Below are 125,303 nucleotides of genomic sequence, written 5' to 3' on the forward strand. Positions count from 1 at the left end.
TTGTAATATATAGAATAGATTGAAATTTAGATACCATAATTTGAATTGAGATTTGAATCTAACTATTTGATTTTGAGTGGTCTTTATGAATTTAGGAATTAGGGTTTTCTCTTTTTGGTGTTAAAATTCCTTAAATTGAAAGAATAACAAAAATTGTCAAAGAATTGAAAAAAGAACCAAAGAGAGATTAGTGAATAATGATGATTACTTATAAGAAAATCAAAGTTTAAGAGAAAGAAGAAGCCATGAAGTTTCTTTTGTTTTGTTTTCAATGAAGAAAGTACTTTTCTTGGAGGAGAAACCTTTTTTATTTTTTATTTTTAAGAATGATAGTTTGGGGGATATATATATATGCTCCTCCTATAGTTGAGCTTCGATGTTTCATGTTTTTAAAAGGCTTTCTGTTTTGTTTTGTTTTTTTAAATTAATAATTATGTAAAGTTTGTAGTTATAATGCAAAAATAAAATTAAAGGCAAATTGATCGAATGCAGCAAGAATCGAACTCTAGTGCTTTTGTTAAATGAATATGCGCTCCAGCCAACCCCACCAAACACCATCTTGTGTAAGTAGTCAGCATGCTATACTATATATATAGAATTCCTATAATATTAAAAAAATATACATATATATATATATAAAGATTTTTTTTTTCAAAGGACCTTAAGAATCGGGGGCCCTGTGCGGTGGCGCCACTTGCACCACCCCAGGGCCGCCCCTGTCTGGGAGTAGGATTATAGGATGACCTCATCCTAATTTTTAATGGACAAGAAATGACCAAGCCTTCATAGGACTAAGACTTTTTTTAGGTGTATCGAAAAAAAAAGGGAGATTCACTATTATACCAAATATAGGAGCCCAAATTATTAAAAAAAAAACTATATGAAATAGACTTTAGAAACACACAAAAAACTCATTTACAACATAACAAAAAAGCTTTTAACTTCTTTTAAATTACAAAATTGTCATTGATTTCTTAAACAAACTCAACCCCAAAACCTCGTAAAAAAACCCAAAACACTAAATATGGCATCAAAGTAATTTAATAATCCAAATTAAATTTAATTAGGACCAGTTGTTATTTTTTAGGTTTTTTTTTGGGTTTGTTTATAGAAATTAAATGGTGTAGGGTTTATCTATATTATTAGTGCTAAGAATAGGCATATGACTAAATATCTATAAAAAATAAAAAAAAAACTCCTTTTGGTTGGATCGCGGTTTTCAGTATGGGGAATGCTAGCAACCTTCTCTCTAACCTTCTCCTTTGGACCTTCTCCATTTTTTGGGTCAGTGGATTGGTGGATTTGCTGTTAACTCAGGCAAGGGAGAAGTTCTTGAAGCTGAGTTGTGGGGGCTATTTTTTGGGATGAACTTGGCTGTTGAGAAAAAAGTAGAGGATATTGTTATTGAGATGGATTCTGAGACTGCGGTGCTTCTTGTTCAGAGTAAGATTTTGAATGCTTGTCATCCTAATGCAGGGCTGATTAGTAACTGCAAAAGACTTATGAACTTGTTTTGAAGGATCAAGCTTCAACATATCTATAGAGAGATGAATGATGTAGCTGACGGGTTGGCTACTTGGAATCACAATTTGGATCTAGGCTGTTACTATCTTGAGGAGAGCCCTGCTTGGCTTGATTTTTTATTGCTTAATGATTCTTTGGGAACTGTTAAGTCCCGCTTGATTAGTTCTAGTTAGTTGCTGTGTTGGTGCTTGGGGTTTCCCCCCATTTCTTCATATAAAAAAAAACAATGTCATTAATATATTATACAAGCTAACTTTTGATTTCCAAATTTACCCTTATTAAATGTATTCAATTTATCCAAAAAAAATTCACAACTTTCTTACACCTCATTAATTTTTTTTACGTCAATTATTTTTTATTTAAAGAAAATGTCTACTTTAAAAAAAAAGTTAAATTAAAAAAAAAGAAAAAGAAGAGGAAATGTCCATTTTTTTTAACACAAGGGGTTTAGATAGAAAAAAAAGGTCTAAATTTGACATTAAAAAAAAGGGACATCCTCTTTTTTTAAAAAGCATACATTTTCTTTATAAAAAAAATAATTGAAGTTAAAAAAAAATTAATAAGATGATAAGAAAGTTGTGAAATTTTTTTGGATAAATTGAATACATTTAATAAGGGTAAACTTGGAAAGCAAAAGTTAGCTTGTATAATATCTTAATTACATTGTTTTAAGTGTAAGGAGAATGACACATGTCAAGCAAAAAATGGAGAAGGTCAAAGGAGAAGGTTTTTTTTTTTTTTTTTGATCAAAGTAAGATAACTTCATTGAATCAACAATGTCATAGTACAAAGGAAAACTGGACCTTAGTAATGTAACAAATGTGGCCTCATTAAAACCTTGCCTTTAAAAACCCCCAAATGGGGAAAATCCGGTCAAGGAAAAAGAGTACCACTACATCACATCCAGCAGAAAATAATTAAGAAAATAATTTGTCACTGGCCAAAACATCAGAAATCCATAAAGGACCATCCTCTAACCAAACTTTGAAATCCTGAGTTAGAAGTGCCTGCTTAGCCAATAGATGAGCAACCTGATTACATTCCCGAGGAGCAAATTGACAGGAAATATGAGTAAAATGATTAAAAAGGCCCTTGACTTCATCGACTAAAACACCCTCCACCGACCAGCTTTCCTCAAAAGATTGAAGATTCATAATAATCTCCTTTGCATCCATTTCCAAAATGACAGAAAGATGTCCCAGTTGACGTGCAATCTGTAATCCCAAAATTGCTGCATAAAGTTCAGTAGCTTTAGGAGAAAACATGCCATGAAGACCTTTATAGCCAGCCATCATTAAATCACCCATATTATCCCGTATCACAACTCCCAAACCCCTAAATCCAAACAGCAAATTGACAGCACCATCAACATTTATCTTCACAAAATTACCAGTAGGTGGAGACCAATGCCGCGTATGATTATTTGCTGGAACACGAGATGGTAATAAAATAATAGCCCGTTGATACTCCAAAACAAGCTTTCGAGTGCGAGCCAAAAGACAAAGATGTGAAGTACTTCGGCCAGAATGTAAAAAATCATTACGAGAGTTCCATAATCCCCAACTCAAAAAAACAAAGAAGACTAACTCGTCATTAGGGAGAAGGTTAGAGAGAAGGTTGCTAGCATTCCCCTTTCAGTATATAGACAATAATTTATCGGCTTATCACTTCAATAGATAGAAAATGAATTTATCGCGAGATTGTGATTTATCTTTTATTTTCCCGCCAAAAGAAAGACACAGTCGGACATCCCAGCATTAAAAAAAAGTAGAGTGTAGAAATACCGCCAGTTGGGCGGGGTAGGAAGGAAACCCTAAAATTGGCTAATTCTGTAGAGTGTAGAAGAGAAAAGAGCATTAATGGCGCATTCATATGCAAGTGCGGGTGATTCACCACCTCCCTCAAGCCCCGATACCACCCAAAACAACCTCCAGGTCCCTTGCGTTCCTTTTCTCCGTTCTTGTGCTTCGATTTCTATATCTTGTAATTTTTGTTTAATATTGCTCTGTGGTTGGGGCTTCCTCTCTAATTTGTAATTTGATTTATAAACAGCATTTTTTTGTTCTTCACAAAGCATCTGAAAAGTTAACTTGTAGTGGGAAAGCCCGAAAGAGGCTTGATCTAAGCCCAACAAAGCTTAAGCCTGAGAAGAAGGAATGGGATGAGCGCTGCTTGCGAATGGAAGCTTTTCAGTTGGTTTGGTCTGGAATTGACTCCACTATCAAGGACGTTCTGAGGAATATGAATGCTCGTGTATTCAATGACATACACAGCTGGGTACGGGACTCCTTCAATACGAATACTATCAAACCATTTCCGCCACCTTCTCCCATTGTCACCCACCAGCTCTTCACTGCGCTCCTTCTCACCAGTATGGTCTCCAACATCTATTGTTCAAATTGAGTTGAGTGAGTTGATAATGTTAGTTGTCATCAATGATCTAACTTGATTGAATCGTTACTGGCAGAGAATATGGAGTTTGTTGATGATTTCTTGACATTTCAAGAGCTTGGCCTCTTCTTGAAATCTCATGGATGCCATGTGGCTAACCTTTCCTCCTTCGACTTTTCACCCAAGAATGGCATTGCTGGTTGTCTCACAAGTTTATTGAGACAGTTTTTGATGCGGACTTTTGATGTATTTACATTTTCTTGTTCCTTCAGTTCAAATTTCAGAAGAATCGTATTCTTATTCAATTTCTTCGAATTCCATTATTGCTTCTAATTCTGCTTTGCCTTTTTATGCAGGCAGCTGATATGTCCATATTGGCATCATGGTACAGCCAGCAGGGAAACTATGGTTCTCCAGTGGTTGTCATTATAAACGATATGGAACGATGTTGTGGTCCTGTCTTGTCTGATTTCATTCTTATGTTGAGGTATTCTAACCCCAACCCTCATATGTGGCTTATACAACAAGTTTCCAGATCTTTTTTCTCACTCTCTCTCTCTCTCTCTCTCTCTCTCAGTACAAGATTTTGCTTACCTGCGCTTGTAACTTGCTCCCTTGTTTCTATCAGTGAATGGATTGTCAAGATCCCGGTCATTTTAATCATGGGAGTTGCAACAACATTGGATGCCCCAAGTAACATACTTCCTTCAAATGTGCTGAAGAAGTTGCGCCCTTGCAAGTTCACATTGGGATCACCGGCTGAGAGGATGGATGCAGTTGTTGAGGCTGCTCTTGTGAGGCAGTGTTCTGGTTTCGCTGTTGGTCAAAAGGTGGCTATTTTTCTGCGAAACTACTTCTTAAATCAGGATGGTACATTGACATCTTTTTTTAGAGCTTTGAAGGTTGGTAATTAAGTTGTTTTCAGATTTTATGAACACATTGTCAATGTTCTCTACACTATGTTGCATTTTCTCTCATGTTTTCCTGCCAGCATGACTAGGTCCCTGCTGATGTCACAAAGTGTTTTTCAGATAGCATGTGTCCAACATTTCTCCACGGAGCCTTTAAGCTTCATGCTTGGACAGTTGCTTGCTAAAGAAGACAGCAAGGTAGCATCCATGAACTATATCTGTCCTCTTTGTGGCTATCATGTTTACAATGCCATAGGTAGATTGCATTCAAGTCAAGGTGCATAACTCATGCCCACATTTATATTCACATTCATCTTCTGCTATCTTTTGTTCAGATTTTTTATTTAATAAAAAAGAAAACGATTTTCCTTTTTGTCCTCTACTGAACTGTGACAAAGTCGTTAGTTGGCAACTGATCCTCCCCCAACCCCCGCGGTCCCCTTTTTGGATTTGCCACGAAAATTATTTTGACGCAGAACATTTGGTTTATGCCTTGATGTATATACATGCAATCAGATATAAAGCAACAATAATAACTTTGTCAATTATAACTCCCTGTTTGCTTTTTTAAAATTTTTTGCTAATATATGCATCCTTGATAAGCCTTCTCCTACCTGCCCCCACCCAATCCCTAGCAATGTTTGTCATAATTTACTAAGATGTAATTTGACCATTGTAGGGATTCCAGAGTGAGAAAGTGGTTAAGGGGGCTTCCGAAATTTTACTTCATGCAAGGTAATCGTAAAGGTCAATGATATTTACTCATTTTGTTTAAAGGATGAGTTTAAATTTTTATAATAAAAAATATAATATGATGACATCTTTTGGAAAATCTGTCATCAGGGATCAAATGGCTGAACAAACTGATATCCCTATAGCTCATTGTTTGACAGTGTTGAAGAGATTGCAGATGGTCTGGAGCTCTATTGTTCTGGTGACTCCTTTCATTTTCTTATACAGATGTTAATTATTAGTGAAAGAACACAATTTAACTTTTTTCATCTTCTTTTTATGTTTTTAAGGCCTTGTACCTTTCTTGTTTCATATCATCAAATTGGCCTTTCCACATCTTGACACACAAGTGTTTTGCAGTGCTTATATGAAGCTGGGAAGTGTGGCAAAATTCAATTGTTAGACTTATTTTGCGAGGCACTTGATCCAGATATTTACACCTCATTGGCTTCTGATAATCCCACTGGAATTGGAGAAAGTTTGGCTACATCTTTGTCAAGTGATCACTGTATGCTTGAACAAGATTTGAGCTTCCAGAAGGGACAAACTATTTGTCAGGTAGTACGCAAAGTTAGGTAAGTAATGAGTTTCAAAGAATGCAGATGGATTGAAGTGGTCTGATGTTTTAAGGTAGTCTTAGGGATAGAGTTTGTGGAACCAATCAAAGCCATCTCCTTATAGAACTCTGGTTTGTGAGGGCGTCAACTAATGAAAGAAGGATGAGGCAGCGACCAACTAAAATAGAAATTTCTGATAGAACAATTAAACACCTCTCTCAGTCCCAGTCTCGAACGCGTTCAAGTTATTGGCTTGTCAGAAAATAAAGAAACTCATGTCAGGGTTTAGGGTTTAGTGGGGAAACAAGAATAAAATACAATGATACAGCATTACCTTACCTTCACCATGATACAGACTCTGGTCTGGGTTCGTTCTCCTCGCCCTGCCTCTCCTCTCCCCCTCTCCTCGTTCTACCATCCAAACCTGCTGAGACTTATTTCCTCTCAACTATAGTTTTGCACACTTGGTTTAGTTCTTATGTTTTCTTTGCCTGAAATCTGATGAGAAGTGTAGTTCTGATTTTAATAAAATTTTCTATTTATTCTTATCGAAGCAGCTTGCTACTTAGAGTCTATTTAGATGAGCATCACTTTTGATGTTCCATGTTTTTCTAGATATCATTTAAAATTTATTTTTTCCATTTATGTTCATAGAAATACTAAAATAAGAAGTTCTGCTCATTATACTGTTTTCCGAACTGTCTAAACTTTGAAATTGACCAGGGATCTTCCTGCAGCATTGCTCTGTCAGTTGCTCAAAAGTTGGGAAGTTCTCACTGTGGATGTTCCTGAGGTATGACCGCATTTTAGCCTCAGGGTTTGCTGAAATGTTAATACAAATTTTGTTGTGTTTTGCTGTTATTTATATAATATCCTTTTGAATACTTTACTTTTTCCTTTCTGTAATTGGAGATTATCCCTGTTAGTTGAGTGGGCACGAATACTTTTCTTTACTAGATTTTGCTTTAGCATATGGGTAAGCCTTTTCAATCTAAAATTTGCAATAGGGTCTTTTTGTTGTCACACATTTTAGTGTTATGCAAATACAGTTTTTTTACAAAATTAAAGATATGAGTTTCTTTATTTTCTTATGAGCTTTTGATAGATTTCTGTAATGACTAGTGAGCTTGTGGATGATCTCTAGTCAATTGGTGGCCCAAATTTGTAGGACCTGGTCCTTGTTTTTGTTGTTTCCATGGCCGAAGTGATGGTTAGATATCTTTGGGTTGCATGTGTGGTTTGATGAGTACTGTAGCTTGACAAGAGCTATGTTGATGCTGTGCCTTTAGGAGAACAGAAGGAATTGAAATTTTGTAACTAAACCTGAATTATCAACAGGACTCCTTAAGGAAAATATTCTTTCTTTTATCAGTGAACACCAATCAAACAATTGAATATGCACAGAAGATAATTTGGAATTCTGATGTACATCTCATCATTTGTCTTTTCCTTAATGCAATATATATTTTGTGCCTGAACATTTGTGCCTAAACCCTTTTAAAGTATTCAATGGTCTATATATGATGTACCCTGTGTGCCTTATAGATGCTAAGCTTTGTTGTAATTTTGTTACCTTATCATCTAGCTATTACTTTGACATGTTTTAAGCAGTGATAGTAGTTGATTACTAAGTCCATATAATATCAGTTGAGTGATCATCAGTTATGTGCTTGGAATAGATTCACGACAAGGTAAAGGAGTTGCAGGCCTTGTTGAAATTTGAGGGAGGAAGTTGTAAACCGGATTTTACCGGCATATCCAGGTAATATCTTTCTCTCTCTCTCTCAATAGCTTTGACCCACCCATATTATATTTTATATTTTAAACTTGGCGGATCTCAGTTTCTAGTGGCTTGGTTTTGACACTGTTCATGTGCAGGAGACATACATCTCACAGTCCCTTAAAAATTGGCAAGTCACAATCAATAAATGGAAAAGCTGCTATACTAGTTGATTGCATGGTTAGGTAACTACTATAATTTTGCCATTGCCTTCTTTCAAAACTTAGTGCTTAAGTTCTGATCAGCATTGGAACAAAAGTCTCTACTCTTGACTCGATGGACAAACTCTTCTGCATAACTTGTCTCAATCTTAAGCTATCATGGGCAAATATTTTGAAGTTATATTGCCAATTGGCTTTGCTTATACTATGCGTTCATATGAAGTGACTTGGAAGTTGAGGCTAGACAAAAGTTTCAGAAGATTATTTCACAAGTTCTGAGCTAATTGTTGTATGGAACCAAAATGCTTTGGTTTTAACAATTGTTTTTCAACCACAGCAGTTTGTTTTGTTTAAAAGATTAAAAAAAATTGCAGAGGTGTTGAAGATCTGAAAATTTCTTCCCCTTTTTCCCAAATTTAGCTCAAGCATATAATTTTTCTAGATCTGAAATTTGGAGATAACTCACACAACTTAAAAAGAAAATGGAAATGATGGTTCTATTCTTTTAGGATGGAGTCAGCAGGCAAGGTTATTTTCCTTATTTAATTTAATAATTCTAAAAGTGGGTCTTTAAGTCTACATATTAATCAGTAACAACATAATTAGTAATGAAATGCTTCTTTTTACAGCGAAGCATTTTGTGAATTTTTCTTTTCCTCTTGAAAGATTTAGAATGAACAACTTCCCATACATCCTTGAAGTATTGAGTCTTTTGACTTCTCTGTTCGCAGTGATAAGGTTTTGGCAAACACACATGACTCCTTTTGTGTAAGATCACCTTCACGCAAATGAAATGGAGTTTCTTAATACCTATTATCTCGTATGATTTTACAGCTTAATACGGTTACTGAAAAGCATCCTGGGTTAATATCTTTCCCTTTTTATATTATATTTTTATTTCTTCATGACAGGTATTTCATGCGGCCGATTGAGTGCATACAATGTCATGAAATTGTTTGCTTTAGAAATGTTGAAAAACTTCAATCGGTAAGCATTGCAATGGCTGCTCTGACTAATTTACATATACCAGCAACTTATCATGAAATCTGTATAGGATTTTATTACTACCTATAATTAATCACGGAAAATCTTGGATGTTTGATATTTAATGTTTTGACAGGCTATTTTTATCAGATTAGTTGATTAGCATGCCCGCCACTTATGAAAGTTTTATAACTGAATCCTGAAACTCAATAAATCTCATTTCACTTCTTAACTTCACACTTATTTCAGGCTTTGATTGGAGATTCAAGAAAGAGGATTCAAGTGGATCTTTTGGAGTTCCATAAAATCCTACGATGCAGTTGCTGCAGCAGGAGTGGCAACATTCCATTGTCATCCATGCCCGATACCTCAATTGTGTGAGTATAACAGTAGCTATAATATTGAAATTGTTTGAAAAATTATGAGAAACGCTGATGGAGGCTAATAGAAGTCCCAATTCAAGTTTGCACTGTACTTTCTTAAAACTGATGGTAATTTTCAGATGCGTTGGGTTTCTATCCAACTACTTAGTGGTCTAGACTTGGAGGGATTTTGCCTTCATTATCAGACGCAAAATCAAATTGTCTATGGGTTTCATATCATTGTGTTTTTGGTAGATCTTGCATTTTTTTTCCCATTCCCGTTTGGACGTTAAAATATATTTTCTTCCGAAAGTTTCTTTTCTAACAAAGAATAACTTATTATCTCTGGGTAATATTTTTTTCGAATTGCCTTTGTGGATGATCAAGAGACCAAATATTAGATAATAGATAAAATTTTGGTTATCCATTACCAGTGAGGGCGTACAATACAGGATAGGTTAAATCATAAGATCGGTAGCTGGTAATTGATCATAATTCCAATGTGATATACCAATGTGACTTAAAACACTGGACATGAGTAATTTGCTTCATTTTAGCTGCCTACTTCTGATCATAGTTCAAAGTCTGCAGTGACCGCTACTTTAAGGTTGAGGTTATTACACGTTAATTTTATCTTGTAGGTATACCTTGGCTCAAGAGCATGGCGATCTTATCAATCTTCACGACTGGTTCCAGTCTTTCAAAACAATTGCCAGTCAGCCCAGGAGGAAAGGGGAGTGCATGTTGAAGCAGTCCCCACTACCGAGAAGACGAAAGGAAGTGAATGAATCTGAAAACAAAAGCGAAGCATCTATTCAGTATCCTTTTGTTTTTTCATACTGCACAGTGCACATCTTCGTTTTCTGTGAGTTGACCATCTTCCCAAGTTGTATGCAAAGATCAAATTACTAGTTACAAACCAAGTTTCGAGTCAGAATTAATGAAGTCACCATGGTTTTGCTGTGTTATAGGTGCATATCATGCATTACATCTGCCTGCATCAAGCATTGTGTTTTCCTTGTTTTTCCCCCATTGAATTACTGCCCAAAATTAAAAAGTCGGATGTGCATCAAGATCACTTTGCTTTTCTTTTTTCTTTTTTTTGTTGGATCCTTAACTTTGCTTTTCACAGAGCCCGATTTTGCAGGGCAATTACCGAACTACAAATTACAGGCCTCATTCGGATGCCCAGCAAAAAACGTCGTGACTCTGTGCAGAGAGTGGCCTTTGGCCTGTGACAAGTTACATAAGTTTGGTTGGCTCATAATTTTCCCCTTAATTGATACTTTCGGTTACTAATGTTATAATTAAATATGAGGTTGGTAGTGGGTTCAAATATGCTTTCATATATTTTGAGACAAAAAAAAGTCGAGATATGCGGCATCCAAGAGAGTGCCCATCGTTTTGATGTAGGTAAGATGACATGATTGAGTGACCATAAAGAAAAAGAAATGTGCATATGAAGGAGTGAAGTAGGCTACAATGTAGTTTTCAATTTCCTCTTTCTTTAGTATGACCTAACCAATTACTATATAACTGCCACTGGTTAGTTTGGTTTGGTATTTTTACTAAAATTACGGATGAAAACGAATCAAACAAACCAATGTTGTGTGGTTTAGTTTAGCAGTTTGGATCTAACCTCAACAATCCTGTTCATTTTTTTCTTATTCTATGTAGTTAGCCCAACTCTAGAGCCAGCTAACTTATTTTCCATTTTACAATGTAAAATCACATTCTTTTTCTACTTTCTAAATCTCTAACATACTAAAATTCATCATTCAATCAAAATAACAAACTAACAATTTAATGATATCAGTTATTAGTTGCAATCCAACATTTGCATGTAGGTACGTATAAAATTTGAGACCATGTAATTTTAGTTATTGCGATCTGAAAATTGCAAAGAAATACAAATTAAAAAACAAAATAATAAATAGATAGTTTAATTCGGTTCAGTTTATAGCGGTTTATACATCTAACTTTATGATTGGCGAAAATCGAACCAAGCTGCGCATAACTGTTTGAATCCACCAATTTTGACGATTTGCCGGTTTAATTCCCACCATTTGTGAAAATGGGAGACGCGGGCAAATAATGAAACAATTAATAATACCGGTTTGGTGATAAGTATTTATCGAAAAGAAAACAAATTGTAGCATGAACCAACGGGGCAGCTCTCACACTTTTTTTTTTATAAATTTTTTAATACAAGTGATGGTTTAAATTACAAAGGGAATGATGATTTCCCACACACACACTACCAATATGCCATAAGCAGTAGCGGAGCCACGTGAGGAATCAATGGGTCCAATGACCCCTTGGCAATCATGGAAATAGACTTGGAGGTGCGACCTCTGCCCACCATCTGCTAGATGAAAGGCCTGAGGAGGAAGAGAACCCTCTCGCAGCTTCTTGTAATATATATATTTTAAACTGCCTGGGCAGAGTTGTGTTTCTTTTTATTTTATTTTTTCATTAATTCAAGTTCTTTTTAGGTAATAAATGAATTAAAATCATCATATACTTATTAGAGTATCAAAATTTTGAATTAATGTATGTACATGCTTTTGTCCCCTGAAATATCTATGTGAGCTGTTCTAGTATGTACACAGTTTGGTATGGGAACTTTTAGTTAAAGGTTGTTCTGGTCGATTTATATTGTTGTTTTTGTTATGAACTATCTTTCTATTTTTTAGTGTCATATTTATCTTTTTTTTAAAAATAGAATTTTACATGATGACCCCTTGACTTGAGGTCACAATCTTGAATCCTCCACTGATTATGGGACTTCGAATTTGAGACTATTGGTAGTTAAGGTCATTTTTCATTGGGTTATACCTCATTGGCACCCACACTTGTTTTTTATGAAAAGAAACAAACTCTTTTGTTTGTTTTTTATTTTTTGGCTCGAGAGAAGGAGCAAACTCCTTCCACCCTGTTTGGCAGGTGCACTTCCTTGTTTTGAAATTAAATATCATATTCCTTCACCGGCAATTTATCGCATTATTATGATAGGGAACTGCTATTTTTTCCTTTAATCTACTACTAGCCTCTCCGCACGCGCTTCCGCACTTGTGAGAGGCATTTAAAAAAAAAAAATATATATATATTTTAGAATTAAAAAAGATAATGGGTAGTTGTATTCCATAAAAATATGATCCATTATCTGATTTTTCTTTTAATTTTAATTTTTTTTAAATATGAAAATGTGTGAATTTACCATATCATCCTCATTTAATTAATAATTTCAATTCTTAATGTTTGCATTAACCAATGGCATTTTTTGGTATTTTGAATGTTTCACCATTCTCTGCTTTTTGCTTTATATATATAGATGCTAAATTGCTTAATTTAAATATTTGGAATTTAGGCTACAATAATAAAGTGATTTTTTAAAATAATTTTTTTAATAAAATGATATTCTAGATTACTCATAAAAATTTGAGTGCAAAGAGAACACACAGGGTGGAAGGAGTTTGCTCCTACTCTAATTAGTTTTAGATATAGTGAAATTAGAGTAGAAATTTATTGATTATCCATAAGAAATTCTCTTCAAATTATATTATTCTCTACAAATTTATATTTTTCTGTGTAGAAAAAGAAGTCTCCTTCTATGGGAATTTTCAGAAAATTTTGCAGCTCCAAGTTCCCAACCCCGGAGATGAACGGGTGACGTGGCGTAAATCTTTTTACAGTCACGTCCCCGTTTGTCGAAATTAAAAAAAATTGAAACCTTAGATAATTACTTTTAGAAAGAAATATGTAAAAGCCGCCATTTCAAAACCCTCACTAATAAGTCTGTAATCTGCATTTTCTTTTGTTGTGGTTCTAAAGAGGGAAAGCGAAAAAAGGGTTAAACGACCGAGTGACTCAGTCAGTTCTCTAATTTTTCGAATCGAATGAGCGAATATCAGAAACCCTACTGGCTACCATGAATGCACGAATCGCATAAGCGAGGTAGGTTTCTTTTGCTTCGAATGATAGTTATCTCTGTGCATATTTTTTTTCTTTCTTCAAATATGACCACTAATCTATCTGCGTCTTCTCTGTAAAAAGAAAATAGAGAACCCTTGGGATTGTATTATTGTACTCGACAGAAAATATATCTCTACCAGAATCCCCGATTTTTTTCAAAATTCCAGACGCCTGGCTGATAATGCTGGCTAATTTTAGCGTGTGGAAACCGTTTGAGGCTTAGGGTTTAGGTTTTGATGCCCAAGCCAAGGTCCTAGATAACGTCCAAAGTCCAAGACTTAAAACTTGAAACCTAAACTCTAAGCTCTAAACGGGTGCATTTTGACTGTCATTACAGTCACGATCAATCGGTGTATGCATTTGGACGATCGGAGCCTCCAGTCATCTGGACTCTATATTATATATATATATATATATATGTACATATAATTCTACTTCCAGCCATCTTAGTAATTCTAATTGCTCCATGTCCAAATCTTGGAGCTTATTGTGTTTTGATTTGTTTTGGTTGGTATTCATGCAGCAGTGATTTTATTTTTCATGTGAAAATCGATTTACGTTCTCTTTCTTGATTCAGTTTGACCTAAGATGTCTTTCATATGGATAGGATGGACTTTTGGTGTATTGTTGATATAGGTCATTCTTGGATGATTCAGAATTTTTTCCTCCGACACTGCACCAGCTCTTAAAATGAAACCGAAAACAACTGCTGTACCCAGAGCTCAGAAGTCCAAACCTTTTCAGGGCGATGGACCTAATTGGCTTCTTATTGCTGGTGGTGCCTTGTTAAGTACACTGTCAATTCGTCTTGGTTACAAGCTGAAGCAAGCACTTGACACAAAGCACCAGGAGAATGCTAGTAATGGTTTGAATTGTCTTTTAATATGTATAACTTTATTTCTTCAAACTGCCTGTTTCTAACTTTTGACATTGTGATCAACTTTAGGAAGTGGAAAATCCTCTAACAGAAGGAAGTGCTGTGTGCACTCAAATGTTTATTCCTTTACACAACAAAGTGATGGCAGTTGCTTTAATTGCATGTCAGGTATGATTAATACTTCATCTTTTCTCGAAAATTTCTGAGAGTTAAACCTGTTAGTTTCTGTTCAGGACTCAAAATTAGTTTTGGGCTGGTGGTTGATCACCTTCGTTGCCCCTTTGGGTGTTGGAGCTTGTATGATATATGATGACACGTACAACTATATTGAGAAAATAAGATAACGAGGAACTGAGTCTTCAGTTTTTGAAAGCTGCACCCTATTCTAACTTGGTTTTGTTGCAAATGACAGCAGTTGAATTTTCTCCAAAGAGCGAGACTGAAAAACTTAAAAAGTGTTTTAGATTTTGGCATGACCTAGAAGTTAATTATCTGTATGAGCAGTCTATCTGTATTAGGATTGATGCTAGTTGAGCTGGATTTGAATTGTATTATACTTGTCGCAATCTATTTGCAGTTTTCTCTTACTTTTACTAACATTAAACATAATGTAGTTAGTGATACCATTCACTAGATAATTTCCCAGATTCTTTTAGTAAAGTCTTATGTGGTCTTCTCATTCAAAGACCTCGTTGACTGGGAAGTCACCTTGGCCCATTACTTTCTTCCTCATTGCTTAATTTCACTTCTTTGGAGTCTGGATGAGCCATAGCATGATAAAAAATTTGACAGTCCATTTTTTATGATGATAATCTCGTTGTTTCATATTTGTACTGGATTTGAAATAGGAACTGAGGCCATGATGGAGATGAAGTGCCTGCCCAATGGCCAGATGCTGAGTGAATCTGATGGAGCTCTGCCTCTAGTTACGGTTCCCACCCCTGAATTTAACAAGGAGAATGGCATTGTCTGGGCATCTTCTCCTGATCGCCTTGAGTTGCCTCCAAAGCCATTCCTCCACTATTCAAACTGCTCAGATTCTCCATGTGTTTCAGAGTCTGGCTCTGACATATTCAGTAAGCGGGATGTAATACAAAAACTAAGGCAACAATTAAAGAGAAGAGATGACATGATACTAGAGATGCAGGATCAGATTGTAGAACTGCAGAATTCACTGAATGCTCAGCTGGCACATTCAACCCATCTGCAGTCACAACTTGATTCAGCAAACAGGGACTTTTTTGATTCTGAGAGAGAAATTCAAAGGCTTCGGAAGGCAATTGCAGATCACTGTGTGGGACATGCGAGCCCCAACGGCAAATCATCCCCAGTCGCTATTTGGCAACCTGAAGCAACAAATGGTCATGCAAATGGGTATCTTGATGGGGAAAGCAATTTTGATGCAACCGAAAAAGGAAGAGGGGATGGGGATAGGGTTGAGATGCTCAAGAGGGAAGTGGGAGAATTGAAGGAGGTGATAGAAGGAAAGGAGTACTTGCTGCAGAGCTACAAGGTGCAAAAATCAGAGCTCGCTTTGAAAATCAAAGAGTTGCAGCAGAGACTGGATTCTCAACTCCCCAATATTTTGTAGGCACTTTTAGTTCATGTGTATTCTTTTGCTTGTTTTTTTTTTCATCTTCTTTGATTTGAGGCATCCTGCTCAGAAGCTTCGTTTTCCTCCTTCCTCTCCTTACCATACCTAGTTTAGCTTTATTTCTTGATGATAAAGTCTTTTGGTGATGTAATGCAACTCGGGATGAATATGAGAGTTTGGTGTTTTGGTAGGGCCATTTTCTCAGGGTGTACTGGAAGTTACTTTTTTCGAGCAAATGTTTGAATTGCAGCGTGAAAACATTGTTATAGCATTTCGATTTTGGACTGATAAGTGAATCCTGCGAAGAACCTTGGCACTAAGAACGACCGGAGAGAAATCCAAGTTCAGACTTCAAACCCCCACGGATGGAAGGAAAACTGAATATGGATAAAATAATAATAATTTGTTTAAGTCAATAATAATAGGAGGTAATGCTAGGGAGACCAACTTTTTTGTACCACAATTGCATACCATCTGATGTGGCATGCCAAATCATTTAAAGCACAAAAAAGATGGTATACAATTGATGGTCTCTCTAACATTACCCATAATAATAGCCATTCTTCATGCTTGGAGGGACTATAAGCCTCTGATTCTTCTGACTCAAGGCCACACAATTCCAGATTTCAATAGCAGACAAGTAAATTCGTAAGCTTAACCAATGTACAGAACAGTAAGAAATGATCAAAATATAAAAACTTGAATCTCTCAAAGGAGAACCTCTTGTACCCACGTGCTGCTCTCTGACAGTGGCAAAAGCAACCCCGCTAATATAAAAGCAATCCCTCTCCCGTAGTAACTGCAGTACGCGGGTTCAATGATCTTTTCTTCTATTTGTGATTTTAATTTCAACAGGAAGCATTTTCCCCAATTTCATGCTGCACGAAATACACAACTAATCAAAGACAGGCCTAGGCCAATTCACTTTCCATGTAATGGGCTCTCCAGTTTATAAACAGACTTTCTGTCCATGATCTGGTACTATTCGCCAAGACTTCTAATGTTTACCGCGTGTTCAAATCAAACTCCCCAACTTCACGCCAGCCATCCTGCATGCCCGTGGATCCATTCTCAGTCTCTTCATCATTCAAAAAATCTTCAGATGGTTCCTTCTCATCTCTTTGCATATTATTTCCCCATCCATTTATCATCTCTTCTGGGTTAACCCCGTGTTCCTGCTCTCTCATGTCATGACCAATCGCAACATCATTGCCTTGAGACCCAAGTGCACTTGCCCTTATTGGGGCCCGAGCCAACATTTCAGCATGCGCTTGTGACTCAACCCGAGCTTGCTCTGCCTGAACGATTGCTGCCATTCGTAATTTAGCTTCCCGGCCAGCTTTCTCTCTTGAATCAAGCTCTGCTTTCAATTCCAGACACGTTCGTTTTTCTTCTTGGCAAAGTGCCTGCTCAACCATAAGTCTCTCTTCAGAACGAAATTCCCCCAAAGCTCGTTTACGAGAAATTATGTTAAAGGCTAGTGCCTGTTTCTCAAACGTTGCTGTAAACTCTGCAACTTTAGCAGATATGTTGTGGTCCCACTGCTGAGAGCGAGATGGTATCAGGCCTGTTGTGTCAGAGTCAAGGATTCTGTCATCCTCCTCTGCCTCATAATCTGCCACTACATGATAAGGCAGTAACCTGCCATATGGGGAAAAAAGGTATAAGAAATCCTCAGAAGTGCACAAATTCTCAAAAGGTCAAGCACAAGTAATTTAAATAAACACACGGAGATAAAGCTATTTGATGTAGGATATGGGTGAATTGAGTATTTAGGTAGTTTAGCGGAAGCGAAAACAATGGAAAACAGAAAATAGAACAAAAGGGATAGGTCTGGAATCACTCCAGGGGTTTGGCTTCACACCAGGGGTTTGGCTTCACACCAAGTAGTCTCCAATCTCTGGAAAATAAGCTTTTCTTTATATCTCAACAACTGAACTTTAAAGAACTACATGGGGGGGTATTTATAGCAAACTAAAACCTAGAGACAATAGGATAAAAATCCCCACTAAAACAGAAATCCTAATCCACCAAGGAACTAAGTAAAAATAAACTAGGAAACTTAAATCAAATCCAACTAAAAATCTGGAATCTAAAATCCTAGTGAAATCTGGAAAACTTGAGAATCTAGGAAACTAATAAATCAGGAAACTAACTAATGATGTCCGCATCAATTCCCCCTGGCTGAAAAGATCTCGACTCCGGCGAGATAAAGCTGTAATAACCTTCCAAAACGTCGGGATCAATGTGCGGCAGGTTCTCCTTTGTAATCTGAGTACTATGAGAATCTGATCTAACTTCCACTTGACTAGGAACTTCTGCATCTTCCTTACATTCTTTAAACGTAATGATATGTAGAGCTTTGGTTTTACCTACTTTGTCTTGCTCCTCTTTGTTTGGTATAGATTGATTCATGAGCTTGGGTTGAAGTGGCTTCATTGTGATCTTCTTTCCTTTATGGATGAACGAACATATATTTTCTTGACCCAAGATGGTAACATTGTAATCGTAGATCCATGGTCTTCCCAAGAGAATATGACTCACATCCATATCCACCACATCACACCAAACATGATCTTTGTAAGATGAAAACTGTATAGGAACGTGACATCGTTGGGTAACAGGGATAGAAGATGTATTGTCAATCCATGCTACTTTGTATGGCACAAGATGCTTCTCGGGTGACAAACCAAGACGCGAAACAGTCAACGTTGATACAACATTGATACAACTCCCATTATCTATGACCACCTTACAATCTTTATCTCCAGACTTGATGTAAGTGTGGAAAATGGAAGTCCTACGCCAATTCTCAGTTTCCTTCCTAGGTTGAGCCAAAGTACACCTTACTACTGCTAATGTTGGATGAGGGACTTCAAAGTCGATTCCACAATCTTCATCAGGTTGTTGGGGTTCATAAATATCTTCCTCGAATTCGCCTTGATTGTCAGCTTGTTCGTTGATGTGTGCACACAGAATTCTTGTTGCCTCCTTCGTTGGGCATTGGACAGCAAAGTGTCCAAAACCTTAGCATCTGTAACATCTTTGCGTTCCACCACCACGTGTATCAACTAGCACTCCTTTTCCTTTGGCAGTTTTTACTAAATTAGTCATAGATGTTGGAGAACTTGGAGTCACAGATGTGCCAACATGACAATCAGATCTTTGAGAATCAGTTTGCTTGACTACATGGGACAACTTTAAATACTTCTCTAATTCTTGTACCATCTGAAAAACCCTCTCTAAAGTATTCACAGTATGCGGAATTAATTCTTTTTTAAGCTCTGGACGAAGTCCTGATCTAAACCGAGAAATAGTCATCCTTCGATCTTCCCTTATGTCACATCGCAACATGAATTCCTCAAATTTTGCAATATATTCAGCAACTGGCATGTTATCTTGACGAAGAGTTTGCCACTCGTCCAACAAACTCTGTTGATAGGATAATGGTAGATATTTCTGCTTCAACCTTTCTTTCATCTCACCCCAATGGATGATTGGTTCTTCCCCAGCTCTCTCTAGCTGTGTTTCAACATTGGTCCAAAACAATCCAGCTTGACCCACCAATTTTATCTTAGCAAATCTCACCCTTCGAGCTTCAGACATGTCATGCCACTCAAAGTAGCGATCCATGGTTGCTAACCAGTCGAGGAGTGCTTTAGGATTTAGCTCACCATCAAAATTTGGAGCGTCAACTTTCACTGATCTCATCACCCTTTCATCAGGGTCTTGCTCATAGCCACGATGAAAATTGTGTCCTCTGCGTCTCGATCATTCCTTCTATCATGACGGTGTCGCTCATGATTCCTCTCTTCTCCATTCACACTTGCTTCATCATGTTGGTTAGCTGTTTCTAAGTCTGCAAGGCGACGTTCCACTCTAGCGTCCGAATCTGCTACTTGCTTTGATAGGTTTTCCATCATCTGAACCAGACGTTCAAAGTCCGTTGCTGGCTCGCCTGTCTTTCCAGGCTTAGTCGGAGCCATCAATTGACACACAGTGTGAAGAACAAGAAATACTCGAAAATTCTGAACCCAAGAAAACGAAAACCTGGCTCTGATACCAAATTTGATGTAGGATATGGGTGAATTGAGTATTTAGGTAGTTTAGCGGAAGCGAAAACAATGGAAAACAGAAAATAGAACAAAAGGGATAGGTCTGGAATCACTCCAGGGGTTTGGCTTCACACCAAGTAGTCTCCAATCTCTGGAAAATAAGCTTTTCTTTATATCTCAACAACTGAACTTTAAAGAACTACATGGGGGGGTATTTATAGCAAACTAAAACCTAGAGACAATAGGATAAAAATCCCCACCAAAACAGAAATCCTAATCCACCAAGGAACTAAGTAAAAATAAACTAGGAAACTTAAATCAAATCCAACTAAAAATCTGGAAACTAAAATCCTAGTGAAATCTGGAAAACTTGAGAATCTAGGAAACTAATAAATCAGGAAACTAACTAATGATGTCCGCATCACTAACTACTTTCAATAAGCAACTGGGAATAATTCAAAGGAGAAGCTGGTACCACCATCTTAAAGGTAACACGGCATACAAAACTGTCATCATCATAGATTCATAATTAATGTATTGGTGTATACAGAAACATCAGACTATATTGAGCTGGCAGCCATGTGATCAATCACTTCAACTAATCAGTTAGAAAAACCACAGTTCTTGATGAGATGAAAAATATGCCTTCTACTTGATTTCCAGAAAAGATGGCTGTCAATAAGATAAAGCAAATTGATGTGTCATAATGCTTCTTAAAGGCCATATTGACTTTGGATTGATATAATGGTATTCTGGACACTGTACCATGCATCCTAAACTACTCAAACGTTAACAGAACTTCCAAACAACATTTATATAACGGAATGAAATCATATCAGTGATTTCTTATCACACTAAGACACCGTAGAATGCTGACAGGTTAGGTATCTGAAATTAAGGTATATGTTCATGTGGTCTATTTAGCAATAAGAGGCCAAAAAAAAAAAAGGTCCTCAAGAAACACAAAATGTAGAACAGAATCCATCAAAATCTTAAGGTATGTGAAATAAGCCAGCTAAACCTTTTAAATCAAGAGAAGAAAGGACAAGTCATCCCTCAGATCATGGTAAACTACAGGGAAAAAAGACTTATATGCCACCTGCAATCATATCCACGACCAACCTCTTTGACTCAAATGATATTTTATCAACTGCATGTAGCAGTATGCAGTATGCAGACTAACAGATGAAGGATAAAATAAATATAAAAAATTATGAGTTAATGAAATTATAGCCCAAGGCGGTTTCATGTTGTCTCAATTTGCTTATTCCATCTACCCTATAAGAGGCGGTGGCTGTAAAGAGTAGCTTTTACACGACACGTGACACACAAGACTCCAAGTCTTTATATTTCATTTCCTAATCTAATATTCTTCTTGCAAAAATTATACCCCTCCCACTTTCAAATTAGTCCAAGGTTTGGCTCTGTTATGCAGTGGAGGATATAATGGCACTAGGCACACAACTCCTAAAAAAGAAATCATACAGAAGTTAAGAAAATTAAAATGAGTGGGAAGTTTAGACACAATGTTCAATAATCCAAAAACTTATACAGAAATAATATCCACAAGGGATAAATCAAATCATAAAGAGAAAATATAAGAAAAAGAAACCGTACAGAATGTACGAGAATTAAATAAGTGGGACATCAGTTTAGAAACAATGTACAATTATCCAAAAACCTATACAGAAATGTCCACAGGACTGCACAGAATATTAAATAAGTATTGAAGTATCCTTTAGCTTAGGCATTTTAAAGAACTTTCAACATAACTTCCATAGTGGTAAGTCATGTTGGTTCCTCATCCACTAACGATACCATCCTTTTGAAGAGAGAGAGGTCATGGGTTTGACTTTTAATGGAGTAGGTTGCCAAGCTCCCCAATGGTGGGAAGGGAACCCTGGAAGAGGAAAACTTATGTTGCACAATAACTGAATCAAAGAAATCAAAATACTAACTCTCTATATGGTGGGAAGACAGTATATCTTAATGAAATGCCTTGGTGGTGAAATGGTAGACACGCGCTCAAAATCTCGTGCTAAAGAGCGTGGAGGTTCGAGTCCTCTTCAAGGCATAATATACTGTTATACAAAATACTAACTCTCATGTGTGGATAAAAGATGAAGCACTCGAACTGAATCAAAGAGATGAAAGATTGTACAACTAGTTCCTCTTAAAAGAAAACTACAAAAATGACAGTAGAGCTTTGCTGCAGTGACATGATACTGAAAAACCAGAACTACAAGGGCTATCTCATACAGTTAATTTGGCATAATGTTAATTCTACCAAATATCAAACCAAAGCATAATTATGGATATTAAGAATGCTTTTTTCTACTAATAAAAAATTAAAAAAAGAAGAAACATAGGTGTTAGTCCACGCCAAAATACGACTATGATGCATATTTTAGCAATTAGCATGTAACTTAAAATGCACTGATGTAGTGCAACGTTAGGTACCTGGTACGAAGAACGAGAGGGTACATGGAATGGCAATGGGGTCTAGGTAGTTTCTTTGGTACGGGATTCGAAGGGGTAGGCATACAATCAGCAATTGGCAAAAAATAATAATCAAGATGTTTGAGCATAAATGAATTAAGTCAGAATTTTTTTAAAAAATATTGTATGCAAACTATGGATATATCGTAAGTGTATATGTATAGATCTAAATTTGTAAAACAACATAGAATTAAGCACACGAAGCCTACTCAGAAAATGCAACCGAAACCAAATGAAAATTGAGTTTGATTTTAATGAAATGGAAACCCTAATCAGTTAAATACTTAACCTCTCGCAGGCGTCTTCGAGGGAAGAGAAGGCACGCTTGAAGTCGGGATGACAGACCCGCCAGGCGTCCTGGTACGCCATCTGTAGCTCCGCCTGGTTCCCGGGTCGGATGGCCCTCTGTTGCTGCTGTTGTTGTTGCTGCTGCTGCTGTTGTTGCTGCTGCTGCTGCTGTTGTTGGGGCTGTTGCTGCGGGTTCGCAACAGGATTTTGTTGGAGATTAGGAGCAGAATTAGGATTAGGGTTAGGGTTGGGGTTGGGGTTGGGGATAAGGTTAGGTTGGAGATTGAGGCCTCGGAGTGGGCGCAAATGGGCGTCGATGTTGGAAGGGAAACGGGAAATGGCCGCGGCCTGTTGGGCTTGTTGCTGTTGCCTTTGTAGTTGTTGTAAGAGCAATAACTGTTGCTGTTGATGTTGCTGTTGCTGTTGATGTTGATGGTGTTGATGGTGTTGCTGTTGCTGCTGCTGCTGGTGTTGCTGCTGCTGCTGCTGCTGCTGCTGCTGCTGCTGCTGTAGCATTAGTTGCTGTTGGTGTTGAGCCAATGCCTTTGCCTCTTCCATCTTTCTTTCTCTCCCTGAAACAAAACTAATCTCCTCCTTTTATTATCTCTGCCTGTGAAAACTTCTGCTGCTTCTGCTGCTTTTTGGCTGATGATGTCCTTTAACAGGCAGAGCACAGAAGGAGAGAATATGATCCCACATCCGCAAACACAGATTATATAGGTTAAGAAAATGTTAATGATGTAATCGACCTCAGTGGAACGCTGCCCTTCTCACCGGACTCTCTCTATCTAAGTGAATCGGATTTTGATCTGAATCCGATCCGCATCCGGTATAATTAACTGGGTATGAATTTCAATTTTATATCTTTTTTAAATTCATTAACCTAATCAAATAAATAAGAACTAGCCTGCGTGCCAATTGATTTTTTTTTCTCTCTCAGTAATTCAGTTTAAAATTAGGAAAGACCAAAATGAATTCAATTGTGTCTCATGTGAATAGCAGTCATATTCTCATATTATTTTTTATTTTATAAAAATATTATTAATTTACTATATTACTCTCAATTAATAAATGCTAGCCTCTTGACACACGCATTTGCCAATTATTTATATATTTTTTTCCATATGCAAATATATTTTCTTTTATACATCATGTAAACATATAAATATTTAAAAATATAAATAAAAAAACTGAAAAGAAAACAAAAAAAAAGAATGTGGGGTGGGGAGTAAAATGACGATTGTGGATGGAGTGGGAGTAACTTCCTACATATAATTTTTTTTTTTTTGGTCAAAACTTCCTACATATAATTACTTAGGTGCAATTCATTTTTATTTTATAATTGATCAAATTAGTGTTTTACCATTTTACCCCTACTATATTAATTTGCAGTTTTTTGGCCCTTTGGTTAATTAAGGGTATTTTTTTGGGTTTTTGAATGTTTTTATTATTCTCTGTATTTTGCTATATATAATATCGATAATATCGAGATGATTAAGACAATGGAAAAATTGAAGAGTTATTTACACTAACACCCATGAGGTTTCTTGTGTTTTCACAAAACCCTCTTATATCTCAAAAATTACGTGGACATCCCATGCAATTTCAGTTTGTTTTCATAAAACATTTTTTCGTTGATTGTTTGTCCAAAAAATGATGATGTCATTGAAAAAAATAAAACTTATGCAAATGACAAAATTAACCTCAATGAAGTATATGCAATCTAATCTCAAAGGCCAACTTTGTCATTTAGATAATTTTTTTGTTCGACGAAAAATCAATGGAAAAGAGTTTAGTGAAAACAATTTAAAACCTCAGGGGGTGGTCTTATAATTTCTAAAACGTTAAGGAGTTTTATGAAAAAGTTGAAAACCTCAGAGGGTGTTAGTGTAAATAACTCAAATTTGAACTTTATTGGAATTCTATATGGTACCAAGTGACTTATGAATCTTATCATGAAATGTATAAAGTGTAAAATATTGAAGTAAATCATTATAAATAAATGATTATAGTGTGTTTAATAGGCTTTCATTCATTACTACGTATATGCTTGCAGTGTTTGTCATATCGCTATATTATCAACTTAAATTAGTTAAACTCATCATGCAATGTATTTCCTTTCAATTTTTTTGTGATAAAGTAATAAATAATTGACTAAATAAACATCCTCTAAAATTTCAATAATATTTTTATTAAGTTTTTCTTACAATTTTCATGGTTTTTATTCAATTTTTATCGATATCGATAATTTTATGATATTTCCATCAAAATTTTCGTGTTTTTGGACTACTGATATTTCCAAAACATCGATATTTTAGACCTTGGTTGTACCCTAGTTTTCAACACGTTCCCATCCCGCACATAATATGCATTTAACTGGGAATGAACCCCAATTATAATAATTTGATTAAAAAGTATCCAAAATTATTTGAAGAAAATCGGTCACTATCCCTAATTTTCAAACTATAAGTTCCTACAAAACCAACGTAAAGATAAACGATAAACCATTATTTAATTGGATTAATTTGATTAGAAAAACATTTAATTGGATTTTCGTAAGAAGAAAATGAAATGAAAAGGAAAATAATAAAAAAAATCAAAGAAGTAATGGAGAGAATAGAAGAAAAGCCAACTGCAGCGTAGTCCCTTCTTCTTCACTTGTTAACTTTACAATTTACAAATATTGAAATAAAAGAATAAAGAAAAAGAAAATCCGAAACTCCCATTTGGAGGAAGAAAGACGGTGGCTGTCCCTCACATAACACAAATTCCTAATGCCTTGTATGCTATTTGCTCTTGTAAGCCCCAAATCGCAATTCCGTCTATCTTCTATCCTCGTCTTCCTTTATCTATCGACTATCGTCATCTGTCTGCAATAATCTATCTGACCGCTGCTACTAATATCTTGTTGTCGTCCGATAAGTAAATGCATTCATGTATAACGTATACAATTAGGGCCAGATTGTACTCTTAGAAATCCGATTCGTATTTACTAGCTCTATTCGTATATACCAATCCAATCCCCGAGTATTGATTGCAACTCAGAACAATCAGAATCATCTGATAATTTTTGGGTATGTTGATGGATCGTCTGGTGATGGGCTGGTAATGTTGCGGGATTGAGAAATGAAGGATGGGATTGGAATCGGTTGGTGGGGTCTTGGGCTTAATTGGAGCATCCAAAAGGTCCGTCCAATTGCTGATTCAACATCCTTAGCACAGTAATAGACTAAAAGTGTGTTTGTTGTTGCTGTTGTTCTATTGTGTATATGTATATGATATCATCACCATCATCATCATCATCATCATCATCATCTTCATATTGATCAATGGAGGCACTGGGCATGGGCGGTTTCTGGGTCGGCGCTTGATTTTCAATTTTGGACAATGGATGAGCTCAGCCCTAGTCCTCAATCCAAAGACTCGGCTGCCTCTTCGTGGCGTCCCAGCCAGCTCGTCTTTAGTCCCTATTCCACGCAGACGCAGAGTGAAGCTCCCAACAGCAAATCCCAAACTTTGCGTGTCGTTGTCACAAAACCCGTAAGTATTTTTTCCCTTCTTCATTGCAATTTTTTAAGTGGTGCCATGAGTCGTTCACTTCATTTCTTGCTCTTTGCTATAGAATTATTCATCTTCGGAAGCTTTTGCATCCTGCAAACTCCCGTTCATACACATACATACATGTACAATTATATATTTACATATTGAGCTTCCATTCTTATGGGTGAAGAATTAGCCTGCTAGACAACCGTGTTTTTTTATTTTTGTTTTGGGTGGAGTGGGTGTACTGGGAAAGTTTAGGAGGTGCTCTGATTCTAATAATGCCTTTCCTGGAAATGTCAGGATAGTGCGTTGCCTATCGTACCAAAAAGAAAAAGTAGAATGCAAAAATACAAGTGAAATAAAAAGAGAAAATAGGAAACAAACTCGCAGGGAAGAAAAGGGTAATAATGTAGTTGAGAGGCTCAAAGGATAATCCTATGCAGAGGTTTGGCAAATTGGCAGGCATAGCAGAGATGCCATTTTAAATGCTTTGCTGCTTTGTTTAAGGTGTTGTATATGGTAGGAGAGGAATTGGTGAACTTTTGTGTACCTCCCATGTCCTATTCTAGTCCTGTAGTATTGTTGCTTTTAATTATGTGATGGGATACAACTACCTATGTTTCCTCTAACTTGTTATAATTGCTGAAAGGAAGTCTCAGATGCTGACTTGTAACACAATTGTTGATGCTTAAATCAGTTATCTTATGTACTAAGTATATTCCTCCCTTCACATTATTGGTCTTATATCACTCTGTTAAATTAGATTCTGTCTATCATAATAAAAAGGTATTCTGTCTCTCCTTTTCCCCAACTACAGAAATCGTTGGTCTTATCACTCTGTCTCTCCTTTACCCCAACTGCAGAAATCTTTAGAAGGTTCTTTGTTTGTTCTACTCTTTGAGTAGGTAATAAAATAATAAGTAGGTTGGCAAATGTGTTGCACAAGTTTTGTACTTACCTTTTAATAGCATACCATTGCTACGAATAGCTGTGAATTCCGTATCTCTTTCGAGACACGGACCTTCATTTTTGGCCTTGGGTTTGATACTAATGCTGTAAATGGATCAGATTGGTTGGGTCAGGGTGCACGTGAATTTATCGAAGTAAAAAGTTTCAAGGCTGGCATGATCCTTCAACAAATTTATTTTCATTTGATAAGAGTGAAAAAGTGCCAACTCTGATCTTTCACTTGATTATAACTTTTGATAAAAATGCTGAAGATTCTTGAACTATATTTAACTTTGGGTTTATATGTACCTTCACCCAACTAGAATTGTTAATGTTATTCAGTCGTATGTATCAAATAATTGCTATTTAAGGGGGAAAATTACATATTGAATTCTTTACAGAATCATGTAGGTATTCTGCTGCAGTGGTGCATTCTTTGCAAAAACTGTTTAGAATCGACTGACCATCTTTTCTTACAGTGCCCGGTGACTTTGAACGTATGGTTTTGCTTGTTTAGGGAGTTCGGAGTCAGTTGGGTTGTGCCCAAGGACTACCAGTCTTTCTTGTCCAATATGCACAGAATCCCTGGGAACGGGAAGAAAGCCAATGTTTTATGGGGTTGTAGTGTGTTGGCTGTTCTTTGGGTGGTTTGGTTAGAACGAAACAGATTAATTTTTGAGGACCAAGCAGGTCGCAAAACTGTGGAATAATGGGAGAAAGTTAGACTATGTTCTTCACTATGGACCTCGACTTCTTCAGTCTTTAGAGATATCTCCTTTAGGGTTATTTGGCTGGATTGGAAAGCAGCCATTTCCTAGCTATAGGTTGTGTGTGCGCTACTGGGGTTCTTTTGCTAGTAGCTTAGGGTTTTGTTCAGTCTAGTTGCTCTTTCTTTGTGGCCATGTTGGCCTTCTCTGTATTTTGTTGTCTATTGCAATAAAATTTGGTTCCTTTTCAAAAAAATGTAGGTATTCTGCTGTTATACTTAAACAAGGATAGCCTCTGAGTTCTGTTTATTCCTGAGGATTGGTACCATCAATGGGAATTCTTTTTCAGTGGCCACATTGTTTTGATATAATTTAATACAGCATGTTTTGATGTATTATGTCATTGTATCTCATTCTCTGTACATGGGTATATATGTCTCGACTTGAAATTATTTGAAGAAGATTTTTGTGCTGACACAGAACATTGTATTGTGCAGTTTGTGGCTAGGCTAACCAAGGACATAGTTGAAACATACCATATATGCAATCCACAGTTTAAGTATTCAGAAGAATTGAATCCAAAGAGATATTTGACCAGCCCATCAATTGGAGTACTCAACGATGGCTATGATAATGTTAACTCAGATCTTATTCTGACTGTAAACTTTGTCTTGGTCAATCTAGACACGCAGCGAAGGTGTGTTATTATCTGTGTTTTTTCTTTTCATGCTATGTTGACTGACTTTAAAGGAACCTGTTCCTCGTTTTTGCTTCACTGCTTTTTGTTTCAAGGTAATTTATTTTTCAAATTTAATCCCTTACTTGATCTTGTTTTTTGGTTTTCCAAAATGGTATCAGAGCGACTTGTCTATATAGAATTATAGCATCTTGTGTGCTTCACTTCTTTTCTTTGTAATTCAGTTTAATGCTATGTTTCATAGTCCATGTGCTATTTCGTGCTGCTTAATATACATTGTTGAGCCCATTTCCAATAAGTTATCTAATGCGCTTAGCATGGTAGTATTTCAAATTTCATCAAGCCTTTGTGCTTGTAAATTCATCAAGTTTGTTCTTGTGATGTCTCACAGTTAAAAGTTAACAAAAATGGGAACATGTAGTTAATTATAAAAGAAAGGCAGAGATAGCAAATGTATTTACAAATTTATGTTGTAATCTGTACTTCTCATGGTGGCCCAACATCAGACTAACTTAGACCTTTTCAGTTAGTATTTAATTTTTATGGCTTTTCCCCTTGCTCTTTTCAGATACGTTGTCAAAGATGTTCTTGGCCAGGGGACATTTGGTCAGGTTGCTAAATGCTGGGTTCCAGAGACTAACAGCTTTGTAGCTGTGAAAATCATAAAAAATCAACCAGCATACTATCAACAAGCCCTGGTTGAAGTATCCATTTTGACAACGGTAATGCTATTCTCTTTTTCAGTCGGTCTCTCATGTTCACTTCCTTACTGTTTGCTTTACTTTTTTCTTTGCAGTTAAATAAGAAGTACGATCCTGAGGATAAGCATCACATAGTTCGTATTTATGATCACTTTGTATATCATCGTCATTTGTGCATTTGCTTTGAACTGCTGGATACGAATCTGTAAGTCACTGACACTACCTATTTAGTTGTGAGTTGAACTCAATGTAACTTGATGCACCATTTAACCCCTTAATTATTGTAATTGTTGTTTTAGTTTTTCCCCGCACATCGTTTTGACATTTTGCAGTTATTCAGGTATGAGCTTATCAAGATAAATCATTTCAGGGGACTATCCCTGACCATTGTCCAATTGTTTTCTAAACAAGTATGATAGTTCTTGCTTGTATTTGATTTTGAACATTTTGTCTCTTTGACGTTACTATATCTTAACCCTTATTTTCTCTCTTTTCCCCTTTTGGTAATATTTCCTTTAAAATAGATTCTACAGGGATTGGCTCTGTTAAAAGATGCTGGGATAATTCACTGTGATCTGAAGCCAGAAAACATTCTTTTGTGCACAAGGTGAGTTACTTTTAATGATAAATTTGGGACTATTTTTGTTATAGATCTGTTTCATTTTAATCTTTGCATATTTTCCCTTGATGCAACAGTGTTAAGCCAGCAGAAATTAAAATTATTGACTTTGGATCAGCATGCATGGAAGATCGAACTGTTTACTCCTACATTCAGGTTTGCATCACTGCATACTGCCCAGGCTTATCGAAGTCTTATCTTTCATAGAAGGGTCTCTTAGATGCTACTTTTCATTTGTTCTGCAGAGTCGTTACTACAGATCTCCTGAAGTTCTTCTTGGATACCAGTATCCTTGAAAATGAAGTGACGTTTTGTAATTAATTTACTAGTTATGCTGTCTCTTTGGTTTTGATCTTGGTTGGGAAAAATCATAATCAAACCCATCAGCAACCTGGCTATGGGTTTCATCTAAGGTTGACCTTTTATTTTCTGTTATCAATTTTTATTTATTTATTTTTCTAAAGGTAATGTCAATGTGCAAGCCTGATAAGATCACATTAGTAGGCTAACAGTGTTGTTACTGCAGTCCCAACTGAACATCTGGTCTGGTCTAAGTTGTTCCAGCTGGACCTTGGATTGCCGACTTCTGGAGTTGGCTTAAGCTTTGTGACCCTTGCGACTTTGGCCTAAAAAATAATCTGAGCTGCATTATTACTATCTTGCCTTTATATTCATGATTTGTTTTGCAGGCTGCAACTTTCCTAAGAATATCTAAGCCTAGTGGTCCTGAAAATGTAGAGTGATGGTTGTATCTGTAGATAATATTCTAACTTCATATTTGATGGATTAGATGTTTAAAATTGGGTCCAGTTTTTATGCTCATACTTTTTTATATCTGGATTTTTGTGGTACTTAACCCCTTTCCAGATATACTACTTCTATTGATATGTGGTCCTTTGGATGTATAGTTGCTGAATTGTTTCTGGGATTGCCATTATTCCCAGGAGCTTCAGAATTTGACCTCCTAAGGCGAATGATTGAAATACTTGGGTATGCCTTTTTCTTTTGTGTTAGTAATTTAAGGAAGGGACCTAATTTCATTTATTTATTAGGTACGATTATGATATGCATGATTTTTTACGGTTTCTTTGTTTACTTTTTTATCATTATGATTCCCCTTGTTTTCATGAAATGCTGTTTAATTAAGGGCTTATATAGCTTTTGCAGTGGTTTTAAAATTATCCAATGAAAAATTATGATTCTTTCCCATGAAATTAGTTCTATTGAGTATTGAATCAAGATTTCACCCGAAAGCTTTATCACTTTGCCTAATATTAATACTGCTCTTTATTCTCCTCTTCTTTCTTTGTTATTCATCTTATCTCAACCTTGACCTCTGACTGGAGTTTCCGTAGCTAATATTTTCTTGCCATATGAGTCCCAATCAAATAAGATTTCTCGTATTTTCTATTTGAAATCCTAACCCCCATGGTTTTCCCTAAATTTTAGACCAATAGATAATTTTTAGATTCACAGTTTGTACTTTATGTCCAATTTTAGCCTCCAATTCATTATTGGCTGGGATTTCGTCTGGGAGGAGAGACCATTTAATGAATTGGGATATTGTTTAGAAACCAAAAGAGAAAGGGGGTTAGCTATGGGAAATTATTAAAAAGGAATAATGCATAGCACAGTTATTGGTTATCGTTTTCTCAAAATTGATATTTTTTATGGTTGTCATATTGTAGAGGGCAACCCCCTGATTGTGTACTTAAGGAGGCAAAAAACACGAGCAAGTTCTTTAAGTGCATTCGGAGTGTGCACAATGTGGAGAACGGGGAACTTTCTGCAAGTGGAAAAAGTGCTTATCAAGCACTAACAGAAGAAGAATATGAAGCTGTAAGTTTCTATAGTATAGAATTTTTCTGGAAAACGAAACTGTTGGTTAGGAGAAAAGGATCCTATAGAGAGCTAGAGAAATGAGAAACAAATGATGAACATTACACATGTATTGGTTCGATTCATCTATGAGTCTAACTCATATTTCTTTTCAAATTTCTCTGAATTTACAATGGTGGAACCATTCTAAGATTTTAGTAATTCTTGACCCCCCCTCTTTCTTTTGTTTCATAAATTATCATAATATATATATTTTTAAATACTCTGAATTTTAATATTTTCTTTTTAGTTCTTATGCTCACTGGTTTCTGTTCAGAGAGAGTTGAAAAGACCATCAATCGGGAAAGAGTATTTTAATCGTATGAACCTCGAAGAAATTGTTACAAACTATCCGTATAGAAAGAACTTACCTAAGGAAGACGTGGTTAAAGGTTTGCTTTATGCTTTTGAATATTCAAAGCTGACGACACTGAAGCAGTTCTACTTAATGCTTAACTGCTTTCTCTTATTGAAGTTAGTAATGCTGTTGCATGGTATCAAATATGTGCAGAAAGTCAAATACGACTAGCTTTGGTTGATTTTTTGAAGGGACTTGTTGAGTTTGATCCTGCAAAACGCTGGTCGCCTTTTCAGGTTGCTAAATGTCATCTCTGCTACTTTATTTCTGATACACTGTAAATAATGACAAGCAAATGGATTTTGAGTTGGACTTCTACCTGCAGGCTTCAAAACACCCTTTTGTTACAGGGGAACCTTTTACACGCCCTTATAAACCTCCCTTGGAGACCCCTCGCATGGTAAGTGGGCCCATTTATGAACTATTTAAATCTTTTCAAGCCACACTCAGATATCGAATGTAATTGTGCTTGGTTTCTTCTTAATTGATACATCGATTAATGTGATAGGTTTTGGCATAATCTGATATTGCTTTAGTTTGTGAGTGAATGTAATTTGTATACATATATTTGTTAATGAAATATGCAGGTAGTGATGAAAAGTTGATTTTAAATTGGTTTTATATTCTAGCTGTAGTTTAACATCTGTAAATATGCTTTTGAGTCTCATACTGAATGAGTGAGGATCGCCTCATCCTACCTCCTGAGTTTCAGCCATACTTATGAAATTTGTACCAGGACTAGGTTGCTTATTGCAGTAGTTAGTTATTGGCTGCGTTAGAAGTTCTGCAGGATATAATACTAACTGCTTTTCTTTATCTCTCTTCTTCTTTGTCTTTGACCTCCTTGTCCTCTTATTTTCCCTTAGCCTGTTGCTCAAAACATAAGGGTGGATCATCACCCTGGTGGGGGCCATTGGTTTGCTGCTGGTCTCTCTCCTAATGTAAGCTTGCTGCTCCTAAAAATATGCCATTGCTTTTATTTTTAGCTTGTCTATAATAATCATCTCAGCTATAACTGTACTTTGATTCTTCAGATTCCAGGCAGAAATAGAGTCTCCATGCATAGCAGCCCGCATTTTCAGGTGGTGCCATATGCACATGCTAATAGCTACGGCAGTGTAGGAAGCCATGGTAGTTATAATGATGGTACTGGGCTAGGAAGCAGCTATGGAAGTTATGGAGATACTAGTAATGTGTTCGCTTATTATTCTCCAGTTGGCCCATCTGGGATGAACATGCATGCACAAGGCAATGTGCCGATGCTCGGAAGTAGCCCGGATGCAAGACGGAGGATTATTCAATATTCACATGGAAATGGACTTGGTATGAGTCCTTCGGCAGGAAGTTTTGCTCCTCTGCCACTAGGCACTAGTCCTTCACAATTTACTCCACCAAGCTCCTACAGTCAAGTTTCTGCCGGCTCGCCAGGACATTATGGTCCCACTTCTCCAGCAAGAGGCAGTTGTCATGGATCACCTTTAGGAAAGATGGCTGCTGTTAGCCAGTTTAATAGACGAAAAAGCTGGGGATATCCTGGAGGTTCTCAAACTCAAGAGAGTTCATCTTCACACTGGCAAGGGCAAGCAACTGACGGCACCAGTTCTAGCCAAGCTGAGGGGAACTCTCAAATACTAGGTAGTTCACCATCACATCTGCATTTAAGCTCTAATGCTGGAAGCTGGAAGCAGCAGCGAGGAGGCAGTGGTATTTCTCCTGGTTACTTAGCCATTCAGAGCATGCCAGCTTCCTTCACAGTTGGTTCCAATATGCAATTCCCAAATACCACGGGAGTGGCTCATGAAAAGCCCGAGGCTAGCCTGTCATTGCCTGATCCTGGGGATTGGGATCCCAATTATAGGTAAGTGGGCAGTATATCTTCTAAGGGGTTTTAGCAGTAAGCCCCAAAAAGGAACACTATTTTAGCAATAAACCTCTAATTGTTTAATACTTATTTCTAAGCCCTCATCTTTTTCTATTTTAAGACTGGCCGTTCTGGGTAAAAGTTTTATTATAATCCCCATTTAGGGCCTAAGAATATATATATATATATATATATATATATTGGTAACTAAATGTTTGAATATTGACAGTGTTTTTACTAAGTTTCCCATCTTTTAGTTGCTACAAAGATATGATTCCTATGAGTGTGCTGCATGCTTTTCTTTCATTAATAGATGTTTGCAGTCAAAATTTAGGTATCAAGCATACAGAGAACTTTAATTGTGAGCCTCAATAAGAGTAGGACCCTATATGATGATGGTTTTATGACTCAGCATGACCCAATTTTAGCCTTTCGCTGACCCCTTTCTGAGTTTGTAAAGGCGCTAGACCAGATAACTTAAAGACGTAGGGCCAACTGTTAGTTCCATGAAGCTTACTGCATGGTTGGGGAATGATCATAGCCTGGGTTCTCTTCATTGTGACCTATAAGATCTCCTACCATATAATTAAGCCAGTCATGGTAATCTTTCACTTTTTCAACAACATGCATCTTAATCAAGAATGATATAGTACAAAGTTATTGCATTGTTTCCATCGTTAAGCAAACCTTATATTGGTTTATCCATACATAATTTTGACCATAATGGGAGTGTCTACTACGTAGCAAGATGTTAAAGTTGAATGCCAATTTCATTGCTAACCATTCATTGGGCTTCCTCACTGGTTTTCATCTAGGCTCAACTCAAGCAGTTGGTTTACTTGTTGAAGTCTTGAATCAACCTCGTATTTCTTCTGAATTTAATGTGCATTCTTCTTTCTTCTGTCTTTCCATTCTCATTCCAGTGATGAACTTCTTCTGCAAGAAGATGGTTCAGATGTTAGCTGCTTTACTACTGAGTTCAGCCAAGGCATGCATCTTAATTCTGCAGAAAAATTGGTTGGGGCGGGAAGATTTAATCGTGTGTCAAATACGAGCTCAGGCCTATCCTTTCAAAGGTAAGTTGTATCGTCTATCTATCACTTAGTTATTCTGAAATTACGTGAGCAAGTTTATGTATACAAGTATTTACCACATGACTGATGCAGTTTGTAGAGTCTGCAGTAACACTAACTCATGTGGATTGATCTGCAATGAGATAATTACTTGCCTTGTTTTCCTCAGCTGAAAATTATATGTATACGAGTATATTTCAAATAACTGATGTAGTCTTCGGTATTGTTTTAAAATGTGGGGATGGATCTGCAACAATATATTCAAATGTTTCCTCCTGCAAAATGCTTTACTGTGCTATTTGCTATTAATGGAGGTTTCTAATGATGAACAAGTTTCCTAATGAGAAGAGGCAGAATGTTACAATTGACACATTTCCGTACTTGTCTTTTGGAATAGAGTTCTTTCTTCTCCTATTCTTATTTCTTTGGTCCCTCTGCATATTGATTACAATTGTCTACCATCTCTTCAGACAAAATGGGCCCATTCAATCGTATTCACATGCAGAGGTGGGTAGCCCTCCTTCAACTAATGAACCACTTGCTGGATACGCACGCTTGCCAAAACCTTCTCATTTTCCACATATATCACAAAATTCTCCAAGCCGGTTGGGACAGCAATATCAGCGGTCCAGTCAAGGAAGACCCACCAATTCTCGTGTTGGTGATTGGAATCATATGAAGGTGCAGGCTCCTCCTCCCAATTTTAATTCTGGTGGCCCACTTTCTCCGGGAAATAGCTCATTCGGCAACGGCATGTCATGGGGTACTTTCTGACTTCACATCATAAGCCATTCTACCCTCCATTTTCCTTTGTCTGCTATCATCCTAGTAAACAAAATCTGTCAAACTATTAATGTGTTTATGGGAGAAGGGGGATTGAATGGAGGGTTGGGGAGCTGAGAACATTTAAACTAATTGTGGCACTCTATTGTAGGGCGTAGAGCCAGTCATCCTGTCACTAGCATTCCACCTGCATCCCGAGGAAGAAAGGACTATGGAAGGATTGCCTAATGTTGGAATTAGTTTTTTACTGTGAACAATCAGATCCTGAGAGTTGGCAAGAACATTGTACAACTTGTACTCAATAGTTCACATGGGTAGTGAGCTCATGCTACGAAAATCCACATACAGATCATGCTCATTCATTGTGCTTGCACAATATAATTTGTGGTTAATGATTCTCTTGGTCTTGTTACATTTCATGCAATTAGTATTGCTTTCCTCAATGGCTTTAGTCTTCTCATATGTTTATCAAATGCCAGAAATTTAATTTAGGTATCGTGCTGATTCTGAAATGGATTTTTATGTGTTTGAAGGAATTTAACCTAGTTATTGAGATAAACTGCAGCAGCTGAAAAGAATTTCAAGAGTTCGTGTAAATTGATGAATGAAGTTCAGAATTTACCATGGGTTGTTTTGGTGTAAATTTGATCTCTCTCTCTCTCTCTCTCTCTCTCTCTCTCTCTCTCTCTCTCTCTCTCCCCCCTAAAAAAGAAAAGAAAAAGAAAGAGTCCAAGGTTAACTAGAGGTTTTTGTGAGACTAGCTCGCTAAATCCGCGTTGTAAGTGAGTTAAGCTGAAATTTGTTTTTAATTATATATTTAGATATATAATATGAACAATTCTGAGGATTTGTTCAGTTTGAGTAAAGGAGATGTGTAAGAAGCTTAGAATTTAGTAATTCATGTTGTGCAAAATTGTGAAGGGAACAGTGTTGTAATGCAGTGGCATAATAGTGCTCACTTATGTATTTATTAAACTTTAAGTGGTTACTGCTTCATTTATTGTTTGAATGATAGTGACTATTATTCCTTTTTTTTTTCATAAGAGTATTATGGATACGTTTCTTTTCCTGCATTTGAATGTTTTTTGTTCTTCGTATTACACCTGCTTCATAAGCTGGGCTCCAGCCAGGTCCCAATAATCTGTGAGGCTTGCTACAGAACGACAATTGTAGCAAGATACCAATAGTTCCTTTGCATCAATAAGATTTTATTCTTGTTTAGCATTTCCCGCTTGTTATTCTCATCTTTGCATATGAAGATAAATACGATTATTATTTAGTTTTTTTTTTTCTCTGGTGTGGTTTAGTCGAATGACTCTGTTTATAACTTAAGCTAGTTGTATTTTACGTAATAAGAGTAATGTGAGCTTTTCTTATTTTCGTCTGGCTTGCTTGGCTCGTATTCAAATTCAGGTGTCGTAGTGCCCAATGTTCTTGTGTTATGTTTTAAACCACGACTCGAAGTAGAAAGTTGAAGATGTTCTTGTGTTATGTTTTAAACCACGACTCGAAGTAGAAAGTTGAAAGGGCGTATGTAACTGGAGTTATAAAATAAGTGAACTTTGTGGTGGTATTATTAGCAGTTTGAAATCTTACTAAACTTTATTCTAGATAGAAAAACATAAAATATATATTATTTCATTTAAATTAATTGTCATAAGTGATCCTATGTACGACTTTGTTATTTGCTTTATGCATTAGTAATGGGTATAGAAAGAAAGGGAATGATTTCTATTCCTCACTTCCCCCACGTTTTCTTGCAATCAGAAATGAAAAAATGTGTGAGTTCCATCTCAAAATCCGTAATTACATTCCCTCAAAACTAGGAATCGGATAAACTACTTTTTTTTTTATCTTACTACCTTCCAAAAATATCCTTATCACTTTACAATAATTCCAAACCACCCCAAACCCTAGAAAAATAAAAACTCACACCAAGAAAAATGAAGAAAAAGGCAAAATTTAATAGATGTTTATTAATCATTGTTGGAAAAAGCATAATTTTTCCCTTTTCAACTTGGTTGCTAGCCTGCACTTGTCTTGTTATACTTCTTATCACTTTGTCATATTTTTAAATTTTTTTTTTCTATTATATTCCTTATATTATTATATACTACTTTTTTTTCATCACTCGTCATATAGTATCATATATTATATATTAGTTGTAAAATAAAGTTTTGTCAATTTGCTTTTTTACAAGTTACATAGGTGAAAATATATATTTATATGTGCATGGCATTTGAGTGATCAATTTAGTTTAGGTTAATGAGAATAATTCTTATCATACAGATTCCTTACTTTCTCCATTCCTGTTAAGCAAACAACCCAATAACTTAATGAGAATGATTCTTATCATACCGATTTATATTTTAGCTTTAATATTTAAACAATTATTTTTTAAAAGTAATAAGGGTTGAGGGGTGGGGATAACTGCCGCATCTAGTGAGTGGGTTTTGTATTTAAATGATAAGTTTCATATCTAAACCCTAATAATAAATGGTAGTCTTTTAGCACTTTAGTTAATAAATGCTTCATCATATGGAAGATAGGGAGCATTTTTGCTCATCACTTTAACCTGATATGTACCCTCACCACCGTTATTAAAACTCGATGCATGTGCAAAAAGAGGATTGGAGCATGCTTTCTTTTAAGGATGCAATGCGAGCGTGTGAAATGTAAAGCATAGTTGGTTAACATAGTTAAGTGGTGACGTGTGGTGCGGCGGGTCCAACCATTTTTCACATATGCAGTTGTTATGCTCGTTGTTTTTGGCTCTTGGAACGTCAAATAATCATGGGCATCCACAGGAACAAATTATGAACAAACAAAAAAAGAAAATCGAAATATCAAAAGTTGAAAAAAAAAAAATCAAGAAAGAGGAGGAGGAGAGAGAGAGCAGAAGAAGTTGTGCCTAGTCTACACATAAATCAAATGGCAGGTCGCTCACCACACAAAGCCGGACCCAATCTCTTCCAACCAATAGCATCCCTCCATCCCATATCTCTAAACCCCCTCTTCCGCCCCTTGTTTTTTCTTTTTATTTCTGTCTTTAGCAATATATCGAATTTCTCTAATTTGTATTCAAACTTGAGAAAAAAAGAGCCAAAAAAAAAAAAAAAACCATTCATTTCCATATCAGAGCTTCAGTTGTCAGCCTCCCCACTCCACCCACCTGTTATGCCGTTGTGCTAACTTTGGGTTCACCGTCATTCTCTTGTTTCGGTCAGCTAATAATACATATATAGAAACAACATTTCCTTCCCCTACCTGCGTCTACTGACTCATTCAATTCAGGTACGCTTATTTTCATATCAATCAACTTTCTCATTTACTCAATTCCTTCCTTCCTATTCGAGTCGAGTCGTAAAAACGCTGCAATCAAAATCAAAATCAAAAGCTGATTGATTGCATGAACGTTTGAACTCCTCATGGCTTGCAATTTTAATTTCTTTTCTTTTTCAAACGACAAGATTTGAAGCTAGGAAGACCTACCACTTTCCCACCCATCAATCCCAATGCCACTTGAATGAAATCGAGAGATTTCATGAAATGTTTTGATATTCTCTTCACCTTCATATGGCACCTAGAAATTAGAATGGTGTCATGTTGTACCTACCAAACCAAGTACCAACAGCCAACACATAATTACTATGGAATCTGGTTGAATTGGATACAGTGAGTTGGGGCAGAAAATAAAACCATTTCATGAAATCTTTCCCCCTTCATTTATGTTTTTTTTTTGTTGCTTAATTCTTTTGTTTCCTTTTTTCTACTTATGCTTTTCTATAACTAACCGCAAGTCTTACTAATTGATTTGTGGCAGATCCTAGAGCAACTCAACCAATCCACTTGCTTTGCTTGCGTTAGTGTAGTGAAGCATATCTATATCTATATCTATATCTATATATTTATCATAAAACAAGAGAACATAAGTTTTGCGTGGGTTTGATTTCTTAAGAAATTGTTATGGTAATCGTATAAACAAAAGAAGAAGCCATATGATGGCCACAGCTGCTGTTATTGGTCTTAGTACGGGGAAGAGGCTGTTGAATTCTTCCTTCTATTATTCAGATATCACAGAAAAGCTCTTTCATCTCAATGATCATCATGGGTTTTTACATTGCCATTTCTCTTCAACAAAGAATGTTGTCACTGCCAGAAAGCCTTCCAACTGCAGTTCCAGATTTCCATCTTCGAATCGACCTCAACAGTCCATTAGGGCTCTGAAAGAACATGTACATACTGCCTCTGCTCCTTCATCAGCCACGCAGCAATGGTTTCAGGAGCTCAACGACTTGGAGGAGGAAAGCTCTGATCTTGAATATTCAATGGAAGCACTTCTTTTGCTACAGAAGTCTATGCTGGAAAAACAATGGAATCTTTCTTTTGAGAAAAAAGTATTAAGGGATTCAACATCAAAAACAACTGACAAGAAGATACCAGTCACTTGTTCTGGGGTATCTGCTCGTCAAAGGAGGATGACTAGTACCAAGAGGAAAACTTTTAACAAAAGCACCTGCGTAATGCACCCTAGCACCAATAAGCCTTTGAGAGCCATTGTCAGTCCGGAGCTGCTTCAGAATCGTGTAAAGGGTTATGTGAAGGGTGTTCTAAGTGAGGATTTGCTGACTCACACTGAGGTTGTACACCTGTCAAAGAAAATTAAAGTTGGTCTTTCCGTAGAGGAGCATAAATCAAGGTTATAACTGTTTCCTTTAAATCATGTGAATCATAAGTACTAAAGTAAGTGGGTCAATATCCAGGAAAAGAATTTCAAAGTGATCATAGGATAAACGCTGAAGCATTGATTTATTGTTTAAAAACTAGATATACTCTAGGAAGTATGCTGCTTTTTTCATGAAGCAAATCCCTTTCAACTTGCTAAGTTATCAAACTTATCCACAGAGAGCAGGTAGTTTTTCTTTTACAGGGTGAGGAGTGTGGGTGTGTGTATTTAATTTTTCTGAAACTTTTAATTGATTAATCTTCTGAGTAAGTTCAACCTTATGGAGACTGGTTCCTCATGCAAAAAGAAAAAGAAAATCGTTGTTATCTGGTGGTTTTTCTTTCTAATCCTAATCCTTGCATTCGGATCTCCAGACTGAAGGAGAGATTGGGATGTGAGCCCTCTGATGAACAACTTGCAACTTCCTTGAGGATTTCCCGTGCTCAATTACAGTCGAAGTTGATTGAATGTTCTTTGGCAAGAGAGAAGCTGGCAATGAGCAATGTTCGTTTGGTCATGTCCATTGCTCAAAGATATGATAATATGGGCACTGAAATGGCTGACCTTATCCAGGTTATTTTCTGTTCTTTTAATTCAACAATGAGGCCCCGATATATATCCAACAAATGAACCAAACTACTGTAACTTGAACAGAACGTGATTGGAATATCATAATCTCTCATGTAGGGTGGGTTAATCGGACTACTGCGTGGGATTGAGAAATTTGATTCTTCGAAGGGGTTCAAAATTTCTACATATGTTTACTGGTGGATACGTCAGGTAAGGCTAATGTTTTCCCTTGAAATGGTAAATATAGTGGGTAGCAATATATAGCAGATATCATCATGCAAAACTGACTGATTGAAAAAACTAACCCTGGATACTTTTTCCTTATATCCTCAGGGTGTTTCAAGAGCACTGGTTGAAAATTCCAGAACCTTAAGACTGCCTACACATTTGCATGAGAGGTTAGGTTTAATCAAAAATGCAAAAATTAGATTGGAAGAGAAAGGAATAACTCCATCAATTGATGTAAGTATTTTTGTTATTATAGCAAGCAATTGTTGATTACCATAAATTCCAATGTTTCTTCATTTTTAATTACCACAATATTGTTGATTATCACTCTGCTCTTGCCTGATATGTGCTTACATTTCATTATCAGAGGATCGCAGAAAGCCTGAACATGTCCAAAAAGAAAGTTAGGAATGCTACAGAGGTACTAAATGCTTGTGTTATTCTGTTTTATGCATTCCTATGTTGTTATCTCCACGCTCACCATGCAGTTTTATAATATGTAGGCAATCAGTAAGGTTTTCTCACTTGATAGGGACGCATTCCCCTCTTTAAATGGCCTTCCAGGAGAAACTCATCATAGTGTAAGTGTTGATTACATCACCTCAATTTTTGCAATTCCAGTTTAGTAAATTTTCATTTCCATGCATGCCAGTTTTCTGCCTCGTAATTGACCTTCTCCTTTATAAATCTTTTACAGTACATTGCAGATAATCGCCTTGAGAACATCCCATGGCATGGGGTGGATGCGTGGGCATTGAAGGTAAGAAGAGGAATACATGAAAAATGTAAAACAACATGCCAAAGTGTAACCATTGTAATCAAAAGGAGATAGTTCAAGCATATCACAAAAAATCCCATTAAAGGTCCTTAAAGAAAAACCGCATTGATTTGATCTTATAAAGTTCATTAAAACTAGTGATACTTCTATCTTAAATGTTAATTCTCACCTTTTAGAGGGCAGAAGCTTTCAGTTTTGCCTCTCATTTTTTAGTTAATTTGGTTTTCAATTAAAATGGGAGTTAAAAATAAAAATAAAAAGAGACTATTCATCCTTTTCTTTGGTTGGATTCCAGCACTGGCACTGGAGCTGGTATATGGCACTCATCCTTTTGTTTTCCTTCAGAATATGGGTAGTTGTAAACACACCGTTTAAAATGCACCCTTAAAAGAATTATTATTGTGTTGACAGAGAGATCATATTTCGAGTTACTTGTGTGTGCACATATGTTGTGTGTGTGTGTGTGCTGGAAGATTGGGGAAAAGGGCAGTGAATGCGTGTCTATGTGTGTATTACATTTACATCACATGTTTGTTTCTGAATTTTGAATTTTTAAAAGATTCTAAATTCTGTAGTCGTACTCCAAGAGTAGTGGAGAAAATTAACTGTGCCAGTGATGTATATTTGCAGGAAGAAGTAAACAAGCTCATAAATATTATGCTTGGGGAACGGGAGAGAGAGATCATACGGCTTTATTATGGTCTGGAAAATGAATGTCTTACTTGGGAAGACATTAGCAAACGGTGAGTCCAAACAAGAGCCTAAATCCAGATGTTAATATTTTGTAGTCAAAAGGGCAAAAGGGAATGAAGTGCACATGATTGGAAACACCTATGGTCTCTGTTCTGTATGCCATAAAATCAAAACAATCAGATAACCTCTAGCTCTCTCTTCAAACTACCTTAAGTTTTAATGCCAGTCATGTTTGCAATCTCCACTTGCTTCTTGCATGCATCTAACTTTTCCATCCACTTGATTTGACTATGTTATTATGTCAATTCTTCAGTATAGGATTGTCCAGAGAAAGAGTTAGGCAAGTTGGACTTGTTGCTCTAGAGAAACTGAAACATGCTGCGAGGAAAAGAGAGATGGAGGCCATGCTACTGAAACATTAATTTGGTCTGTTGTATTTGAGACACCACAATGCATGTACATATATACATGAGAGGACGAGACAATTGTACCTTGAAGTTGTTTTCAGGTTTGAGATAGTATAGAAGGAAGGAGAGGATCCATGACCTGACCCTAAACGTTCTGTAACAAGACCAGAAATCAATCACTAAGAGCTCATAAGTTGGAGCCCAGAATTTTTTGCATGAATTATCTTTGGAGAGAAACTATCTAAGCGTTGGTCATGTTTTTATTAGTTATGATGATAAGGATTTTCCCCGGCGCCTTGATCTACAGGCCTGCTCATTTCATATACACAAGCAAGCAATAATGTTTCATGATAAGTCTGACCTACATAAGTTTTTGTAATTGACAAGTAAGTTCTATTCTATCTCTCTCTCTCTCTCTCTGCTATGCACAAACCTGGGAAGAGTCCGAGCCAAATTAGCTGCAACAGTTTTTTAAAAGTATTTTCTTTTTCTTTCCATTTTCTACCCAAAATGGTAGTAAACTCAGATAAAAGAAAGAGAGGAGGTGCAAGTATGTATCTCAAATTTTGAATGATGTGTAAATGTCGAAAAAGTTTCACCTTCCGCTTTCCAATTCTTCCTTTTCCTTTTCTAATTCCTGAACTTTTGGATCTAGGAAAGTTTTTCTCTTGCTTAAAACGTACGTTTTGCGTTAAATATCTAATACACGCATGGACAGCAATATCGTGTTATTGCGATACCGAATACCAAATACCAAAGCCCAAAGGAGGAGCAAAAGCAAGAAACAAATATCTATTTTCCACGTGTCGTCTGGAGATACGCACATCTGACACACCCCCAATATCCACCTGCAAGTGTTGGGTTGCTCTTCTCTTTTCTGAGCTCGGTTCTTGAGTTAAGAGTGCAATCTCACCTCTCTCTCTCTCTCTCTCTCTCTCTCTCTCTTATCAAATCAAAGAAATCAATGGCCAAGTGTCTAGTGGTGCCCTATTCCTATTCCTCTACTGGAACTAGAAGTAGAACAAGAAGTAGCGGTAGCGGTAGCACTAGCAAGCCACCTGGACTGCAAGTACAATTGCAACATCATCATCTCAAATATTCCTTGATCCAACAAAACTCTCTATCCGTCTCCGTCTCCGCCCAATGCTACTACAACACCCACACCTTGCTTCGGCGCGGAATTCTCTGCGCTCTCGACTCTGACGTCCCTCACCCTCTTCATCATCAGGTTCAGGTACTCTCTCTCTCTCTCTCTCTCATACACAAACTACGCATTTCAGCAATGCATTCCTAATAGTAATCCATAACAATTGCACTTTGTTCACTACTTTTCTGCCTATGCGTAAGCGTATTTATGTAAAACAATGTAAACCGTTATTTTTTTCCAATTTCAAACTTCAATTAATTATTGCTATCTTTTTCTTAATTTATTCTCTCTTTTAAAGAAAGTCAACATATAATTTCAATTTCTTTCAGATTCCTATGCTCTTCCCAGTAACCAAACCTATACACAAACAATTTATGTAGTGATTTCCGTTTAAATTTCATATGAGCCCTCAATTTGGGCTGAAAATGCTGATGGTTCAAAATTGTTTTTTGGAATCTCTGCAATGGATTGGTGAAATTCAAGAGCAATAAAAGTTTCGAGCAATGGGACTCCTGGACAGCAAAATTCTCTGGTGCATCAAATATCCCATTTCTGTTACTGCAAATGCCTCAGATCATACTCAATGCCCAAAATCTTCTGGCAGGAAATAAAGCTGCACTTTTGGCAGTCCCATGGCTGGTAATACATTGCACCGGCTTACTTGTTATAATATAGCAGCGCCTTTTTCTGATTTCTATTTTCTTGGCTATTATCTTAGATGCCCTTTACAAGCTGAAAACTTGTCCCAGTCAGACCAAAACAACAATAAAAGGAAGACAGAAACAAAACTTGTCTCAATAAAAATATAGCGTATATTCCATTTAGCTAAGTTGACTATGCTCTAATACTTACAAGCTCTATGTGCCTAAACGTGCAAGATTTGAACATACATATTTCTTTTCTTACACATCTCAGCAACCAAACAGCTCATAGGCTTTTAATTACCTAAGGGAGGGAATGTTGTAAATGCAGGGAATGTTTACTGGTTTGCTTGGAAACCTTTCACTGCTTTCATATTTTGCAAAGAAGAGAGAGAAGGAGGCGATTGTGGTGCAGACATTGGGTGTAATTTCCTTATATGCGGTTTTTGCTCAACTTTCCATGGCAGAAGCGATGCCTCTATCTTACTTTGTGATCACCTCCGTGGTTGTGGCAACTGGTCTTGTTTTGAATTTCTTGAATTACTTTGGTCTGCTTAATGCTGGAATCTGGCGCTTCTGGGAAGATTTTATTACTGTTGGCGGGCTATCAGTTCTTCCCCAAGTGATTTTCTCTACCCTCTCTCTCTCTCTCTCTCTCTCTCTCTCTCTCTCTCTCTCTCTCTCTCTCTCTCATTTGATTTTCTTGTTAATAATTTTGTTACAGATTATGTGGTCTACGTTTGTTCCGTATATACCCAACAGTATCTTGCCTGGAGTATTTGCTTTTCTTGTTGCTCTGGTGGCCGTTATTATGGTAAGTTTGGCCCCATGTTGAGTTATATTTTGACTTTTGGTCCTTTGATGTATTAAGATATAATTCCTCAGAAATTGTGTGATCAACATGTAGATAGTGTTACACATAAAATGTGCATGAACTTCCTTGTTTCTGAGATTAAATATTTGTCATTTACTGATTAAATAAGACACTCATTTGAAGTGATCTCTCATATGCCTTATATGTAAATGCATTTCCTAGTTTCATCAGGTGGAGTAGATCTGTTAATGGCCTCTTTTGTTTCTGGTGGTTTCTAGGTCTAAATACAATCTGTTAAAATCAAGACTAGACTAGAAAACTCGGTGATGCAATCATTGTATGTATGCCAAAAAGAACCAGAAGTTGTTTTGAGATCTCCTTATTCGCTGTCTGTTAGTAATACGGATCACAGTCCTTTGATCGGGGAATTAAATATCTCTTTTGTTTTATATAATGATAGTATGATAACTATATGAAAATAATTAATCACAGACCTTTACCACTTAAATCGTTGTAGGATATAAATCAATTGACTTTTGCTTACGGTGTAAGTTTGCCTTTTGAGAGGACGCATTAAATGGGTAGGTCTTAAAAATGCTTATTTTGTTTACTTTTTAAGTCAAAGAATCTTATTCTGTTACTTGAATCATGACATAGTCAATTGATTAAAGGGGACCTGCTTTGAAGTTAACCTCTTGTCTTTAACATGAGTGATGCTTGTTTGTTTATCATCTGAAATGAGAAAAACTTTTAACTCTTTTTCCTTTTAATTTCTCAACTTTCTTTGCAAAGCTAAGATAGAAATACAGGAGGACACTCTATCGTGCATCTTTTTAGAATCTGCTTATATTTGCAGGCGCGATTGGGGAAGCTCTCTGCAAAAGGCATCAAATTTGTTGGAGCTATATCTGGATGGACAGCTACACTTCTTTTCATGTGGATGCCAATTTCGCAAATGGTACTGTTTTAGAATTTCTAGTGTTAATTTTTTTATACATCTGACAACAATTGGTGCTTTCTGTTCAGTGGACAAATTTCCTAAATCCTGACAACATCAAAGGTTTATCAGCTTTCTCGATGTTGCTTGCAATGATTGGGAATGGACTTATGATCCCACGTGCCCTTTTTATTCGTGATTTTATGTGGTAATTATCTTTTCTTTTTTTTGTGAAATGGTAATTATCTTTTTCAATGTACTTCTTAAACTGCTCTAGTGGTTGATCTATCTGTTGATTTAATAATGGGTTTATATTACTGAGTTTAAGTAAGAATAACGGTAAACAATGACTGCAGGTTCACTGGTTCTACCTGGGCTTCTTTGTTTTATGGATATGGGAATATCGTGTGCTTGTATTGGTAATTGTTCCTGATTTATGGTTATTCATAGTTTCTAATGTTCTTTTGGTAGAAAGTTTGATCTCTACTAAGAAACGGTATCTTATTTGTAATTCCAGTTTCAACAGTATCAGCAAGGAATTTTTCTTAGCAGCAACAGCTGGTTTGATTTTGTGGATAGGTTGTTTCTTTTTCCAGTATTATCAATTCTTACATCATCACCCTCCGAAAAATGATAGTATCGGCAAAGAAAATAATCAAATCTAATATGAACATTTTCTCACTTTATGCTTAGGCTGATTAAGCATTCGGCATAACGAGCTCTGATATTCTTCTCGTTACAGGAATGGCTCTATGGAGAGATGCTGATGTCTATGGATACAACTCACCTTTCACATCTCTGAAAGAGTTAGTTTCTGGATCCTAAATTCAAAAGTCTGAGGTGATACTGCCAAAAAGCCCAAAAGATCTTAAAGCGATCTGGTATGGCAATATCAAGGCATGAGATATAACAAATCTTCTCCACTGCAATGTCAATGCTTGATTCTTGTTGCGGTCATTGCAGTTGGGCAAGAGTTCTCGCAAGTACAGCTGCTTGGAAATTTATTACTCACAGTGGCATGAATAATGCATCTGGTAGAATGTCTGATGATAACGTGTAGTCTAATTCCAATTAATAATGTACGTAAAACTCCATGTCCTATCTTTACAGTGGTCTGCTTGGTAATGTCCGAGAACACAACTCCAGCAACCTCACACAGGCAATCACACCGTTTTCTGCCTGATTTGCAGCCCCCCTTTCTTTTGGGCAGCACAATTGTGTCGATTATAAAACAGGCTGTACATTAACCTACACATTTATTTAGAAATTTCCAATTAAGTTTCTTTGGGTAGAAATTCTTATATAGTGCTGCATCGGGTGTGAGGAGTAATTTTTCGATGCGACAGTCATACCGTCATATTTGTATTACAATACACCAAACTCATGCAGTTGTTAGGTCTAATTCCGATGGGCAGAGGAGAGGTTGGTGCCCCTAGCTCCTCCTCATCTTTAGTTTCTTCATATTTTTTTCATCCTAATGTTTTCTAATTTTTTTCTCTCTTCCACACGGGTTTTGATGGCAAATGGGAGGCACTCTTTTTCCTTTTGTGGATTTTCCTCTTTTTTTTTGGGGGGGGGGGGGGGGGGGGGGTTGTTCATGTCAAAGGTTTTAAAAGGGGTATTGTTTTCATTAGGATGAGGGAAAATAACTCGGAATTTAATTAAAAGTCGGAAATTTAGAAGGAAAAATTGACAATTCCCTTGTTTGGCAACTTAAGCACGGAATTTATTAAATTACACATGGGGAAAATTGTGGAAATTAGGGTATCAAATTCCCGAGTTTAATTTTCACCAAAATATGTGTCATTTCACAATTTTCATATTGCCATTTACAAAATTCTGTCGTTTACAAAATTCGACATACATAAATCCAAACATTAAAATTTTCAATTGCCAGAAATTGAAATAATGAAAATTTAAATTTCGTCATGTTAGAATTCTATGTAATTTTCAATTCATGCCCTGTTTTTTGGACGAATAACTTATGCATTGAAAAGAGTTGGTATCCAAACACTCCCAAATAAGCTATGATAATTATCATAAGACAATTTAATGTTTATAAATAATACTATATGTTCGTGTATATATTTTCATCCACTTTTCTTCTTTAATTTAAAATTACAAATTTAAAAAAAAGTTTAAAAATTGAAAAAAATCCCAAATGGAGAGCCACTCCCAGCTAGACTTGTAAATGGATCGAATTCGAATTGGATATACCTCAAGCCATCCAATCCATTTATAATTGAATTATCGGATTCAGACTATCGAATTGTATTTATCAATCCATATTGGTTAAGCATTGGATTCAGATCGGATTATTATTGAATTTAGTTTGAGATGTACAAAAAAAAAAATCAAAATTTTTCATTAGTAGCCTTGTTCTTTTATTGTATTTATCTACTTCATTCAAGGCCAATCTCTCTTACCCTCTCCGAGAGCTCACCAACCCTCCCTACCCATCAAGCCCGTCTGGCCAATCGTGGTCGTTCATGCAACTCAACCTGCCAATCGTGCCCGTTGTTATATTGGATTTGTAATTTAAAAATTATTTAAAGGTAAAGTATTTTTTACTAATTTTTTTAGTCCATGTTGGAGGTGGGTAATAGCCACATCACATGGACGAAATCGCCTTAGTACCCCTGCCACTCATAAAAAATAACAAAGTTATGAATGGAGATGAGGACATGGGGCAAATTGGAAGAACAAACCTTGTCAAGGGGGCAATGTGTACCACTTTGACTTCCAGGGGCAATGTAGGATTTGACCATAGTTTTAAGGACACTACAGTAAATAATTTAAAAGCAAGGATGGCTAGCTTTTTTTTAAAGTTTAATCCTTGATTGACCGAAAACTATAGTCAACAGGGTCTAGCTTAATGGAAAATAGTTTTGACTTGCAGAACAGTGGTCTAAGGTTCGAATTCCCTATGACATCTTGGTATTGTGTGTGAGAAACCCCCTCATCTTTTAGTTTAGACTATTGCTTGTGTTAAAAAAGAAAAAGAAACTATAATGCGGCCTGAACAAACAGAGAGGGATACTAGATGGGCCGCCCGTTGTGGCCCATTAGTTGTTGGGCTTCTGGACGGCTAATGAAAATGAAACAAGCCCTTGTACCAATTAAAGAAGGGAATGGAAATGAAATAACCCCTAAACCCTAGCCTGGGTAGTCACTGTCGAAGATTTTCTCTCATTTTCTCACTATATGGGTTTCCAACATTATTGAAAGAGTTGTTTTTTCATTTCACTTCCTCATTATTGAAAGGAATTTCAGATGAACAAGCAATGAACAAATCACAAGCATTCTCGTGGTCGCGTCTCATCCTCAATCAACCCATTAAAAATCCAACCAAAGCCCCACTCCGCTTCTCCCGGAAAATCTCCACTTCCCCACACTTTCCCACCTCTCATGCGCCCAAGCCCTCGTTTTCGTTTTCTGGGAAGACCCATTATTCCACAGTATCATCCAGAGCGGCCCAAGACCTTCTTGCCGAGGTAGAGAGAGAAAAGCAGAGAGAAAGAGAGCAGCGGAAAAGGGCTGGTCTGGACACCAAAGACATTGATCAAGAAGATGAGGAGGACTACTTGGGTGTTATACCATTGATTGAGAAGCTCGATAAGGAGAAGCTCAAGGGAGATACTGGGGACTTGAACTTGTATGAGGAGCCTACTGATTCTGATAGCGACGAAGACGACGAAAGGTTCACGCCCGATGCCGTCAAGAAGAGGTTTGATGAGTTTCAGAAGAAGTTTACGCGCCACGAGGAGTTGCTCAAGAACTTCACCGAGGCTGGTATTCAGTACTCGTTTTTTTTTTTTTGCTTGTTTCTTTGACTAGGTGGCTTGTTTTTATTTATTATTATTGACATTGCTTGATTGGATGGCTCACAATTGTGGGTGAAAAATATGAGAACGCAAATTTTTTTAATTACTATTTTTAGATTCCGGGTAAAACATGATGCTTTGTTTTATTTCTTTTTGTTTTAATATATGCATACATGACAATATATAGTAATGCTTTTTTGGTTTCAATGAGACCCATAACACTCCGGGTAAGTATATCAAATGCTATAATGGACATGAATTTATTTCTGTTGCAAAATTAAATCAAAGTTATGAACACTCATGATCGATTTATTTCAGTTATTTTGAAGAGCATTTTATCAGCAACAAGACAGAAAGCATCCGTGCACTATTCAGTTTGATTGGTATTCCTATTAAATTTTTATGTCAGAAGGTCAATGTGCACACTTCATAGTGCTCCTCACAGTTGCTCGGAAATGTGAAAAAAAAAAAAAAAAAACTTCTCTAAATATGGACTTTCATGATTTCTAAATGATTTCCCATGCTTTGTTTCTTCACAACTAGATAGGGGATTCAGGGTTATCTTATGTAATACTCTTCAGATTTGCACTTTACTTTTTCGTCTCTGAGATGAATTCTTATGTAAATCAGTGTAATACATTTTGTATTCCTGTAGTACATCATAACATTTGTTTACTTGTATTGAAATTTATGGCAGGAACACTTGATGATGCTTTTAAATGGATGAATAAAATTGACAAGTTCGAACAAAAACATTTCCGGCTTCGCCCTGAATATAGGGTCATCGGTGAGTTGATTAACCGTCTCAAAGTAGCTGAGGGCAAGGATAAATTCATTCTCCAGCAGAAACTAAACAGGGCTATGAGATTGGTGCAGTGGAAGGAAGCCTATGATCCAAACAATCCTGCCAATTATGGACTCATTCAGCATGAACAAGTGGAGTCCTCAGTTGATCTCTTGGAACATGCTGGATTTGAAAAAGAAAAGCAAATTATACAAGGAGTTGATGATGATGACGATGAAGAGTTCAATGACATGAAGGAGAAAGATGACATACTGTTAGAGAAACTTAACACGATTGACAAGAAACTTGAAGAGAAGCTAGCAGAGTTAGATCATACATTTGGGAAGAAGGGTAAGGTTCTAGAGGAAGAGATCAGAGATCTAGCAGAGGAAAGAAATGATTTGACAGAGAAGAAGAGAAGACCCCTCTACAGGAAAGTAAGTACATTTATCATCAAGTGGACCTTTTACTGATTTTAATTCAGCATAGGCAACAACTGACAAACTGATTGTAGTAAGTATTCAGAAGTTTCGAAATTGTTGTGGGTTAATTTTGATTCATTTTCTTTTCAATTTTCTATCCAATGTTTTTATTCTTGTTATAACCTTCTCTTCTCTTTTTTTGTGTGGTGGTTTTGGAAGTATTTAAGAATTTCATGAATTTGCTTGTTCTTTTTCTTTATTGAGCTCAGTGTAATCTGTTCGATTTTTAATAGTGTATGTAAATGATTCATTACTTGAGAGTACACATATCATCCATATGATGCCTGTAGAAGAAAGATTATATGTTGATTGTTTCTTATCTGGTTAGCCATGTGATACTTTGAAGTTTGAGTGGAGTTTCCACAATTTTTTTTCTGTGTTTTCCAATCATTCTTACTAAAGTCTGTTCTTCGAAGAGTTTTATGTTGTTTTGATCACCATTGCGTTTTCCCTTGCATTCGTATACATGTTTTTTTTTTTGCGTGCAAACTTCAATATTTTTGACCATCCTATCCATTACATGCTGGCAGGGCTTTGATGTTAAAATAATCAATGTGAACCGAACTTGTAAAGTTACAAAGGTATTCGCACCAACTTGCATTTTTTTTTTTGTTGTAGTACATACATTGCTTTTGGTTTCTCGTAACAGAGAATGATGTTTCCACATTTCTATTTATGGCTTATAGGGGGGGCAAGTGGTCAAGTACAGTGCCATATTAGCTTGTGGGAACTATCATGGTGTTGTTGGTTATGCTAAAGCAAAAGGCCCAGCAGTCCCTATTGCTCTTCAGAAGGTATTTTGTTGAGTGCTATGAATTTTACAGAATTCCATATGTTTACACAGTTTTAGCCACATATTTTTTATTTGTTCATTTGGTAATGATTCAGGTTGCATGTCTCTGTGTGGTTTGGTTTTATTTTTTTTTATCCAAGTGTTAATATTTTAGAGGTAGCCGTTGTGGTCAAAGTAATAGAACTGATTATTTTAGATTTAAACTGGATCATATCATATACAGTGTTGTAATATTTCATGTATGTGATACCCATTCTATGTAGGTTTTAATCATATAGGATTGGAAATGAGAATTTAATTGGATGGCTGCTTCTAGTAATATTTGTATTCAAACTTCAACCTTAAAAAGTCTACCAAGTAATTTGGTTGGATCTATTTGGATAAGTTTCCAATGGTCGATATTCGGATATATCCTGGTATAATCTGAGATTTTGATTTTATAATTATTATAATTATTTTTTTTTTTCACAAGATAGGCTTTGGTAAGTTCAATTCCTATAACTTTATGCATCAATGGTTCACCTGCGTTGGTACTCAAATAACAAAAATGCTTTTCAGTTGGTGAGAACAAAATGTGGGCAGATCACCCCAACTAGCCGTGGCAATTGTTACCCTTCTGGTCCAATGAAGCATGAATACTCCATTTTTTTTGGGTGGAGCATTCGACACCCCTGATATGTGCCTAATGCTGTGTGGATGGTTCATTGTGTATCTAGTTTGCCTTTTCACACGACATTGATACGTGAGGAATCCAGGATGGATATATGAAGGATAATTTTTAGAAATTTTTTAGGAAAAAAACGTATTAGTTTATTTTAAATAGTGTTGGAATTGTTTTCGGAAAAGAAGGGAGATGAGTGGTATTTCAAAAATTTTAAGGCTAATATGAAAACAAAACATAACCTAACATAAATAAGAACCCTAAACCCTACTCAATAGAAGAGGATGGAACCGATCATTGGAGCACAATGAGCGCATCCTAGTTTCCAGAGAGATGTCATGTCCTTGCATTGTACCCTGCATGTATATGCATGCAACATTTTTGTCTGTCATTCTTCTTTTGGTTAGCACCCCCGTTATCTATGGGCAAAACGTCTTTTTCCATCTCAATTAGTAGAAAACTCCTGCGGAAATGACCATCTATGAATAATACTTCTTGTTCATGGAGATAAATCAACTCAGGGAGTATGACCAGTTTTTCTATTATCTAGGACCACATGAGGAGCATGCAATTTGTACATGTGATACAAACAGCATATTAAAAGATGGGAAGCCCACCATAGTTTATCAACTTATAGAAATTAAAACAGTTGTTCTTGTCAGTTTGGTGACTGTTTTCACTCTCGTTTGCTTTTGTCAGGATTTTGAACTTAATGTAAAGAGATTCTCTTATTCAAATGGCAAACATTACGGGTTTTTAAGTGTTTCCTCTTTTGCGCATAGACTTACTGGCAACTGTCATTTGTGAAATATTTACCTGAGTCATTCATGTTTCTTTTCTTTTGGCGATGTACACATTGGTTTTACAACAATCAGGCGTATGAGAAATGCTTTCAGAATCTACACTACGTAGAACGACATGAGGAGCATACAATTGCACATGCAATACAAACAACTTATAAAAAAACAAAGGTGATTGGTTCGTCTTTCTTGTATTGATTTTTTGTTCTGGTTTAGTATTTTCTTTGTTCTCCTCTTTTTCTTGTTTTTCCTCCATGATATAGAGCCTACCTTTAACCTGTAATTCTTATTAGGTGTATCTCTGGCCTGCATCCACTAGGACGGGTATGAAAGCGGGAAGAACTGTCCAAACCATTCTAAACTTAGCTGGTTTCAAAAATGTCAAGTCTAAGGTAATTGACTGTCAAAAGGAAGTCATTTTTACCAAGGGGTGGCTCCTGCAATTTGGTTTGTTGGTCTAACGTCCACACTCTTGTCAGGTTGTAGGTTCAAGGAATCCTCATAACACAGTTAAGGCTCTCTTCAAATCCCTTAATGCGGTAAGTAGCCCCATCAAATGTTATGTGATCTTCTTAAATTCATTGACTTTGAATTTATATTCACTGTGTCTATCTGTGCACTTTCCAGATTGAAACTCCAAAGGATGTTCAAGAGAAGTTTGGCCGCACTGTTGTTGAGAAGTACCTGCTGTGATAGATGTGTTTAATCTTGCTTGTTTGCAGAATTCTTTAAGTCCTGTTATGTTGGTCTGAAATAAGCTTGTATTCACTTATTAGATAATGTGATAAAAATGAAAAGTTATTTATATGTTAGTTCTGTACTTGGTTACCCTGGTTGGGAGGGTAGATGTGAGGAGGAAAAGCAAGTGCTGCGTAAGTCGAAAACGCAAGGTAAAGGACCAATTCTTTTCTACCATAATTTTTCATTCAAGAGATTTGTAATTCAATTTGTTCCCCCTCATTCTGCCTAGCACTTGCCACTCTTTTTTATTTTTATTTTTTTATAACAATTTTTTTGAAATGTTGCTTGGTTTTTCTGTTTTTGCCGTCTTCTACCCCAACCCCCTCCCCAGAGTTGCTTGTTTCTTTTAATTCAGTTCAAATGAGAAACAGAGAATAAGGAGGAAGACCTTCGGTTTCGGTAAAGATGCATGTATTTCAACTTCTGTGAGGTTTTATATTTAATTGATTTTCTTGCGCACATTTTTATAACTTTTTTAATACATGAAAAATGGAATATTCTGCTTTATTTTTTCTTTTTCTTTCCATGTTATTATTTATAGAAAAAGTAAATTACAAGGTAGATCCATTAAGGATCCTATGTTCATACAAATCACAATGTATTCTAAAAGCAACCTCCCTCAGGAATTTACTAAACCATATACAACTGGATGAAACTTCTCGTCCCTTTTAAGAGAGTGCATTTGCTACCATATCTGCTTCTCGATAAATATGACTTAATTGTAAGTACTTAATGAAACTTACTAACCATATACAAGTATATCCATTTTCTTTCCTTGCTTCGCTGCTTTTAAATATAGTGTGGTTGTTTGCGTTAAAAAAAATCACAGCCGTTCAATTTAATCGAATGGAATGGAGTCATTCTCTTTTCTCCTCTCTCAAACTGACTCTGCCCTCTTACATTACATTACAGAATTTATTTGAGGAAGAAAAACGTACATAACGGTAGTTTCTTCCAAAAATTTACACAAACATAAAAAGCATTTTTCCATTATAATAATTGATGAACAGTAAAAAAAGAAGAATCGTATTATAGTTTTTACCGCTAGTTATCGAACCATTTTAGTTAAAAATTAATTATAATTAATTTGCTGTGTAAGTGAAAGATGAAAATTTTGAAGATACAAGGTTAAGTTAAGGGTCCTTGGGACACCTCAGCGGTGAGTGCAGATGTCACAGGTGTCCCAGACTCACGGTATCAGTTGTAAGGAGCTGCTTCATCATGAGTCATATATGATCATTGACATGACATTAATCGGATCGGACCACACATTCCAACCAACGAGCCGAATGCCCAAGAATTTTCTCATAACAAGACAACATAATTGAGGTTAAGATAGAATTTGACAGTGTGGAAAATGGTAGTGTCATCGGAGGAGGGTACGGACAAGATCCGGAAGGTGGTGGGATTTGGGTACTGGGTGCAGGGCTTCAGGTGCTTCCCATGGATGGCCGTCAACTTCTTCCTCAAAGACGGCCTCCGCGTCGATTCCTCCACTCTCCAGCTCCTCCAGAACTCCGCCAACCTCCCCATGGTCGCCAAGCCCCTTTTCGGTGTTGTTTCCGACGCCGTCTACATTCGTGGCCAGCACCGCATACCTTATATCGCCTTCGGAGGTACCTACTTACTACTTACTACACCACACCACACCAATTTCTTTTATCTTTCTTTCCTGAATGGATTGCTTCATCTAAGTCACCTTTTGGAAAACCTAATTTTAAACTTCGTTATGAATTATCATTGATTAATTATTCCTTTTGTAAAACCTAATTTTGAACTTCGTTATGAATTATTGTAAAGAAAAATAACTTTTTTTTTACAGGATTGGCCTTTTTTGTCTTAAGCTTCTTTTTTATTTACTTTGTCGGTGTCGATGTAGTTTTGAATTAATAATTTGATCTAAGGAATCAGTGCATTGCAGAATACAACAGGGAGTGCACAGAGTCAGGGCCCGGCTCCCTTTTTCTTTTTACATGGAATTTGAATCATTCAAACTCCTCATATCATAAGCTTCAATGCTTTCGTTTGCTCAAAGATTCTGGAGCAGCAAAATAGCCAAATAAAAACTGCAGTAACAGATGTGCTAATACTTATCCACAGCTCTTTAAACCCAGCTTGTATTTCCTCCTCCCCATTTAATTAGGATAAAGATGCAACTTCTTTGTGATGAGTCAACTATTACTCTTTTGATTATGTCTCCCAATATACAACGATGTGCCATCACACAACAGAATTTTCTGCATGTCTAAAATATCGGTTCAAACATTGAAATTTAGTACTTTGCCAAAAAAATTCATTAGTTAGTTTAAGTAAATGTAACATTCATATAATGCACCCCGCTTTCGTTCACATGATAAAAATATTAATATTTCCTCCTTAAAAAAATGAGAATGCGAAGTTTCTATTCTCCTAGGCTTAAATTTGGTTCATAGATCCACCAATTTAATCATAGTTCTAGTTCATTCCTAGCTCTCTTTTTGTTTTTTTTGGGTCTGAAGTTCATTTCTAACACAACTCATCTGTTGTTGCAGCTTTCTTACAAGCAGTGTCATGGCTAGCCATAGCAATCCTCTCTGAATCAGGCATTTCAATTGGCACCATGACACTATATCTTCTCCTCAGTAATCTCGGTGCTTCAATTGCTGAGGTAGCCAATGATGCCATTGTTGCAGAGGCGGGAAAGCAGTCTAAGTCCTCCACAAATTCTCAACCATCATCGTCAGGCGAGCTCCAATCATTTTTCTGGATGGCTTCAGCTATGGGTGGAGTCCTTGGATTTCTCCTAGCTGGTCTTTCCATTGACAGATTCTCTCCCCAGAAGATGTTCCTGTTCTATGGCCTTCTCCTTACTGTCCAGTTTTTTCTAAGCATTTTTGTCCAGGAAAGTTCTTTGGACCTTCCCAAGAGGACAGCCGACGTTGGGATTCAAGAGAAGTTTACAGAGCTCTTGGTTGCACTAAGAGAACCTGAGATTGCTTACTCAATTACATGGTTTGCGGCTTCTTATGCCATTATTCCTGCATTGACAGGCACCATGTTCTTTTACCAGACGCAGTATCTGAATATTAACTCATCAGTGTTGGGAATCTCCAAGGTGTTTGGTCAAGTGGCAATGCTTCTATGGAGTGTCATCTATAATCGTCACTTGAAGTCAGTCACACCAAGAAAACTGATTTCTGCCATTCAGGTTACAATGGCTGTATTTATGGTTTCTGATGTGTTGTTTGTGAATAGGATTTATCGAAATTACATGGGGGTGCCAGACAATTTCTACGTTGTGATGTTTTCTGGCCTTTCGGAGATTCTCTTCTTTATTAAGATTCTGCCCTTCAGCATTCTTATAGCCAAGCTCTGCCCACCGGGATGCGAGGGATCTCTAATGGCATTTGTGATGTCTGCAATAGCGGTTGCATTCATAGTCAGTGGATATCTTGGCGTTGTGCTTGCATCGTATGCTGGGGTCACAGGAAATGATTTTTCAGGGTTTCCACTTGCCCTACTAATACAGGCACTTCTCACACTGTTGCCTCTATATTGGTCATCCTGTATCCCTGATGATGTAAAATCAAAAACCAGTCGGCAAAAGGAATAGCCAAATATAGTACTGTACTACTGGTCCACGTTAGATCAAATCTGAGGATATTTTCTTTTTTTAACTCAACTGTCCCTTTACTCATCGTGTACAAGTGGAAGTTTGGTGTGCAAAAAACTAGTGGAGTTAATATATATAAGATTGTCAAAGAAAAAATGAATTTGTTGAATATGTCGAAGAAAAGGAAAAATATCAGTATTGATAGGCAATTGATAATTATAAGATTGAGAATCACATGGCGTTGTGCGGTTGACAAACTGTCACCTCTAACTGGCGAGTTATCTGGTGCCTTAATGGCAGGGGTTCGAAATCCGTTGGAATCACTTTGTGGTCAGGGGCAAACCGAACCCCGAGTGGGGATTAATCCTACCCTTCGGGTGTGGGGACACCTTGTGATATTTATATAAAAAATAGATAATCATAAGATTGAGGACAAATTTAGGACTTCTTCTCATAAACTAAATTAAGAGCTCATCTGCACATGGCCCCCAATCTTCTTAAGCATCACCAATGCAACATTATATTAATGGTCTAATGGGTTAATGACAAGAATGTTTTGGTAATTTTGTCCCAAATATTACACTTGCATGCTTTATATTTTTCAGTCTTCCAAGCATCTCATTATGATTAGGGTTATTTGTAGCAATGGTCCCTTAATTATACTCGGAGTTACATTTTAGTCACTCAACTCAAATATTAGTTGCAGAGGTCACTCAATTGGGTGTTGTGTTGCACCGTTAGTCCCTACCGTCAAGTCTCTCTAACGGTAGGGACTAATGGTGCAACACAACACCTAATTGAGTGACCTCTGTAACTATTTTTGGAGTTGAGTGACCAAAATGTAACTTCGAGTATAGTTGAGGGATCATTGCTACAAATAATGCTAACTGAAAAGTCACATTTGCCCATCAATAATCTAAGAGATGCTTGTCACGTCATCATTTTAAACAGAAAAAGTCACAGACTTGACGGTAGTGACTAATTGTGCAACACAACACCCAATTGAGTGACCTCTGCAACTAATATTTGAGTTGAGTGACCAAAATGTAACTTCGAGTATAATTGAGGAATCATTGCTACGAATAACCCTTCTAATTATAAGCGTTTGCATTTTTATTAAAAACATGTACAATCCAACTATCTCACATGGAGTTGTGTTGGCGAGTCCTTACTTAGTTAGGATTTTGGTTCCTTATTTCATTAGAATTTTAGTTACTTACTAATTATTATTTAGTCCTATTGTAATAGAGATTTACTTCCTATTGTAATTTAGATATATTTCCTATTTTATTTAGGGTTAACACCTCTTTGTACTTGTATAAATACCTCTATATTGGAGAAGAATAAAAATTTGAGTATAACTAAATATATGCTATACTTTGTTTGACTTGGTATCGGAGCCAGGTTTTCTTGTGACCTGTGCTTGCGTTCTTCTTGAAATTTAAGTGCTCTCCTCCCCTCCTCTTCAAGGGGGGGAGGGGGAGTGAAAAGAATATGTTTATTGACGTATCCCCATTACCTTGATGTATTCCCATGAAGATATAGCCTATTTCTTGACTCCGACGACCCCTTCTCTTCAGGGGGAGATGGGGAGATATAGCCTACCTTGCAACCATCGTGTCTGTGTTCTGCCTTACCTACTGCCGTGCTCATAAAGTTTGTGTTCTACCTTACCTACTGCCGTGCACATAGGGTCTCTGCGTTTTGCTTTATCTACTGCCGTGCTCACAGGATTTCTGTGTTCTGCCTTATCTACATCGTGCTCGCAGGGTTTCTGTGTTCTGCCTTATCTATTGCCGTGCTCACAGAGTTTCTGTGTTCTACCTTACCTACTACTGTGCTCACAGGGTGTCTGTGTTCTGCCTTATCTGCTGCTGTGTTCACAGGGTTTCTGTGTTCTGTTATGTGCCTTATTTTTTAGGGTTTGCTCTTATGTTTTTGCTGCGAACTTTGCTTTAGTTTGTCACTTGTTTCACTCGTGGTTGACGAAAAGACCTTCTTTACAATTGGTGCTTCTCAAGTATGGTGTTCTGTGACTCGCTTGTCAAGTTGGGCGTGCGAAATATCTTTGCCCAACTTGAGGGGGGTGTTGGCGAGTCCTTATTTAGTTAGGATTTTGATTCCTTATTTCATTAGAATTTTGGTTGCTTACCAAGCAGGTGGTAAAGTATGGACAGGTTGCGGGCCCATACTGCCACGTGATGGGTGGGTCCCCGTTTGGCCCAGCGCGATGGGTGAGTCCCCGTTTTGCTCCACGTATTATGGGTCACACGTGGAGATTCACATCGGCAATCACGTGGAGCCATATAGGGACTCACCCATCACGCGGGGCCAAACGGGAATCCACCCATCACGTGGCTCTTTTGGCCTACGTGGAGCCAAACGGGGACCCACCCATCACGTGGCAGTATGGGCCCGCAACCTGGCTCTGATACCATGTTGAATTTTCCAGGTTGACGGGCCGAGGGCCCACTCCAACAACACCGATACTGTCCCCACTTTACCACCTGCACAATCCTCAGGTGTGGGGTTTTATCATAAAAGGCCTCGGTGTTAGTTAGAAATGGGTATTTCTATTTAAACTACTTTCTCTTTGGCCCTCTGGCCAATGTGGGACAACAATGAGTTCCAACAAGTTGATCCCATGAAATTATAACATCATGTAACCCTTAATTACATAAAACACACTCTCTATGTGAAAGAGTTTGAGAAACTCTTGAGCGATATCCTTGTGAGTATAAGCCTTGTCCAATTTTGTGAAATTTTGATAGTTCGAAATGTAAAACCTAATTGACCAAAAGAAAAGAAAAAAAATGTAAAACCTAATTTGACCGACGCCACCCAATTTTGTAACAGAAAGTAATATTACATTACTTGAGAGATGAAGTAGAAATTTGTAAAGATAACGGGCCCCAGAAGTAAATATGTAGTAAGACAAGGACCTATAAGGAAAGGAAAATGCCAATAGATAAACATAGCGGGCCTATTCTATAGGCCTTTATTTTCTGTTGAAGAAGAAAGGAATTCAAAATTTGAAAGAGAGAGAGAGAGAGAGAGAGAGAGATAGAGAGAGGTGTTAAGGGATGGCAACAAGATCAAAACCAGGGAATATGAATATGAAAGGTTTCTACAGGCAAAGGAAAAGCAGTGGCATCGGCGGTGGTATCTCTAAGAAGAACAAATTTCAATCGACCACTCACCCAGCTGCTGCCTCTTTCGGCTCGGATGTCACCCAACCCACCGCCCTTATGTCACACGCTTCTCTAGACCTCAAAGGTCCATCTCTCTTCTTGGTTTGTATTTTTCAGGGTTTCTTTTCTTTTGTCTGAATATTCGTTAGGGTTTTCAGTACAGCATTTTCTTGCGATGTATTGTACCCATTCCGTTGCCAAATTCCTTCTTATTCTCCTCTTAATTGGGCGTCTCAACATTTAGGCGAGTTTTCATCTGAGGACTAAAACAATAGAATTTGGTGGATGATTCATTAGTTTTATATAATTTGATACAGATCCACAAATTACACCTATTGTTGGTTTTACACCGCATATTATTGTTTGTCTTTATTTGTATTGAAAGTTTGAAACCTCAATAGTTCAGAGTTATCGGCTATATCAATCTACCTAACGAAAAGAATTGATTGGTTGCATTTTCTTACTGGGGTTAACAGGATCTGTCCTACCAACCCAATTGGTATGCTGTTAAAAATTTTGTATACCTAGTTCATGCGTCTGGTTGAGATTTGGTATGTGTTAGATTTGATTTTTTTTGTTTTTGTTGTATTAGTACATTGTTAATATTATATACATAACAGAACGGTACAACTTAGATGTATCAATTAAAGAGGGTTCATATTTATATACTTACTACAAATGTGGAATTTCCAGTGTGAAATATAACACAAGGCGGGATTTGATTTCGGGTGTATTGATTGAAGTCAGTTTACATAAGGGGGAGGTGTGATTTCTTGTTTCGAATTCTAAGAGTGTTTCTTTTTTAGGAATAGAATAATTCTCTTTTCAATGTTTCTTTTGAACTAATAAATCTTGTTAAGATGTCTTGTATTTGTTAATAAACTGTTTTCTTTTGTTTTGTTTTTGTGTATATTCTCAAATTTTCTCCATTGTTGAATCAAGGGTTAAGGAAACCACATCTTAATTGCATCCCTAAACTGGATACGGTTGGAGTAGTGACAGATTTTTCTATGCAGTTTTATTTTTGGGTTTGACGCTTTTTCTTTTTTGGTTGATAGATGATTATGAGGAGCAAGAAGAGCTGTTGAGGCAATTTGATATGAACATGGCATACGGACCATGCGTTGGGATGACCAGACTGGAGAGGTGGGAGCGTGCTTGCATTCTGGGTTTGAACCCTCCTAAGGAAGTCGAGAGTCTTTTGACGGGTGGCAAAGTTTGCTGTGAGTGCTTGTGGGATGGTCGCATTTAGAAATTACCCAGATTTGTGTATTGCCCTTGTCTAATGTATAAGGTTAAAGGAAACGTTCAGCATCTGCCCAAAACATGTTTTTATAATCGACTGAATTACTTAAATCTATTTTGTGCATAAGTTTTAATTATAGTGCTATTGATGCCTAACCTTATATATTTGGGATATTTAGTCATATAGATCAACCCTACACTATTTAATTTCTATAAACAAACTCCAAAAAAACCCAAAAAATCACAGATGACCCTATTGAATTTAATTTTGATTATTAAATTACTTTGATGCTCTATTGAGTGTTATGGTTTTTTATATTTATGAGGTTTTAAGATTGAGCTTATTTTAAGAAATCAATGACAATTTTGTAATTTATAAGAAGTTAAAAGTCTCTTTGTTATGTTATAAATGTGGTGGTTTTTTTTTTTTTGGGTAAATACCACAAGCTGTCCCCACACTCAAAGGGTGGGATTAATTCCCGGTTGGGATTCGGTTTGCCTTTGACCATAAAGTGCTCCCAATTGGTTTCGAACTCCTGCCATTCATGCATCAGACAGTTCTAGTTGGAGGTGGCAGTTTGCCACACCTTGTGGTTAAAGGGCTTTAAGTGTGTTTCTAAAGTCCATTTCATATAGATTTTTTATAATTTGGGTTCCTATATCGGGTATAATAGTGAATCTCCCTTAAATATAAAGCAAAAGGCAGAGAATGGTAAAACATTCAAAATACCAAAAAATGCCCTTGGTTAATGCAAATATTAAGAATTGAAATTATTAATTAAATGAGGATAATATGGTAAATTCATATTTTTTTCATATTTAAAAAATTAAAATTAAAATAAAAATCAGATAATGGATCATATTTTTATGAAACACAACTACTTAATATTTTTTTAATTCTAAAATAAATTTAAATTTTTTCTGAAAAAGCCTTTCGCATGCGCGTGTAGAGAGGCTAGTCTCCCTTTAAAAAAACAAAAAAAGGGGTAAGCTTCTCAACGTGCAAATGGAATAGAAAGCCCAGCTGATACGACGTCGTTCATAGAGAACTAGGAAAAAAAAATACGCGTGCTCTCTATCCTCCTTCCTCACAGCGCCGTTCCCTTCTTCTTCCTCGCTCAACACCTCACACAACCAGAACGCGGCGCCTCCAAAGCTTGCTGCAAATACAGGTACGCCATCTTCTTTCCCTCTCTATGGTGAGGCTGCGAGATATGTTCCAAACCAAGCACAAAATTTTCCAGATATGTTCAAAAATAACCCCTTGCCGTATAGACAACCATAGCGATGACCGTATCGGGGGAGTATCCGTTGGTCAACATCTCAGAGAATTCAACGATACGCCATACGTAAGTCGCCGTATCGGGCCGGAATCGTATCCGATATTCACATACCCCTCTTTGGAGGCGTATCCAGGGTTTAGGGTTTCACCCATACACAATTCAGAGTCTTTCCCCTCTCCGTCACTTCAGTCCCACTTGCCCCAGCACCCCATATTTCTTTAACCTTTTTAATTCTACAGTCCTTTCATCTGCTCTCCCTAAAATCTCCTATTTTTGTGAATTAGGGTTCAATTGGCATCTCTGTGTAATCAACAGATCAGAGTACAATCCTTTTGTTGTAGGTTTGTCTCTACACGGTTTAACAGGCAAGTCTGTGCCCAAATTGCTCGACTCCCCCGGTAATCTCCCCTTCCCATTTCCTTCATATTAACCTTGCAATCTGATGTACATGTGTTGGTCCTACCTCTAACGCCAAGCCCATCAACTGAGCTTACTACCCTTACTGTGGTCCTTTATTTCTCTGCAGACCCTGGATAACATATCAAGATTGAGAACAAGAACAACTGTATTATCATGTTCCAAATTGATATTATTATTTTTTTCCCTTTTCACTATGTTCGGTTGACAAGTGCTGTGCATTCTGTTTACAGTGATTGCGGATGGCAGAGGTAAATTTGAATAAAAACGTCCCTTTTGAAGAAAATGAGACTTTAGAGCCCATAAATGGCAATGGTAATAAGGAGGCCGCCGAACAATCTAAAACTTTGCAAAACAATGAAGATGACGACAAAGGTGATTTTTTGATATCAAAATAACTGCCATGTTACTCTTAGAGCATCTCCAATGGTAAACTAAACTCTTCAAATAAAAGTTTGTTGACCTATGTGGCAATTTGAAAATGTTTATTCGCTACTGTAATAATTTATGCCCAACAGACTCTTCAATTCAATTAATGTAATATTATTGAAAAGAATGAAAAATATGAAAACATGTGAAGCTTTCAAAAGAGACGTTGTTAAATTACCTAGTCACATTTATATTTGGAATTTACCATATAAACAGGAAACCCTTTTGCATTTGTACTCTGATGTATTCAAGTTATAATTGTACTAAGTCATCAGTTCCTCCATTAGTTCTGTATCAAAGAATCTAAGTGGTGGTAAAATCCGTTTCCCAGGTTATGAATTCCATTATGGTGTGCCTACCTAATTAGAAATGAAAACTTTTGGCAAATGAAATAATGTGAAATTTAATTAAACTATAAGTAATAATTTACTAGGGCATTTTAATGTGTTTGTAATGTATGAAGTTCTGCATCTCACACCCTTCTATCTCTCTCTCTCTCTCTCTTGGTTTTTCTTTTGGCAGACATTGCAAAGAAAAAAAAGAAGAAAAGTAACAGCAAGTAAGGAAAATTTTGTGGTATTACTATATATGTATATATATATATATATATATTTGTTTTGTTTTAAACGATTTCACTATAAATTTTGTTACTTTTTTTTCTTATCTGCAGGAAAAAGAAAGCACTGCAGAAGCAGACTAATCCACAATCTATGCAAGCGCAGACTGATCCACCATCTATTCCTGTTGTTGACCTTTTCCCATCTGGGGAGTTTCTTGAGGGTGAAATTCAACAGTACAAAGACGAGTGAGTATATTGTATTGCTCATGCAATTTACGGCACTTATTTTAAGGTTTTTAGTAACTTTGGTAGGGGTATGTGGTTCAACATTAGTTCAATAGGCAATCGTGCTCTGGGGCAATAATTAACCCAAATGTCTCTAGTACCACAATTAAGAAGGTACCTGTTTTTTGACATGGAATCGTGGGGAAAACTGGGATTATTTATGGCAACATTTGATCTGTTTCTAGTATCAGCTGAAGGTAATGAGAGAAAAGCAAGGAAAGGGAAAAGTTGTAAAGGAAATAAAGCGAAGATGGAAGAGGGAATTGAATAATTTAATTGAAGTCTGATGTTATTTATGAGGGGAAGGATGTTGGCAGAGCAGGGTAGAAGCAGTTAATAATGAGGTGAATCAGTTGGAATCTACTTGGGAAGTCAAAGGAAAAGATGTCTTACTAATGAGGCTTTAGTGAGGCTTCAGTGAATCCAGTCCTTGGAGATTTATCATTTTCTAGTTTGGTAGGATAATGATGATATGTGAGCTTCTAGAAGTGTAGCCGATGTTTTTATTTGGATTGCGGGATAGTCTGGGATTTATTTATTGGTATCAAGGGGAAGTTGGACCTCTTGTCCACTTTTTCTTTGTATTTTGTACAATAGTTGGTTTTAAGGTAATTTTGTTTTTCATAAAAAACATTTGAAGGCTAAAGCACCCTTGTAAGGTGCACATTTTTTGCTTGGATAATTGCTCATGGTAGAGTTAAAACCTATTATATGATTCAAAGGAGCAGACTAAATGTCTTTCTCTTCAATAGTGCAGAACGCTTAAAGTGTGGATCATCTGTTTTGTCATTCCTGTATAGCTTTAAGATTGTTTCTAGAGAAGCTAATTTGAGTTGGGTGATTCCAGCTGCATATTGCTCTCTTTTTGGTGAGACGCATGAGGCATTTGGCAGCTCTTAGAAGGCAAAATCTCATGAAATTGTAGTGTGCTGGCTGTGTCTTGGTTAATTTGGATTGAGTGGAGTAAACAATGTTCGTAAAATCACTAGGCGGTAGGCGGGCAGCAGGCAGGGGCCTAGCGCCTAGAGGAGTAATTGGGGCCTAGGCCTTTTTTTTGTTTTATAAATTATAAATTTATACCAAAATCATGCAAAATAAAAGGATATATAAATTAAGATAGTGAGGAAAAATAAATTTATAATAGTACTACAAAGAAAAATACTTGAAATGAAAGGCTAGGCCTCTAAGTCTAACTCTTCCTCCTCTCCATATCCCTCAAAGACTCTCTCGGTATTAGACTCAAACTCAACATCCTTGTCATCTCCCTTTCCTTCGCGGGATAGAGGTTTAAAGCTCTCTTGGCAGCCTCTATGCTACGCCCGGTTCACTCTTTTCATAAGGGCTTTACCCGCTCAACCATCAGAAGGGGGCTTTTCCCATCTTGCCATGGAGGGTCACGGGTAGGTGAGGAGGTCGCGTCTGCGACCTGGTGGTGGTGGTCTGTCGTAAGAGAGAGAGGAGGGGATGACTAAGAGGAGAGAGAGGCAGCGTGATGTAGGTTTTCTTTAAAGTTAGGAAAATTATTTTTTATTTTATTTTTTTAAAAAGGACCCGACTCACCCTGGTGCCCAGACACAGCCATGCGCAGTCTAACTCTGTGGCGCCTACCCCTAACAATTAGGGTGAAATCGCGGCGGTGTCTTCCCACCTAGCACCTAGGTGGCCGCCTAGGCCGATTTTTCGAACATTGGGAATAAGAGGAATTTTGAGAATCATAGTTGGCATGGAGGAGGTGTTATGGGATAAAGTCAATTGGTTTTTCTCTGTCCTTCAATGTCTCCAGGATATTTCGTTCTTCTATTTTGGCAAGTTGGACTGCAGCTTTCCTGTAAGAGATTTCGTTTTTTGGTGTTTTTGTTTCTGTTGGACCGCAGAAAATGTCTCAGTTTCACTTTTACTTATTTTTGTTATATTCCTGTGGTAGTCTAGTCTGCAAGTTGCTGTACTTTAGTTTTCATCAGGCATTTTGGGTTAATATAAGTGCAGTAAAACTGAGAGCCAGTTTCTGGTCGAATTGCTTTGGAATGCATGAACAAGAGCATTTTGCCCTCGGTAATGGAAAATAACCATCAATGGAATATGCTCTTAGTGCAATCATTTTATTATTTCTATTAGGCCCAAGTTTCATTTGCATGATACTGGATCTGTGCTACTTATTGCATTTCTTTTCTTTGTATATTTCTTCAATATAGTCAAATTTGGTATTGTGTTTCAGTAACCTGTGGAGGACTACCTCTGAAGAGAAGAGGGAGTTGGAACGCGTTGAAAAACCAATGTATAATTCGGTTCGTCGAGCAGCTGAAGTTCATCGCCAGGTGCAGTTTTACTATGTGAATGTACAGTGTACTACTGCTGAAATTAACATAACTTGACCTGGGAAGGTAAATCAGCTGGAGGCTTTGTTTACTTTTAATTAGGTTCGGAAATACATCAAGGGAATTTTAAGGCCTGGAATGTTGATGACTGATTTGTGTGAGACGTTGGAGAACACAGTACGGAAGTTAATATCCGAGAATGGTCTGGAAGCAGGCATTGCTTTCCCCACGGGATGCTCTTTGAATTGGTAGACCTTTTATATTTGCCACCTGTGAATTTAATTTCTTCTATTGTTCGCCACTTAATTCTATTTGTGTTCATTCCGCTTCTTATTGTCAGGGTTGCTGCTCATTGGACCCCAAATACAGGCGACAAGACAGTGCTTCAGTATGATGATGTAATGAAATTGGATTTTGGAACTCATGTTGACGGTAATTCAATCTCTACTTCTGTGTTTTAAATCCTGTGGAGAAGTCAACTCTTGGTGAACTCTAGTACGCATGGGCAAGCTGTCAAGCATGAGTTATTGTTGACTTTACAGGACGTATAGTTGACTGTGCATTTACAGTAGCGTTCAATCCTATGTTTGATCCACTGCTTGAAGCCTCGCGTGAAGCAACAAATACGGGTATCAAGGTACTATACTGCCCCTGTTAAAGGTTAATTGCTTAAATACACTTTTTTATTCTATAGTTTAGATAAGTATCAATCGAGCAAATCTACTTATAATTCTTTACAATGGTATGGTTCGAGTCCAAAATTATTGCTAGTAAGTTTGAAGATTGTTGTTGTGACTTTGAGGATAGGATCTTTGAGCTGATAATAGAGTGACTTCAAATTTTATGCAAATGATCATAAAGTGAGACTGATAAGTGTCTATTACATGATGCAACACAATTAAGTATCATTCCTCAAGGTTACATTAATACTTTATACTAATTGAGGTGAAATATATGAGCAATTGCGTCCTTCGTTTTAGAGGCTCTTTGTTTTTATTGTTAATTGTAGTCCGTAAATTTTTATAATTGTAGCAAAGTAACTCCATTTAATGCTATCTCTAGTTGTAAGACAATTGATATGTATTTCCTTGAGGTTAAATCATTATTGATAATTTCATAATATCTATGAGCACATTACCTCTTACGAAACCCTCATGCAGAAGTGACAAAGAAAGAAGAAAAGAGAAAAAAGAAGCCAATTCTTTAGTTATTTCAATTCACTAATAGTAGTTCTTTGTTGAGCTAATTACAAATTACTACCTGAGGTTTGGGGTGTTCTTCAAAGTGGGGGATACAATTTCAACTTTTTCACATTGCAACCTATTTTATCAAAATTTTAGACCTTCGGTTGGTTATTAGTTACATTGCTGACATAGCAGACGAGAGACCTATTTATGGACTGACGTCGAAGCCAAACTTGTGATACATAGCACTTGCCTGCTTCGAGTTGCCAAACCTTCCCCGTTGTCATGAGTGTATGCTGCTAATCATCCAATCTCCTATATTAAGAGTTCTAATGGTTTTTAATTACCAATTAGCTGCTCTTCATTTTCTAGAGTTCTCCATCAAAGACTTTTCATATTTTTTGGAGTTCTCCATCAAAGACTTTTGGTCTTTCTCTTGCTGGAGTTTTCTAGAAGGCTCTTGAATTTTCTCTATTAATCTACTTAGTGTCTTTTTAGATCCTCTAATAAAGTCTTAGTGCATGCACTCAGAATGATGGGAGTTACCCAACTTAGGTTTTTATTAGGAAAATTGGAAAAGGCTTTGTAGTTGAGAGTCTTAAATGCTAGTCTTGGCTATAAATATATGTAAGTGCTTAGGCAAAGGCATGAACTAAAAGAATAAAATAGTTATCAGAAATTTTCTGGTCTACTTTCCTGTGATGGGAATTTTGGTGTGAAGCCCGCCTATCCTTTTCTCTATCTTTATTATTAATAGGTTGTCTGTCTTAATTTCCATTCGTATGTAGAGCAAGTGTTTCATTTGTTTAATGTACCAACTTCCAATAAATTCTTCTTTCATTGCTTTGCTCTAAACCTGTTCTTTCTTGAATCCTATAGATGATTAATCATAAGCCTACAACCTTCCAGAATTAGTACTCTATATGGGAATTAAGACTCACATTGGATTTTGAACAAACCCTAAACTAGAGGAATTTACACAATAATTGGAACTAATTAACTTCTGAATTTTGAGGAACGTATTGTGGGAGTGATGTTAACTAGTTTCATGCTTATTCTTACTGTAAATTTATTGTTGTGTAGATGGGTGTTTATGCCTAGTGAGTTTCAAAGCTTGAATTATTCTAAAGTTGATCTTGGTTTGTAGTTAATTCATATCTTGCATCATCAACTACGCCCCCTGCAGTTTATCGTTTTTTCACAAAAATACCAGCAATTTTAAAAGTTACACAAACACCTCTTTATGTTTAAACATGTTTGGATGTTGCTAGAAACTATATTTGAGAGGGCGTCCATGTAAATTATAAAGTATTTTGGATTTTACATTAGTTGACTTTCCTTATGGAGGAGGTTTTGTGCAACTGTTTTATACATGAAGGGTTGTTGGTGACTTTTAAAGTGCAATGGGCTTTGTGAAAACCCCTTAAACCTCAAGGGTGTTTGCGTAATTAGCCCTTGTTTTCAATTACATATTAGCTTAAATCAATGGCTACATATTTGGGGAAATTTATATAATGTTGCTCATGGATTGTGCGCCTGGGTAATGTTATGGCACCAAATTTGAGTCCCAAGGGGTGTGGCATGTGGGACATGCCACCTGATTAGTTTTATTTTAAAAATTAAGTGACATGTCTTAATTAATTCAAAACTCAAATTCAACAAAAAAAGAAGACATTTTAGTGAAAAGAAAACAAGGAACTTGACAGTCCCAACCACAGTTCCACCAGCAAGCTGGATCGTGTACCTTGCCACATTGCTTTGTCGTCATGCTCCCCTCTTGTAGCAGTTTCTTTGCAAGGCATAATCTGTACATCCATCAGATCCTGAGGTGGAGGAAGATGAGATGGGAGCGGCACAAGGGTTGAGTGGCCTGTAGAAGCAATAGAAATCTGTACATCCATCAGATCCACTGGAATCTCCCGTAGAAGCAATAGAAATCATGATCAATAAATGAGTCACAAAGTTTCTAGTTCTATGAGGTAAAGGAATACTAAAACTAAAAATTCAAGTAAAGGAATAATAAAACTAAAAATTTAAGTAGTGAAAGATTAGTAAACTGAACATAAACTTTCAGTTAAATTCAAGTAACTTTCTGCCCAGAATTTTTACCCGAGTTCAACAACCCATATTCAGATCCCATCAAGTATTTTCGTATAAATACTTGATTTAAAGCTTATGAAACCCTCTTCAATTCTTTGGAACTGGTTTTTGAAATGAAGCTCTGATGCAGAAGCATCTATTAGACTTCATAATCTAAGTAGGCTCATCAGCCAATAAGGCTAAGTTTTAGTTATATTAAATTACTAGGTTATTTTATTATTTGTTTTCCTATTCTTACTAGGATTTGGTCCAATTTCCTGTTTTGGTTTTAATTTCCTTTGTCAATTAGGGTTTCTTATTAAACTAGGAATAGGAATGCTTGGCTGGTGTATTCTAGTATAAATAGGCTATTTAGAGACTCTTGTATTTAGTTTTTGTTGATGGAGATAATTTCAGACGTTAGTCTATGGAGTTTCTGTTGGGATTTTGCCCTAGAACTCAATTATCTTCGTTCCAACTTCAATTCTATTGCTTTATCCTTCTATTCTCTGTGTTTTGGGTATGTTTGGGTCACTGGACACCAGCTTATAGCCACTGCCCTGCATCAAGCTCTGTAATGAAAGAAATATGAGTTAAGGGTTATAAATCTGAAATTCTTGAACATGACATAGCTTTGTTTTCAGATAAAAAAATGGTATAAAGCATTGAAATCCAAATTGAAAGCTAAAGAATTTACTAGACACCCAAAACCAAATAACTCAAATTCAAAGTAAAAGATGACATGTCAAAGAAACTAATCTGGAAAACTACTTCTGCAAAAAATAAGCTCTCAACTTTGGTTTTCAATCTAAAGTTTTGATGGAAAACAGTACAGTTGAACAAGTTCTTTGTTCATGATTTCAATCCAAGCCCAACCTTCCTATTTATAGGTAAAAAACTCGAGCTTATTAGGTTCGACTAGTCATCCTAGTAGACTCCTCATAGAGCAACCTGAAATCACCACGAACTGCCACCTCAGCCATAGGTTTGACACCACACCATCTAGCTATTCCACCTCTAGATATTTTGAAGAGATATGAATAGAGGAAGAAGACAAGAGAAAGAAAAGGATGAAAATTTCGTAAATACTTTTATGCCTATATGACTAGTCGATCACTCCTAGTCATCTGCACTTGTTTTCTTTTGGGAAAAATAGGTCTTTGCATATACCGGCCTAAAATTTAGCTCCTAATTGTTCACCTTACAGGTTAGCTAATTATACAATTTAACAAATGCCGCCTTATATTAGGATGGTGAGAAAGTAAGACCATAACTCATAGCATTTGATACCTTTATCTCCTTTGTTGCTTCCAACTTAAGAAGTAGAGAGTTTCTGTGTATTTGATTTTCTTTTCCCTCTAGTTTAATGCTGCTTTTGCAATCATTCTGCTGCGCTTTTGCATTGTTTTAACTTATAACTTGCTTATGAATGAAATTATTTTCGTAACAAGCGTATGGTTGTTTATCATTACATGTTAACTGGATATAATTTTTCACTGAATTTGTATTTAGTGCTTTAATTAAAAGGTTAATTACTCAGAAATATGTTGGCTTTGTATTTTTCTAGGAGTCTGGAATTGATGTACGTCTTTGTGATGTTGGTGCTGCAATCCAAGAAGTCATGGAATCGTATGAGGTTGAAATCAATGGAAAGGTGTATCAAGGTATTTTTCCATGTGATGTGACTATCTTTTACACTCATCACAGAGTACATGTTATGCAGTTTACTTGTTAAAAAAGAGTGGAGCCTTCACCTCACAAATATTTTGAGAATGATATTTGTTCTTCATTATGAGAGTGTAAATGGTACAAGACATTCTAGCTAAATCACATAACCAAACCCAAAACTCTTGTGCAGTTGCACACATAATATCCATGACCAACTTTCTTTCCATTAGAATTTTGGGTATTAGATAGAGCAGAGCATGCTTTTATTTGTCGCGACTTTCAAGAAAACTTGCTTTTCACTGTCTTGAACAAATTAGTTATATTCTGATATAGAGATATTTGTTATTTCGTCATTAAGAAGGCTTAAAATTGCCGCAACTAACCAAAACCAAATTGGTTTTCGTGATTGCTTTAAAATATCAATGCATAACACAGTTTGCTGTAAACTACATGCAGCTTATACTGAATGCATCGAAACCAGCCAAGTCAAATATAGCTGCTAACTTGTCACTTTGTCGATCCTTGCACGGGTTTCTCATCAATCGTCTCACTGAGCTATCAATATTTTTTCAGAACTAAATTAATTGATGAATTTTGTTGGTGAAATAATGAATCTGTATGTGGTCAAATTGGCTTGTGTTTCCTAGTAACTTCTACCTCTTAACTGATTATGTCAACCAGACTAAGCTTTTAAAATTATTTGTTGAATTAAATTTGTAGAAGAAATTATGGCTCCAATAACCGACCCTGTGTCATTCCCATTGACTTGCAATATTCTCACTTTTTCACTAGCTGGCTGAGTCAACATAAGTTTGGCTCATACTTGGAGAAGGAAAATATTAAAGGTAGGGTTAAGCGTTATCACTGGCATTATTACAATATTCTCACTCTTTCACCATACCTTGTGTATTCTGCAACTGACTCTGAAAACACTTTGTTTTGTTTTTCTTGTTGATTTTTGTATTTGCTCATCAAGTAATGATTTTGCCACTTTTACTCATTATATCAACAACCTTTTTATGAGATGCCCTGTTGATAATTCTGTACATGTGAGGTAGACTTTGTCTAATGTTGGCAGTTAAAAGTATCCGAAACTTGAATGGACATAGCATTGGACGTTATCAAATTCATGCTGGAAAATCTGTTCCTATTGTGAAAGGAGGGGAGCAGACGAAAATGGAAGAGGGTGAATTTTTTGCAATTGAAACTTTTGCATCAACTGGTAAGAGAGTTTTTGTATTTGGCAGGAATCTGATGTGAAATAGGTAGTAGTTCACTGTGACTGCTGTGCTAACTATCCCATGTTATGTAACTTATATTCAGGGAAAGGGTATGTCAGAGAAGATCTAGAGTGCAGCCATTACATGAAAAATTTTGAAGTTGGCCACATCCCATTGAGGATGCCCAGGGCAAAGCAATTGCTAGCAACAATTAACAAGAACTTCTCCACTTTGGCCTTTTGCAGGCGGTATTTAGACCGCCTGGGAGAGACAAAATATCTTATGGCGCTAAAGAATTTGTGTGATGCTGGCATTGTCCAGGTATTTTTCATCAATCAACTTGTTCATCCTAATACAACTGTGCTTCAACACCAATTTTCCATTACTATTTGGTATTATGAAGCGTGTCGTAGTTTGATTTTGTTATGTTGGGAAATAGGATTCCCCCCTGAATTGCTTTGTGGTCACAGCAAGATGATAGTAATGGTCTTTGCTGCTATATAAATTCATCCACACAAATGCTAGTTTTAAAGTGTTACATGGTACTTGCATACGTTACGCTTCTGGACTAAAGCTGAAATTGCTGGTAGTCAAGTGAAGGATTTAGATGGTACTTGCATATCTTTCAATTTGGTGTTCTAAATTTCTAACATGTTTAAGGAAATGATTTATTTGAAAATTTACTAATTGGGATAAGTTGTCTCTGAAAATATTTGTAAAGTAAGTTTAGGTTGGAAATCAAGAATCAGGAAAAAGACACAGATTAATGAAAATAAGAAGCATTAAATGCTTGAATGGCACCATGAAACTATCAAAGAATATTAATGGAAAAAATTCACAGATTAATCTCATAGATGATGGAAGTTGCTATGCTGGTTTGTTTTCTGGAGTAGACTAGTACTAGTGTAGTCAAGTGGTGCTGTCGTGTGGAGTTCAAATCCTATTTGTATCAGAAATCTAGGCAAAAGGCACGATCATGAAAAAAAAATCTGATTAATTGATGGAGAAGATGATTTTTTGAAGGAGACATGAGTCTGGCTGACTGAATTATTTAATCGGTAGAGGCCTACATGAAACTTTTCCGTTTGAAGTTCCTCTGATGCAAGTAACACCTGCTTATCTATAACAAGTCATGCTTTCCTTTAGGAAACCTATGGTTAAGAAGACTTTACTGATCTAATAATATGTGTGCATGCTAGTTTGTTGCAATAATAGTATTTTTATTTTATTTAGTTGAGTTACGTACTCATGTTGGATTTTCATGTTGGTCTTTATGTCAATTTCTCAGTAAACTGCCTAATTAGGAATTGACATAAAGACCAGCATGAATTTCTGTTTATGCCCCACATATTCAGCAGTCTTAATTGTTGCAAAGCCAGCACCATAAACCCTATATTATTTGCTTTTGTCAACTTCTTCTTCTTTAGCTATTCAGTGTCATTCCGAATTTCTGAGACATAAGCGCGAGTACTATTCAGTCAAGTTTTGTTCATCCTGTTGTCTTGCAAGCATCCTTGACTTCTAAATATTTCTTTGGTACCAATCTGCATTCCTAAAAACCGTAGTTTTCTACAGTGGCTCCAAAAACTCAAAGCAATTTGGGGCAAATGAGCAAAGACTCCCTGACTTCTACCAGAGTTATTTATGTAGATGTGTCAGATTGTAATGCTCATCTGAACTCAGTATATTAAAACATAGCTTTTGTTAATATGCTGCTTTGTTTCACTATGTCGCTTCCTGCAATTGGTGCTGATGAAGAACTTCGTTCATTTTTCTTATGGCAGCCCTATCCTCCTCTCTGTGATGTTAAAGGCAGTTATGTATCCCAGTTTGAGCATACCATTTTGCTTCGGCCAACCTGCAAAGAGGTCGTATCCAGAGGTGATGACTACTGATATGGGCGACGATAACTTTGCCATGAAGACCTGCATGGTGGTTGTACCATGTGTTTTGAGACTACAAACAGGAATAAGTTTATTTTTGAGTTTTCCGCATTTATTTCTGTTATCTTTAACTGCAATGAAAATTTTTCTCAGTATTTTGCTTGTCGTATGTGACATGTCGATTGAAAAAGACACTAGTTCCATAGAAACATTTGAATTTCAAATTGAAAAAATTCGGTGACCAAAGAAGTCTATATTTCAAATCCATAAATATAAAGCCTCTAATGAACCGAGAGATTGATTTACACCCAAATTACAATGAATTTTATGCCCAGTTTTAAAATTATTCGAAATGACGCATTTGCTTGTGTACTCCAAACATGTATTACTGGATAAACAAATCGTTAAAGAAAGAGCCATGAAGTGCGAAACAGAGAAGGCCCTTGGGAAAGAAAAAGGAAATGAGATTTCGTCTTTCCCTCCTTCCTTTCATTTTTGGTTTTTTGAGCTCATGGTATTGTTAAACTGGTTTATTTGGTTTCATTTTTGGTTTAACAAATCTTTTGTGTCCCTTTGAAGCCTCAATCTCTAACTGGAATTCTCATATTTTTTTCCCATCAAATTGACCATACCTAGCCTTTGGCTCAGCCAACCCTAGCTAACGGCACAAACTGGTATTGTTGAAATGGTTCATTTTGTTTTAGCTCATCTTTTGTGTCCCATTGAAGCCCCAATCTCTAATTGGAATTCTCATATTTTCTCCCATTAAATTGACCACTCCAAGCCTGCGCCTCAGGGAACCCTAGCTCACGAAACAAACTGATGTGGTTGAACTGGTTTAATTTGTTCCATTTTTATTTTAGTAGTAAGTTTTATTTATGTTTTAGCAGATCTTTTATGTCCCCTTTAATCCTCAATCTCTAATTTGAATTCTCATATTTTTTCCCATCAAAATTGACCACTCCTAGCATTTGAATAAGCTAATCCTAGCTCACGATACAGACTGATATTGCTAAACCAGTTGAGTTTGTTTCATTTATTTTTAGCAGATCTTTTCTATCTCGCTGAATCCTCAATCTCTCATATGAATTCTCTTATTTTTTCCAATCAAATTGACTACTCCAAGCCCTTGCCTCAGCCAACCTTAGCTCACGACACAGACTGGTACTGCTGAAACGGTTCAATTCGTTTCATTTATGTTTTAGCAGATCTTTTCTATCCACTTGAATCCTCAATCTCTAATTTAATTCTCATATTTTTTTCCCATCAAACTGACCACTTCAAGCATTTGCCTCAGCCAACCCTAGCCCACGATACAGAGTGGTATTGCTGAACCAGATCAGTTCGTTTAATTTATGTTTTAGCAGATCTTTGTCCCCTTGAATCCACAATCTTTAATTTGAATTCAAATATTTTTTCTGATCAAATTGACCACTCCAAGCCTTTGCCTCAGCCAACCCTAGCCCACGATACAGACTGGTATTGCAAAACCAGTTCAGTACGTTTCATTTTAGTTTTAGCGGATCTTTTATGTCCCCTTGAATCATCAATCTCTAATTTGAATTCTCATATTTTTTCCCATCAAATTGACCACTTCAAGCCTTTGCCTCAGACAACCCTAGCCCACGATACAGATTGGTATTGCTGAACAAGTTCAGTTCGTTTCATTTATGTTTTAGCAGATCTTTTTTGTCCCCTTGAATCCTCAATCTCTAAATTGAATTCTCAAATTTTTTCCCATCAAATTAACCACTCCAAACCTTTTCCACAGCCAACCCTAGCCCACGATACAGACTGGTATTGCTGAATTGGTTTAGTTCATTTCATTTATGTTTTGGTAGACCTTTTTTTGTCCTATTGAATCCTCAATCTCAAATTTGAATTCTCACATTTTTTCCCATCAAATTGTGTTTGTACCTGATAAATCACGGCCATGAGCTGGCCGAAGGAGCCCTTTCTCTCGGCCCTGGCACTTGTTCGCAGAGGCTGAAACGCAGCGTTTCGCCAGGGCATTTCGCCTTCCTAAAAAAATAAAAGAAGAAATGCTAAGGCATGATCATCTCGGCCTCAAGCGTAGGCCGAGGCCGAGGCCGAACAAAATTGCGGCCAAGGCATTAAAGGCAAATCATCACGTGACAGCAGGGTCCCAGGCTTCATTTAATGAAGTAGTGCCTGTTTAATGCAGCGAACCCATTGGCCACAAAGTAGCATTTAATGCATGAGGAAAGGTGGGAAGTGACTGAAGTCAGGATTTGGTGATGAAGATCAGAGTGATTCAACACCAAAACAAGCCTCCCACGGAGCAACTTATTTTTTCCTGTAATGCACTTTCAATATCTTTACTTGCTTTCCTAGGAGTAGTGGTAGATTGTAAACCAAATCCATTCATCAATATATCATACGACCCTTGATTTTCAAGGCGCCGGAGCACCATCCTTGTTGTTCGTTCACTCACCCCATATATCACACGACCGTCGCTCCCTGAGCAGCGCGCCGGAGCACCACCCAAAACCCACCACCAACACCATCACTCAACGACCTTGTAGTTCAGGCCGTGAACCTAACAGCCGAGACCAGTTCCTCTCTCGGCTACAATCGTTTGACTAGGAAGACAGATCAAACAGGCGCACCATTTATCCATCCAACACTCATCAACACATCAACGCACGGTAAACCATGCTGGCACGCCCGCGCACAACCGCACCGCACCCAAAAGCAGGAAACCCCGTATTAACGCACATCCCCTCGGCCCGGAACTCCAGGCCGTGAGATTTGCGCGGCAGACACTTTTGGCACGCCCGGTGGGATGTTTTGTCAAAAAATCATGGTGGAAACTAGGGCACAGGCAAAGCTAAAAAACAAAGCAATCAAAATGACTTCTGAGACTCCTAAGTCCACTTCACCAATTACCGTGACCGAACATACGATCGGGATCTCGGCCAGCGTTCCAGTAATGACGGATCGAACGGCTGAGTCCATACAGGAACAAGCAGGAATGGGGGATTTGATGTCCAGGCAGGCTTGCAGGATGGAAACATCTTTCATGGCCACGATGGACAGATTTTCTTCAGAGCTACGAACGCTTTTCCAGGAGAGAATGCCGGTGACTTCGCCCGCAACACTCCCTGGAGCCGGATATAGAAGCCAGGAATGTGAAAGGATTGAGCCTTACGGCGAAAGCAGCAACCTTGGCGTCTTTTCCCGTACCCCAGCGTTAGGCTACGGCCAGAGTTCTTTGCCGCCGACCAACGACTGGGGGCAGTCCCAGGCCTCAAGGGAGAGTCCCGAACCAAACCAACCGGCAAAGAAAGTATGTAGCCCGCTCCACGCTCTAGCCAAAGCGTTCGGAAGGAGTCCTACGGTACCAGTGGCCGAGCAGTTTGGCCCAGCCCATACTTTGGCCGATCAAGCACGGTCCGGCCAAAGCAGTATGACCGAAGTGTTACCACAACCGTGCGAGCAAAAAGGCACGACTGTTGCACTATCATTGCAAATACACGATTCGGCCATTCAGACGACAATGCAAACGCGCCTAGGTCCCCTTTATGATGCAGATCAGCAGGATCAGGTGACCATACCTCGATGGCTAACCGACCGAGATTATCTCGGCCAAACCCACGACGTTCCACTGAAACTACCCGGTTCGGTCATAACGGCCGAGACCGTTGCTCAGACGGCCCGGCAAGATTGGCCGCGAAACAAATCGCAGCGAAGCAGGCCGTGTCAAGGGTTCCGGTTTGGAGACATTCGGCTTATCGTGAAAGACCATTTATTTTCTAAGGTTTTTTGGGCACGCCGTATCTCAGAAATTTCGGCCGTGGGTATAGCCCCTTATGTCTTGGCCAACGCCCATGACCCTGGTAAAATATCAAAGCAGAGGGTTCGATTTCTTCAAAGTATCGGGCATCATGGCCAAGAGAAGAAGGGCCATTCGCAGATGAGGCCCAGGAGTTCAGAGAATTCCGAACAGTCGGAACTCGACGCCTACGACTCGGCGCAAGTTCAAAAGAAGATGGCGCCGAGGACCTACGACAAAAAAGTCAAAAAGAAGAAAAGAGGAAGGTAGGCGACCAAGGTAAGCGAACGGCGCGGTCAAAATAAAACAACAATATACATCTAGCTTTTCAGAAAAGAAGGCCCTTGTATTTAAACAAAAAAAAAAAGGGGGGGGCATTACTTACAAATACAAAACGGCCAGCCATGGCCGAAATAAAACAAAAGATAGACCATGTGTAAATAATTTAAAATTGTATGTGGTTATTTATTTACATCCCAAAAAGAGAAAAGAAAAAATAGTTGAGGTGGCCGCTCTTCGCCCGCTTAGACCCCTTCGCTGAACATCCCCCAGATCAGGCAGGTGATCCTTCTCCAAGCGATGTCCCCACCGTTGATGTCCGCCCGCCATCTCGCTCGAATCAGCTTCCGCTCGGCCAGGGCCTTCTTCGTCTCAGTCGCTGCTTTGAGGATTCGCTTGGCCGAGGATTTCAGCTCGCTTCCGGCCGCGACCGCGCCATCTCGGCGTTGGAGGATGAGATCTCGGCGAGCCTGGAGTTCGGTAATCTGGGCCTCAACCTGCGCAAGCTCTTCATTCTCTAGTTGGACGACGATGTCATTTTCTTTCAATCGAGCCATTGCAGGATGAACTTGTTCTTTAATCACCTCCAGTTCCTCTCTCGGCTACAATCGTTTGACTAGGAAGACAGATCAAACAGGCGCACCATTTATCCATCCAACACTCATCAACACATCAACGCACGGTAAACCGTGCTGGCACGCCCGCGCACAACCGCACCACACCCAAAAGCAGGAAACCCCGTGTTAACGCACATCCCCTCGGCCCGGAACTCCAGGCCGTGAGATTTGCGTGGCAGACAAATTGACCACTCCTAGCCTTTGAATCAGCCAACCCTAGCTTACGATACCGACGGTTATTTCTGAACCATTTCAGTTCGTTTCATTTATGTTTTAGCAGATCTTTCTAGTCCCCTTAAATCATTAATCGCTAATTTGAATTCTAGCTCATTGTATGGACTGGGTTAGCTGAACCAGTTCAGTTTTGTTTTTGCAGATTTTTTTCTATCCTTTCGAATCCTCAATCTCTAATTTGAATCCTGATATTGTTTCCCATCAAATTGACCACTTATGGCACTTATATAAGCCAACCCTAGCGCACTGTACGGACATGGTTACCTAAACCCTTTGCAAATCTTTTCTAACCTTTCGAATCCTCAATCTCTAATTTGAATCATGATATTTTTTCCCATCAAACTGACCACTCCTTGCATTTGTATCAGCCAACCCTAGTGTCTGCCGCGCAAATCTCACGGCCTGGGGTTCCGGGCCGAGGGGATGTGCGTTGACACGCGGTTTCCTGCTTTTGGGTGTGGTACGGTTGTGCGCGGGCATGCCAGCATGGTCTACCGTGCGTCGATGTGTTGATGAGTGTTGGATGGATAAGTGGTGCGCCTGTTTGAACTCGTCTTCCTAATCAAACGATTGTAGCCGAGAGAGGAACTGGTCTCGGCTGTTAGGTTTAACGGCCTTGTAGGCCTGAACTACAAGGCCGTTGAGTGATGGTGTTGATGGTGGTTTTGGGGGGTGCTCCGGCGCGCTGCTCAGGGAGCGACGGTCGTGTGATATATGGGGTGAGTGAACGAACAACAAGGATGGTGCTCCGGCGCCTTGAAAATCAAGGGTCGTATGATATATTGATGAATGGATTTTCCTTACAATCTAACACTACTCCTAGGAAAGCAAGTAAAGATATTGAAAGTGCATTACAAGAAAAAATAAGTTGCTCCGTGGGAGGCTTTGTTTTGGTGTTGAACCCTTTGAATGTAGCTCGAGTCTTGTATTTATAGGAAGAGTCCCTGGATGAGTAATCGAGGCTGAATTTACGCATAGTGGAGTCTGATTAGCGCAAGTGGGTGTCGAATCGACATTTGGGATCGTGAAGTATGGTGGTCTGACCCCAGAAATCCCGGTGAATCTCGGCCGCCGCTCTTGATCGTGGGTTCTGAGCTTCTGGCCGTGGAGACGCATTTATGGCCTGGATAGCTGTTGAACCAATATCTCAGGCTGTCAGAATTTTTGTGAGAATGTCCACGTCTAATCACTCTGATCCTCATCACCAAATCCTGACTTCAGTCACTTCCCACCTTCCCTCATGCATTAAATGCTTCTTTGTGGCCAATGGGTTTGCTGCGTTAAACATGCACCACTTCATTAAATGAAGCCTGGGACCCTGCTGTCACGTGATGATTTGCCTTTAATGCCTTGACCGTGATTTTGTTCGGCCTCGGCCTCGGCCTGCGCTTGAGGCCGAGATGATCATGCCTTAGCATTTCTTCTTTTATCTTTAGGAAGGCGAAGTACCCTGGCGAAACACTGCGTTTCAGTTTTTACGAACAAGTGCTAGGGCCGAGAGAAGGGGCTCCTTCGGCCAGCTTATGGCCGTGATTTATCAGGCACAAACATTGCCCCCACATCCCTGGATTCTTCGGCCTCGGCATGGGTAGGGGCCGAATGGATTCCAAGGGATGGACCCTTTGCATTCATTCCTGAAGTGATTGACAACTGGGGCATTAAATGCGCAGGCCAGTCGGCGCATTTAATGCCTCAAGCACGTCGTGTAGGCCATCATTGCCCAAGGCGTTGCTTCGCTTTGTCAGAGGAAGCGACGGCCTCTGGGCCTTCGACACGTCGTTGCGCCTGTTGAGTGTGCTGACAGAACGTTACGTCTCTCTCGAGAGACACACCCTTTCGTTTCGAATTCTAGCGTCAATATAAAAACCCAGACTTCCTTGCTTTCTCCTTACGCTTTTAGAATCCTCAGACGCCCAAGCTTTGTTAAAAAACCCATTTCTCCAACCTTCAAAACTCATCAAACCTTCGCACCTCCAAAGTTACCAGAGAATCCCTCGTGAGCTCGCGATTTTCCAGAACCTACAGACCTTATTCCCCCTTTTAAACACTCATCTCAAGCCTGCTTTAATGGCCTCCAATACCCCCACATCTGTTGAAGTTCGGTCCCAAACCTTCCAAACTGAATTCGAGGCTATTTGCCGAGATATTCAGGGCTCGATCCTCCCTGACATCATCACGCCCTGGGCTAATGACGATGGTGCCTCCACTGATTCATGCGTTCTCGGACCCTCCATTAATGGCGGAATGCCAGAGAGGCTTGTGGCCCATCTAAAGAACAATCTAGTGGATCTTTCGGCTTTAGACGGGGGAGACTTCCAGGACTGGAATGTCCTCAGGCCGCAGCAACAGTGGCCAACCGTGACCCCAGACTGGGAAAAATGGCTGCCGAGGATGGAGCATTTCTTCGGTCAGCAATGGAAAGATCAAGGCATCTACCACTTGATCAAGTTATTCGATCGACCGCTTGTCATGGATCGGTCGCTCTTGGCCGCAGCCCTGTGCTTCTGGTCATCGGCCACCAACACCATGAACTTTCGGTTCGGCATGATGACGCCGACCGTTCTAGACATGGCCGCCCTGTTCGGCCTGTCCCCCCTCGGCGTGGAAGTAAACGCCGCCCTGGTTGCTCTCGAGGTGGAAGGGAGCTTTAAGACTATGTGGCCTACTCTTGCGAGAGTTGCTGGGAGCAAGGCGAAGAACATGCTCAACTACTCCAGTTTCTACAGCAACTTCGGCGTAGAAGACAGTGATGAAGACGACGCCATTGCCCCTCTCGGCGAGGTTGAACACGCCGCGTTCTTGCTGTACTTGTTGTGCAAGTTCGTGTTTTGCACCCAGGCGAACAAGGTTACCCTGGAGTTCGCCCACCTGGCCGATTACCTAGCGCAGGGCGGTAGGTTAGCGCTCGGCCCATTCCTACTCGGCCACATCTACCGCACGCTTCATGACATCGTCACTGATGGGATGAAGCCGAAGCACGGTGGTCCACTGTGGGCCTTCCAGTTCTGGCTGCAGGCCTACTTCCCAGAGCTGAGGGGGGTGGCCGCCCCCCAAGACAACGAGCCGCTGGCCAACGCATTTGCTCAAGCCCCCAAGAAGCATAACGCCACGGCCTTCTGCTACAAATTCTTCTACGGCTTGGCCGAGAGAACTGGTACGCAATTCCGAGTCTGCCTTGCTCGGCCGTTCCCTCTGTTCCTGACTCACGACCTCTCCGTCGTTCCTGATGTTGAGACGGAGAACGATTTGAAGGAGATCTGGGGCTCCTTCCTGGTTTCGCGCGACCTCCATTGCGGCCTGTCCAAAGCCGGGGCCGAGGTGTATCTGTCGAACTTTGTGGCACGGCAGTTCGGCCTAATCCAAACGGCCCCACTCCCCCCCTGTCAACCAACCGGCTATCGTCCTGGAGGGCCGACGTCTCCCAGCAGCACGGTGTGGCTGAGATCACCTTCCAGCTCCAAAAGGGAATGACCTTCCTGACTTTGACGCCTTGGTCGCGCCGGAATGCGTATGACGAAGATGGAAGGGTCTGGTATGAGGATTGTATCTCGGCCAGATTTATTCGGCCTGTTGAAGAGGCCGTGAGGGCGGCCCTGACGAATGCAGATTGGGACCCTCTCACCCCCAAGGGCAGCAAAGTGAAGAAGGTATCAGCTGGGCCGCCTCGACCAAGTGCCCCGGCCGTGGTCGCCCCTAGGGTGACGGCCCCTCCCCTAGCTAGATCAGCGGCCGTGGCCTCCACCGTGGCCCCATCTTTGACCGCGACCCAAGCTCCCAGGGCGACGCCTGTGGTGGGGGCCCGAAAGACGTTGGCGCACAGGACCGTGCCGTCCTCTCTGCCAGCTCGACCGACCACCGCTGCGGGTAAGCCTTGCCTAATTTTTCCATTTATCATTTATTCTTCACCGGCCTTTTTGAACCAGTTCTATCTCTGGTCATCTCACTCTTGTCTCTTTTCCTTGTGTATGCAGCCTCGGGTCGCAAGAGGAGTCGAGAGGCGTCGGGCACTGAGGCCACACCGGCCCAGACTGCCGCGGCCGAAATGGCGGCCCCGCAGCGGCCGAGGAAGAGGACCCTTTTTACCTCCTCGGAGGGCAGAGGTGAGGAGGAAGCTTCTCTTGTGATCGTGAGTGGGGCCCCCCTGCGATCGTAAGTACCACTCCTTGACATCCTTTTTCCCTCTTTGTGCATTCTGGTAATCTGGTTCTTTCCTCAGGACGTGGCAAGAGTCGAGGAAGAGGCTACGGTCGAGGTGCCGTTCGTAAAGGAAGTGGCTGAGGCGCCGGATGCTGAGATTGCGCCCGCAGACGTGCCGCCTACCGAGGAAACTGCGGAAGGGGCGACCGAAAAGGATTGCCGAGGAAGTCGCCGAAGAGGCCACCGAGGGAGCTACCGAAGAGGTCGGCGATGAGGCCGCTGAGGGAGCAACCGACGAGGCCGCCGAAGAGCCTGCTGTGGACGTGCCAAGTGGGCCTTTGCCGTCCACCCCTCGTCGCCCAAGCGGCATCTCCTTTCGCTCGGTAAGAATCCGCCTTCAATATACTTGGCTTTATTGTTCTCTTTTGATCTGTTCCACACTTCTGACCGAACTTTTGTCTCTAGCCTCCCCAATCGTCGCCGCCGCTGGCCATGGTTGCCGCGACCATGCCTCCTATGCCGTCGTTCCAGGACTCAACGGTCGTGGCTGAGCCAGTGATGACTAGAGCCACGGTAGTGAGTGTGCCGAGTCTCCTGCGGACTACTTCGGCGGTGATTAACGACCTTTCGCTCCCTGTGAGTATTCGACCTCCTTCTTTGTTTATCCTTTTATGTCCTAGTTAATTATCTCTTACCCCTTCTCCCTCTTATGTTTAGGAGGCCACCTCCTCCGATGATCTTGAGGAGCTATACGCTAGCCTCCATGAGGAAGGGGGAAGCTGGGCCTCGGCTCCCTTGGACGAGGACTCCAAGACCGTTATTGAACGGCTCCGGGAGTTCCTTCTCCTTGATGTTCGGCAAATGACCGCCGCTGGGGCGATTACGGAGTTTAGGTCCTGCCTGGATACGGCCATGGCGCTTGGTCTGCTCGACTCGGCTCAACTAGATGAACTGCAAGCCCGTCTGGCCGAAGGCGAGGAGATGATCGGCCGGTATGCTGAGGCTGCCATGCGGATGGCCGAGGGGAGCTCGCTCGAGCAAGATCTGGAGGTGATTAAAGAACAAGTTCAACCTGCAATGGCCCGACTGAGAGAAAATGACTCATCGTCCGACGAGAGAATGAAGAGCTTGCGCAGGTTGAAGCCCAGATTACCGAGCTCCAGGCTCGCCGAGATCTCATCCTCCAACGCCGAGATGGCGCGGTCGCAGCCGGGAGCGAGCTGAAATCCTTGGCCAAGCGAATCCTCAAAGCAACGACTGAGACGAAGAAGGCCTTGGCCGAGCGGAAGCTGATTCGAGCGTGATGGCAGGCGGACATCAACGGTGGGGACATCGCTCGGAGAAGGATCACCTGCCTGATCTGGGGGATGTTCAGCGAAGGGGTCTAAGCGGGCGAAGAGCGGCCATTTCAACTATTTTTCTTTTTCTCTTTTCTGGGATGTAATAAAAATTCACATACATTATTTTATTTACACATATATTTTTTGTATAGTTTCTGTATTTTTCGATCGGCCACGACTGGTCGTTCATCCTTATTGTAAAGAAACTCCTTTAAACTAATTAATAAGGCTAGTCTTTTTCCCAAAAATAATCAAACGTATGCCTCTTGCCTTGTGTTGATTGCACCGTTTGTTTAATTCGTTCACCTACCTTCCTCTTTTCTTCTTCTTGACTTTTTTGTCGTAGGTCCTCGGCGCCATCTTCTTTTGAACTTGCGCCGAGTTGTAGGCGTCGAGTTCCGACCGTTCGGAATTCTCTGAACTCCTGGGCGTCATCTACGAGTGGCCCTTCTTCTCTTGGCCATGCTGCCCGATACTTTGAAGAAATCGAACCCTCTGCTTTGATATTTTACTAGGGTCATGGGCGTTGGTCAAGACATAAGGGGCTATACCCACGGCCGAAATTTCTGAGATACGGTGTGCCCAAAAAACCTTAGAAAATAAATCATGCGCATTGCTAAGCTCCTTTGACAAGCGCGGCCTTGGGTAATCTAGTGCCCCCAGCTCTCCCTTTATTAAATCGTCTTTCACGATAGGCCGGATGTCCTCAAACTGAAACCCTTGACACGGCCTGCTTCGTTGCGCATTGTTTAGCGGCCAATCCTGCCGGGCCGTCTGAGCAACGGGCTCGGCCGTTATGAACGAGGGGTGTTTTAGTGGAACGCCGTGGGTTTGGCCGAGATAATCTCGGTCGGCTAGCCATCGAGGTATGGTCACCTGGTCCTGCTGATCTGTATCATAAAGGGAACCTAGGCGCGTTTGCATTGTCGTCTGAATGGCCGAATCGTGTATTTGCAATGATAGTGCAACAGTCATGCCTTTTTGCTCGCACTGTTGTGGTAACGCTTCGGTCATACTGCTTTGGCCGGACTGTGCTTGATCGGCCAAAGTATGGGTTGGGCCGAATTGCTCGGCCGTAGATACCGTAGGACTCCTCCTGAATGCTTTGGCCAGAGCATGGAGTGGGCCACATGCTTTCTTTGCCGGTCGGTTTGGTCCGGGACTATCCCTTGAGGGCTGGGACTGCCCCCAGCTGTTGGTCGGCGGCAAAGAATGCTAGTCGTAGCCTAACGCTTGGGTACGGGAAAAGACGCCAAGGTTGCTGCTTTCGCCGTAAGGCTCAATCCTTTCACGTTCCTGGCTTCTATGTCCGGCTCCAGGGGGTGTTGCGGGCGAAGTCACTGGCATTCTCTCCTGGAAAAGCGTTCGTAGCTCTGAAGAGAATCTGTCCATCGTGGCCATGAAGGGTGTTTCCATCCTGCAAGCCTGCCTGGACATCAAATCCTCCATTCCTGCTTGTTCCTGTATGGACTCGGCCGTACGATCCGTCATTACTGGAACGCTGGCCGAGATCCCGACCGTATGTTCGGTCACGGTAATTGGTGAAGTGGACTCAGGAGTCTCAGAAGTCATTTCGACCGCCTTGTTTTTGAGCTTTGCCTGTGCCCTAGTTTCCACCATAAGTTTTTGACGGTAGTCCCACTGGGCGTGCCAAAAGTGTCTGCCGTGCAAATCTCACAGCCTGAGGTTCCGGGCCGAGGGGATGTGCTTTGACACGCGGTTTCCCGCTTTTGGGGGCGGTGCGGTTGTGCGCGGGCGTGCCAGCACGGTCTACCGTGCGTCGATGTGTTGATGAGTGTTGGATGGATAAGTGGTGCGCCTGTTTGAACTCGTCTTCCTAATCAAACGATTGTAGCCAAGAGAGGAGCTGGTCTCGGCTGTTAGGTTCACGGCCTGAACTACAAGGCCGTTGAGTGATGGTGTTGATGGTGGTTTTGGGGGGTGCTCCGGCGCGCTGCTCACGGAGCGACGGTCGTGTGATATATGGGGTGAGTGAACGAACAACAAGGATGGTGCTCCGGCGCCTTGAAAATCAAGGGTCGTATGATATATTGAGGAATGGATTTTCCTTACAATCTAACACTACTCCTAGGAAAGCAAGTAAAGATATTGAAAGTGCATTACAGGAAAAAATAAGTTGCTCCGTGGGAGGCTTTGTTTTGGTGTTGAACCCTTTGAATGTAGCTCGAGTCTTGTATTTATAGGAAGAGTCCCTGGATGAGTAATCGAGGCTGAATTTACGCATAGTGGAGTCTGATTAGCGCAAGTGGGTGTCCAATCGACATTTGGGATCGTGAAGTATGGTGGTTTGACCCCAGAAATCCCGGTGAATCTCGGCCGCCGCTCTTGATCGTGGGTTCTGAGCTCCTGGCCGTGGAGACGCATTTATGGCCTGGATAGCTATTGAACCAATATCTCAGGCTGTCAGAATTTTTGTGAGAATGTCCACGTCTAATCACTCTGATCCTCATCACCAAATCCTGACTTCAGTCACTTCCCACCTTCCCTCATGCATTAAATGCTTCTTTGTGGCCAATGGGTTTGCTGCGTTAAACAGGCACCACTTCATTAATTGAAGCCTGGGACCCTGCTGTCACGTGATGATTTGCCATTAATGCCTTGACCGTGATTTTGTTCGGCCTCGGCCTCGGCCTGCGCTTGAGGCCGAGATGATCATGCCTTAGCATTTCTTCTTTTATCTTTAGGAAGGCGAAGTACCCTGGCGAAACACTGCGTTTCAGTTTTTACGAACAAGTGCCAGGGCCGAGAGAAGGGGCTCCTTCGGCCAGCTTATGGCCGTGATTTATCAGGCACAAACACCTAGATCACTGTACGGACTGGGTTAGCTGAATCGGTCCAATCTTGTTTTTGCAGATCTTTTTTATCCTTTCGAATCCTCAATCTCTAATTTGAATCCTGATATTTTTTCCCATCAAATTGACCACTTCTAACACTTATATCAGCCAACCCTAGCTCACTGTACGGACTAGTATAGCTGAACTCGTTCAGTTTTTTTTAATTTTACAGTTCTTTTCTATCCTTTTGAATACCCAATCTCTAATTTGAATTCTCATCTTTTTTTTAATCAAATTGACCACTCGTAGCCTTTGAATCGGCCAACCCTAGTGCACTGTACGGACTGTATTAGCTGAACCGGTTCAGTTTTGTTTAACCCTAAACCCTCTACCATTTTGAATCCTCAATTTCTAATTTGAATCTTGATATTTTCTCCCATCAAATTGACCACTTCTAGCATTTGTATCAGCCAACCCTAGCTCACTGTACGGACAGGGTTAGTTGAACCGGTTCAGTCTTGTTTTTGAAGATCTTTTCTACCATTTTGAATCCTAAATCTCTAATTTGAATTATCATCTTTATTCCAATCAAATTGACCACTCGTAGCCTTTGAATCGGCCAACCCTAGCACACTGTACGGACTTGGTTAGTTGAACAGGTTCAGTTTTGTTTTTGTAGATCTTTTCTATCCTTTCGAATCCTAAATCTCTAATTTGAATCCTGACATTTTTTCCCATCGAATTGACCACTTCTAGCACTTGTATCAGCCAACCCTAGCTCCCTGTACGGACTGGTATAGCTGAACCCGTTCAGTTTTTTTTACAGATCATTTATATCAGTTTGAATCCTCAATCTCTAATTTGAATCTTGATATTTTTTTCCCACCAAATTGACCAATTCTAGCACTTGTATCAGCCAACCCTAGCTCACTGTACGGACTGTATTAGGTGAACCGGTTCAGTCTTATTTTTGCAAATCTTTTCTATACTTTTGAATTCTCCATCTCTGATTTGAATCATGATATTTTTTCCCATCAAATTGACCACTTCTAGCATTTGTATCAGCCAACCCTAGCTCACTGTACGGACTGGTTTAGCTGAACCGCTTCAGTCTTGTTTTTGAAGATCTTTTCTACCCTTTTGAATCCTCAATCCCTAATTTGAAGTATCATCGTTTTTCCAATCAAATTGACCACTCGTAGCCTTTGAATCGGCCAACCCTAGCGCACTGTACGGACTTGGTTAGTTGAACAGGTTCAGTTTAGTTTTTGTTGATCTTTTCTATCCTATCGAATCCTCACTCTCTAATTTGAATCCTGATATTTTTTCACATTAAATTGACCACTTCTAGCACTTGTATCAGCCAACCCTAGCTCACTGTACGGACTGGTATAGCTGAAACCGTTCAGTTTTTTTTATAGATCATTTCTATCCGTTTGAATCCTCAATCTCTAGTTTGAATCCTGATATTTTTTTCCATCAAATTGACCACTTCTAGCACTTGTATCAGCCGACCCTAGATCACTGTATGGACTGGTATAGCTGAACCGGTTCAGTCTTGTTTTTGCACATCTTTTTTCCCCTTTTGAATCCAAAATCTCTAATTTGAATTCTCAACTTTTTTCCAATCAAATTGACCACTCGTAGCCTTTGAATCGGCAAACCCAAGTGCATTGTACGGACTGTATTAGCTGAACCGGTTCAGTTTTGTGTCTGCAGATCTTTTCTACCATTTTGAATCCTCAATTTCTAATCTGAATCTTGATATTTTTTCCCATCAAATTGACCACTTCTAGCACTTGTATCAGCCAACCCTTGCTCACTGTACGGACTGGGTAAGCTGAACCGGTTCAGTCCTGTTTCTGAATATCTTTTCTACCCTTTTGAATCCTCAATCACTAATTTGAATTATCATCTTTTTTCCAATCAAATTGACCACTCGTAGCCTTTGAATCGTCCAACCCTAGCGCATTGTACGGACTTGGTTAGTTGAATAGGTTCAGTTTTGTTTTTGTAGATCTTTTCTATCCTTTCGAATCCTCAATCTCTAATTTGAATCCTGATATTTTTTCCCATCAAAATTTCCACTTCAAGCACTTGTATCAGCCGACCCTAGATCACTGTATGGACGGGTATAGCTGAACCCGTTTTTTTTTTTTTTTTTTGCAGATCATTTCTATCCGTTTGAATCCTCAATCTCTAATTTTGAATCCTGATATTTTTTCCCGTCAAATTGACCAATTCTAGGACTTGTATCAGCGAACCCTAGCTCACTGTATGGACTGTATTAGCTGAACTTTTCTATCCTTTTGAATCCTCAATCTTTGATTTGAATCTTGATATTTTTTCCCATCAAATTGACCACTTCTAGCACTTGTATTAGCCAACCCTAGCTCACTGTACGGACAGGGTTAGCTGAACCGGTTCAGTCTTCTTTTTGAAGATCTTTTCTACCCTTTTGAATCCTCAATCTCCAATTTGAATTATCATCTTTTTTCCAATCAAATTGACCACTCGTAGCCTTTGAATCGGCCAACCCTAGCGCACTGTACGGACTTGGTTAGTTGAACAGGTTCAGTTTTGTTTGTGTAGATCTTTTCTATCCTTTCGAATCCTCAATCTGAAATTTGAATCATGGTACTTTTTCCCATCAAATTGACAATTTCTAGCACTTGTATCAGCCAACCCTAGCTCAATGTACAGACTGGTATAGCTGAACCGTTTCAGTCTTGTTTTTGCAGATCTTTTTTACACTTTTGAATCCTCGATCTCTAATTTGAGTTCTCATCTTTTTTCCAATCAAATTGACCACTCGTAGCCTTTGAATCGGCTAACCCTAGTGCACTGTACGGACCCTTTTAGATGAACCGGTTCTGTTTTGTTTCTGCAGATCTTTTCTACCATTTTGAATTCTCAGTCTCTAATTTGAATCATGATATTTTTTCCCATAAAATTGACCACTTCTAGCACTTGTATCAGCCAACCCTAGCTCACTATACAGACTAGTATCGCTGAACCGGTTTAGTCTTGTTTTTGCACATCTTTTTTCCCCTTTTGAATCCTCAATCTCTAATTTGAATTGTCATCCTTTTTCCCATCAAATTGACCACTTCTAGCACTTGAATCAGCCAACCCTAGCTCACTGTTCGGACTGTATTAGCTAAACCGGTTCAGTCTTGTTTTTGCGGATCTTTTCTTTCATTTTGAATCCTCAATCTCTGATTTGAATCCTGATATTTTTTCCCATCAAATTGACCACTTCTAGGACTTGTATCAGGCAACCCTAGCTCACTGTACAGACTGGTATAGCTGAGCCGGTTTAGTTTTGTTTTTGCCGATATTTTTTACCCTTTTGAATCCTCAATCTCTAATTTGAATTCTCATAATTTTTTCAATCAAATTGACCACTAGTAGCCTTTGAATCGGCCAACCCTAGTGCACTGTACGGACTGTATTAGCTGAACCGGTTCAGTTTTGTTTCTGCAGATCTTTTCTTCCATTTTGAATCCTCAATCTCTAATTTAAATCTTGATATTTTTTCCCATCAAATTGACCACTTCTAGCACTTGTATTAGCCAACCCTAGGTCACTGTACGGACTGGGTTAGCTGAACTGGTTCAGTCTTGTTTTTGTAGATCTTTTCTACCATTTCGAATCCTCAATCTCTAATTTGAATTATCATCTTTTTTCTCATCAAATTGATCACTTCTAGCAGTTGAATCAGCCAACCCTAGCGCACTGTACGGACTTGGATAGTTGAACAGGTTCAGTTTTGTTTTTGTAGATCATTTCTATCCTTTCGAATCCTCAATCTCTAATTTAAATCATGATATTTTTTCCTATCAAATTGACCACTTCTAGCACTTGTATCAGCCAACCGTAGCTCACTGTACGGATTGGTATAGCTGATCCCATTCCATTTTTTCTTGCAGATCATTTTTATCCGTTTGAATCCTCAATCTCTAATTTGAATCCTGATATTTTTTCCCATCAAATTGACCAATTCTAGCACTTGTATCAGCCAACCTTAGCTCATTGTACGGACTGTATTAGCTGATTCGGTTCAGTCTTGTTTTTGCCGATCTTTTCTATCCTTTTGAATCCACAATCTCTGATTTGAATCCTGATATTTTTTCCCATCAAATTGACAACTTGTAGCACTTGTTTCAGCCAACCCTAGCTCACTGTACAGAGTGGTATAGCGGAACCGGTTGAGTCTTGTTTTTGTAGATTATTTTATACCCTTTTGAATCCTCAATCTCTAATTTGAATTCCCATCTTTTTTCCAATCAAATTGACCACTCGTAGCCTTTGAAGCGGCCAACCCTAGTGCATTGTAAGGACTGTATTAGTTGAACCGGTTCAGTTTTGTTTCTACAGATCTTTTCTACCATTTTGAATCCTCAATCTCTAATTTAAATCTTGATATTTTTTCCCATCAAATTGACCACTTCTAGCACTTGTATTAGCCAACCCTAGGTCACTGTACGGACTGGGTTAGCTGAACCGGTTCAGTCTTGTTTTTGAAGATCTTTTCTACCCTTTTGAATCCACAATCTCTAATTTGAATTATCATCTTTTTTCCAATCAAATTGACCACTCGCAGCCTTTGAATCGGCCAACCATAGCGCACTGTACATACTTGGTTAGTTGAACAGGTTCAGTTTTGTTTTTGTAGATCTTTTCTATCCTTTCGAATCCTCAATATCTAATTTTAATCATGATATTTTTTCCCATCAAATTGACCACTTCTAGCACTTGGATCTGCCAATCCTAACTCACCGAACGGACAGGTATAGCTGAACCTGTTCAGTTTTTTTTTGCAGATGATTTTTGTCCGTTTGAATCCTCAATCCCTAATTTGAATCCTAATATTTTTTCCCATCAAATTGACCAATTCTAGCCCTTGTATCAGCCAACCCTAGCTCACTGTACGGACTATATTAGCTGAACCGGTTCAGTCTTGTTTTTGCAGATCTTTTCTATCGTTTTGAATCCTCAATCTCTGATTTGAATCCTGATATTTTTTCCCATCAAATTGACCACTTCTAGCACTTGTATCAAGCAACCCTAGCTCACTGTACAGACTGGTATTGCTGAGCCGATTCAGTTTTGTTTTTGCAGATCTGTTTTACCCTTTTGAATTTTCAATCTCTAATTTGAATTCTCATATTTTTTTCAATCAAATTGACCACTAGTAGCCTTTGAATCGGCCAACCCTAGTGCACTGTACGGACTGTATTAGCTGAACCGGTTCAATTTTGTTTCTGCAGATCTTTTCTACCATTGTGAATCCTCAATCTCTAATTTAAATCTTGATATTTTTTCCGATCAAATTGACCACTTCAAGCACTTGCATTAGCCAACCCTAGCTCACTGTACGGATTGGGTTAGCTGAACCGGTTCAGTCTTGTTTTTGAAGATCTTTTCTACCCTTTTGAATCCTCAATCTCTAATTTGAATTATCATCTTTTTTCCAATCAAATTGACCACTCGCAGCCTTTGAATCGGCCAACCATAGCGCACTGTACATACTTGGTTAGTTGAACAGGTTCAGTTTTGTTTTTGTAGATCTTTTCTATCCTTTCGAATCCTCAATCTCTAATTTTAATAATTATATTTTTTCCCATCAAATTGACCACTTCTAGCACTTGTATCAGCCAATCCTAGCTCACTGTACGGACTAGTATAGCTGAACCCGTTCAGTTTTTTTTGCAGATGATTTCTATCAGTTTGAATCCTCAATCTCTAATTTGAATCCTGATATTTTTTCCCATCAAATTGACCAATTCTAGCCCTTGTATCAGCCAACCCTAGCTCACTGTACAGACTGTATTAGCTGAACCGGTTCAGTCTTGTTTTTACAGATCTTTTCTATCCTTTTGAATCCTCAATCTCTGATTTGAATCCTAATATTTTTTCCCATCAAATTGACCATTTCAAGCACTTGTATCAGCCAACCCTATTTCACTGTACAGACTGGTATAGCTGAACCGGTTCAGTCTTGTTTTTGCAAATCTGTTTTTACCCTTTTGAATCCTCAATCTCTAAATTGAATTCTCATCTTTTTTCTAATCAAATTGACCACTCGTAGCCTTTGAATCGGCCAACCCTAGTGCACTGTACGGATTGTATTAGCTGAACCGGTTCAGTTTTGTGTCTGCAGATTGTCGGCTGCGCAAATCTCACGGCCTGGGGTTCCGGGCCGAGGGGATGTGCGTTGACACGTGGCTTCCTGCTTTTGGATGCGGTGCTGTTTTGCGCGGGCGTGCTAGCACGGTCTACCGTGCGTCGAGATGTTGATGTGGATAGAATGGTCAAGTGGTGCGCCTGTTTGAACTCGTCTTCTAATCAAACGATTGTATCCTAGATAGGAACTGATCTCGGCTGTTAAGTTCACGGCCTGAGCTACAAGGCCGTTGAGGGGTGGTGAAAATGGTGGGTTTTGGGCGGTGCTCTGGCGCGCTGCTCAGTGAGCAACGGTCGTATGATATATAAGGTGAATGAATGAGTAACAGAGATGGTGCTCCGGCGCCTTGAAAATCAAGGGTCGTATGATATAATGATGAATGGATTTTCTTTACAAACTAACACTACTCCTAGGAAAGCAAGTAAAGATATTGAAAGTGCATTACAGGAAAATATAATTTGCTCCGTGGGAGGCTTTTATTTGGTGTTTGAACCTTGTGAATGTAGCTTGAGCCTTGTATTTATAGGAAGAGTTATTGGAGGAGTAATCGAGGCTAAAAATCTGCATGGTGGAGCCTGATTAGAGCAAGTGGGTAGTCCAATCGACATTTGGGATCGTGAAGTATGGTGGTGTGACGCCATAAATCCCGGTGAATCTCGGCCGCCGCCCTAATCGTGGGTTCTACGCTTCTGGCCTTGGAGACACATTTATTGTTCTGATAGTTGGTGACCCAATCTCTCTAATTGCAAGAATTCTTGTGAGAATGTCCGCGTCAAATCATTCTGATTCCTATCACCAAATCCTGACTTCAATCACTTCCCACCTTCCCTCGTGCATTAAATGCTTATTCGTGGCCAGTGGGTTTGCTGCAATAAACAGAGGCATTGCTTCATTAAATGAAGCGTGGGACCCTGCTGCCACTTGATGATCTGACGTTAGTACCTTTAGCCGTGATTTTGTTCGACTTCGGCCTCGGCCTATAATCAAGGCCGAGATGATCATGCATTCTCAACTTTTCCTTTGCTTTTTAGGAAGGCCAAACATCTTGTCGAAACGCCGCGTTTCAGTTTCACGAGCAAGTGTTAGGGCCGAATTGGTTCAGTCTTATTTTTGAAGATCTTTTCCACACTTTTGAATCCTCAATCTCTAATTTGAATTATCATCTTTTTCCCAATCAAGTTGACCACTCGTAGCCTTTGAATTGGCCAACCCTAGCGCACTGTACGGACTTGGTTAGTTGAATAGGTTCAGTTTTGTTTTTGTAGATATTTTCTATCCTTTCGAATCCTCAATCACAAATTTGAATCATGATACTTTTTCCCATCAAATTGACCACTTCTTGCACTTGTATCAGCCAACCCTAGATCACTGTACAGACTGGTATAGCTGAACCGTTTCAGTCTTGTTTTTGCAGATCTTTTTTACCCTTTTGAATCCTCAATCTCTAATTTGAATTCTCATCTTTTTTCCAATCAAATTGACCACTCGTAGCCTTTGAATCGGCCAACCCTAGTGCACTGTACGGACTGTATTGGCTGAACCGGTTCAGTTTTGTTTCTGCAGATCTTTTCTACCATTTTGAATCCTCAATCTCTAATTTGAATCATGATATTTTTTCCCATCAAATTGACCACTTCTAGCACTTGTATCAGCCAACCCTAGCTCACAGTACGGACTGTATTAGCTGAACCGGTTCAGTCTTGTTTTTGTAGATCTTTTCTATCCTTTGGAATCCTCAATCTCTGATTTGAATCCTGATACTTTTTCCCATCAAATTGACCACTTCTAGCACTTGTATCAGCCATCCCTAGCTCACTGTACAGACTGGTATAGCTGAGCCGGTTCAATCTGATTTTTGCGGATCTTTTTTACCGTTTTGAATTCTCAATTTGTAATTTTAATTCTCATCTTTTTTCCAATCAAATTGACCACTAGTAGCCTTTGAATCGGCCAACCCTAGTGCACTGTACGGACTGTATTAGCTGAACCGGTTCAGTTTTGTTTCTGCAGATCTTTTCTACCTTTTTATATCCTCAATCTCTAATTTGAATCTTGATATTTTTCCCCATCAAATTGACCACTTCTAGCACTTGTATCAGCCAACCCTAGCTCACTGTACGGACAGGGTTATGTGAACCGGTTCAGTCTTGTTTTGGAAGATCTTTTCTACCCTTATGAATCCTCAATCTTTAATTTAAATTATCATCTTTTTTCCAATCAAATTCACCGATCGAAGCCTTTGAATCGGCCAACCCTAGCGCACTGTACGGACTTGGTTAGTTGAACAGGTTCAGTTTAGTTTTTGTAGATCATTTCTATCCTTTCGAATCCTCAATCTGTAATTTAAATCCTGATATTTTTTCCCATCAAATTGACAACTTCTGCACTTGTATCAGCCAACCCGAGCTCACTGTACGGACTGGTATAGCTGAACCCGTTGATTTCTTTTTTGCAGATCATTTCTATCCGTTTGAATCCTCAAACCCTAATTTGAATCCTGATATTTTTTCCCATCAAATTGACCAATTCTAGCACTTGTATCAGCCAACCTTAGCTCACAGTACGGACTGTATTAGCTGAACCGGTTCAGTCTTGTTTTTGCAGATCTTTTCTATCCTTTTGAATCCTCAATCTCTGATTTGAATCCTGATATTTTTTCCCATCAAATTGACCACTTCTAGCACTTGTATCAGCCAACCCTAGCTCACTGTACAGACCGGTATAGATGAGTCGATTCAGTCTGGTTTTTGCAGATCTTTTTCACGGTTTTGAATCCTCAATCTGTAATTTTAATTCTCATCTTTTTTCCAATCAAATTGACCACTAGTAGCCTTTGAATCGGCCAACCCTAGTGCACTGTATGGACTGTATTAGCTGAACCGGTTCTGTTTTGTTTCTGCAGATCTTTTCTACCATTTTGAATCCTGAATCTCTAATTTGAATCATGATAATTTTTTCCCATCAAATTGACCAATTCTAGCACTTGTATCAGCCAACCCTAGCTCACTGTAAGGACAATATTAGCTGAACCGGTTCAGTCTTGTTTTTGCAGATCTTTTTTATCCTTTTGAATCCTCAATCTCTGATTTGAATCCTGATATTTTTTACCATCAAATTGACAAATTCTAGCAGTTGTATCAGCCAACCCTAGCTCACTGTACAAACAGGTATAGCTAAGCCGGTTCAGTCTTGTTTTTGGAGATCTTTTTTACCCTTTTGAATCGTCAATCGCTAATTTGAATTCCCATCCTTTTTCCAATCAAATTGACCAATAGTGGCCTTTGAATCGGCCAACCCTAGTGCACTGTATGGACTGTATTAGCTGAACCGGTTCAGTTTTGTTTCTGCAGATCTTTTCTCCCTTTTTATATCCTCAATCTCTAATTTGAATCTTGATATTTTTTCCCATCAAATTGGCCACTTCTAGCACTTGTAACAGCCAACCCAAGCTCACTATACGGACAGGTTTAGGTGAACGGTTCAGCCTTGTTTTTGAAGATCTTTTCTACCCTTATGAATCCTCGATCTCTAATTTGAATTATCATCTTTTTTCCAATCAAATTGACCACTCGTAGCCTTTGAATCGGCCAACCTTAGAGCACTGTACGGAGTTGGTTAGTTGAAAAGGTTCAGTTTAGTTTTTTTTTAATCATTTCTATCCTTTCGAATCAACAATCTCTAATTTAAATCCTGATATTTTTTCCCATCAAATTGACCACTTCCAGCACTTTTATCAGCCAACCTTAGCTCACTGTACGGACCGGAATAGCTGAACCCGTTCATTTCTTTTTTGTAGATCATTTCTATCCGTTTGAATCCTCAATCTCTAATTTGAATCCTGATATTTTTTCCCATGAAATTGACCAATTCTAGCCCTTGTATCAGCCAACCCTAGCTCACTATACGAACTGTATTAGCTGAACCGGTTCAGTCTTTTTTTTGCAGATCTTTTTTTATCCTTTTTGGGTCTTCAATCTCTGATTTGAATCCTGATATTTTTTCCCTTCAAATTGACCACTTCTAGCACTTGTATCAGCCAACCCTAGCTCACAGTACAGACTGGTAAAGCTGAACCGGTTGACTCTTGTTTTTGTAGATCTTTTTTTTCCCTTTTGAATCCTCAATCTCTAATTTGAATTATCATCTTTTTTCCAATCAAATTGACAACTCGTAGCCTTTGAAGCGGCCAACCCTAGTGCACTGTAAGGACTGTATTAGTTGAACCGGTTCAGTTTTGTTTCTGCAGATCTTTTCTACCATTTTGAATCTTCAATCTCTAATTTGAATCCTGATATTCTTTCCCATGAAATTGACCACTTCTAGCACTTGTATCAGCCAACCCTAGCTCACGTTCAAGCAACTCACGGATGACCAGTTAAGGGTCTCAGAAAACACAGCCAGGGGATCCGGGAAGGTTGGAGGGGTCACAATGGTCCCGGTTAAAACCCAAACTTCTTAGACACCGAAGGTGTCGCCTAAAGAACTCCTAGATACTGTATTGACGGAAATGCTTGCTAGGTGACGGACTCCAGATTTATCCAATGGGGCTGAATTTTGGATATGTTATAGTATACACCCATTGGAACAACTTTCATGAAGAATGCTGCCTCATCCGAGCTGTGTAGGTTTCTGAAACAAAGCTTGCAATGTGACCTACGGAACTGGACTGGCAGGGGGCTGTAGCCAAAATGAGTTTATCTTTAAGCTCTTCTTCCCTTCATCCAAATCAGGCCTTAACATGCTTGAATTGCATGAATTATGCTCTCTTGCTCTATTGGCCTACAAAACACACAAAGGGAGGCAAATAACTTAGAATTATAGGAAACTAAGCAAAAGAAGTAAGTAAATTGGGCATGTATATGTATGAAATTATGAGCTTAACACACCCCCAAACTTAGATTTTGCTAGTCTTCGAGCAAAACAAAAGAAAAACAAAGCTAAAAACAAAACAAGAAGTTAACTAGACCACTTTCGTAGGTAACTCGATTGCATTGAGCGTATGCAACAAGCCTTTAAACCTCTAGGCATCCCTAGTAGGAGGAGTTGTGTCTCATGAGGGTTTAACAGATACGATACCCACAAACGTTTTTCTAACTTCTACAAAACAAAATGGTTAGAAAACTTATTAGATTTGTTAGTCCTTAAGCAAAACCAAAAACAAAAACAAACATAAATACATTAACAAAAACAAAACAAAAAAACAAAAAAAGAAAAAAGAAAAAAAAAACAAAAACAATTACAAAAATAAAAAGAACTCAAAACAATCTTTCCGAACATTTTCTGAAGAGAAATGACTCATGCACATGACTCAAAAGTTTTTAAAAATAAAAGCTCAATTTTGGACATTATTCACAAGGCGGCAAAGTTCAAAACATAATATGCTCAAAGTGTAGTAGTGTGATAGCCAAATGCAACAAATTCCCAATCTTAGTTTTCACACAATTTCAAAAATCATACAAAGCACAAGTTCAACTTTCAAATCTCACCAAAGTTGTCCTCTCACAAATGAATCACTCGGAAGAGGGCTATAATGCAACACTCAGTTATAAACATGAGATTAGAGTTAAACCATAAAGACTTAACTCGAAATAGAAAGATGAAGAACTTGCATTAATATGATCTCAAGAAGGATGCCAAACACTTAAAAGTAGAAAAATGAATGCAATTCAACCACATGACATTTAAGATCAATTTAGGTCTTTAACATAGGTTGTAATGGGGCCAAGGGTGTAAGGTGAGTAAGAAATGAAGGATATGGATAATACAAAGTCCAAGGAACTCGCAATGCAAGAGCATAAAATAATTATTTACAAGACTTCGAATCATCACGATTAGATTTTTTTTTTCTTTTACATGATCAAAACTCCTTATACCTTCATTTACATTGATTCACTCCTTTCCTGAACAACCACCAATTTATTTTGAAGGCCCAAAAATGAAATTTCAATCAACCATCACTTAATCACAATTTTTCTCTTTTCTTTCACCAATTGTGTGAAAAACACATCCCAATTAAAGCTCATGAGTTCCTTAGAAAGGTAAATATTTGTTTTTCGGGCTAAGGCGAGGAAATATAATTGGTAAATGAAAGAAAAGGTTTACATATAGGCTCAAAATGGTTAACAATGGAAAATCATGCTTAAGCATGCATAAGGTTAGCTTGAAAGGCACAAACGATCCAAAGAGGGCCTTAATATCACTTCTTAAATGTCGTGAAGTCAAATTGCATAAGAATGAATGACTTTTAAGTGTTCAACCAAATCAATGAATAATGAGATCAAACAACAACTTAGATGACAAGAAATTAAGAGTATGTGTATGACACTCATGAATTGAAGTACAAGGCTCAAAAGCTCACTTTATATGGTTGGTTATATAAGTCTAATTTATGCTTCATACAATTCTTTAGATCATGCAAATCCTTTAATTGGAAAATTATGAAACAAATGGCAAGTGTAAAGAAGGTTTCAAGCATATCATGCTAGAACAATGCCAAATTTTTAATTTTTATTTTTTTTAAAAACAATTTTAAAATTTTAACTTCTTTTTTTTTATTTTTATTTATATGAAATCCAATTTTCATTTAAGTCATGCAAACATTTATCACAATCTCATCATATGTGTTCGGAAAGTGACTAAAAAAAAAATCAAAATAAAATAAAAATAAAAATAAAAGCAAGACTTAAACAAAATAAAATAAAAATAAAAACAAGCAAATAAAAAATAAAATAAAAAAATTTAATTAAGGAAAAAAAAAAAATTTACATGCTAAACTCCAATACCCCCAAACCTAGAAATGAACATTGTCTTCAATGTTTAAAAATTAGCCACAAACAATGTCATAACAAGAAATGAAAGGTACTAAAGTAAATATAAATCACAAAACACACAAGAATTAAAATACACAAATAAAATAAAAAAAAATAAATAAAAAAAAATTACAAAACAAACAAACAAACAAACAAAAAAAAAAAAGAAAAAGAAACAGTAAACCCTAATCACACAATTCTGAAACCCAAAAAAAAAAAATCGAAGCCCAAAGCCCACAATGAAATTAACCCACCTTGAAACCAAAACAATGGTGAAAACCCGACCCACAATGAAATCCGAAGCCCACACGTTTTAATTTTAATTTTTTCTTAAAAAGATAAAACGTGAATTATGAGCGCAAAGCGGGATTTCTGAAAATAGAAAATGTGGTCCCTAATGTCGTCTCATGGTTAGTCACAGGCAGCAAGCAGGAGCCACGTATCGACAGATAGAAGCGCCGCAGATTTCACAAGCTGAAATTACGGGCTCATGGAAAGGCGCGAAGACTTTATTGAACGCGTCCGTTCAGAAAAGACACGTCGTGATAAATGAGTTGGGTATGGTTGGAAAGCGAGAAGGTTGTGGGACTCAAGGAATGCTGGAAATTCAGAAAATGTTCAGATGCTGCAATGGCTAGGGTTTGTCAAAGACTATGTCTATAAGAAGGAAAAAGAAGGGAAACAAACACAAACTCAGAAACACAAAAGAGAAAAGAAGGAAAGAAGAAAAGCGAGAGAAATCAAATGACCTCTTCCTACCCATTTTTGTTGGATCTCAACCTAGCTCCACCGACTCAGACACGAGGCCAAGCAGCGGCACCAGTATGGATGCCCTACTTTGCTTCCGCACGGGGGCCTGTGACAGTAACTGACTCAATACTCCTGGACAACGATGTTGCCATTGGAGTGGCTGTTGCATTCCTAAAAGGACACAAATTAATGTGCAAACAACCAATTAAAAATACCCGCAAGTGCACGAATCTAATGAAGTATAGATTATGTAAGTACGGGGTCGATCCCACGAAGAACTTGTCGGCTCCCTATAAGTTCTAATTTGAGTACGTAAAGAACACTTAATTGACACACCACAAATACGCAAATGCAAAATGGAAACTAAAAATAAGTAAAGAAGTGCAAAAGAAATGAAACAACACAAGAAAACTAAAGAAAAACACAAACAGCATTTTCTATCGCCATTTTATCACCTGTAAACAGTGCCGTGAACAGTGAACAGTGCCGTGAACAGTGATGACCGGTCGTTTTTAGGCAGAGTCGAAATTTCAATAAACGTGAAAAGCGACCGGTCGTCAGGTAAAAGCGACCGGTCGTTTTTGGGCAGAGTCGAATTCTCTGTTTTTCAGTTTCGACCTCTGTCCAATGTTTTGCCTATAACTTTCCAACCGTACGTCCAAAATTCACGTTCTTTATACGGTTGGATTCAGCATAGAAAATCCAAGAACACAGCGCGGACAAAAAGTCCAAAACAATTACGGAAACAGATAAAATTTAGTAACAAAGACACATAACGTGTCAAACACGCAACTCACACACACATTTGGGGAGGGTGGTTTTGATTTGTTTGAAGTGACCTATTTCTATTGCATGAAAGTAAATGGACTTTGAAAATTAATGAGAATGGCAGAGATGAATTATCAAGAGTGGAAACAAATTGTAACAAACACTAGGGTTTCGGAATCCACCCTAAACAATTCTACCCAAGTTCATGAATACTAAAGTGATGAACTCTAAACGTGTTGTTGAAGATGTTCGCAATCAAGACCAGTACGAGTGGCTCAAGACGCATTGATTCTCTCTAATGTACGTAAAGTGCAGTACGAGTGCTACAATACTTGTGCCTTCCCTATAATCGAATCTAGGTGTGCTTAGTACTTTGATTCAATTACAAGAAAAACCCATTAAGTTCAAAGAGAATATGAACATCACAAGAACCCTAATAGCATGGTGTTTACATTAGGTATTCAAGAAACCAATTCACATGGATGATTCTTACTTCATCCATTTATTGCTTAGGATAACATGAAGATACACATGATCCCAACAATCTCAAGAAGCATGCTTTCAAAGGTGATCAATCAAAGAAAAACATACATCAAGGATAGATTAATTTGGTGAATTGGAATTCATCAACAATATCTAGAAATTCATACACTCAAGCATCAAAACAATAAGGTAATCATGTTTAGGGCTTCAACCTAAGCCCTAGCTATGGAGTTTAGTTCCTCATAATCATTTCAAACACAAATTCGAAATATAACTAGAAAGAAGTTACAGATTTTGTGAACATGGGAGCTCAAGGTCTTCAATGGTGGAAATCTCTTCCACTTCTTGCTTTGTTGCCCTTGTCTTCCTCCTTGAGCTCCCTAGCTCCAAGCTTCATCTCCAGCTCCAAAATCTCTGCAAATTGTGGAATGATTCTGATTGCAATGGCTGATGCTCTTTGCACTCCTTTTTCTTCCCTCTCTCCTCCTTTCCAGCTTTTACTTTTAGTATTCTAATGCAAAGTCTTCACCCATTGTCTTCTTGTCCCCTTGCAAATGATGAAGCCTTGTCCTCACAAAGATGCCAAATGCTTCAGAAAATATCTCATCTACTAAGGTAAATTCTTGTTACCAAGTGTTATGGTAACAAGAATAATCAAGATGACACAATGGGGGTAAAAGCTGGCCAATTCCGGATTTCCAGAGCTGTGGTAACATGCTGGATTGGTTGGATAGGCAATACTTGTCCAATGGAGCTCAAATTTGGATATGTTGTAGTTAACATCCATTGGAACAGGTCTCATGAAGATCATGACCTCATCCGAGCACCAGAGCATGTTGATCCCAGGCCAAGAAGTTGACCTACGAAAATGAACAAAAACAAAGTTTATAACCAATAATGCACTTTTAGCTCATTTTCATTCCAACCAAGGTAAAATCTAAGAAAACACAAAAAGGAAGTAAAAAGCTATAAAATGTCAAGAACTAACTCAAAATAGTGGGTGAATAACATGAAAAATCATGTGTAAAAATGAACCGAACAGTGGCTAGAAATTTAGTGACTCCTAAAGATATACGTGTTCTGGGGACAAGGGATGACAACCGGGTCGTGAGCGATTCCCTGGCACTGAGCGTGCAGAGTACGGCAACAGTCGCAAGTTTGGGTCATCGCCTACTTGCGAAGTCCAATGAGGTAGAGGTGCTAAAGGGTCAGTTGGAGGCGGAGCGAAGTATGGTTGAAGAGTGTCAGACTGCTATAAAAAGCTTGAAAAGGGAGAGGTCAAGGATAGTGGAGGTGAATCGACACCAGCTAGAAGTATTGCGGGACGAGAATAAAAACCTATCAAAAATGGTAGAGTTGTACTCTCGCGACATGCGAAAATAGCTGGAGGACCTAGACCGACCGGGTAAACGCAAACAAGCAGATCGCGAGAGTAGTTACGCTCAAGCTAAGATTGCGATCTTTGGGAGCTCAAGTGATGAGCCCCAAGAAGCTGTGCGTGAAGCCCCGGAAGAGGACAGCCAGAGGGCCAAACTCAAAGCTCCAATGGTCGAGACACCAAGCACCGAGAAGAAATGATTTCCTACTGCATTATTGTTGTTTTTATTTTATTTTGTTGTTTTTGTATTTTCGTTATTTTGTTTCGGAAATAAAAGAGTAAGGTTGCAGAAAGAAAAAGAAAAAGAAAAAGAAAACACACTTCCCAACTAAAATAAAACAAAGACGACAAACGGAAAAGAAAACACATTTCCCTAACTAAAATAAGACAAAGATGATAGCCGAAAGGGAAAGGCAAAAACACAAAGCACTAGAAAATGAAAGTAACGGGCAAAAACATAAAACACCAGAAAACACGGAAAAAAGAAAAGTAAAGTGAAAGTTAATGTGCTCCCCCTTGAAGCGATTAGGTCGAGCATGCCCGGGAAATCCGAAATGGTGTTGGCTCTCTCTCATCAGCATATGTCTATTTAAACCACACCTCTGCAAGCGGACGATACCCAGCATTTCTTCCTGCAACTCAAGGAAAAACATCAAAAAATCCAGAAACAAAAAAAATGGCATCCTCATGCACTCACCTTGATGATCTCAACCTTGAGCTCTCACTTGCACCACCGAAGGCCCAGACAAGGGCTCCTCCAACTCCTGTCTTCCCAAACTCCACATATCATCACGGCACGGCCTCAAACTTTGCTGAGGCAATACCGAACTTTGCTGAGGCAATACCGAACAGAGCAGTGCTGCTGGGTGGCATGATTGGCAGTATACTCACACCGGCAGATCATCTGCATGTGGCACAGCGGTCGGACAAGGTGGCAGTGGAGGAGTCTCACACTTTATCTGTGCTCCATGCGGTCTCGGCTACCAATTTGGGCATGCGATTACTGGCGAGGACACGTGAGTGTGCCGCGCTGAGCGAGGAAGTGGCTTCCTTGAAGGCTATGGTGGCAGACTTGCAGAAGCGGCTTTACTGTGCCAATCAGCATGTGGAAGCACTGCAGAGAAAGAATGAGGACCATGTAGACTTGCTACAGATTCTACAAGTGCGAGAAAATAGAGGCAAGCCATGATGATGATGAAGATGAAGAAGAAGAAGAAGAAGAAGAAGTTTTTTTTTATTATTTAAAAATATATATTTTTTTATTTGTTTTTTATTTATTTGTTTTTTAATGCAGCGTTTGAAATAAAAATGTGTTTTAACACTCAGAAATAAACTAACTAACCATACCACGTAAATAAATAAATAAACTAACTTAACAAAACAAAAACAAAGACTATACAGAAAAGAAAACAAAGAAAATAAAATAATAATAAATAATAATAATAAATAAAACTTAATTTAAAAACACACGAATATACAAGCAACTCACGGATGACCAGTTAAGGGTCTCAGAAAACACAGCCAGGGGATCCGGGAAGGTTGGAGGGGTCACAATGGTCCCGCTTAAAACCCAAACTTCTTAGACACCGAAGGTGTCGCCTAAAGAACTCCTAGATACTGTATTGACGGAAGTGCTTACTGGAGTTACCAAAAGTTAGCTCATATGAAAAATAATTCTTTTTTATAAATTTTTTTAAAGAGATTCTCGTAAGAAAAAGAAACAAAAACAAATTAAGATAAATGAAACAACAAATCATAAACGAAAATGAACTAAGTACTCTAAACAAACTCAAACAAACGAAATAAATTGTTGTACTAAAAGAAACAAACCAAGAAACCAAAGAAAAACACAAACAACACTTTCTATCACCTATTTATCACCATTTGGACAGATTCGTTTCTCTGTTTTTCAGCTTCGACCTGTGTTCAGTTTTTAGGCCATAACTTTCCAACCGCAAGTCCAAATTTCACGTTCTTTATATGGTTGGATTCAGCACAGAAAAACAAAGAACCCAACGTGAACCAAAAGGCAAAAACAAGTACGGAAATAAACACAATTCAAAGAAGAGAAAGGATTGAAATGCTTCCCCTTGAAGCGATTAGGTCGAGCATGGATGCACTTGGAGGTCGCGACTTCTCCCATTGCTCCACACTTCCCATTCTTATGATTGAGGTTGCCATCTCTCTCAATTTTTATTAAGCTGGCATAAATTGCTAAAACAAACACACAAACTTGAAATGGAATTAAAATGATTAGGAAATAAAAACTAAAATGAAAAGGAAAATCAACACACATCCAATTCCATGCTTCAAAGCAACAAGCACCAATGGGTTGTGTAAGCTGGGACTTAAACCCAGTTCTCTTGCTTGTTAGGCAATTGTCCTTGTCCGTTGGACTACAAACACAACTTGTCCATTAACGCCATTAACTTTAAAACATGAAACTGTCTAGAAAAACATGAAAATGAAAAATAAAAATAAAACAAGTAGGGAAAAGAAATAGAACCAAACTATGTTGCCAATCCCCGGCAACAGCGCCAAAAACTTGTTGCGTAGATTCAGCTGCACCAAAATGGATTAAGCTGCATCCTCAACTTGTGATACTCGCAAGTGCACGAACCGTTGGTAGTTTAGCGTATGTAAGTGCGAGGTCGATTCCACAGGGATTGGTGATTGAATGATCCAATTTAGTTTCCCTACACAAAACAGAAATGAAAAAGAAAGGAAATAAATAAAACAAGGAAGAAAGAAATAACTAACTCAAGCAGATAAGTTCCCAAGTTCAATTAGATTAACGGATTGATTCTAGCTAAAGTATGATTAAGCCATGGTGTTTGGTCATAACCTTGTGTTCCTAATTCCCTAATTTGATCATTTGTTGTCTAACCTAAAATTAAGCATTAGGAACCCATTAAGCATAGAAGAACAATTTAAACAACCAAGCATGTATCTAATCCCTGTTGTCGAATGTCCATACATACTCTTCCTATTCATAGTTCAATTCGAATTAAAGCATGGTGTCTACTCTTAATTTAAACCAAGATAGCTAACATGCAAGCCTAAATGGTGATCAATCATTCAAACTAGCATATTAACTTATAAGCATAATGAATAAGAACAAAAATCATAATTGAAACTTGGAAACTAATCAAACTTGAAACTAAAGAAAAGAATTTACATAACAATGAAAATTAAGTAGAACTTGGAAAAACTTAAGGAGAATTTCAGCACAAAGATCTCATTATAACAATTGAAAACTAGAAAGAGAAACTAAGAGAATTTGAGGGAGAGAAGGGAAGGGAGCTCTAGAGAAGTGTTTGAGAGCTCCCCCCCTTGGGGTGTGTTTACAAGCTTAGAGAACATCCCTATTTATAGGCCTAGGGGAAGTGAAAATCTGAATTCAATATGACTAATGCATACAACACTTGTATTATAAAATCTGAATTGGTTGATGCACTTGGATTAGAAAATCAGAATTGGTTGATGCACTTCACCAATAAATCCCACCAGCAGCCCTAGCTCATCTTCATGTCACCATGACCAAGCTTCCAACCAGCTACAATAGCTCATGCCTAGCTCACCATGACCAAGCTTCCAACCAGCTCATCCTGAGGTCAGCATGACCAACAACTTCAAGGGCTTACAAATTGGGCTTCTCTTAAGCAAATGACGACTTTAAGCACTCCAAATTGAAGTTCAGAATGTGTCTGATCCAACCACACAAGTATTGGCCCAATCCAAGCTCGGATGAAGAAGTTAAGGCCAAAATAAATTGCTAACTCGTTTTGCTCACTGACAAAAATCCATCCTGAGCATGGTTCTGTGTTTGCTAGGTGACGGACTCCAGATTTATCCAATGGGGCTGAATATTGGATATGTTATAGTATACACCCATTGGAACAACTTTCATGAAGAATGCTGCCTCATCCGAGCTGTGTAGGTTGCTGAAACAAAGCTTGCAATGTGACCTACGGAACTGGACTGGCAGGGGGCTGTAGCCAAAATGAGTTTATCTTTAAGCTCTTCTTCCCTTCATCCAAATCAGGCCTTAACATGCTTGAATTGCATGAATTATGCTCTCTTGCTCTATTGGCCTACAAAACACACAAAGGGAGGCAAATAACTTAGAATTATAGGAAACTAAGCAAAAGAAGTAAGTAAATTGGGCATGTATATGTATGAAATTATGAGCTTAACACACCCCCAAACTTAGATTTTGCTAGTCTTCGAGCAAAACAAAAGAAAAACAAAGCTAAAAACAAAACAAGAAGTTAACTAGACCACTTTCGTAGGTAACTCGATTGCATTGAGCGTATGCAACAAGCCTTTAAACCTCTAGGCATCCCTAGTAGGAGGAGTTGTGTCTCCTGAGGGTTTAACAGATACGATACCCACAAACGTTTTTCTAACTTCTACAAAACAAAATGGTTAGAAAACTTATTAGATTTGTTAGTCCTTAAGCAAAACCAAAAACAAAAACAAACATAAATACATTAACAAAAACAAAACAAAAAAAAAAAAAAAAAAAAAAAAAAAACAAAACAAAAACAATTACAAAAATAAAAAGAACTCAAAACAATCTTTCCGAACATTTTCTGAAGAGAAATGACTCATGCACATGACTCAAAAGTTTTTAAAAATAAAAGCTCAATTTTGGACATTATTCACAAGGCGGCAAAGTTCAAAACATAATATGCTCAAAGTGTAGTAGTGTGATAGCCAAATGCAACAAATTCCCAATCTTAGTTTTCACACAATTTCAAAAATCATACAAAGCACAAGTTCAACTTTCAAATCTCACCAAAGTTGTCCTCTCACAAATGAATCACTCGGAAGAGGGCTATAATGCAACACTCAGTTATAAATATGAGATTAGAGTTAAACCATAAAGACTTAACTCGAAATAAAAAGATGAAGAACTTGCATTAATATGATCTCAAGAAGGATGCCAAACACTTAAAAGTAGAAAAATGAATGCAATTCAACCACATGACATTTAAGATCAATTTAGGTCTTTAACATAGGTTGTAATGGGGCCAAGGGTGTAAGGTGAGTAAGAAATGAAGGATATGGATAATACAAAGTCCAAGGAACTCGCAATGCAAGAGCATAAAATAATTGTTTACAAGACTTTGAATCATCACGATTAGATTTTTTTTTTTCTTTTACATGATCAAAACTCCTTATACCTTCATTTACATTAATTCACTCCTTTCCTGAACAACCACCAATTTATTTTGAAGGCCCAAAAATGAAATTTCAATCAACCATCAGTTAATCACAATTTTTCTCTTTTCTTTCACCAATTGTGTGATTTATATATATATTTTTTCTTTCGAAATGTAACACCCATTCCCAAACTTAGTATGAAAAACACATCCCAATTAAAGCTCATGAGTTCCTTAGAAAGGTAAATATTTGTTTTTCGGGCTAAGGCGAGGAAATATAATTGGTAAATGAAAGAAAAGGTTTACATGTAGGCTCAAAATGGATAACAATGGAAAATCATGCTTAAGCATGCATAAGGTTAGCTTGAAAGGCACCTGTATCTGCCAACCCTAGCTCTAACAATGGAAAATCATGCTTAAACATGTAGGCTCTAATTTGTATCCTGCTATTTTTTCCCATCAAATTGACCACTTCTAGCACCTGTATCTGCCAACCCTAGCTCACTGTACGGACTGGGTTAGCTGAACCGGTTCAGTCTTGTTTTTGCATATCTTTTCTGCCCTTTTGAATACATAATCTTTAATTTGAATCCTGATGTTTTTTCTCATCAAATTGACCACTTCTAGCTCTTTTATCAGCCAAACCTAGCTCACTGTACGGATTGGGTTAGCTGAACCGGTTCAGTCTTGTTTTTGCAGATCTTTTTGCCCTTTTGAATCCTCAATCTCTAATTTGAATCCTCATCTTTTTTCCAATCAAATTGACCACTCGTAGCCGTTGAACCGGCCAACCCTAGCGCACTGTAAGGACTGTATTAGCTGAACCGGTTCAGTTTTGTTTTTGCAGATCTTTTCTATCCTTTTGAATCCTCAATCTCTAACTTGTATCATGCTATTTTTTCCCATCAAGTTGACCACTTTTAGCACTTGTATCAGCCAACCCTAGCACACTGTACGGACTGGGTTAGCTGAACCGGTTCAGCCTTGTTTTTATAGATCTTTTCAGCCCTTTTGAATCCTCAATCTCTAATTTGAATCCTGATGTTTTTTCGCATCAAATTGACCATTTCTAGCACTTTTATAAGCCAACCTTACCTCACTGTACGGACTGGGTTAGCCGAATCGGTTCAGTCTTGTTCTTGCAGATCTTTTCTGCCCTTTTGAATCCTCAATCTTTAATTTGAATCTAGATGTTTTTATGCATCAAATTGGCCACTTCTAGCTCTTTTATCAGCCAACCCTAGCTCACTGTATGGACTGGGTTAGCTGAACCGGTTCAGTCTTGTTTTTGCAGATCTTTTTGCCCTTTTGAATCCTCAATCTCTAATTTGAATCCTCATCTTTTTTCCAATCAAATTGACCACTCGTAGCCGTTGAACCGGCCAACCCTAGCGCACTGTAAGGACTGTATTAGCTGAACCGGTTCAGTTTTCTTTTCGCAGATCTTTTCCATCCTTTTGAATCCTCAATCTCTAACTTGTATCATGCTATTTTTTCCCATCAAGTTGACCACTTTTAGCACCTGTATCAGCCAACCCTAGCTCACTGTACGGACTGGGTTAGATGAACCGTTTCAGTCTTGTTTTTGCAGATCTTTTCTATCCTTTTGAATCCTCAATCTCTAATTTGTATCCTGCTATTTTTCCCATCAAATTGACCACTTCTAGCACCTGTATCAGCCAACCCTAACTCACTGTACGGACTGGGTTAGCTGAACCGGTTCGGTCTTGTTTTTGTAGATCTTTTCTGCCCTTTTGAATCCTCAATCTCTAATTTGAATCCTGATGTTTTTTCGCATCAAATTGACCATTTCTAGCACTTTTATCAGCCAACCCTAGCTCACTGTATGGACTGGGTTAGCCGAACCGGTTCAGTCTTGTTTTTACAGAACTTTTCTGCCCTTTTGAATCCTCAATCTCTAATTTGAATCCTGATGTTTTTTCCCATGAAATTGACCTCTTCTAGAACCTATATCAGCCAACCCTAGCTCACTGTACGGACTGGGTTTGCTGAACCGTTTCAGTGTTGTTTTTTCAGATCCTTTCTACACTTTTGAATCCTCAATCTCTAATTTGAATTCTCATCTTTTTTCCAATCAAGTTGACCACTCCTAGCACTTCTTTCAGCCAACCCTAGCTCACTGTACGGACTGGGTTAGCTGAACCGGTTCATTCTTGTTTTTGTAGATCTTTTCTGGCCCTTTGAATCATCAATCTCTAATTTGAATCATGATGTTTTTTCGCATCAAATTGACCACTTCTAGCACCTGTATCATCCAACCCTAGCTCACTGTACGGACTTTGTTAGATGAACCGTTTCAGTCTTGTTTTTGCAGATCTTTTCTATCCTTTTGAATCCTCAATCTCTAATTTGTATCCTGCTATTTTTCCCATCAAATTGACCACTTCTAGCACCTGTATCAGCCAACCCTAACTCACTGTACGGACTGGGTTAGCTGAACCGGTTCGGTCTTGTTTTTGTAGATCTTTTCTGCCCTTTTGAATCCTCAATCTCTAATTTGAATCCTGATGTTTTTTCGCATCAAATTGACCATTTCTAGCACTTTTATCAGCCAACCCTAGGTCACTGTACGGACTGGGTAAGCCGAACCGGTTCAGTCTTGTTCTTGTAGATATTTTCTGCCCTTTTGAATCCTCAATCTTTAATTTGAATCCAGACGTTTTTACGCATCAAATTGACCACTTCTAGCTCTTTTATCAACCAACCCTAGCTCACTGTATGGACTGGGTTAGCTGAACCGGTTCAGTCTTGTTTTTGCAGATCTTTTCTGCCCTTTTGAATCCTCAATCTTTAATTTGAATACTGATACTTTTTCTCATCAACTTGACCACTTCTAGCTCTTTTATCAGCCAACCCTAGCTCACTGTACGGATTGGGTTAGCTGAACCGGTTCAGTCTTGTTTTTGCAGATCTTTTTGCCCTTTTGAATCCTCAATCTCTAATTTGAATCCTCATCTTTTTTCCAATCAAATTGACCACTCGTAGCCTTTGAACCGGCCAACCCTAGGGCACTGTAAGGACTGTATTAGCTGAACCGGTTCAGTTTTCTTTTTGCAGATCTTTTCTATCCTTTTGAATCCTCAATCTCTAACTTGTATCATGCTATTTTTTCCCATCAAGTTGACCACTTTTAGCACCTGTATCAGCCAACCCTAGCTCACTGTACGGACTGGGTTAGATGAACCGTTTCAGTCTTGTTTTTGCAGATCTTTTCTATCCTTCTGAATCCTCAATCTCTAATTTGTATCCTGCTATTTTTTCCCATCAAATTGACCACTTCTAGCACCTGTATCAGCCAACCCTAGCACACTGTACGGACTGGGTTAGCTGAACCGGTTCGGTCTTGTTTTTGTAGATCTTTTCTGCCCTTTTGAATCCTCAATCTCTAATTTGAATCCTGATGTTTTTTCGCATCAAATTGACCACTTCTACCTCTTTTATCAACCAACCCTAGCTCACTGTATGGACTGGGTTAGCTGAACCGATTCAGTCTTGTTTTTGCAGAACTTTTCTGCCCTTTTGAATCCTCAATCTCCAATTTGAATCCTGATGTTTTTTCCCATGAAATTGACCTCTTCTAGAACCTATATCAGCCAACCCTAGCTCACTGTACGGAATGGGTTTGCTGAACCGTTTCAGTGTTGTTTTTTCAGATCCTTTCTACCCTTTTGAATCTTCAATCTCTAATTTGAATTCTCATCTTTTTTCTAATCAAGTTGACCACTCCTAGCACTTCTTTCAGCCAACCCTAGCTCACTGTACGGACTGGGTTAGCTGAACCGGTTCATTCTTGTTTTTGCAGATCTTTTCTGCCCCTTTGAATCATCAATCTATAATTTGAATCCTGATGTTTTGTCGCATCAAATTGACCACTTCTAGCACCTTTATCAGCCAACCTTAGCTCACTGTACAGAATTGGTTAGCTGAACCGATTCAGTCTTGTTTTTACAGATGTTTTTTGCCCTTTTGAATCCTAAATCTCTAATTTGAATCCTGATGTTTTTTCGCATCAAATTGACCACTTCTAGCACCTGTATCATCCTACCCTAGCTCACTGTGCGGACTTTGTTAGATGAACCGTTTCAGTCTTGTTTTTGAAGATATTTTCTATCCTTTTGAATCATCAATCTCTAATTTGTATCCTGCTATTTTTTCCAATCAAATTGACCGCTTCTAGCACCTGTATTAAACAACCCTAGCTCACTGTACGGATTGGGTTAGCTGAACCGGTTCAGTCTTGTTTTTGTAGATCTTTTCTGCCCTTTTGAATCCTCAATCTCTAATTTGAATCATGATGTTTTTTCGCATCAAATTGACCATTTCTAGCCCTTTTATCAGCCAACCCTAGCTCACTGTACGGACTGGGTTAGCCGAACCGGTTCAGTCTTGTTCTTGCAGATTTTTTCTGCCCTTTTGAATCCTCAATCTTAAATTTGAATCCTGATGTTTTTACGCAACAAATTGACCACTTCTAGCTCTTTTATTAGCCAACCGTAGCTCACTGTACGGATTTTGTTAGCTGAACCGGTTTAGTCTTGTTTTTGCAGATCTTTTCTGCCCTTTTGAATCCTAAATCTCTAATTTTAATCCTGATGTTTTTTCGCATCAAATTGACCACTTCTAGCACCTGTATCATCCAACCCTAGCTCACTGTACGGACTTTGTTAGATGAACCGTTTCAGTCTTGTTTTCATAGATATTTTCTATCCTTTTGGATCCTCAATCTCTAATTTGTATCCTGCTATTTTTTCCCATCAAATTGACCACTTCTAGCACCTGTATTAGCCAACCCTAGCTCACTGTACGGATTGGGTTAGCTGAACCGGTTCAGTCTTGTTTTTTCAGACCTTTTCTGCCCTTTTGAATCCTCAATCTCTAATTTGAATCCTGATGTTTTTTCGCATCAAATTGACCATTTCTAGCCCTTTTATCAGCCAACCCTAGCTCACTGTACGAACTGGGTTAGCCGAACCGGTTCAGTCTTGTTCTTGCAGATCTTTTCTGCCCTTTTGAATCCTCAATCTTTAATTTGAATCCTGATGTTTTTACGCATCAAATTGACCACTCCTAGCTCTTTTATCAGCCAACCCTAGGTCACTGTACGGACTTTGTTAGCTGAACCGGTTTAGTCTTGTTTTTGCAGATCTTTTTTGCCCATTTGAATCCTCAATCTCTAATTTGAATCCTGATGTTTTTTCGCATCAAATTGACCACTTCTAGCACCTGTATCAGCCAACCCTAGCTCACTGTACGGACTGGGTTAGCTGAACCAAGTTCAGTCTTGTTTTTGTATATATTTTCTGCCCTTTTGAATCCTCAATCTTTAATTTGAATCCTGATATTTTTTCTCATCAAATTGACCACTTCTAGCTCTTTTATCAGCTAACCCTAGGTCACTGTACGGATTGGGTTAGCTGAACCGGTTCAGTCTTGTTTTTGCAGATCTTTTTGCCCTTTTGAATCCTCAATCTCTAATTTGTATCCTCATCTTTTTCCCAATCAAATTGACCACTCGTAGCCATTGAACCGGCCAACCCTAGCGCACTGTAAGAACTGTATTAGCTGAACCGGTTCAGTTTTGTTTTTGCAGAATGTTTTCTATCCTTTTGAATCCTCAATCTCTAACTTGTATCGTGCTATTTTTTCCCATCAAGTTGAGCACTTTTAGCACTTGTATCAGCCAACCCTAGCACACTGTACGGACTGGGTTAGCTGAACCGGTTCAGTCTTGTTTTTACAGATCTTTTCTGCCCTTTTGAATCCTCAATCTCTAATTTGAATCCTGATGTTTTTTCGCATCAAATTGACCATTTCTAGCACTTTTATCAGCCAACCCTAGCTCACTGTACGGACTGGGTTAGCCGAACCGGTTCAGTATTGTTCTTTCAGATTTTTCTGCCCTTTTGAATCCACAATCTTAAATTTGAATCCTAATGTTTTTACGCATCAAATTGACCACTTCTAGCTCTTTTATCATCCAACCCTAGCTCACTGTACGGATTGGGTTAGCAGAACCGGTTCAGTCTTGTTTTTGCAGATCTTTTTGCCCTTTTGAATCCTCAATCTCTAATTTGAATCCTCATCTTTTTTCCAATCAAATTGACCACTCGTAGCCGTTGAACCGGCCAACCCTAGCGCACTGTAAGGACTGTATTAGTTGAACCCGTTCAGTTTTGTTTTTGCAGATCTTTTCTATCCTTTTGAATCCTCAATCTCTAACTTGTATCATGCTATTTTTTCCCATCAAGTTGACCACTTTTAGCACCTGTATCATCCAACCCTAGCACACTGTACGGACCGGGTTAGCTGAACCGGTTCAGTCTTGTTTTTAGAGATCTTTTCCACCCTTTTGAATCCTCAATCTCTAATTTGAATCCTGATGTTTTTTCGCATCAAATTGACCATTTCTATCACTTTTATCAGCCAACCCTAGCTCACTGTACGGATTGGGTTAGCCGAATTGGTTCAGTCTTGTTCTTGCAGATCTTTTCTGCCCTTTTGAATCCTCAATCTCTAATTTGAATCCAGATGTTTTTACGCATCAAATTGACCACTTCTAGGTCTTTTATCAGCCAGCCCTAGCTCACTGTACGGATTGGGTTAGCTGAACCGGTTCAGTCTTGTTCTTGCAGATCTTTTCTGCCCTTTTGAATCCTCAATCTTTAATTTGAATCCAGATGTTTTTACGCATCAAATTGACCACTTCTAGCTCTTTTATCAGCCAACCCTAGCTCACTGTATGGACTGGGTTAGCTGAACCGGTTCAGTCTTGTTTTTGCAGAACTTTTCTGCCCTTTTGAATCCTCAATCTCTAATTTTAATCTTGATGTTTTTTCCCATGAAATTGACCTCTTGTAGAACCTATATCAACCAACCCTAACTCACTGTACGGACTGGGTTTGTTGAACCGTTTCATAGTTTTTTTTCAGATCCTTTCTACCCTTTTGAATCCTCAATTCCTAATTTGAATTCTCATTATTTTTCCAATCAAGTTGACCAGTCCTAACACTTCTTTCAGCCAACCCTAGCTCACTGTACAGAATTGGTTAGCTGAACCGGTTCAGTCTTGTTTTTACAGATCTTTTCTGCCCTTTTGAATCCTCAATGTCTAATTTGTTTCCTGCTATTTTTTCCCATCGAATTGACCACTTCTAGCACCTGTATTAGCCAACCCTAACTCACTGTACGGACTGGGTTAGCTGAACCGGTTCAGTCTTATTTTTGCAGACCTCTTCTGCCCTTTTGAATCCTCAATCTCTAATTTGAATCCTGATATTTTTTCGCATCAAATTGACCATTTCTAGCCCTTTTATCAGCCAACCCTAGCTCACTGTACGAACTGGGTTCGCCGAACCGGTTCAGTCTTGTTCTTGCAGATCTTTTCTGCCCTTTGGAATCCTCAATCTCTAATTTGAATCCTGATGTTTTTTCCCATCAAATTGACCTCTTCTAGAACCTATATCAGCCAACCCTAGCTCACTGTACGGACTGGGTTTGCTGAACCGTTTCAGTGTTGTTTTTTCAGATCCTTTCTAGCCTTTTGAATCCTCAATCTCTAATTTGAATTCTCATCTTTTTTCCAATCAAGTTGACCACTCCTAGCACTTCTTTCAGCCAACCCTAGCTCACTGCACGGACTGGGTTAGATGAACAGTTTCAGTCTTGTTTTTGCAGATCTTTTCTATCCTTTTGAATCCTCAATCTCTAATTTGTATCCTGCTATTTTTTCCCATCAAATTGACCACTTCTAGCAACTTTATCAGCCAACCCTAGCTCACTGTACAGACTTGGTTAGTTGAACCGGTTCAGTCTTGTTTTTACAGATCTTTTCTGCCCTTTTGAATCCTAAATCTCTAATTTGAATCCTGATGTTTTTTCGCATCAAATTGACCATTTCTAGCACCTGTATCATTTTACCCTAGCTCACTGTACGGACTGGGTTAGATGAACCGTTTCAGTCTTGTTTTTGCAGATCTTTTCTATCCTTTTGAATCCTCAATCTCTAATTTGTATCCTGCTATTTTTTCCCATCAAATTGACCACTTCTAGCACCTGTATCAGCCAACCCTAGCTCACTTTTCGGACTGGGTTAGCGCAACCGGTTCAGTCTTGTTTTTGCAGTCTTTTCTGCCCTTTTGAATCCTCAATCTCTAATTTGTATCCTGATGTTTTTTCGCATCAAATTGACCACTTCTAGCACCTGTATCAGCAAACCCTAGCTCAGTGTACGGACTGGGTTAGCCGAACCGGTTCAGTCTTGTTCTTGCAAATCTTTTCTGCCCTTTTGAATCCTCAATCTTTAATTTGAATCCAGATGTTTTTACGCATCAAATTGACCACTTCTAGCTCTTTTATCAAGCAACACTAGCTCACTGTATGGACTGGGTTAGCTGAACCGGTTCAGTCTTGTTTTTGCCGATCTTTTCTGCCCTTTTGAATCCTCAATCTTTAATATGAATACTAATGTTTTTTCTCATCAAATTGACCACTTCTAGCTCTTTTATAAGCCAAACTTAGCTCACTGTACGGATTGGGTTAGCTGAACCGGTTTAGTCTTGTTTTTGCAGATCTTTTTGCCCTTCTGAATCCTCAATCTTTAATTTGAATCCTCATCTTTTTTCCAATCAAATTGGCCACTCGTGGCCGTTGAACCGGACAACCCTAGCGCACTGTAAGGACAGTATTAGTTGAACCGGTTCAGTTTTCTTTTTGCAGATCTTTTCTATCCTTTTGAATCCTCAATCTATAAATTGACCACTTTTAGCACTTGTATCAGCCAACCCTAGCACACTGTACGGATTGGGTTAGATGAACATTTTCAGTCTTGTTTTTGCAGATCTTTTCTATCCTTTTGAATCCTCAATCTCTAATTTGTATCCTGCTATTTTTCCCCATGAAATTGACCACTTCTAGCACCTATATCAGCCAACCCTAGCACACTATACGGACTAGGTTAGCTGAACCGGTTCAGTCTTGTTTTTGCAGATCTTTTCTGCCCTTTTGAATCCTCAATCTCTAATTTGAATCCTGATGTTTTTTCCCATCAAATTGACCTCTTCTAGAACCTATATCAGCCAACCCTAGCTCACTGTACAGACTGGGTCTGCTGAACCGTTTCAGTGTTGTTTTTTCAGATCCTTTCTAGCCTTTTGAATCCTCAATCTCTACTTTGAATTTTCATCTTTTTTCCAATCAAGTTGACCACTCCTAGCACTTCTTTCAGCCAACCCTAGCTCACTGTACGGACTGGGTTAGATGAACAGTTTCAGTCTTGTTTTTGCAAATCTTTTCTATCCTTTTGAATCCTCAGTCTCTAATTTGTATCCTGCTATTTTTTCCCATCAAATTGACCACTTCTAGCACCTGTATCAGCCAACCCTAGCTCCCTGTACGGACTGGGTTAGCCGAACCGGTTCAATCTTGTTCTTGCAGATCTTTTCTGCCCTTTTGAATCCATAATCATTAATTTGAATCCTGATGTTTTTACGCATCAAATTGACCACTTCTAGCTCTTTTATCAGCCAACCCTAGCTCACTATACGGGCTGGGTTAGCTGAACCGGTTTAGTCTTGTTTTTGCAGATCTTTTCTGCCCTTTTGAATCCTTAATATCTAATTTGAATCCTGATGTTTTTTCGCATCAAATTGACCACTTCTAGCACCTGTATCAGCCAACCCTAGCTCACTATACGGACAGGGTTAGATGAACCGTTTCAGTCTTGTTTTTGCAGATCTTTTCTATCCTTTTGAATCCTCAATCTCTAATTTGTATCCTGCTATTTTTTCCCATGAAATTGACCACTTCTAGCAACTTTATCAGCCAACCCTAGCTCACTGTAGAGACTTGGTTAGTTGAATCGATTCAGTCTTGTTTTTACAGATCTTTTCTGCCCTTTTGAATCCTAAATCTCTAATTTGAATCCTGATGTTTTTTCGCATCAAATTGACCATTTCTAGCACCTGTATCATCCAACCCTAGCTCACTGTACGGACTGGGTTAGATGAACCGTTTCAGTCTTGTTTTTGCAGATCGTTTCTATCCTTTTGCATCCTTAATCTCTAATTTGTATCCTGCTATTTTTTCCCATCAAATTGACCACTTCTAGCACCTGTATCAGCCAACCCTAGCTCATTTTTCGGACTGGGTTAGCGGAACCGGTTCAGTCTTGTTTTTGCAGTCTTTTCTGCCCTTTTGAATCCTCAATCTCTAATTTGTATCCTGATGTTTTTTCGCATCAAATTGACAACTTCTAGCACCTGTATCAGCAAACCCTAGCTCAGTGTACGGACTGGGTTAGCCGAACCGGTTCAGTCTTGTTCTTGCAAATCTTTTCTGCCCTTTTGAATCCTTGTTGATGCCCAAAATGTTACAAGAAGCCCAAAGATAATTCAAGCCCAATATAACATGTAAAGTTGGTCATGCATTAATTCCAGTTGTATTTCGGGAATTAATTCATTTAATAAATATAGAAATAGTGTACATGCCATGCCAAGCAAATAATACATTTTCTTATGCTAAATCACCCGACAAGCTTAAGTGGGCCCAAGCCACATACATTCCTGGGGCTTGCTGAGCGGGTTGTGGTGTGAATGGTTACAAGGATCCATGAGGCCCATTAAAGGTTCAAAAGAATGGAGGTTTTGGGCTGCTTGGGAGCCCCAAAACCCAAGCCCATTTTCTTGAGCCCATTGAATGGGTAAGCAGAGAGAACACAGCCAACCTTCCAGCATTAAAGCCAAAGCTATCACGCGTTTTCCTCGAGCACTTAACCTACCAGCATTAAAGCCCATCTCTCACCGTCTCAACGATCCCTATTAAAAGCCTTAGACCAACGACTGCTCCTCCAACGCCTATAAAAGGAGGCCTTAACCAAGAAATCGGGGGAGCCGGCATGAGCAAGCATATTCTCATTGCTGCTGGAAAGCACCTAGCCTTAGCCATTCCAAACCCAGAAACAAGCCTTACCATGCTTCAACAGCATTCAAGTATCAAAATCCTTAAACACACAAAACCCAAGCCTTCCTCCATCATGCTTCTCTTCTTTTATAAACCACTCCAAGATATAAAACATCATCCAAAAAACTATCTCAAGCCATCCCAAAACCAACCAACATAGAACAAGCACCGCTGGAAAACACTCAAGCTTAACCCGGAAACTATCATCTTCTTCTCCCAGCAACTAGAAACCATTTCAAGCCCTAAAATGTCTTTTATCCAGCATCCCATTTCAACTCAAGCAAACGCTCTCTCTTGCTAAACTCATGGAGACTTAGCTCCCACACCACAAGCCTCTCATGCCAAGCTCTTCCATTTTAATTCATCGAAACATGCTCTCATGCTAAGCTTGTATATTCTCTGTACAACATGAACTCTTTCCGGAGCCATCTCACACCATTCCATCAGCTGCCGTATGTTTTCCACCAACTGCTGTATGTCACTGCCAGGAATTCCATCTTCTTCAAACATCTCCTCCAGCACTACTCCACTTCAAGAGAAGCACTTCCAATACAACAAAATCGAGCAAAATCATTCAAGAACCTGTTATACATCAAAACCTGCAAGGAGCCACTGAAGATGACCATAATATTCCCTAAGAATCAGCATTCTTTGGGGATATCTTGGGGCCTAGTCCTCGAACCCAGGCAAAGGGGCAATGTCACTCTCTCTTTACAGCGGCCCAAGTCCACCTAGAGCTGTTGTAACAAAAAGACCCCCACAATCCTCAATCTTTAATTTGAATCCAGATGTTTTTACGCATCAATTTGAATCCTCAATCTCTAATTTGTATCCTGCTATTTTTTCCCATCAAATTGACCACTTCTAGCACCTGTATCAGCCAACCCTTGCTCACTTTTCGGACTGGGTTAGCGGAACCGGTTCAGTCTTGTTTTTGCGCTCTTTTCTGCCCTTTTGAATCCTCAATCTCTAATTTGTATCCTGATGTTTTTTTGCATCAAATTGACCACTTCTAGCACCAGCATCAGCAAACCCTAGCTCAGTGTACGGACAGGGTTAGCCGAACCGGTTCAGTCTTGTTCTTGCAAATCTTTTCTGCCCTTTTGAATCCTCAATCTTTAATTTGAATCCAGATGTTTTTACGCATCAAATTGACCACTTCTAGCTCTTTTATCAAGCAACACTAGCTCACTGTATGGACTGGGTTAGCTGAACCGGTTCAGTCTTGTTTTTGCAGATCTTTTCTGCCCTTTTGAATCCTCAATCTTTAATTTGAATACTGATGTTTTTTCTCATCAAATTGACCACTTCTAGCTCTTTTGTAAGCCAAACCTAGCTCACTGTACGGATTGGGTTAGCTGAACCGGTTCAGTCTTGTTTTTGCAGATCTTTTTGCCCTTCTGAATCCTCAATCTCTAATTTGAATCCTCATCTTTTTTCCAATCAAATTGACCACTCGTAGCCGTTGAACCGGACAACCCTAGCGCACTGTAAGGACTGTATTAGTTGAACCGGTTCAGTTTTCTTTTTGCAGATCTTTTCTATCCTTTTGAATCCTCAATCTCTAAATTGACCACTTTTAGCACTTGTATCAGCCAACCCTAGCACACTGTACGGACTGGGTTAGATGAACATTTTCAGTCTTGTTTTTGCAGATCTTTTCTATCCTTTTGAATCCTCAATCTCTAATTTGTATCCTGCTATTTTTTCCCATGAAATTGACCATTTCTAGCACCTGTATCAGCCAACCCTAGCACACTATACGGACTGGGTTAGCTGAACCGGTTCAGTCTTGTTTTTGCAGATCTTTTCTGCCCTTTTGAATCCTCAATCTCTAATTTGAATCCTGATGTTTTTTCCCATCAAATTGACCTCTTCTAGAACCTATATCAGCCAACCCTAGCTCACTGTACGGACTGGGTTTGCTGAACCGTTTCAGTGTTGTTTTTTCAGATCCTTTCTAGCCTTTTGAATCCTCAATCTCTAATTTGAATTCTCATCTTTTTTCCAATCAAGTTGACCACTCCTAGCCCTTCTTTCAGCCAACCCTAGCTCACTGTACGGACTGGGTTAGATGAACAGTTTCAGTCTTGTTTTTGCAGATCTTTTCTATCCTTTTGAATCCTCAGTCTCTAATTTGTATCCTGCTATTTTTTCCCATCAAATTGACCACTTCTAGCACCTGTATCAGCCAACCCTAGCTCTCTGTACGGACTGGGTTAGCCGAACCGGTTCAGTCTTGTTCTTGCAGATCTTTTCTGCCCTTTTGAATCCACAATAATTAATTTGAATCCTGATGTTTTTACGCATCAAATTGACCAGTTCTAGCTCTTTTATCAGCCAACCCTAGCTCACTATACGGACTGGGTTAGCTGAACCGGTTTAGTCTTGTTTTTGCAGATCTTTTCTGCCCTTTTGAATCCTTAATCTCTAATTTGAATCCTGATGTTTTTTCGCATCAAATTGACCACTTCTAGCACCTGTATCAGCCAACCCTAGCTCACTATACGGACAGGGTTAGATGAACCGTTTCAGTCCTGTTTTTGCAGATCTTTTCTGCCCATTTGAATCCTCAATCTCTAATTTGAACACTGATGTTTTTTCCCAACAAATTGACCACTTCTAGCACCTGTATCAGCCAACCCTAGCTCACTGTACGGACTGGGTTAGCTGAACCGGTTCAGCCCTGTTTTTGCAGATCTTGTCTGCCCTTTGGAATCCTCAATCTCTAATTTGAATCCTGATGTTTTCTCCCATCAAATTGACCACTTCTAGCACCTGTATCAGCCAACCCTAGCTCACTGTACCGACTGGGTTAGCTGAACCGGTTCAGTCCTGTTTTTGCAGATCTTTTCTGCCCTTTTGAATCCTCAATCTCTAATTTGAATCCTGATGTTTTCTCCCATCAAATTGACAACTTCTAGCTCTTCTATCAGCCAACCCTAGCTCACTGTACGGACTGGGTTAGCTGAACCGGTTCAGTCTTGTTTTTTCTGATCTTGTCTGCCCTTTGGAATTCTCAATCTCTAATTTAAATCCTGGTGTTTTCTCCCATCAAATTGACCACTTCTAGCTCTTCTATCAGCCAACCCTAGCTCACTGTACGGACTGGCATAGCTGAACCGGTTCAGTCTTGTTTTTACTGATCTTGTCTGCCCTTTGGAATCCTCAATCTCTAATTTGAATCCTGATGTTTTCTCCCATCAAATTGACCACTTCTAGCACCTGTATCAGCCAACCCTAGCTCTCTGTACCGACTGGGTTAGCTGAACCGGTTCAGTCCTGTTTTTGCAGATGTTTTCTGCCCTTTTGAATCCTCAATCTCTAATTTGAACACTGATGTTTTTT

The 125,303-nt window shown here is 38.7% G+C and overlaps 10 protein-coding genes across 18 annotated transcripts; 9 read left to right on the forward strand and 1 right to left on the reverse strand.

Moving 5' to 3' along the window:
• Positions 1-3,286: 3,286 nt before the first annotated feature.
• On the forward strand, positions 3,287-11,020 carry ORC3 (origin recognition complex subunit 3). Of its 3 annotated transcripts, none has more exons than XM_021960522.2 (16): positions 3,287-3,458; positions 3,577-3,895; positions 3,992-4,161; positions 4,272-4,402; positions 4,544-4,817; positions 4,947-5,024; positions 5,506-5,561; positions 5,670-5,760; positions 5,919-6,133; positions 6,839-6,908; positions 7,795-7,877; positions 7,994-8,080; positions 8,968-9,043; positions 9,290-9,417; positions 10,044-10,220; positions 10,535-11,020. In XM_021960522.2, the coding sequence occupies exons 1-16, from the start codon at positions 3,384-3,386 to the stop codon at positions 10,638-10,640; spliced, it is 2,136 nt and encodes a 711-aa protein (XP_021816214.1). In that variant the 5' UTR covers positions 3,287-3,383; the 3' UTR covers positions 10,641-11,020. The 3 variants fall into 3 exon arrangements, with proteins under 3 accessions (XP_021816214.1, XP_088105655.1, XP_088105654.1); XM_088249529.1 differs by having other exon boundaries at positions 4,544-4,745; XM_088249528.1 differs by having other exon boundaries at positions 3,621-3,895.
• Positions 11,021-13,040: 2,020 nt separating this feature from the next.
• On the forward strand, positions 13,041-16,044 carry LOC110758573 (uncharacterized). 4 transcript variants are annotated; one of them, XM_021960461.2, is made up of 4 exons: positions 13,041-13,359; positions 14,014-14,242; positions 14,324-14,422; positions 15,103-16,044. In XM_021960461.2, exons 2-4 carry the CDS (start codon positions 14,068-14,070, stop codon positions 15,843-15,845), a joined length of 1,017 nt encoding a protein of 338 aa, XP_021816153.1. In that variant the 5' UTR covers positions 13,041-13,359; positions 14,014-14,067; the 3' UTR covers positions 15,846-16,044. The 4 variants fall into 4 exon arrangements, with proteins under 4 accessions (XP_021816153.1, XP_021816154.1, XP_021816151.1 ...); XM_021960462.2 differs by having other exon boundaries at positions 14,034-14,242; XM_021960459.2 differs by having other exon boundaries at positions 13,042-13,359; positions 13,985-14,242.
• LOC110758572 (mediator of RNA polymerase II transcription subunit-like protein) lies at positions 15,507-23,553 on the reverse strand. The gene is made up of 2 exons (XM_021960458.2): positions 22,692-23,553; positions 15,507-17,489 (listed from the first exon to the last, which is right to left on the reverse strand). The coding sequence occupies exons 1-2, from the start codon at positions 23,246-23,248 to the stop codon at positions 16,853-16,855; spliced, it is 1,194 nt and encodes a 397-aa protein (XP_021816150.2). The 5' UTR covers positions 23,249-23,553; the 3' UTR covers positions 15,507-16,852.
• Positions 23,554-25,399: 1,846 nt separating this feature from the next.
• On the forward strand, positions 25,400-36,256 carry YAK1 (YAK1-like protein 1). Its single transcript, XM_021960454.2, has 18 exons — positions 25,400-26,230; positions 28,386-28,585; positions 29,154-29,307; positions 29,382-29,491; positions 29,627-29,696; positions 29,811-29,893; positions 29,983-30,061; positions 30,151-30,191; positions 30,773-30,895; positions 31,594-31,744; positions 32,061-32,175; positions 32,295-32,377; positions 32,467-32,541; positions 33,008-33,082; positions 33,176-33,999; positions 34,926-35,078; positions 35,546-35,838; positions 36,010-36,256. Exons 1-18 carry the CDS (start codon positions 26,078-26,080, stop codon positions 36,084-36,086), a joined length of 2,859 nt encoding a protein of 952 aa, XP_021816146.1. The 5' UTR covers positions 25,400-26,077; the 3' UTR covers positions 36,087-36,256.
• A 2,551-nt stretch (positions 36,257-38,807) lies between these two features.
• Positions 38,808-43,476, forward strand: SIGA (sigma factor A). Its single transcript, XM_021960466.2, has 10 exons — positions 38,808-39,152; positions 39,682-40,557; positions 40,959-41,157; positions 41,272-41,364; positions 41,488-41,616; positions 41,750-41,803; positions 41,886-41,963; positions 42,080-42,142; positions 42,791-42,903; positions 43,167-43,476. Exons 2-10 carry the CDS (start codon positions 39,857-39,859, stop codon positions 43,273-43,275), a joined length of 1,539 nt encoding a protein of 512 aa, XP_021816158.1. The 5' UTR covers positions 38,808-39,152; positions 39,682-39,856; the 3' UTR covers positions 43,276-43,476.
• A 443-nt stretch (positions 43,477-43,919) lies between these two features.
• On the forward strand, positions 43,920-48,094 carry LOC110758576 (maltose excess protein 1, chloroplastic). 2 transcript variants are annotated; one of them, XM_021960468.2, is made up of 9 exons: positions 43,934-44,494; positions 44,891-45,046; positions 45,380-45,670; positions 45,773-45,862; positions 46,719-46,820; positions 46,889-47,007; positions 47,156-47,218; positions 47,317-47,378; positions 47,542-48,094. In XM_021960468.2, the coding sequence occupies exons 1-9, from the start codon at positions 44,225-44,227 to the stop codon at positions 47,622-47,624; spliced, it is 1,236 nt and encodes a 411-aa protein (XP_021816160.1). In that variant the 5' UTR covers positions 43,934-44,224; the 3' UTR covers positions 47,625-48,094. The 2 variants fall into 2 exon arrangements, with proteins under 2 accessions (XP_021816161.1, XP_021816160.1); XM_021960469.2 differs by lacking the exon at positions 44,891-45,046 and having other exon boundaries at positions 43,920-44,494.
• Positions 48,095-49,968: 1,874 nt separating this feature from the next.
• LOC110758591 (Ribosomal protein S5 family protein) lies at positions 49,969-55,103 on the forward strand. The gene is made up of 8 exons (XM_021960489.2): positions 49,969-50,591; positions 51,321-51,844; positions 52,420-52,470; positions 52,576-52,683; positions 54,219-54,314; positions 54,437-54,535; positions 54,623-54,682; positions 54,771-55,103. Exons 1-8 carry the CDS (start codon positions 50,084-50,086, stop codon positions 54,834-54,836), a joined length of 1,512 nt encoding a protein of 503 aa, XP_021816181.1. The 5' UTR covers positions 49,969-50,083; the 3' UTR covers positions 54,837-55,103.
• A 931-nt stretch (positions 55,104-56,034) lies between these two features.
• LOC110758602 (Major facilitator superfamily protein) lies at positions 56,035-58,540 on the forward strand. Its single transcript, XM_021960500.2, has 2 exons — positions 56,035-56,500; positions 57,416-58,540. The coding sequence occupies exons 1-2, from the start codon at positions 56,242-56,244 to the stop codon at positions 58,474-58,476; spliced, it is 1,320 nt and encodes a 439-aa protein (XP_021816192.1). The 5' UTR covers positions 56,035-56,241; the 3' UTR covers positions 58,477-58,540.
• A 2,928-nt stretch (positions 58,541-61,468) lies between these two features.
• POLD4 (polymerase delta 4) lies at positions 61,469-63,051 on the forward strand. Its single transcript, XM_021960449.2, has 2 exons — positions 61,469-61,752; positions 62,726-63,051. Exons 1-2 carry the CDS (start codon positions 61,560-61,562, stop codon positions 62,917-62,919), a joined length of 387 nt encoding a protein of 128 aa, XP_021816141.2. The 5' UTR covers positions 61,469-61,559; the 3' UTR covers positions 62,920-63,051.
• An 872-nt stretch (positions 63,052-63,923) lies between these two features.
• Positions 63,924-76,389, forward strand: MAP2B (methionine aminopeptidase 2B). Of its 3 annotated transcripts, XM_021960487.2 has the most exons (14): positions 63,930-64,084; positions 64,480-64,593; positions 64,722-64,760; positions 64,846-64,987; positions 65,564-65,600; positions 65,712-65,846; positions 68,101-68,200; positions 68,303-68,448; positions 68,541-68,632; positions 68,743-68,837; positions 73,031-73,127; positions 74,210-74,353; positions 74,455-74,672; positions 76,136-76,389. In XM_021960487.2, the coding sequence occupies exons 4-14, from the start codon at positions 64,855-64,857 to the stop codon at positions 76,244-76,246; spliced, it is 1,308 nt and encodes a 435-aa protein (XP_021816179.1). In that variant the 5' UTR covers positions 63,930-64,084; positions 64,480-64,593; positions 64,722-64,760; positions 64,846-64,854; the 3' UTR covers positions 76,247-76,389. The 3 variants fall into 3 exon arrangements, with proteins under 3 accessions (XP_021816178.1, XP_021816179.1, XP_021816180.1); XM_021960488.2 differs by lacking the exon at positions 64,722-64,760; XM_021960486.2 differs by lacking the exons at positions 64,480-64,593; positions 64,722-64,760 and having other exon boundaries at positions 63,924-64,084.
• Positions 76,390-125,303: the final 48,914 nt, after the last annotated feature.

This window comes from Prunus avium, chromosome 2, assembly GCF_965620075.1.
Source record: "Prunus avium chromosome 2, drPruAviu1.hap1.1, whole genome shotgun sequence".
Classification (NCBI taxonomy): Eukaryota; Viridiplantae; Streptophyta; class Magnoliopsida; order Rosales; family Rosaceae; genus Prunus; species Prunus avium.

Bases quoted from the DNA above. Each gene is read 5' to 3' on its own strand.
- LOC110758602 (XM_021960500.2), top strand. From the start codon at position 56,242: ATGGTAGTGTCATCGGAGGAGGGTACGGACAAGATCCGGAAGGTGGTG. The intron at 56,501-57,415 runs GTACCTACTTAC...CTGTTGTTGCAG, and splicing joins ACCTTATATCGCCTTCGGAG to CTTTCTTACAAGCAGTGTCA.
- MAP2B (XM_021960486.2), top strand. From the start codon at position 64,855: ATGGCAGAGGTAAATTTGAATAAAAACGTCCCTTTTGAAGAAAATGAG. The intron at 68,201-68,302 runs GTGCAGTTTTAC...ACTTTTAATTAG, and splicing joins CAGCTGAAGTTCATCGCCAG to GTTCGGAAATACATCAAGGG. The intron at 74,354-74,454 runs GTAAGAGAGTTT...ACTTATATTCAG, and splicing joins TGAAACTTTTGCATCAACTG to GGAAAGGGTATGTCAGAGAA.
- LOC110758572 (XM_021960458.2), bottom strand. From the start codon at position 23,248: ATGGAAGAGGCAAAGGCATTGGCTCAACACCAACAGCAACTAATGCTA. The intron at 17,490-22,691 runs GTTAAGTATTTA...CCCATATGGCAG, and splicing joins CTCGAAGACGCCTGCGAGAG to GTTACTGCCTTATCATGTAG.
- POLD4 (XM_021960449.2), top strand. From the start codon at position 61,560: ATGGCAACAAGATCAAAACCAGGGAATATGAATATGAAAGGTTTCTAC. The intron at 61,753-62,725 runs GTCCATCTCTCT...TTTGGTTGATAG, and splicing joins CGCTTCTCTAGACCTCAAAG to ATGATTATGAGGAGCAAGAA.
- LOC110758576 (XM_021960468.2), top strand. From the start codon at position 44,225: ATGGCCAAGTGTCTAGTGGTGCCCTATTCCTATTCCTCTACTGGAACT. The intron at 45,863-46,718 runs GTAAGTTTGGCC...TTATATTTGCAG, and splicing joins CTCTGGTGGCCGTTATTATG to GCGCGATTGGGGAAGCTCTC. The intron at 47,219-47,316 runs GTAATTGTTCCT...TTGTAATTCCAG, and splicing joins AATATCGTGTGCTTGTATTG to TTTCAACAGTATCAGCAAGG.
- LOC110758573 (XM_021960461.2), top strand. From the start codon at position 14,068: ATGAAACCGAAAACAACTGCTGTACCCAGAGCTCAGAAGTCCAAACCT. The intron at 14,243-14,323 runs GTTTGAATTGTC...GATCAACTTTAG, and splicing joins CCAGGAGAATGCTAGTAATG to GAAGTGGAAAATCCTCTAAC. The intron at 14,423-15,102 runs GTATGATTAATA...GATTTGAAATAG, and splicing joins TTGCTTTAATTGCATGTCAG to GAACTGAGGCCATGATGGAG.
- LOC110758591 (XM_021960489.2), top strand. From the start codon at position 50,084: ATGAACAAATCACAAGCATTCTCGTGGTCGCGTCTCATCCTCAATCAA. The intron at 52,684-54,218 runs GTATTTTGTTGA...TACAACAATCAG, and splicing joins TCCCTATTGCTCTTCAGAAG to GCGTATGAGAAATGCTTTCA. The intron at 54,536-54,622 runs GTAATTGACTGT...CACTCTTGTCAG, and splicing joins TCAAAAATGTCAAGTCTAAG to GTTGTAGGTTCAAGGAATCC.
- ORC3 (XM_021960522.2), top strand. From the start codon at position 3,384: ATGGCGCATTCATATGCAAGTGCGGGTGATTCACCACCTCCCTCAAGC. The intron at 3,896-3,991 runs GTATGGTCTCCA...CGTTACTGGCAG, and splicing joins CACTGCGCTCCTTCTCACCA to AGAATATGGAGTTTGTTGAT. The intron at 5,562-5,669 runs GTAATCGTAAAG...ATCTGTCATCAG, and splicing joins GAAATTTTACTTCATGCAAG to GGATCAAATGGCTGAACAAA.
- SIGA (XM_021960466.2), top strand. From the start codon at position 39,857: ATGATGGCCACAGCTGCTGTTATTGGTCTTAGTACGGGGAAGAGGCTG. The intron at 41,365-41,487 runs GTAAGGCTAATG...TTATATCCTCAG, and splicing joins TTTACTGGTGGATACGTCAG to GGTGTTTCAAGAGCACTGGT. The intron at 42,143-42,790 runs GTAAGAAGAGGA...GTATATTTGCAG, and splicing joins TGGATGCGTGGGCATTGAAG to GAAGAAGTAAACAAGCTCAT.
- YAK1 (XM_021960454.2), top strand. From the start codon at position 26,078: ATGGATGAGCTCAGCCCTAGTCCTCAATCCAAAGACTCGGCTGCCTCT. The intron at 29,492-29,626 runs GTAAGTCACTGA...GCAGTTATTCAG, and splicing joins GAACTGCTGGATACGAATCT to GTATGAGCTTATCAAGATAA. The intron at 32,378-32,466 runs GTTGCTAAATGT...TTCTACCTGCAG, and splicing joins AACGCTGGTCGCCTTTTCAG to GCTTCAAAACACCCTTTTGT.